The sequence below is a fragment of the Haliotis rubra genome, unplaced genomic scaffold, assembly GCF_003918875.1.
Source record: "Haliotis rubra isolate DU_JTF1 unplaced genomic scaffold, ASM391887v1 Scf336, whole genome shotgun sequence".
Lineage (NCBI taxonomy): Eukaryota > Metazoa > Mollusca > Gastropoda > Lepetellida > Haliotidae > Haliotis > Haliotis rubra.
This window is the reverse complement of record NW_025767009.1, coordinates 252027-396205: the sequence shown is the minus strand read 5'-3', so window position 1 is coordinate 396205 and position 144179 is coordinate 252027. Positions and strand designations below refer to the sequence as shown.

Genomic DNA, 144179 nt, shown 5'->3' with positions numbered 1-144179 from the left:
GATAAATCCTCCACAAGGCTCCATTACTGATTTGGTGGGTGGGTATTAGGGAAATGAAGTCAGAAATAAACCTCAAAATGATTGATATCTTTTTAACAGTTACAGATTTAGCCGATTTGTGTCAGAAAGATTCCGGTAGAGAAGAGTCTTTGTACTGTTAGAACCGAGATATGAAGGTTAACGCCTTGTCGATCCTCCTGTAATCGAGAAGTCACTTTTCAATTTCAAGAAACTGAGTTAAAGATCAAGAAACTGTGTTAAAAGTTCAAGAAACTGTGTTAAAGATCAAGAAACTGTGTTAAAGATCAAGAAACTGAAACAAGTGCTGGTAATTACTATGTGTAAACATCTACAACAAAAATTCAAGTAATTATTATCAGTCATACACTTTCTAGAAGCTTGACTGTTCTCGTTTTCTCATTCCAGTTAAATCTTCTGAAGCAAAATGCACCCTGTAAAGGTGGTGTTTATTATGCACAGGGAAACCTATATAATTGGACAATACTGTAAAAATTGAATCAATATCTTTATATTTTCTTCCAATAACTTTTTTAAACCTTGGTATTATAAAAAGAAAATCTGTAAAAACAGTAATGAGATCAGTCCAGATTAAATGAAAACAACAAAAACACCTTCTAGTTGCTTTCTTAGTAATGCAGTGAAGCTAGGTAACTATTATAGAAGTGTCCTGTAGCTATAAACAGATGTCTGCTTTATATTCAAAGAGGAAAATAATGATGAAAATATTTTCCATGACAAATCAAAATAACACTGCCTGCTGTTGTTCCGAACATGGCCTTCTTTGATATGTTTTGTATAAGAAGTAACTCTCCAGAAGCTCTTTGTCCACCAATGATAGTTTTTCACATATGGTTAATCTCTTCATCCATTCCAAATCTCTTTTTCATTAATGAAGAGTTATCAAAATTCAGGGATTTGGGATTTTTTTCACAATTCACACCACTTGGCTGCATAGCGGTGAACGAAACCAGTGACCCAGCTTGATGTCCAATGACCCAGATTGTAATGTGATCTTGAATCGGCAGGACTCTCCTGAACTCTCCCCTACTGTTTGATAGGTTCAGTTACCTGTCTGGACTACCTGTCTCACTGATAACAAACACAGGTATGCAAATATGCAGGTCTTGATGACATACTTGGCAGATGGATATGGCATGAGGACTGGACATGTGTGGCTTGTATTACAAACACACACCTTTTATCACCAGTACAGGCACATTTACATTTGTACACATTTTCACCTTGACCAAATCTCAGTCTGTGCTAACATGTCATGTGTGCCAGGGCAATACAAACATACATCCCTTTATCAGGTATATGGATCTTTGGGATACATTTTACAGATTGTTATCAGAAGGAATTGACATTTCTATATAATTGATAATGCAGTGTTTGATTTTGTTTTCACAAGGCACACATGCCTCCTGTCATCTTATAGAAAATAAGACAAGTGCTTGTGTGCTTCAGGAACACAAATATAGACCCCTTTCATCAGTTAATAGAAAGATGTACCAGTACCTTAACAGAACTGTATAAAACACTCCCAATTTAATGATAAAATGTACATTACCAATGTTCATAGGATTCTAAAAGTTAAAGGATCTATGCACTGTGAAGTCCATCAGATCAGATGGCATTGGATTTTTAATTTTCTGGGTACATCTTGAGTATGGACAACAGATAGTTAATTTTCTCGTCTTTCCACCAAAATATATCGTAATATTACATTAGACCTACAATCCACTAGATGGTGATGAGCGCCTCTGCATTCAGTGTGTCCTTTGACTAGTGGTCTTATGGTAGTTCTCCACATACATTTTGTCCCCAATTCATGTAGGTTTGACTCATCCTAACATCTACAATTTTGGTTAATTTTTCTTTGAAATGTTCTCTCCTAAAACTTTTTGAAAAAGGCAAAAATTGTTCTAGTTCAAAAAAGAAACATTACCTCTAAAGTTATTTTTCGTTAGCCCCCACAAGCCAGGCAAACATTGATATTTTCCTCCACCATGCTAAACCCTCACAAAGTCCAATTATAAATTCCTCATCTAAGACAGCAATTGCAGTAATTTAGGAGCACAGTGTTCAATTGTTACCGTGTCGGCATTCGGTATGATACCCGTTTGAAAATATCCCCATGTATGGTTTTACAGGTAAATACTGATCTGTCATCAAACATGACCAGCTAAGGTCGTGAACCTTCTGTCATAACCCTTCACCTCATCCAGGTAAACTTCATTATCATTTTAATCTCTGAAACTTTTGAACTCTTTGAATCAATAGGCTTTTAAGAATCTTGTTTGCCTAAGAGAAGGAATTAACAAAGTTATGTTTGAGAATTTGGTTTTTGTTAAAATTACTAACTGCAGTGTTGATCCAAGGAAACTTGTTCAGGAAACTTGTCCGTTTGATTGGTGTTCTGATCACACAGTCATTAGACCTGATGTGTATGTCATATTAAATATACTCTTTGATTATTCATTTTTAGTGAAAAAAATTTATGTTCATTCAGCCATTATGTCCAGTAGATGCTTTTGATTTATTCACTCATTTATTAGATTTCGGTGTTCGTCACATAAATGTCATATGTAATATTATTGGGATTATTGGTCAAGAAGTTTCAAGGATTGCTTTTGAAGCAAAAATATAAATAAATCACATCGCTTTAAAACAATTTAAATAGTCTCTCAAAGAGGAATACCAAAATATAAATAAATCACATCACTTACAATCAATTTAAATAATTTCTCAAAGAGAATGTTTTATGACCTTCATTTTGTTTGAACATTAATTAATGTATACATTTTTACATTTCTCAATATTTGACATCATAGTATTACATTTCTTTTCAATGAATTTATTATTTAAGTTCAGTCCATAAACATGTCCGTACACCAATAAATAGTGTCCAGCTAAGTAACACCTTTGTCTTAATTACAGCATAATTAACACTGGAACCGATACACTGGAGCCAATAGTCTGGCAGTGTTGAGCATGGCTTGGCTGTATTCACTATGGTCTGGGAGTTGGGAGGGGGTCCACTAATTACCTGTCAGTGCAGGCAGCACACCTGGATATTAAAAATTATGAACTCTGACACACTTCATAATTTGACAGTAATAATTAATGCTGCATGTTCTCAAGGAGTAGTCATTAATTAGTATATAAATGATGAGCATTCAGACTGATTCTTGTTGGTGAAGCCTCATTTGAATCATATTAATTAATGTATATAAAACTTATGTATAATTCATGTGCACATTTTCCAAGGTATTTATGTTTTATGAACACATTATACCTTCATGAAGTATAGGCTGGGTGGACTACACTTCAGGTCATGGCTCAGTGGGCCAGTACGCCCATGGTGGGTGTTTCTAAATCATGCATGAAATAATTTTGTAGTGTGACATCACATCTTTAGATCATGTCTGAATCAGTTCTCATAAGGAAAACAATTTAGTTCTTCTCAGTAGGTTAGAAAATACTAAAAGGTTGATGGATGAGAAGCTAGTGTTTACCCACGCCTAAACAACAACTGATGCCTATATCACATAAAGCCAGTCACAGCGCAGAACAATCTCCCACACAATGTGATTTGTGGCCAGCCTATACCTCATCATCAGACCTTACAAGGTCCATTCAAGATATTGCATGTATTTCATCAGTCTAACTCTCATTGAGAAAAAGGGCAGTGGGGTAGCCTTGTGGTTAAGGTGTTTACTCATCACACTGAAGACCCGGGTTCGATTCTTCACATGGGTCAATGTGTGAAGCCCATTTCTGGTGTTCCCCCACCGTGATATTGCTGGAATATTGCTAAAAGCAGCGTTAAACTAAACTTGCTCACTTTCACTCAATGACAAAATATCCTAAAACATTAAAACTCTTTCTGTTTATGCATTCATGCTTCCATAGATCACAGCTCCAAGTGCTGTCATCGGCAGATGATGGAGAACTGGAAATATGTTTGCTTTGATGCATGGAGGTATTTGTTCCTGCACCTCACTGTAACAGTTGTAGTGGTATATCTATATAAGTATATAGTATGCCCATCTTACAAGTCATTGTTTACAAACAAGAGAAAAGTTAGGTCATGTGATAAGCCTACACTCACAGTCAGGGGACATTAGAGCAAAGCCAAGCAAGCTTGTGCGGCATCAGCTAATTTCTGTAAACAGGTCTTCAGAACTTGCCCTTTAACAAGTCCCAGATTTTAGGTAATGATTGTTTAACCTGTTTCTATTGCTTCATCACTCTCAAATCTCAGGAAATCATTACTCAAACAGTCTCCAATCCTCAGAAGTCATTGCTTAACCAGTCTGTCTCGAACTCAGTATGTTGTCGCTATGGCTATGCTGATCTTAAGCTTTAAATAATCATTGCTTGGATGATCTTGAGCCATTAGGAACCACTGTTCACCAATTTCTTCAACCGTCAAAGGTCTTACAAATCTTATTCTCTATACACATATGAAAAACCTGATCAGCAGCTCCAAATACAAGACTGTCTCAAATAGCAAGTAATAGTTTCAAATGTCCTTTCATAAGTTGTATCAGGTATGAATATTCCGATATTTATTTCAGACAGGTAAACATAATTTCAGGGCTACACCTTCTTAAATGTGGGCTTGTGTTGGTCATTAACCAGGCAGCCAGATACACACCTTGCCAGCTACCCTTTACCCACCATGCTTGGGTACATCTAAGGTATATCCTAGACACTCAGTAAACACACAGTATTTTTAAGAGGCCATTTAATATTAATGTGATCCTTTCTGGTGGGACTCATGAAATAAAAACCCAAAAAGAAATTCATACACATTAATTTGCCATCAATCCCAGGTATCACATTACGAAAATGATCTTGAAGAAAACAGCACTACAGAAAACATATCTTAGTGCTGACTTTTCTGTTTTTAATGCCTCTGGACGAAGGTCAGTGATGGTTTGAGAGGTGGCCGACAGAGTCCCAGAATGTAACACTTGACTTCAAAGTTCCCACATCACAAGATCTGACTGATAAAGATAATTCTAACAGTATCTTTAGGCTTTTCTTAAAGGACGTCAATTGCATGTTACTGAGCTATATGAAAATCATTTCAAAGAGTATCGTTTTACAGAGAAACCGGACTGTGTTCATTTTGTTCTGAAAGGTAATTTTATCACATCTGACACCCACTTGAGACCTGGGTTTGATTGTGTATCAGATTTTATGGAGGGGTGTTTTCTAAACCTGCAAATTTCAGCTGACTTTTCAATCACCTCCCTGTCTGAACCTCAGCGGTTAAGAAAACAACTTTATTGTTTGTGCTTAGTCATTTCAATTCACATGTCTGTCTCAAACATACTGATAGGGAATAATGACTGTAAAGTCATTTCATTTTAAACAAACAATTCAAGTACAACACAGTAATTTATACAAGTCACAAAGGCAATGAAAATAATTGTCAGTGCAGAGATTTCAATTAAGATTCTTGCTACTTATAAGCTTATCGCCACACTGTTATAATAGAGAGCGGACAATAATTATATGTAAGTAAGTTTGAACACTACCACTTTATTATCATAGTAAGTTTTATTGCCTAAATTGATAAAGTCAATATTGTTTTAATATCAAAGGATTCTAATTCCAATTAGGAAGTCTCAAAAACGCTTTTCTTGATTGTTAATTATGAAGTTTATAATCTCATTGTTTGGTACATCATCATCACTTAGTGAAACAACATTGGTGGTAAAGTAAACATCATGGCATAGTGCATCCACGGAACATCAATTGCGTTGTCTGTCTAGCACATAATGGTTGACATTGGATATCTGTAGTTTGATGACTGTTGATAACTTCTTAGTATTTGTTTATATTAAATGAGACTAGTATTGTATGATAAAAGAGAGTGATTTACTTTTAAAGACATTAATGACATTCTTATGTATTGTTGTTTATATATTATCTCTAAATGCAAATTAACAGTTGATTGCATTTGTATCAACGATACTGAATTTTTTTAAAAATGTAAATTTTGAGTTGAACACCAAATGTGTTTTGTTCTGATCAGTCACATTTAGCATTATTCCCGATGTTGATTGACAATGTGATACTGATCACTGACAACTAATCAACATGTTGGCATCAATTTCCCAGGCAGACAGTAGTCTCACCTCGTCAACATCCCCACTCACCTCGTCAGCGTCGTCCACCACTCACCTCGTCAACATAAACAAGTGACAGACCAATTTGACATGTCCATCAAACTGCTGTTATTATTCGCTAATGAGGCCAATGCATGTTTTAGTTTCGTACAAATAATTACTCCTGTTTCTATTTGTAAAAAAACTTACAATTTGTGACATGATTTTGTTATGCTGTTTATTGACACGCAATGTCTCAAGAATTTAATCCATACCAGCAGAGACCTATTTTAGATGAAAACATACATTAACAACAATAACAAAATATATTTGTTCTTATTTCCCTCTCAATGTCCAATGGTGCCATCATTTATTAATATATGAGTACAAATGTCCATGTTTCAAATATTCCCTGAAGGAAAGTCTTCAGTATTTCACAGAAGAATTACAAAACAGATCTAAGGAAAGCCTTCAGTATTTCACAGAAGAATTACAAAACAGATCTAATTCAATAAGGTTTTGTAATACATGTGTGTTGAAAGGTGATGATGGAGGCCAACCCTGGTGGTGTAGCAGCCCCTAGGCAGAGCTTATCTCCACATTTCATTCTTGGCTGCACTCCTGTTGCCCTACCAAGGTCACCAGCGATTCAGCTTGTTGATATATTCTTCCTAATTGCCATATTACTGCATCAAAAGCAAGATGATGTTTGATCCCATTCTCCATACAGACAATATAGGCTGTTTGTGCACTACCTTATCTTGTTTCTGTTGTCTTCCAAAGTGGACTACAGCACTGAACCACAGATTATCTCTTTAATTCTCATATTTTACTCATTACTCACCTACACCTCTCAGTCTTACAGTTGACTCTTACACAATGTCTATTGTACCAAACCCTGTGATGTTTTGTTTGGGAGTTGTCCTACATTTGAAATTACTGTTAAATTTCTTATGCTTATCAATGTTCTTCATTAATTTGAAGAAGTTGAAAGGATTGTGACATAATGCTGTACATCAAAACCTATTTTATGAACACTTATTAACCTTATTTCAGAAATACCTGTTTCTGCAATGAAATTCAATTTACATCAACTTAGAATTGAATATTTATTTGACTCCTCAAAAACTAGCATTTGTCTTTTGTAGTTATTGTTGTGATGGTATCAAATTTGCACACCTAATATTAAAGAGTTTAGTCGAGTCATATAAGTGTCATAGGGTCAGATGCCCAGTGTCCCCACACACCAAGTTTTGTGAGCTATGCTTGTAAAGATAGACAATACTGGTATTCTTCCTCGAGTTTCTAGAAGGATTTTATTGATTGTGAACCATAAAGACCAATGTTATTCCATCAAAGAATGTCAGCTTCCTGTGGTATATACAAAACCATCTCCTTTGCAGACACACATTGTCAAAATGTGTACTTTAATAACCTGGGCAAAAAGTTAGGTGTTATGGCAATTTATGACCCGTGTCCCCAGTGGTCGTTATCAATCAACTGTTGGATCCCAATAAGGGGCCAATACGGGTCATATACCACAGTGTAAGTCAACAAAGTAATCAAAATGTTTTAAGAAACATCCAAAACAGTGAAAAGGGAAAAGCAGCATTTTTCCTGTTAAATGGAAACATATGTTAACCACACAAAAATTGCACTTTCAATAGGTGAAACTGCTGGACTGACAAAACATGCTTTACTAGCACCGCTTACAAGGTGCATGTTCAGGAAAAGAGAAAAGAAAAATTAAAATATCTTTATCGTTTATCGAGAATGTTTTTCGTGTTGAAGAATCGTCAATGGCATGGTGTTTTTACTTTCATTTGTTTCGCTATGGGTAATTGAGTAGTCAGTTTTCCCATTCTCACAACATGCTTATTTTCCCCACCATACAACAGTCTCACAAACAATGTAAATTAATGTTAAATTCATGTACACGAGGTTACTTTTGTCACTGTTTCGGGTTCATTAAATTTAACCATTGTAACAGTATGAAGTCATTAAACTTTCAAATTCATGCAAATTTTTCACATCCCATATGCGAGCCCAGTAAATATCAGAGTGACCAAAGAGCTGAGTGATAAAGAAGAATCTGAAGAAGACTTATAAACCTGCTCCGTTGACACCAGTTTAACACCTTCAGAATCTCAAGAATGTCAATCTGATCATTGACCTAAATCAAGTTCAATACAAGACTTTTTTTCTGCATGCCCACTTGACAGACCATTGTCTGTAGGAGATAGTGCCTGTTTTATGAGGAACTGTCATGGAGTTTGTGACAAGGGTGAGAGGGAGCAGGAAACTCATTGTGGGAAGGGGAGGAGGAGTAGGCGGCACCATTAGGGAGGGACGGGGCCTCCCTGGTCATGTAACATGGTGTAAATCACTTGGAGTGTGAAACAAGGGCTTGTTCACAGGTTGAAGGAAACAATGATTTGGCAGACATTTAGTGTCACCAGATAGGTCTGTGGGAAGTGCCCATCTAGCTAACTACAGTTTGACAAGTTATTTAGATCCAGGTAATCCTTGTACTTACATGCAACTGATCTGGTGTAATCAGTCACGATTCCCCTCCTACACTAATGTATATCAAATACGGGGCATAATTGTCACCTGAAGATTCTTAGAAATATTCACAATGGTTTGTGTTAAGAGACAATATTTAATTCATTGGTTATGCTGACTTTTAAAATCTACCCCTGCAATAATGTAGGTCTTGGGGTCAATGGATGACCCCTGCCTTATGAGACACCTGATTATACACGTAACACAGAATAAAGGCCAAGTAAAATCATATTTTCCATGGACATAACAGATTTGTTTTTCTTCTATGTGAGCTACGGATTACCCTGCGGTATCATCAAGAGCGTTATTGCAAGGGATAACTGTACCTCAACCAGTCTACACAAGATATCGCATGTTTCCCAGGCTAAGCCACCAACACTAAGCAATATATGAATTAAACATTTTTTCAATCAAAATATTTATGGATCATAAACAATTTATGCAGCTTAGCGAATACCCATCCATTAAATCATGGTTGTTCATGTTTAAATACATTTGTAATACACTTTTGTGATAACACATTTAAATTCACATTTATTCAGAAGCCACAATGAAATTGAATTTTCAATGGTGACATAGATAACGCCTGTTTACTGTCATCCAAATTATGAACAACCCCAACTCTGCCACTTGACACGTCACCCTTCAAAGGAAGCAAAGATCCCTAGCTGACAATAATTCAGGTGACCGGTCAAAGTAACAAATCTGAACTGAAACTGAATAATTTAATATAGGAAGATGTACCATTATCTTGAATGTTTCTGTAGTCTTCTCAGCTGGAAATATATTACAAGACACTTGGGATCACCTTGGGTGACTGGAAGGATTTACCAGTCTGCTTCAGATTACCAGACATCATGAAGAGGGGACATTGTTACCCACAAAGTCTGCATTTCGACAAGATATACTGACAAAAATATATAAATTAACAGCTTCAAATTAAAGCATACATATTTGATGAAATGTTGTATGTTCACAAATAGCAAAAGCAATGTAACGATACTTTTAACTATGAATACGCCGTGATGCATGATGTAACTATGTATGTTTTGTATTGTAACGACTGATACGACACATACATGTACATCATTTCATTTGATTATTAGAATTATTAAGCTGGAAAGCATCAATTTCTGAAAAAAAAATGAGATAGAATTAAAAAATGAACCCCATAAATCCTATATCAATGACATTGCAGCCATATTCTTAATGCATTAATGCTTCTTGAAATAGACACAAGTGAACTCTTTAGTTATGATTTTTATAAGCATTTGGAAGTAGGATGTATACATGATAATGAGTATTATTACAGATGGCAACTCTTTATTATACATTCTGGGTTGTTTTAAAATGTGATGCAGGGCTCCAGATAATTTTTCAACAACAGGAGCACGTACTCCTTATTTTTGTAATATAGGAGTACTGGAAAACCTTAGAGTACATTTCGAGTACTGAATGGAATTTAATGCAGTATCAGTGTTCTTGTGTTTCGTTTCATATATGCGCCACAACATTGCTACTCTTGTGTACATGGGGCAATAAACAATAAAATAATACTTTTTCAGATAAATACGTCTGTAAATGATTCTGAGATGAGTATCTGCTACGTTTTCTAAATTATTTCCTACCGTATCATGCATATTTTTTAGCCATACATACACCGATACGGCCCTTATCTGGAGCCCTGTGATGAAGGGGTAAGAAACGTTGTACATGTATAATACTACAATTGTTATCCTTGATGTCTATGACACTGAATACAGTGTCATAGATAATACATGAATGTTATTATGTGTTGTGACCCTAGTATCAAGCAATATTAATTACTCCCTTTACTCCAGCAGTATGATGACAGATAAACCTAGTGAACCATGTTCGACATGAAGCATAAAGGTCAGGGAGTCCTTGTCATAACTTATATTCAGGAGTGTGTGGGGTTCCCAAGATTCATATACTACAGCAACAGAGCTAATGGATCCCAGCTATTTAGAACATGGTTCGCATGGAGACAATATCGTTGAGCCGTGTAATGAAAAAGCAACATTTAGTACCAAACTAGTGTGAAAATAGTCCAAGTGAATATGAAGATTTTCTCTTCAAGAAGTCGTTGGACCTTCATGAGACATTAAAGCCTCCCAACCATTATACTAAGTGAAACTACTCAGCAATGAAGACATCACTTGATTCAATCTTGGCTACCGTGTTCTGATTGATGATGCCATGGCTGTTTGAAGTGGAGCCAGGTTGGGTAACTTGGGTTGGAAGTTCAGTTTATGTCCTCAGTAGCCGTTCAGCTGACCGAAGACTCGGCCTGCTAAGTAGGAATATTTCAGATGGCCAGTCAGCCTACAAACATGCAAAGTAGACCGACAGAGAAACTGGGAGCATCAGATAAACAAGATGGGACTGCACCCTGGATGAACCAGATCAGCTGGAACACCGAGACCATATTGTCCTTGCTGAAGCTGAGCAACATACTAATGATTTATCATTCAGAGATAATCCTGATCTTGGATCTCTGGGCTCCACAGTAAACCTAATTACAATAAAGATTTAATCAATCAAAGATGGCTTGAAGTGAAACAGGTTTTAATGTTGTTGTGCTCACACTGGGTAGGATTGTAAATGACTAGTTCTGAAATTGAAAGGGAATGTTATGTAAGTTGATTCAAACTGCATCCACTCTTTGAAATCAGGGCACCATAATACATAGAAGTGTTCACATTATCATTGTCTAAAGTTTGTGTTATGTCATTAAAGCCTATGTCAGGTTATTTTGTTTAATATATATATTAAGTCATGTTCTTTAAAATCTTTTTTAATGTATAAATTTGTATTAGGTTATGGTGTATAAATTCTAAATTTGTTTTTGGTGTATAAATATATGTTGGTGTACTGAAGTAAAATCTTCATAGTGCAAAAAATGCCTTGTTAAATGACCCTTGAGCTTTGAGGGGTATTCATCCTGGAATGGTGCTATACAGGTGGACTATTATTATTATTGATATTAGCATAATTAAAATTATGATGATTTTGTTAATTAATCTCAATGAGTTTTTCATATTTGTGAAAATATTAAAGGGCAAGGTTCAGGAATCTTAGGATAATCTCCACTGAACATTACCGCCAGTTTATATAATTTGTATTTGAAGAGAACAGATGTGTGGGGTGTAATGTTTGCATCTAAAGTGTTTGCCAACTTCCTCCATTGTCACAAATGGTTCAAGGCACAAATGGACCAAGGAAGAAAATCCCCTTCCATCTAATCTTCATTTGATCCCCCTACCACATGTCTTCCCTCACGCCATAATGTAAATCAAACCCATCTCTTTGTCCCTACATCTTCATGACATAAATCTACCAGCTCCATATACTTATGTCCCAATGTAGGCTGGTCCACCCCGAAATGGATGGTTACACTCTTTAGATTATTCCTCAATTAAAGGCGTCTACACTCGTCCTGGCTTCTACAATGACAGTAATGATGTAACATAACATTTAGACACCTGGACACACTGGAACGTTGTTGCCAAACACAATCTGTTCCGGTGGCTACATAATCCACTCAAAAACATCTTTTCAGAGAAAAATATTGTAAATGGATAGCCATTGTCAGTTTCAAGGCTGATAGAGACAGCATTGTGAGTGGTACTTATGTTAATGTAAGACTTGCCCCTGGGGAGGTATACCTGTATTTACCTGTGTCTACCTGTGTTTTGTACATGTTGCACAGATTACTGTCATTGTTAGTACATTATGTTTGACATGCAGGTAGACAGAGAAACAAGAGTATGCACAAGACACCAGATGTTTGCTTCGGACAAATTTGTCTAGGGTCACACGCTTAGGGTATCATTACTGTACAAACCATTCTGGGCTGTATAATTGAAAAATAATCTTTTTAACAAAAAAGTAGACATTGGGGAATGAAGTTGGTTCAATTTGGAGACATTCTGTCTTCAGGTGAGAAAAATGTTAATCGTTAGCTATCCTTTTACTTTTAACATTAAAGCTAATCACTGGCTGTATTTCTTTAGAGATTGTAGTCATTTCCGTTCGCTGGTCGCAGTTTTGAAATACTGTACTGAAGGATAGTTGGAGACTTGTCTGCAGTGTTTGATAGGCCTTAAACAGACACAGTTTGAATCTACAGTAAATCCAAGTTACAGGTTAGATCGATACATAAAGTCTAAACAACTTTATGAAGTTCTATTTCTCAGTCTGTAGCAAAATATCGGAAACACTGCTGATTACGACTGCACAGTATTACAGTATATAGCAGTAAAAATATATGAAGATTTGTGAATATCTCTATGGCTTAAAACCATACAGATTTTCATTCACACTGATGTTTTACATTGTAGTTAATTGACAAAACAGCATACTTTACATACAATAAATTTCCTATAAAAAGGAAATACCATTCCTTAAAATCAAATCTGAAGTCAAGATTTCGGTTATCACAACCATAGCATTAAATATCACTACATACTTTAATATGTAGAAAATAGGCTCTGCATGTACAATCAGTGCCACTCACTGTCAAACACTGAAGCTCCCAGTATACTGCAATACTTAGCAGAATAATGGTATCAGAATCCCGATGTATAGCAATACAGTGTATTTGTCAATACATAGGCCTACAGCTGATGTAACATATTTTCACTCACTCACTCATCTCCTTCACTTGCTCACTAACTCTCTCGATCAGGATATATAAGGAATATTATACTCTGAACAAGTCTGTTTATAATTCACTGAAATGTTCCCAGCCATATGGTGGTTTGTAGTCTTTACCATCATATGTAGTGTGCGACAATTAACCATTGCAACTCTCAACTATTACAATTTCTTGTGCAGATTCTGATTTTTATTCATGTTTTTCCAACTGAAAGTCAGGTAAGTTGCATGTGCCCGGCATTATCTAATAGAGATATTTGGTATCCATGGGGCTTTGCTTTTCTTTTGATGGACATAACTTATGATTTATGGGACAATAAACCTCTGTATGTATCCCTGTGAAGTAATAACTTGTTCCTTTTCACACGGAAGATGTGAACACAGAAAAACAGTTTGTCATGAAAATGTCATGAACAATTTGCCCTCAAACCTATGAGAATCTTTATATGACCTGACTTAGTTTGTGCAGGCACTACTGACTTTATTCAGATGATAAAAGCTGTGGTAGGTTACTAGTTCAACTTTTCTCAGGCCTATCACAGAAGAATCTTGAGGACCTAAATGACTATTTTGGGTATCATGATTCTTGATCAGTTTGGTTCAACAATGGCAGCTTGACTTTAGCCGTAATTCAAAGCAGGTGATTTCATGGTGTTCTTCAGCTCCAAGTGTCTCTGTTTTGTGTGTCAAAGAGATTCACCCCATCAGCCTTTTTCACATCTCAAATTGTCCTTCGTAAGATGATGAGCCCTTTTCTATAACCTCCCACATGGTAATGGGGGCTGTGGGGAGACCAACGGGATGCACAATCACATCACAGACAGAATAGACACAATTTACATTTTAATCCTCTCACACTTGAAACAGGGTTTGAAACTTTCCAATCTTAGATCTTTGACAATGGGCAGAAGTTTGAATGTTATCAATTTTAGTTTTGATGGTGGCCAGTCCCCCATAAGGTGAGAGGTAATGAGGGGAAAACGTGGCTTGTATGGCCTCCCATTATAGCAATGTCACACACACACCGTCATAATGGACCCCAGGGACCAGATTGGACTGACCAGCCCTTTGAAGCTATCCCCAATGGGACCAACACGTGTCTCCCCAGACACATTGACCACTGGACAGAGATAGCCAACACTTGTCCAGCCACAAAAAGAACATAAAAGTCCACCCCAGTACATGAAATGTGGTCATGATGGCCCCCGAGATGGGTAATGAGCAGGACCCTCTAGGGAGAGGAGATGGGAAGAGGATTAAGGGGTAGACTGTTGGTGCTGCATGATTCAATCTTGGTGGGTGTTACATGACATTGAACAGAAGGAATTAGGGGACTGATAGTATTACACACTGGGAGACATTAACACATGTAATGTTGTGCTGTGATGGACTGACTTCTCCAGCCTCACCTACTCCACCTTTTGAAGTTTGATGAGAACAAAGTGGACGCTAACTGTTTTAGAATTCAAATTTCACTCTATTTGGTTTTGTGGCTCTTAGGTCACTGGTGCTTTTCTCAGTGACAGATTTCTGACAACAGGTCTGTTCTCTTTTACAGATTGTTGGAAAATGTATTTGTGTCAGTTTTTGTTGGGCATGTGTATGAACATGTAACAAAACCACATTGACAAGTTTGCAAGAATACAATACATTCATTAAGTTGGCAGTCAAATATCTAGTCTTTATTGAAAGACTTTGTATGTACATTCTGATGTACATAATCATTTCATCTCTTGTTCAATATCTAAGAGCCATCAAAATTATGCTTCAAAGTATTAAAATTCAACACAACATCCTATCAAAGCTCACTTCACCAGCAAGTTAGTATTCAATACAAGTGAAATTTACAAATATCAAATCCATGTTCAAAACCTGAAATTTGAAAAAAAAATTAAGTCCAAACCAACTCCAAATAAAAGTTCAAGTGTACTGAAGAAGCGCCCCACTATTATCAGAAGTAAATCTCCCTACCTGCGACACCATATGATCTGGTTGCCTCCAATATCCACTACAAAAACACAAATGATGTTAATGTGATCTGAGCTCATATCATAAGGATATAGATTAATGACAATACCATAAACCATCAAACGTCAGCTCCCAGATGCCAATCACTACCGACAGCCTAACTAACCTGCTTGCATATTGATAGTTAGAGGGCTTTCGATAATCCCGGTCTGACACTTCTGTGTGATGGATGCTTGTAGGTTTGACACACAAAAATGAAACTTGCCCTGACGGACGAATGTAAAGCTCTCTGCAGATTTTTTGGGGCGATATGTGACAGCATGGACATTATCTCGTCCTCCCCTTCATCTCATCCTCAGGGCTGGACATGAGAGGATTAACTGGGAGGCTGGGCGGCAGTCGGTTTGAATGTAACCGACATTCTGGGTTTCAAACTTGAGATACACTTTGAACAGAACGTTTTTACCATTTGTACAAAGTATATTACAAAATGTATTCTGTACTATTTTAGAACATATTCACCGGGATTGAAATTGCCACTAGTATCGTGTTAAAGCTTTTCCTTAGGGTTGGTCATATTTCACGGGACTTCAAGGAAGTCATCATACACTCACTAATCGAACCAATAATATTCAGGTCAAGTTGTTAAATTGTTTCCTACTTCTACAAGACATGGATAAAATGATCTGTTTGACTGGCATTTTAGCAGTTGATAAATAATAATAAATCTTGCTTGACAATGGTATAAGAAGTTATACTGAATTGGTGCATCATAATAAAATAAAGAAGTTGGCATCCATAAAGTATCATACTCTTCTTATGGATAAAATATAAGACCAGTATATGACTTTTCTACTCATACCCTGAGCAAACCTTTGGTGTGGTCATTTTTAATGAAGAATGAGGACTATTTTTATGGATATACAACTTCTTTATTCTATATAGGCGACGCTTCGACATAGATTCTAATGTCGTTGTCAAGCAATTTGGCCTATATAGAATAAAGAAGTGGTATATCCATAAAAATAGTCCTCATTCTTCATCTACCCAACTTCTAGAATGCCAATCAAAGAAGTCATTTTTAAATGTTAACAGTAGTCTGAACTACAAGTAGTTATATAAATTGCCTTGCTAAAATGAAACTTCAGCAAGTAAATTCAACAGAAATAATGTTTGAAAGAGCTTTGCAATGGGATTTCAACAATTAAACAGAAAACCTGCAGAATTCAGACTTATGGATTCATGTTTGTTTGAAGATGTTTTTGTCCAAATTCTTTATGACATGGATCTGTTTTTTGTTGTCCATCAAGAGTACTAATTAGACATATGTGTATTTTACAAGAAGAGTGTTGACAGGACTTGTTACAAACAATCCACACATCCATGCAACAAGTGCTATTTAGACTCTATCATATCCTAATTAATTCCGTTATCCAGCAACAGTACATTATATCATAATCACACATGTACAATCAACAGAGATAAAATCAGATCCAGTTATCACAATATGTCAGAAGCCCTGACATAGTGTACCAGCAGTGTGTATTTACACATGACACCAATTATCACCAAACTGTCTACATGGCAGGTAATTACCTCCCCTTGGTGCTGGCCCAACCTGACCCTCACCTAGCAGGTGCCCCTCCTAGGAGGTCCTGAGGGGTCCAGTCAGAGCAGATATTGACATTTCATTAGATATCACACCAAATCCTTTAAGACGTCATGTCTCTCAGATTACAGTATTTATTTACATGTCTTCCACATCAGTTTTTGTTGGAAATTGAAAGATAATATCCAACAGTTACAGCCTCTCGACAACATTTTCATTGTCTTTTGACTGTGAAATGGCTCCATATCAGCTAAGCATCTATGTCTTTGCACAGATTTCTTAAGACATGTCATAAGTGGGTGAAAAGATTTTCAGGAAGTGAGAAGAATAGATTTCATGCTTGGTGACCACAGACACAATGTTCGACCCCATTGTTCTTTAGTGAATGAGAGGTCATGCTTTTTACAAAGGTTGTACATGATTTGATCAATTTTCATGTCCGCTAATCAAATTTTTTCAGTGCCAAAAGTAAGGCCTTTTGTCCAAGAAGCGTTATGAAAAAATCAATTTCTCTGAAGTCATTTTGACTGACATGTTGCTATTATCTTCCTACATATCTACCAGTCACCATGGAAGTCGAGCAAATACAAATATAATTTGATCTCGTCCATGTTCAATGCTTTTTTGTATGGATATATAATTGAACTTAATAAGAGAAGGGTATTTTGCCAAGTCCTTATGACAAGCAAATTGTTCCACCCTACTATTACAGAAAAGGACCATTTACAAAAAATTCCAGTTCCCACCAGCTCAGTAGCAGGTTAAGTGCCCAACGGCTGTACTTTTCACAGTAAGGGACAGACGCAGAACTAATTTACATGGAGTTGTAAATAAGAGTGTATTATCAGTCTCCACCCCCTCCCAGGGGCTTCTGATGACCCCCTCTCCCCTTGCCCCTGGGGACCACCACCAGCTCCTGTCCCAGCCCACATTTAGTATAAGTGGTAGACAGAGAAGGAATGCAGGGAAAGGTTTTCTATCCTCGGCTAGCTTGTAATTAGGGGGTTCTGGCAATTTTATCGAACTCTAATGCTATGATGGTGCTATGTTTTCTATTAAGATCCCATAAAGGTGCTCTCTTGTTAGTAATATGGTCTCCCTTTGGAGTGTGCAAATCAATTTTAGGCTCATTATAGAGCTGTGAAGTTCCTTTTATCTGCACTTTGAGCACACTTCCTTGCAATATTGCCTTTTCTCACCCTGGGAATGTACCCTCACGGCCCACGAGGGAAACCACTGTAGGGGAACTGAATTCAACCATATTTAAATATTGGAATACAAATAGACATCCCTTTCATCTCCAAGAGTCCACATTGGCTGAGGTTTAATTATCCATGATGTTTGTGCTACTCGGTAGTTTAGGTGCCTTTTACAAATATTTGTAATATTATAGGAAATTCTAAACGTTAACACCAGAGAATAATCAGTCTCCATTATCTGCCAAAACAGATTCCATTGGGCGTAAAAGCAATAAAAACAGGTTTCTTCTCATAAAATCTCTTGTAGCAGGTTCCAGTTGACAATGTTTGGGAACATCAGTCTTTGTTTGATGGTCTTTTTAAGTGGTTATTTTGGGTACACTGACAATATATATTTCACAATATGTTTATCCTGTAACTTTGTAATACTTTGAATACCATGTCTGTCTGTCTGTCCAACCGATTCTTGTTCATCCAATAATATGAAAACTATTGGTTGCATTGGACCACCTTCTTTACGTAAAGGAGAGGTGCAGTGCAAATTCTGATTATGATATCTTACTCTTTTCAAGAATTACAGCAATTGTTAAAAGTATTTCTTAAACCGTTTGTTCAAGCAATAGCTTTAACACATTTAGGTGGATTGTTATCTGATTTGGGGATCAAACTCCTTATCTATAGGAGAGGTGCAGTTCAAAGTCGTATTTTGTTAATTTGATTTATCGAGAATTATCACAAGTTATGTCTCTTGATCTCTGGAAAAGTCTCCCATCAAATTTGTTCACCACTTACTTTACAATCATATAATATATTGTTTTCAAACTTTGGTAATGACTTCTTTGTTTATAAGAAAGGTGCAGTTAAAGGTCTCATACAGATGTTTTTTGTCAGATTTTTGTCAAGAATAGTAGTTATTAATTGTTGGTAAGCTGAAGTTGAGAGTCATGGTCGGGGTATTAGTGAGCCTTGCTCACATTTTTGTGTTTTTCGAGTATTTTCTTGGACATTATATGTTTAACCCAGTATTTTCTTGGAAATTCTACTTTTGAAAAATCCCATTTCCCCAGAGAATCATAGTCTGTATCATAGTTCAGATTGCTTTCCACACCTATGTCAAATCTTTCTCAAACCACCTGTCACCTGCAATCAAACCATCATGAGCTATTGATATGGTATATAATCACCATCACAACATAGGTAAACAATGTGAAGCAGCAATCATAACAGCTGTACACAACAGGTTGGCACCATCATAGCATAAGATTGGCTCAATCATAACACATCATCACAATGGAACAACCCATTGAATGCTTTATGAGTATGGGAACAATCACAAGCTATGACAATTGATGGGCACAATCACAACAGGTGTAACAAGATGTGGCCAGGTAATGTCAAGATGACCTGACGGAGGTGTGCAGGTATGATCTTACCTGTACAACAGGTGGGATGCTGTTGGAGGTTAATCAGTATATTGTTGGATCACTTTACAAGAATGATGGTATTGTGCACCAAAAACAATGTTCTTTTGATTTGATGTTTTAAGTTTATTTGTGTGGCCATTAACATAATGGCATTTTCAATACAGGATTTCTTTACCTAATTGTGGTTTTCAATATCAGTACTCGAAAATTCGCAAATAATTGTAAGAAATTTACGCAAAGGTTCACTTTATTCATAATTGTGCAAGTGTGTGAAATTTACATTTCAAGATGCCTCAATTTTTTGGGTTATAGAAGTTAGAGGAAGTGTGCCATTTCCTTTAAAACGCCCATAATTATTTTTAGACAAAATACAGAAATTATGAAAAGATCAACGCTCGATGTTGTGAGGATGATGTTGAAAGGAATGTCAAAGCAGACCTAACTTCAAATTACAGAAGAGATTATTGTCCAATTCTAACCTCCTGAAAACGACACGATTAGCAATTATGAAAATCACTCATGTATGACCGACCCACAAGTCCCCTGGTTTTCAACATGTATTGTAGAAAGCTTTTAGCAATGGTCTGCTAGGCACGTGCTGTAAGAATATATTGTGAATGGGTTGAATTTGCTGGTGATGAATTTGAATGTGTTCTTTATGATCTGACAATTATAATCCTGTCTTAGATCAGGATATTTGATACATTTCCGAAGTTTTATCATTTCTGTGTTAGTGATATGTGGTAAAGCCTTTAATAGGAGAAATTTTGATAACATTTTAATTACATTTCATGAGCTTTTTGATAGATGGAATTTAGTTGTTAATGTGATGATTTCCCATCTGCGTTTAAATTGTTGTTCATTTTAAGTTTAATTCAATACTTTTCTATTCTGGTTGAGCTCCATGTTTCTGTATCAATTCAGTTGGGTTTTTTAATTTCCCTGTACGAATGTTGTAGCTTTATTAGTTAAGCCCTACCCTTATTATCTTGATTCTACCCAATTTAGTGTACTCACTCCTCACTTCAATGGGAAATGGTTATTGTTCTGTCTGTTACATTCAAGGAGTTGATAGTGAGCTGGCCAGATCAGTTATAGTCATGAGAGTATGTGGCAGAAATCATTTTCAAGCGCACTAAACATTTATCAATTGTAAAAAGTTTTCAATGTTGAGGATAGACATGGCAACTAGCCCACTAGTCCAAGACTAGTGTAACATTTAGGGGGGACAAGATATTTTCATCCATAATCAAGTTATCATACTAAAACCACTAGTCCAAATAAAGCAGCAGACAAGTTGGATATAATATGTGGTATCTACCTACCTAATTGTAAAAGTGTAATACCCTGGAACTAATTTGATTTATCTTTAACCATTATAACCATGGTAATACTTATTAGAGGTTGAATCTTGATAGCTGCTTTGATTAGAAGTAGTCATACAAGGGTTGAACTTAATGGATGCTAATACACTAAATGCATTTAAAAATTCATAATAGCGTTCAATGTTTTAATAAAGGCCGACTTTTTTAGCATCCCATGTTTTTGTTAACTTAATCAGAAAAACTATTAAAATGGTCGTATAAAAACATTGTCAATCATACTCAGTTTGGAGTTACTTCCTTTTATTTAATGACGAGAATTAACGAAGGATTCCGAATATAAAATCCACGAAACTTATAGCCAATCACATGCTTAGTATAACATCAGGATTTTCCGATTCAATGATGGCAGCAGACCTTAGCAACTGCTTGCATTTGTCAAATTTGGCATTTATGATCGAACATTATTACAAGTGTGAAGGGGAAAGTGTGTGAGGGAATGGTTAGGGGGATAAGTCCTGACAAAAACAAAACTGACCTCGATCACACCAAGAAATCTAGTAAAGCAGTAGGCATTGTATTTGTTATGTGTCCATTGAAGACCTTGAAAAAATGTCAAAAAGAACTGAACACATTTAGTTAAGGTTGTGAAAAATGAAGGTTATTGATTTTGGAATTATATTTATGTTTTTACTTATTGAAATTTCATTTAGCTTGTAGCTTAAAAAGTCACAAGCAGTCTTTTGTTTGTGCTTTAAAAAGTTAAGTTCTAACACTGTCAGATAATACTTTTACATTAACTTGTCTCAAATGCAGACACCGAATGCCATGCTGCCTCCACGCTTGATCTAGTTTTGTCCCGCCCTCAGTCTTGCTCCATGCTATCACTACATTATATCACATGGAATAACACCACTTATCACAGCAGACAAATTCTCGGTCAATTTTCAGAGGGCTTCATTAAAGCCAAGTAAAAAAGGAAATTGATTCCGTGCAATTGAAGTAAAGACCATCTTTACTAGAGGCAGGTGATCATTGTTTGCCAAAGCAATTCCGAACATCTCAATTTGGGTGTCCAGTCCCACAGCCTTTGATGTTTGACTCTTGCACTAATCCTTGTCAAAGGGAACAAGTCTGAAGTATGTGATAAACCCTATACAAGTAGCTCTTGACTATGTAATATTTAGCATGGGGCTAACACCAGGCTTATGTCATGTCCCAAGGACTAGCATGGACTTGAAGGGGGCAGAGACATTATCCTAGGACTTCCTATGGCTTTGTGGGGGCAGGGCCGACTATTGTGTCAGATTATTGTCCAGTGATAGCAACCTAGTGACATCAGTGTTTGGGCTTGCTGTTTGCTTCAGTTTGAAAATAGGGCTTGGCAACATTTCAATTAAGTGTCTGTATCATCTTGTACATCAGATAATTTCAAAATGAAGAGTTGCTTATTGTTGAGCCTTTCCTTTGGAAGAATTTTAATGATTTCAACAGACTTGACATTATCTCTTTGTCCAGAGAACCGGAGAACAGGGCACGTGGGTTGTCCTAAAATACAGTGAGTGAGTTTAATTTGATGGCTCTTTCAGCAATGTTCCAGGAATATAATGGTGGGGGACACCAGAAATTCAAATATTGTACACATGTGGGAAATCAAACTCGGATCTTTGGCGTGATGAGCGGACGCTTTAACCATTAGGCTACCCCACTGCCCCCCTGAAAATACAGAATTACTTCTGATGTTGATAGTTTCAAAGACTTTTAATTTTTATGATATATTTGAAAAGTAGCAAACCATATATGGCACAATGCCACTTCTTTATCTGTATTCTTTCATAAAGATTAACTACGCCCATGGTCCAGTGAACAGAGCTTCTGACTGGTGAGGGGAGGTCTGGGATTTAAACCCTGGCTGTGTAAAACCAAAATATGTAAAAAATATACAACTACTTGTTCTTGTCATAAAGGGGGATAAAACTTAGTTGGATGAGTGTAATGTGTCGGGGTGGGATATTCAGGTTAAACTGTGGGATGGTATCTCAGTTGGGTACCATCAATACAAGTAACATTAGCCTTGACTCCCATATGCATACACATTACTATTAAGTGCACTTATCATGGACATGATGTTATACCCCACTTCATCTCATACACTGCAGACAGGGGCAGTTGAGTAGCCTAGTGCTTAATGTGTTCGCTTGTGTGATTCCCCACATGGGTACAATGTGGGAAGCTCATTTCTGGGGTTCCCCGATGTGATATTGCTGGAATATTGCTAAAAGCGGTGTAAAAACTCACTCACTCACTCACTCACTCACTCACTGCACTTAGATAGGAGGTTTGTCCTACAAACACATTTCGTTCATGCCCATATTTGCTCAACTCAACATGTGAGTAAGTATTTTTCAACACATAATAAGTTCAAATATCAGATGACCTCTTGACAGTCCAGAAGCATGGACAATGTAAGTCTGTCATCAACAACAGGAAATGTGCACACCATTCTCAGTGGTCAGTCAAGAACAGCAGGAATTAACAGCTAATTTTACACCCAATATCCTCCTTAACTGGAACAGAACAGTCAGGCATGGGTGGTGGCACCTATAAATCCATCCTGCTTCTCCACTAGGGTAGTGGAAGCAGGTGAGTTATGGCTTCAGCCAACACCCAGGCCAGAATACCATCTGACACTATGGTCATCCCTGAAACGCTTGACCTTGGTCCATTTGAGTTTCCTTGGAAGAGATGAGTTGCCAATTAGTGTTCAGAGTACGTTCATGACTATCTAGGCAGCAACTGATTTATGACTTGGTAAGACTGACCTGGTCTTTCTCCAGATTCTGTAAGTTGTAAAGCATGTTGGTCACTTGTCAAAAATGGTTCCTGGCAGCAATAAAACTTGTTAAGTGGGCAGTTAACAAATGGGAGATTTGTAACTACAGACATACCAGTGTCAAGAACCTTTACTTGTTAAAATTTTAATTGTGAACTGGACAGAACACAACAGAAGTGATTATTCATGTGTGACTTAAAGATTGAAAGTAGGAGATACTGGTATTTCAAACAGTATACCATGCTTTTGTGACACATTACTCTGTGGGTGGCATATCTAAGTACTATCAGTGACACACAGTCATGTCATTAGAATATATGCATGTTATGAAACCAAAATTAATCTAGTTTATAAAAATGCAAGTCTAGCCAACTGGTTTCTGAAACCGGTGTCAGGCTAAAAAGCATCTTAGAGGTGGGAAATGTATTGTGTAATTAAAAATTTCACTGGTGTTAGTGACAACTTCTCTATGTTGTATGGGAGAGGTGTTTGGATAAGGCCCTGGCTTGTTCGGGACTGCCTCCATGGTGTAGTGGTTAGAGTGTCCGCCCGGAGACCGGTAGGTCGCGGGTTCGATCCCCAACCGTGTCATACCAAAAGACGTTAAAATATGGTACTTGTTGGTCCCTGCCTGGCGCTCGGCATTAATGGGTACAACAAGGACTGGTTGGCTCGGAGTCAGTTTTTGCAAGCGTCAACTTACATCTAGTGACAAAACAAAATGCTAAATCTCATTATGCTCTCCAAAAAGCCAAAATTGCATGTGTGAACATGGGGAATCTTATGCAAAACACTGTACAAGTTATTAATATGACGATTCATGACGTAGGGTGACACTCCTGCTCACAGGTAATCCTCTTGTACTTTCACCCCAGTCATGGATGTAGCATGTTAATATATTTGAGGTCCTACTGCTGTATGGCAACATCGCACTAATTATTTCTCTCCTTTTCAGGAAGAGGAGGCCGAGTGGGTGGGCCTCACCATAGGCCAGGCTCTGCAGAAGGCTCGTGACAAGCAAGCAGAGGAGAACCCTACCAGGCCCCTCAAGGAGATCTTCACTCAGCAGTTCATTCAGGATCTCTCAGGTAACACCTGGTCTGTCTACAGACCCTGAGACAAATATATCCAAGAAAGCCCATGCAAGCCTTAGTACTTGCAGATATGTCCAATTACATCCACATCAACCAAGTAAAACTCTGTAGCCATGTGTTTAATAGGCAAATTTAACCCTGCCGAGCATACAGAATAGCATCCTGTGGCATAGCAGATTAAATTTTCCCCATCATTATCCTGGGCTGTAGGAGTGAGCATAATGCATACTGTGGAGATAATCCCCATAATACATGAATCATGGATTGTCATGTTGGAATACACCTCCTCAGACAGATAATGTGTATAAAATAAGCTCAGAAACTACTTTGTACCAGGACAATACACAGTCCAAGATTCAAACACATCCCTTGCCTGATAGCCACCTGCACTGTGAAGATGCACTAGATCTACAACCAACACCAGCCAGTGTTTTGAGCCAAATCAGTCTTAGAATGTTTTAATATTGGCTAGTATTGTGTACAGACACCAGTAAAAGTGATGGAGTAAATCCTGCTGGGGTATCTTACAGGAAGCAGAGTTAAGGGCTCAGCTTTGGTCCTAGGTTTAATAAACTGTTGTATATTATAAATACTGGACAAAAATAATTAGGGATATGTGTAAATTTTAAAATTATGAATAATGATCTATTTATTCATTGATACACTGATAAAATATCAATCATAAAAATACCAATATCCCTAATGTATTTTGTCCATTATAATTATGTAAAATTATGAATGACATTAAATATATAACTTTATTCAGAAGAAAGGCCACAGGTCCAAGAGATTGTATTCTAGATATGACTCCTATTCATGATGAACTTATTTCTACATGTAAACTGGGTGTCATCACCATACCATATGGCTGAAACAACATAGATGCAATGTTAACTCCTCAGATTAAAGCTACACAAGAACTGATACCCAAACCCTTTAAGACTTGAAAATACTTTGACATGAACAGATCATTCTCAGGTGTTCAGAGTATTAAACACTTAGATTCTACCACCATCTACATCCTGAACCCAGCCACCACCATGGTTTCAATATTACACCTTTAAATTACACAATGATGTGCACCATCTCTAACACAGCTAAGAATGCTTTATCTTATGTGTAATCTATCTATACAAGAAAACCTCTTTTCCAGCTATTAGTCCGTTCATAACTGTTTTCTTTAATTGATTAACAGTATAAAGAATGAAAATGCCGACTCATTCATTTTGAATGTTATTTATAATTTTAGCTCATTAGCAACAAAGATTCTGTGCTAAATGATGAGAAAGATGAAGAGGGTCATATCGCTTCTAAAGTGAAGCTGTGGTAGCGAATGGATTCAGGCACTTTGCAACTGACTATTATTTAATCCAGTGTCAATGGATATATTTATTGACAAAGGGCCATCATAAAGATGTACTATTGGTGGGTGTGGATTTAAGCAACAAACTGTTCACATCATCGAGGTAATGGCAACATATACTACTCAAACAAAGTGAAAGAACACCAACATTGTTTCATATGCAGATGTTTTGTAGTAGTTTTGTAGTATTTAGGAAAGGCGACTAATCCCGAGTCATATTTTCGATTTCAGAAAGGACCACTGAGCATCATGGAGAGTAAGTGTAGCAGTTCACCTTCTAATCAATAGTTCACCAATTTCACAGACACGGTGGATAAATTAATTTCCATGCTGATCACATTATTCTGATAATGACACGACAAAGAGTTGCTATCTGTTGGAGATACCCAGGCGCGTGGATAGGTAGTGCCACCATATGAATCCCAGCAGGAGATGACAGCCGTCTTTGTTTGATAAGCAGCTGCCATTGTGAGGCTCATTATTTCCAGGGACCACATGGGTTCATCCCTGTCCTGAAGTGCCAGTGGATGTCCAGTTGTGTTGATTGTTTTCTTTCATTCCCTGATGCCCACGAGACCTCGGACACCATAGTGTCAAGCAGGGTCGACATGGACCTCATACATGTTAGCATAGAAAGACCGATTCAAAATTGAAATTTCCCAAAGGCCATGCAAGGTCATCTGTTTGTAAGATGTCTGTCATATGTCCAATGTGATGAACTACCAGAGAATTTGTCACTTCCGAGGAGAGTGAATTAGGTTCAGATATTTGAAGCCTTTGTTTCCTGTCCGATGTCTGACTTTAATCAGTTGTGTTTTCTATCTCAGGGACTCCTGGATGAGCAAGCTGAATCCATTTGGTTCAAAGACCAGCGAGAAGAGTTGACCCAGCCATACCATGTCCTTGCATTTCTAGTAGAAACAGACATCATCTGAGACAGGTCACCATCAAACATAGTCACTCAACACTACAGAGATGGAACCTGTCTGTGACTAGCATTTATACCAATCAGATTGTGGATCATATTTCATCTATAAAATGCTTTTGTCCTTCAATATTCATTTCTGTTCTTTCATTCATTAGGATGTCACCTATTTTATTACCATTTTACTGATTGTCTTTAAACAGGGCAACCTGAAAAATGTTTTACTTTATCAAGTGTATGAAATAAGCCAAAGTCCCAGCCAGACATCAGGGCTGGTAACTTCAAAATGTTACCAGTCCAACATGGATTTAACCATACCAGACACCAAGATATGACTCAAATATATATAACATCTAAATTTTTACCAGACCATCGGGCTGGCTAGCTGTAGATCTAGACCATCCGCTGAAATCTAACCCGTCTTGGGCAGTCTGACGGGCCTTATTTCATACACTGCTTTATCTACCTAACAGCTTTATTGATTAAAATCACTTTAATTAGGAATTCATTTATAGATTGACAGTAATTGTTTATGTTTTTGTCCATTTAGGACCATGTGCATGAGGTGTGTAGTGACTGTGTATCGCTAGTGTTTCCTGGCTGGGTAGAGGCATCTGAGTGTGACATTATTTCTCTCCGTGTCAGTACACAGGTCAGCGTGTTGCTGGTGCTGCTGTAGGACGACCATGTATGTTGGATGAATAAAGATGAATTCGTAGTCCGTTTGTTTCTTTGGAAAGCTTGAGCTTGTAAGAGGGAGACTAAAATTCTAATAGGAACAGCAGCTTATCCAGACGGAATTGATGACCTATGGCCCATGGAATGCATCTTCATTAAACCATACTGGATCAGTTCTATGGAACATTGTGGGTGTCTATGAATTGCTTTCTTCTTGCCTCCTGCTGGGATGTGACAACTGTAGCCATGACGACCACCTCAATGACAGGGCATCAGGGCATTCATTACAGAGCCAATACATCAGGTACAACACACACACACCACAACCACGCCCCACCTGAAGAGTCAAGTGACCAATTACCTGGGAAAATGACTGGCAAGATATCAGAAAATTGGTCTAGGAGGCCCATATACTTCCAATATGGATAGTCATTTGTGGTTAATTCAGGGCCCCTATCTCCCAGGCCCACTGGGTGTGAATACTGTCCATGTAGAAGATGATCTGGTTGGGTGTCTATCTATGAATATTGTCAGTACAGACCAGTAGATGTCAGGATAAGCCCCTAATGAATCATAGTACACTGTCATTGTCGTGTACCATTCCCCTATGCTGTACAGATGAAAAGATGGGCTGTGGCTGATCAACAGGATACCATGACTGCCAGCATATGAATGAGTGTCAACATTGTGTGTCCTGACCATGTGTCCACACAAACCCTGGCCATGGGAAGTGGTGTTACAAAGACATGATCATTAAGTACATAAATCACTGTCTGGGCAGCAATAACACCTGGTGCTCCCTGCTACGTGCCTACATCCATCTACATGGAGTACAGACAACCCTCTCTGTCACATCCCCACCCCAACCTGGTACATACCTCCCTCCCTCTCATGTCTCTACCCCCTCCAACTGAATACATACACACCTCCCTATCACTTCCCCACCCCTCTCCAAACCTTGTACACACACCCCTCCCAGTTACATCCCCACCCCACCCCACCCCCAACCTGAAACATACATACACCCCTGTCATACCCTCTCCAAACCTTGTACACACCCCTCCCAGTTACATCCCCACCCCCTCCCAACCTGAAACATACACACACCCCTGTCACACCCTCCCAACCTTGTACACACACCCCTCCCAGTTACATCCCCACCCCTCCCAACCTGAAACATACATACACCCCTGTCACACCCTCCCCAACCTTGTACACACACACACACCACCCCAGTTACATCCCCACCCCCAACCTGAAACATACACACACACCTCACACCTCCCAACCTTGTACACACACCCCTCCCAGTTACATCCCCACCCCACCCCAACCTGAAACATACACACACCCCTGTCACACCCTCCCAACCTTGTACACACACCCCCTCCCAGTTACATCCCCACCCCACCCCAACCTGAAACATACACACACCCCAGTCACACCCTCACCCTCCCAACCACACACATACACCCTCCCTATCATATCCCGACCCTCACCTAACCTTGTACATACATCACTCCCTGTCATTACCCCACCCTCCCAACCAGTATACATGCCCCTACCTGTTACAACCCCCCCCTCCCAACCAGTATACATGCCCCTCCCCTGTCACAACCCCCCCCTCCCAACCAGTATACATGCCCCTCCTTGTCACACACACACACACACACACACACACACACACACACACACACACACACCCATACACCCATACACCCCTAGCCATGTGTATACCTGATGCAGGGGTTCCCTTAGCCTTGCTCCAAGGCTGTATTGAATGCTAAGCCCATTGGTGTATAGTAATGCTATCCTTTCAAGAGGCAAGTCTAGATAAGCGGACAGTACAGTACATGAGAGGAATATTTATATCTTATAGAAATTATCATGTAAACTATTTATTATTACCTTTGAGACTTGTGCAAGTCTAGGTTTCCCTGTGCAGGTGCATATGATATCACATGTTATCCCCAGTATATACTATACCCATCTCTAGCCTACTGAGCTCTCAGCAGTAAGTTTACTTGAGACTTGACATTATGACAGGTGTATAATCTGACCATACTTTAGATGGAATAACCTTCCTTCCATAATACTAAAAGTGAGACTCCAAGATCTTTAGGACTCTTTCAATGATGGTTAGCAATTTCCCGAAAACTAATTTCTCTGAAACCCTGATCTGGTCACACTTAGCTGGCACCAAAACCAATATGTTTCTAAATATTCTGTAGAAATGGGAATATAAACTGTCCCTGGATAATGCAACAAATAAACAAACTACTAAGATTCAAAGTTGTCCCACCAACAACTCTGTATACATTTAATTTAAATATTTGTTTGAATGTTGCCAACAGCAGAGCTGAGTCCGACCAACATGCCACATGTCCCCTCTTGTGGGGAGAATGAACCCCACAACATGTGGGCAGCAGCACTGTCAACATAAATAAACAGTCGCTATGGTGATGCCAGCCATTGTTTTTAAGTGATGATATGTAAACTATGGACAATTACTTCCAGCTGAAACATCTTGAGCTTGTTCATTGCTGAGGAGATAAGGGAATCTCGATACAAGTCTTACAACAGTGAAACCTCTGTCCACACTGACTGCCTTGATCTATCATTTAGTCCCAGACTTACACCTTTGTATACTGGGACTCTGTACCTAGATTCGTTACGTTTGACAGTGGCATTTGCTTGTACCGCTTACTATAGTAAGAAAATAGCAATACCGCGATAATTAATAGAGAGTTGCTTCAATTTCCGGGTCAAACGAGGCAATCGGGATAGAACGAGTTGCGTCTGTGTGCCACATCATTTGCGACAGAAATGAAGGCTAAACATCAGTCAACTAAAAATATGTATATAATGCCAAATGTCAGTATGAGTTCATAATCCCGATAGCGACAACATTAACAACCGCGATAATAGAGGGTCCCATGATAAAAGCAAGGAGCACGTGTTTGTCAACTGTCAAGATGGGAGCTGTTGTAGCTATGGGCATTTTTGCCTAACAAGTTACAACAAACATTGATTTGTTAAATAATGTTGAATATTGGAATATCACATCCTGTATTCTAATACGGGATTTGATAGCGGTGCATTAAAATATCAATTTTGACACCAACCCTTTTGGCAGCTATTATACATACATATACAGCACTGTTGAGGAGCGGTAAACATCAGACATCTTGCCTACGACAGCCTTGGTGTTCGGATATACGAGGCAAATTTGTACATTTTTTGCTGTTTTGTTACCAAAATTGACCGTTCGGATACGGAAACCGAACATTCGGATATACGAGGTAAATTGTAACTAGAAAATTTCGTTTTTTGTGAAGAATGTTCGGAAACCGAGGTATTCGGATAAACGAGGTCTGACTGTATACCGCTCGCGTACGTGTGAGCGCTACGTATCTTAGCTAACCCTTTTGGTGCCTGTCCTTCGGCCTTGTCATATCATTGATTATTATAATTGATATTTAATATAAGCAACTATGCTTTCGTGTGATTGTACACATCTTGAAAAATTTACTTTTAAAAAAAATCACGTCTGTTGACTCAGGGATAATCTACAACACGCTATATAGTCTCCCTGGTTGACTGAACAAAAAGGTCAATTTGTCCGGAAAAGTCAGTTTGACGGGTATATTATCTAAAGCCGTTAAAACATGTTCATAATCAGGTCCAATAGTAATTAACTCTAAAATTAAATGCCCAGCAATAAAACACGGTGTTACTATTGATTTGAATGCTGATTAATCACGCGTGTTATTTTAAATCGAACTGCGACTCAACCCAGATCTTCTGCTTATATATATTTATAGCATGCTCAACATATGACGCACATCATTTGAAAAAAACATACGCCCTGTTAATTATAAATGTGTCTTCTGTACATACCTGCAGTCCATCTGCTTACACAAGTATCAGTTTCGAAGTGGAAGTGACAACATTTGAAATCTGCCGCACGTGCACTGATGTCAACATGGCGTAAGGTCAGGGGTCAGGCAGCCGTTTTGATGTCATGGCTTGTTTGAACCTAACGTGAATTTTAGATTAGAAGATTCTTATAATAAAGACAACGTATTTTATAAAAGACGTTCCGTACGCTCATAAAAAAAGTCTGTTATATTGAATACCGTCACAAGCGGGCACCTGTTCTTAGACGAGGTCGCGTGTCACCTGCCCGATCAACGCTATAATGACGCCCTTCTTACATTCTCATGTCTTTCCCACAAAGGTTTGCGCATAAGTAATTCATATTGGCAAGGTTTGAGTTAAAGAAAGAAGATATTAATATTTTATGGCGTAATCTTTGTTCAGTGTTTCAATTGAGTTTTTCGATGAAAAAACACGGCCGCTCAGCTGCAAGAACGACATATGCATAGGGCAAAAAAACAACGTAAACGATCACACCCTGTACTTCAACACAGTATCTACTCGGGCGTGAACTTCAGAAATACCCATGAACATTAAAATTAAAATCCATGAGTAAAGCAACAAGTAAACCAAATACAACTTGGTCTAAAGTAATTTCTTTCAATTACTTTTTCGATATATCAACCATACGGGTCTCTGTTCTGGGCCCCATTTCACAAAGCGATCGTAGCGCTAAGGTAACTCCCATACTTTAACATAGACTTACGACAGTCGTAGCGCTAAGGTGATCGTAACTCACATACTTTAACATAGACTTACGACAGTCGTAGCGCTACTTTTTAAGGTGATCGTAACTCACATACTTTAACATAGACTTACGACAGTCGTAGCGCTACTTTTAAGGTGATCGTAACTCACATACTTTAACATAGACTTACGACAGTCGTAGCGCTACGATCGCTTTGTGAAACGGGCCCATGGTCGTAAAGTTAAGATCCAATGATTCTCGGCCAAATTGTGAGGTATGGTCATTTTGGAAATGTTTCTGTTATAAACACGTATGAGTGAGTGAATAGTGCTTATATTTAACGCAACATCAGCAATTTTGCAGGTTTTCCCGAATAAATAATTACGAGAAGGCCTGTTGTCACCAGTCATGTTTGATGTATGTATTTGGAATTGTTGAAAAGGTGAGGAGCATATCATTGCACGCAAATCAACATGTGATTAAGGCCTGTTCCTTGGTTTCACAGTTCAAGCGAGGCCCATTTCAGCTGTTGCAGCTCTCCAGATGCACATCACTAATATTTTTTTAGCGGTGTCCGTTTTGTTCTCAAATCACATCTGGAAGATTTATGCCAAAAAATCTCTGAATATATTTATTCAGCCGGACACCGGGTCCAGATGCAAGAAAACTTCTCATGAATAATTCCCTCAGACTGGCCCATACTTCTTTGATGATGTCCAGTCTGATGAAAAGATAGCCTTCTGCCGCAGGGTCATTCTATCAGAATTGGCCAGTTCATATTTGTGGCTAAATCATCGATAATATGCTGATATGAATCTGTTGTTGTTTCAGGGGAGGGTTGGGTGTGAGATTCGTCTCTCGTGATGAAAAGGTCTTGCTCGTACTCGGCGTCCCACGTGTCAAGCACGACGGGCATTCCAGGTCGTGCTCTGGACTGGTTGCTATGTTACTTAGAGACAATATCAATTGACATGGAACAGAAAATTATATATTGTTTATTAGAGAAAATGAATCGGGATTGGTGAAACCTTAAAGATACACTTTAGAAGTAAACCAAAGCAACCTATGTTTGATAGGAGCCGATGTAATAGTTGATTGCGTGTTCGTCTAGCCCGTTGAACAGTTACCCATGTCACTCAGTGGATGCTCATGAAGTTAATCACTTGATTGTCTGATCCAGACTCGATTATTTACAGACCGCCGTGATATAGCTGAAATATTGCTGGGTGTGGCGTTAAACGACAAACATACAAAAACATGTTTCTGTAACCTTGCTGAGTGATGTAAATAAGCCTGTGGAAGCGTTCCACAGAGTGTTTGGGGCGGTGGGGTAGCCTAGTGGTTAAAGCGTTGACTCGTCACGCCGAAGATCCGGGTTCGATTCCCTTCATGGGTACAAGCCCATTCCTGGTGTCCACCCGCCGTGATATTGCTGGAATGGTGCTAAAAACGGCGAAAACCATACTCTCACTCTCTCGCTCACTCACTTTCAGAGAGTTCATGGGGTGGGAAGGGTTAGTGTTCGTCCGTGTGCGGGCGGTGGGGTTAAAGCGTTTGCTCGTCACGCCGAAGACCCGGGTTCAAATCCCCATATAGGTACAATGTGTGAAGCCCATTTCTGGTGTCCCCCCGCCGTGATGTTGCTGGAATATTGCTAAAAGAGGTGTAAAACCAAACTCAGTCAGTCAATCAGTCAGTCGTCCGTGTGCTTTGAGGCAGGGGTGAGAGGGGTGTCTTTACATGCTCATGTCCCAGAGCCGTGTGTCATCAATGACACTGATTCAGAATCCCCTTTAGAAACAAGTTATATAATAAATGAATGTGTATGGTTTTACGCCGCGTTTAGCATTTTCCAGCACATTGTACACATTGTACCCATGTGGGAAATCGAAGCCGGGTCTTCGGCTTTAACCACTAAGCTATCCCACCGCCCCTCAAGTAATAAAACTACAAGACATATCACAATATCATACCACGCGAGTGTGTTTGTGGATGGTGAATATGCTGCATTGGTAATAAGCATAGTATTTAGTGAGCCCGTGTGCTAACACACCTTGACACACAATAAAGGCGAACCCTACTCCCCTCTTTAAGTAAGTAGGCATCACATCCATGTACATGTATATAGCTACCCACATAACTCATTACAAACGCGCACGCACGCACACTTTCTAGACGCCGTTACTCAAACTCGGGGCGGTGGGGTAGTCTAGTGGTTAAAACGTTCGCTCGTCACGCCGAAGACCCGGTTTAGATTCCCCACATGGGTACAATGTGTTAAGCCCATTCCTGGTGTCTCCCGCCGTGATATTGCTGGAATATTGCTAAAAGCGGCGTAAACCCAACTCACTCACTCACACTTACTCAAACACATTTCCTTTTCCACCCTCCAAAGTAGTGTACCTCCGTTGTGTCACAATCAAATCGAGTCCTGTAACTATCAATCCTCATCCATCCCAAACACGTGACTAAAAAACATAAATAGGATTAACCAGAGATAAAACTAGTGTGTATAAAAAATGACCGCGACAGTAAGTGTCAAAGTGATTCATGTTACACAAACACTACACACAATCTCTCTACCATAAAGTATGGCCGCGCTTTGATTTCCGCATTGATGGTCCTTTTATAATGATTGTTATACATCACGACCGCCTTAATATCTAGCCTGTTTATGACGCCATCTGACGCCTATGTCCTAGATGACGTGTCTCATTGATCCTTTAATGTGTCTCATTGATCCTTTAATACCCGTTCACAGCACACTAATTATTCATCTGTATTGTTTTGAATTGTGAATAGCCAAAACGGTTGATAGAGAGGCTCTAGAATAGATGATGAAAAATATTGCTTCCGTACGAGTAGCTACATGCATGGCTAAACAAGATCAGGATTGTAATTTCGTTTTTATCATCATAGTAACAGTATTATTCTAGGTATGTATATGTAATGGGTTACAGCAATGAACTGCAGTTCACGGACTTTTAAAAACGGGTATATTTTTGTCCTTAATTTGGAATGTTTGGAAAAACGGGGCAACAATGAGATATTGTGCTAAGCGTTACACTTGTTTCAGGATGTTTAGAAGATAAATATGTTGTGTTTCAAACACCCCCTGAATCGCCGTGCAAAGTTGCTTCCCTTGATCTAACCAGGATCTACTGGTTGTGGTTTCGAAATCCGATTTGTAGCTCATTTTGTACGAGCAGACAATGCCCGGATGGGACTCAACCCCCAAAGTACTAGAATCCTTACTTAACTAAGAAGTGAGTGAGTTTAGTTTTACGCCGCACTCGGCAATATATTCAAGCTATATGGCGGCGGTCAGTAAATAATCGAGTATGGACCAGACAATACAGTGACCAACAGCATGAGCATCGATCTACGCAATTTGGATACGATGACATGTGTCAACCAAGTCAGCGAGCCTGACCACCCGATCCCGACAGTCGCCTCTTACGACAAGCATGGGTTACTGAAGATCAATTCTAACCCGGATCTTCACGGGTTACTTTACTAAGAAAGTGCAATCCAAAATATAACATATGTTATATCATCCGAAAGATCAGGTAATCGGGCTCGGTGACTTGATGACTGCATATCAATGACGTTGTTCCTAATACCAGTCACTAGGCACCTAATCGCCAGCAAGTGCCACTGTGTTTTCTATTAAGTGCTTCATTAAAACACGTGTTTGCTAATCGTGCATGTGGGTGAGGTGACGTGGAGTTTAATGTTAAGATTTCACGTCTACATTATTGCACTTATATAGTCATGTGTTATAGGCTCCGTGGATCACTGAGCCCTGAAACACAAAGGGGTCTTAGAGCTACGGGGGTCATACCTCCTATATTTTAACACAGGCTTACGATAATTGTTCGTTGAGCTAAGATCGCTTAGTCAAGCAGGGTCGTGGGATTTAAGTTTCAAATGAATGTATTTGTCCTGAATCTATTATATACATCTCCGCTTACACCTGATAGTTCAGTTATGGACCGCCTGTTTGATATAACCCTAGTGTGAATACATACATGCTTGCGTGAAATATCAATCTGCATTTTATTATGATTATCACTCTCAAACACAGAACCCGAGCAGACCAATACGCTTTTATCCCTTTTACGCGAGCGCCAGGCAGGGAAACATCAAGTACTTACTTTTAATGTGTATAATGTCATTATATTAGTTTGACGCTGCCAGGGGACGACGGTAACGACTCAGGTGATGGTAACGTTGTTGATAAAGATTACCGCGACAATACTTTGCTTGATGACCGACTATTAATGTCTACCCACTGATTGAGTGAAACGATATCACCTATCACAGATCTATACAATTTAATTATTTTTACCTATTCAATTTATATAACTTATCTACCTAAAGGCTATAAAATGCAGACTTGAACTATTCAAGGATGCTTTTGATCCCAGCGTCATTAAAGAGGGACGCCAACATGGCGAGGATAACTATTTATTGCCTAATCATTCGCACATTTAATGGAGAGATGTGTTTATGGGGATTAAATGCTTTCTCTTTGTCTCTTGACTTGTGCTAGTATACGGTCAGACTGTCTCAACACCGTCACAGACAATCGTACCACAAGTACCATAAAATGTTTAAACCCAATACCTTAATTCGTTAAATTATTAACGCAACCTTGTTTCATTGTCCTACTGTTAGCCTGTCCAACAATAGACCGCTTATCAATTAAATATATCTTGATTAATTTACAATTTCATTAAAGCACAAAACGTTTTATTATTGGGCCGCGTGTGACCAAAGGTTGTGTGAATGGTGTCTTATATGCTCCGTTGACCCAATGCAAAAGCAGCACAAAAAACAGTGAATTTCCTCAATGCTCTGGGAAACGTCGGTTGCCTTTGAAGTGATCTATTAAGTGGAATTAATAGATAGGCTTGGGTGAAGCCAGTCGGAATTAACAACCCCGTTGAAAATTTCAACAGTTAAATCAGTTCTATCCCTGATCGTAAAACATCGATAGGTGAGGTGGTTCCTCAAAATTTTTAAGCTTACCTCTTGATTTTATATGCGGTTTATCTTGATAATTGTTAAAGTGCTCCTTGAATTAAGCTTCCCTGTTTGTCTTGAACTTTACAAGAGATTCCTCCTTGTAAGCGCGCGCATGATCAAAGCTCCGCCGGCGTTTTAGTGTGCAAGTATGGCGCTCTTTATCTCATTTCGAGAGTTTCTATCTAAAACGTCGAGAAATATTTCCATCAAAAGCAGATTTTGTCATTAGCAAGTTGCATTATCCCTTTATGGCCGTGTTTGAAATATTTTAGATAAAATCGCTACGGATTTGCACAAAGACAGCGAGTCAGAGGTTTTATGCTTGAAAGATAGACAGAAACGATTATAACGTGGCCTCGCCATTTTCTCAAGTGTACTTTCATATACTGTCGGTGCAGCGAATTCTATTTGCAAAATAAATCATTTCTCAATATCAAGTTATCAACCACAAACTCTGTGTCTCTTTGTGTCCGAGATTCGAGCCAGGAATTGTGTAAAAGACCGACCTTTGATCAAAGATTTATGATATCAAAACCTTAAAAAACGGTTCTTGGGTGTTCGTGAAGAAAGGTCAAGAGCACAAGGACATTGCGTTTGTGAATATACATAATTCCTGCTTTGTCCGAGTATTGATACACAGTAGCCTTGTGACACGATACGCTTTTGTATCTGATTCCTGAAGGGAAGTTCCCCCTTGAAAAGCGTATGTGTATTCAGTGAAGTCTTGTATAAAATTACCAGAAAACTGTTCCTCCATGGTAAGACTATTTGTGTGAAACAAGGCCGACGTGAATGGGTTCGACTGGAGGGCTGTGCGGGTAGACAAACAGAAGAATATTTTAGGCTGATGTCAGATAAACACTCATATAAAGGAATTCGAGTTACTGTTTCCCCGACCTTTGGTTGAAACGTCCTGAGGAAATGCCAAAACGGGTTTTTTTGTTCGAAAGAATTAGCATTGATAGCATTTCTACGTTTCTCTGTAGTTATGTCTGTATAATATGAATAGATATTAAATGAAGAATGAAGAACCTGAAGATCAATTATGTCCATATACATATTTAAAACACCTCTTCTTTGACAATGATGGTATCAGTTTCGGGGAAATGTTTACATTGCATGTATCCCAGGGCAAGAAACACGAATGCCTCGTAGATAACATAGAAATATATAGACATAGCTTGTCAGCGAATTGTTCTTTAACATTTGTTCACATTTGATATCATTCAAAATATTTTCATAGAAACCCTACCCAGATCAACACTGGTGATAACAATGATTCAGTTGTGTTATTACAGTATATAAAATAACAAACCTGTCAAAAAGTATCAGCTAAAATGGACGAGGCCAACTTTGTGAATGATAACAGGAAGTCATTTTAAATAATGGGCTGTGGATTGTAAATATTGTTCAAATACATTTGGAAACTGTATCCCCGGGGAATACATAGTGTACACATATTGGCCTTTTATACATCCCTGTCTGAACAAAAATTCGATGGAGTGCTGGAAATAGCAAACACCTCTTCCTGTGGGAAAATAGCACTGTCTTGGAATTTATGGTTTTGCTGATAACAATGAAACATTTTTTTGGAAATGTTTACATTTCACTACTTTTATAAATTAACAAGATGTTATTGTTTTATTGACACTTTTCTAAATTATGAGTTTCCGGGGAGAAATTGTCTATAACAGTATTTCTCTATTTAAACGAGCTCAATCTCAAGTACTATCATTCGACTGGGTCATGTTCTACTTCACTTTTATGTTAATATTTTTTTACAAAAAAGAATTTCATTAAAGCATTTCCGCAACTTCAAGTGTGCAAACACGCCATTTCTGTGGCTTCGTTTACGTTGGGTGTGTAAAATGTTTATTGCTGACTAATAGTATTGTCGTGTGTATTGGTATCCGGGGGAAAGTCTTTAAATGTGCTTGTGGTCGATAATGGCGAAGGGCGTAATGAGGATTCATTGTTTGATGGGGGCAGCTGGCATTAGAGTCGAATATACCGATGGGAAGACTACTTGGTCAGTTGCCGTTACAACACAAAGACGGAGATAAAAAGCAAATGAATTTTAACTTTGATGCCTGATCCACACTTATCTTGAGGATAGGTATCCCTCAAATTTGTTCCAGGGCTTTTGGTAGATAGAAGCCATTGTCCGTCGATACAAACAGAATGAGCCATAAACCACCTGAGGATTTGACGTTGATTCTTTATTGTGGTCAGCGAGGTGTTTTGTCGACAGGTGCTTTTTGGATCTCTTGGACAGTGGTCAGAGTTCATGGCAACAGATTTCCTCCCTTGGTAACAGGTAGTGATATACTATAATTACGCAGACAGGTCGTGATTGATGATTTGGAACTTGACTCCGACTTTCACCTGGTACCTGTGACCATCATTTCTGCACATTCAGCAATTATCAACAGCCCCGCATGAGTTTTCCTGTGTCACGCCTTTTTAAATAGTTCATTCGGGACAGAAAAAAAAAATCAAAGCCTAATCATATATGACATGGTTTGCTTTTTTCATATCCTGTCGAAAATCGTGATTTGTTTTGTTTAACAAAGTATATAATAAAATCTATTCATGTTGTATTCACCATGCTGGAGAAAACACCTTGTGACACTCAAGCGCCACTAACGCGATTTGTGATTTTATGATAATAATACATAATAGAATTTGACTTTTCAATTACTTGTCTTTAAACTATTATGATAACCTTCCGTGATTTTGTTAACCGCTGTTCTTTGAGAATTTAGTCAAGCAGGGCGTATTCACAACGCTGGAGAAAGAACGGTCGGCGACATTCAGGGTGTGACAACAGCTCCATATGACTCTTCCTGTGTCAAGTCTTTGTGAATATTTCACTCGTAACAACAAAAATCAAAGCTTAATCATATATGACATTTTTAGTTTTTTTTTCATATCCTGTCCACAATCGTGATTTGTTTTGTTGTAACAAAGTATACAATAAAAGCTATTCGTGTAGTGTTCACCACATTGGAGAAAACACCTTGTGACACTTAGGGACCACTAGCGCGATTTGTGATTTTTCTCTGCCTTTGACGTTTGAAAAAATCATTTGTGCCAAATTAGATTCAATGTAGTTTTCCTACATAACATAATTTGATACTCAATTGCGTTTTTTTCTGTGACTGTCTTGAAGATTTTGAAACGTATTTGTGAAAACCGCTTAAATTCGTAACAAATCATTGAACATATTCATTCACTGCGTATTCACAACGTTCCCTAGATCGATTGGTGACATTCAGGGACCGACAACAGCCCCGCGTGACTTTTCCTGTGTCACGCCTTTAGAAGGAAATTAATTCATGACAAAACAAACACAAAAATAAAATCCGTACTTAAAAAGTTGTTTGTTTAATGCAACGTGTGGCAGTTGTTCCACGTGTTATTATTCAAGAAGTAATCCCCTGGTACATGTCCCCACCCCCCTGCGCCAGACGCTTCCACGGAACTACCCCTGTGCATCCAGCCTCGACCCCTCGCGCTCGTATATCCTGTTCTTTTACAACAGCGTGAACCTAACATGCGCTGTTTTATCACCACCCCTCTTTCTGATTCATTATAAGCATTCATAAAAAATACCCAACCCAAGCATAAGAGCAGGCCTGCTTTGTTATTAAGTCGCGCGTTAACAACTGTGTCCATTTGAAATCGCCCAACCCTTTCATTAAGTTAAGGGACATGTTTTATGTAGCCACGCGACATAGGTATAAACGGCCTATGACCCCGCTGTTCCATTGTCCTCCCCAACCCAGGGGAGGGTAGGGTATGATTTATGAACTGACTTAGTTGTTGCTCCTATATGCATAGATTGGTGAAGCTTGGTCGTGTCTTTTGTTTCAGAACAATTAGAATCCAATTTCAAGGCTTTATATCCAAAGTCATCTCGACAGGATCAAGAGTGGTTTTTCCGCTCACGTGGGTGTAATGGAAGCTCGTTTAATGATTTGGCGTAAGTGAGTGCGTATTTGCACCCATGTCGCACCTGCTGTATTTATATGTACTTAATATCCTCTGTTTAAGCATTCCTGGTGATTTAGTATCATTTCCTCGAAATGCAATTACATGGAACTAGGGGGCACGTTGTTGGGGATATCTAAACACCGTAAAACACACTGTCCGTGAGGATCCATGGATTACGGACTGAGCCGGACACACAAAGGGGTCTTAGCGCTAGGAAGGTCATACCTCCAATCTTTTAACACAAGCTTACGACAGTCCTTGGCTGAGCTACGGTCGCTTTGACAAGAAAGCGGTGAATGTCATTATTTACATTTGTTATGAATCTATAATGTACATCTCTGCTTACGCTTGACAACTCAGTTAGAGAGAGACCGAGGACATATAATCCTGGTGTCGAGACTAACGCTTAGTCTATGACTGACTGACTGTGCGTGCGTACGTACGTGCGGGTCACTGTACTCCATTTCTATGAGACTAACGCTTAGTCTCTGAATATATATAATGTTGATACTAACAAATAAACCCATTTAAATTGAAAAGGAGCCCAGTGAGTTGGGAGATTCAGCCTGGGCAAATCTAGACTTCATTGTTGGCTTCAGCATTGCAGATAGGGCCAGGCAGTAGGGAATATAATGTGGTTCAGGGACTGTGAGACAGGCTACATCATTATGTGTCAGTTAATTACGGGTCGTTTTGATATAGCCTGAATATTGCCGAGTGCTATGATAAACAACATTTGTCACTTGTGTTTTTCAATTTCCTGTAGAAGGTGATGATAAACGTCAGAGTTTTAGCATGCAACGTGACATCACAGTTAAGACGACTAAACACAATTTATCGGTGATTTCCCATCTGATTTGTGGTTGGAACAGATTTTGCAATGCCAATAAGATGCTTATGTTGCTGTAGTACTTGGTGACCCCATGACACGACTGTATACTAAACATCCAGATTACCACAAGCTGGTTTGCTCGTATGTACAGTCCATGGGGAAAATGACCCGTCAGGGCTTCCATACATTTTCTGAGGCGCTTGACGGTTCAGGAATGTCCGTGCATTAGTTCCAGGTGTTTCCGTTTTTCCGTCAGCTCATTAAGTAAATATATATTAAAACACCTTACCACTTTTAAGATGTGTATATTTATTCAACTGAACAATATAGTTTTAAAGGGTCTGGCTGTTTGAGAACACTGATTTTTAAACACTAGACAAGATGGCACTCTCTCTCTCTCTCTGCATACATACATACTAGTACACACACACATAATACATACGTACATACTACACATACACACAACATACATACATACACACACACACACACACACACATACATACATACATACATACACACATACACACATACACACATACATACATACACCCCTCAGTAAACTAAATCAGTCCCTACATGTAGTTTATCATAAACATTTTTGGGAATTCTATGAAAACAAGTTGTTGCTATTGTGGCCATTCAACGACCTTGCATATTCACACATGGCTGTTGTTTTATGCATTTTGGACGGGACTTCGGTACGTTCTGCATGTATAGCATAGCAGACATTTCACACAGTGGAGCTGTCCTGGAACTGGCAACCTGCGCCGGAATGTGGGCAAGTGATCGTCGACACATGCTTGAAATGTCTCCAGACAATAATGCCAAACACAAGGAAATGTATTTGTCTCCCACGACCCGAGACTGTGGTCAGTGTTGGTCATGAGAGGTCGTCTGAACGTACATCGAGGTAATCCTATGTAGTATAAGAGTGAGTGAGTTTGCTTTTACGCCGCTTTAAGCAATATTTCAGCAATATCACGGCGGGGAACACCAGAAATGGGCTTCACATTGTACCAATGTGGGGAATCGAACTCGGGTCTTCGGTATGACTAGCGGATGGTTTAACCATTAGGCTACCCCACAGCCCCGAAGTATAAGAAAGTCCAACACACTTATTGCACACAGGTGATAAAGCAATCAATCGATGATGAATAGTTCTGCATAAGTGATAAGAATTCACACAGGAGAGATAACAAATCATTGCTAGGCGATAAAAAAATCCTACATGGAAGATCGAAAGTCCAACATATGGAAGTCCAGGAAATGCAATACAAAGTCCTGCATTGGAGATAAAGGATACTGACTTCAGATCAAAACTTCTAGTGGAAGAAAGCAGCCCTATTAAGAAGATAACGAGTCGTACATAGAAGATAAAAGTCTTAAATGTATATAGACAAGTCCCTTGACCCGTTTAAAGAAAAACCCATTACGCAGTGATTCCGAAAACATCGGAATTTCTGAATCCCTATATGGCAGAAGTAAGTCTGACAGTTTTATTAAAATGTTCCAATCTACAAGTACCTATGATACGGAATAAGATTTGGAAATGAAGGAATCAAGAAAGTTCAAGTGACATAAAAAAAATATCGTCTAAACGTCGTTCAATAACAGGTCGGGTTCTTACTTCCATAGCGAGTTGGTGTATTGGCCACAAGGACAACATGTAAAATCAGACTTCACACCGTACCCAGTGCAGCTAGATAAGAATCTGTTTGTTGTTCTCGGCACTGAATTCTCCCCATGGCGCATACGTGTACATAAACATGTCAGATACTGCAGTTTATAGTCACACACACAAATCTTCACCTAATTAATGAACGCTCCCTAGAGTTTGGCGGCCATCTTGTTTTAATAAAACCCAGGTTTTCATCAGCTTGGTTTCCCTTTATGCCACGCGTACGTCTAGACAGATAAATAAATGATGACTATCTATCCTATTACAGATAGTAAACACTGCATAATCCGTAATCAGACTGTAACGTTGAATCCAAACAACGGGATTTTCTTAGTTAATTACCCGGGGGTCTTTTTTCATATAAATAAAAACGGATTTGGCTTCATGTAGATTTTGCAGACGTCGTGCATGATGTGTCCTATGGAGCTGGGATTTACTTGGACATTAATACAAAATATAGAGTGTATAATATGCATAATGTTAATGAATAAAATAGTACTTCAGTTATATATGTCATTACATAAATCCAACCATATACAGTCTGTGTACAATATAAACCCCAGTTGCGTTTTTTTTACTAATGTCTCAAACTGTTTATATTGGATTATGACAAGAAAAATATTTTAATGCATAGTTTCTTTTATTATCAATGATCTAGATATAAAATGTGTACTTTACTACCATTTTGTACGACATGTAATAACTTGTTATGGTTGTAAATTAGTACCGTGTAACTTGCATATGATAAGGTTCAACTATTTATTCAGAATAAAAAGACGTGAAATCAAATAGTGCTTGTCATCTCCAACAGCACGAACATGATAAATACAAACACATTAGGGGCAAATTCTATCATCTGGTGGGGTTTGAGTTCTATTATAACGGCCGGTTTATACGGATATTTACTTGTCTTGTTCAGTGTCGAGTATGTACAGAGAGCTGTTGTGCAGCTGAAACATTGATAATGAAGTGTTACACAACACTCACTCACTCACTCACTCACTCGTACATTTCCAGCATGGACCTGGATCAAACACGTGTAAGAAGCAGAAGCTAATCAGTGCAAACGAGCACACCTGGACACTTGGACACGTGTACGGAACAGAGAATTGTCCAAATGGTTTGACCATGTCTCATAAAAGCGCACCACGTGCCGGGAACGAGCGCAACACGTGTAGGTGATGTTTAATGTTAAGCCAATTATCGTTAATTTTCCCCGTCCCGAGATACCAGTATTGATTCATGTGAAAGTTTATTTCGCAAATCATACACTTTGCTTGTCAACTGGCACCGAATGTGTCGGCCCACCTTCACCGTTCCCCCTATTAAGGTCCAGGAACGGGACAGGTTTATTGCGCCATCGCGCCGGGGTCCGTTTTAGCGCCATTTTCCTTCACCTAAACATGGAAAAAGCGGATTGTTCTTGGTTCTGAAATGGGCATCTGTCAAGTTTCGTTAACACCTGGTAATAGTTTGTCTCTGTGTGTTCCAAAATTGGCTGCCCCCTTATCCGCGAGAAACAATATGCTGTGGTCGCGTGGTCAGTGACAGCACGACAAGAGGACAACGTCGCTAATCGAAATACTTAGCCACTGAAAAGAAAATTGGAAAGTCGTTAGTCATGTTTAGAGATTGTGATGAAATAATTAGTGTCCACCGCCCAAACAGCAACGCCTCTTTGATCCCCCGGGATCACTAGCGCCGGCCACAATGGCCACGCTTCAACCTCATCAAAGTATATTTGCGACATTCTAAAGACACTAAACAGAAAAGGCGTCAAAAGAAAGAACGTATAACGACCCTCGTTAATTTCCCCGTTGTCGGCAATGGCGTAACCGGACAGTAATGATTCAGAACTAATGTGTCCGTGTTAATGAATCTGGTACATTTACTCGACACACAAGCCTGTACGTGTAGTGTGTAGGTGCTCAACCTGCTGGAACGTGTAAGTGCAATTGCATCTACTTAAGGTAGACATTAAACAGTCTCTTATGAGTTATAGCGTTTGATAGTTTGACGAAACAATTGACTGGACACTCGAAAGCCTTGTAAGGATTATATAAGACAAACATTATAAGTGTTGTAACTTGTAGTTCAAATGTCTTAACCTAGATTCGATGAAGCAAGTGTTCTGTTTCTAGATGAATTAAAGGAACGCTAATGTTGTATTCTAAATGAAAAGGGCATTTCGCAACAGCTACATAAACTTGAAAGTCTTTGATGGGGGTTTAATCACGTATCAGAAACGTTCAGTCGGCAATGTATCTACATTAAACGCGTTACGTACCGATCTGAACGTTAATGTTAAACTCCACCAAGACAAGTATGTAATTTGTTTCCCCTCAAAGCAGTAATTGTGTGGATTACAAATCCTCAGATCAAGCTCATCAAACCGAAATAATTCTTTCAAATTGATATTGTCGTATCAAACGGATTCAAGAAAATTAGATAATGGAATAAAAACAGGGCCATTTGAAATAATGAAGTTTTAATAGACAGCGCAGGGCTTTGTAAACTAAGGGGTAATTAACAGCGTGACTTATAGCTGATGGTCTTGGAAACATAACTTTGTAGTTCTGTTGATATATACTGTTCGTGGATTAACGACAGGCTAGTATAGTATCTATCCCAGTCCGACTCAAGTTTAAAATGCTAAGGCAAGTAAACAATGCCTCGGCCCTAGGATCTTATGAATTTCCTTGGGCTCCTTTTGGATTTTAATTTGGTATAACATGGTTTTCATGAAGATTTCTGCGACTAAATGGAAGGCTCAGCAAATCTATTCATGGCATTCAACGACCACCAATGTCATCTCCCTATTGCGTAGTTAATCCCTGTCATTATATATTGTACCTAACATGCATGATGATATCACAATGACCTTTAGCGAATATCCAGACGTATATCTATCACTTTAAACGGTTATTAGAATGTTACCAATTAAGCTATGATTTCACTTACGTTCAAATATGATATGAACAGGGTTTTCATTTTGTTTCTTCTAACTGAAAAACAATTCTACGAAAACCCTAAGACAGTAATAGGAATCCTTATTGGTTCCACTCTGACCAATCAAGTATACATTATGCCAGATGCATGTGCAGTCAGGTATCTAAACCAGCAAAGCCATTTCCATAACCACAGAATGTCTACTAAAAGCAGAAATCAATGTACGATTCCGACTGCCACTATATCATACGGCATGTGTTTATATCCTATCGCCCGCCGTGATGTTGCTGGAATATTGCTAAAAGCGGCGTAAAACCAAACTCAGTCAGTCAGTCAGTATATCCTATCGTAATAATTACAACATGCCTACAGAGCAAACTCACAAAACAATGGTTTGAGTTTCTCAAATATTTGCGTCTGTGGTGCGTCTGGTATTTTGTGCCTGCTGTTTCAGACATTCTGAAAAAAAGTAAACTGTTGGATCATCAAGTTCCGGAATATGCATTACTCTTTTGTTTTTTTTCAGTTTTGAATACAAACTTTGAATTGTGTTTATATTTTAGACCAAAATAAACAAAACCCAAGAGAGTTCGAATCCAATTAACCCTGGTGTATTGTCAGCTTTGCAGTCTATGTCATCTGGAACTAATTCCAAAGGTATTTGTAATGCACTGACACGATTAGAAACGCCGGTTCTTAATTTGATTTTTAAAGATGTTTCCAAACTTTAACTATGACAATTCCGGTTACGAAGAACCGAAGGTTATATATCACTATGCATTTAAAAGTTATCCTTTCTGATTGGTCAAACAGGGGTTCCGTTTTTCCCTGACACGATTAGAAACGCCGGCTCTTAATTTGATTTTTTAAAGATGTTTCCAAGCTTAAAAGATGCAATTCCGGTTAAGAAGAACCGAAGGTTTTAGATCGCTGTGAATTTAAAAGTATTCCATTCTGATTGGTCAAACAGGGGTTCCTCACCTATGTTTCAATTCTATTCCCTAATCCCGTCACAGCGTCCAGGGCCTGATAAAATAGATCAGAGAAAACATAACAGTATCCGTTATATTTTATTATACACCCATCAACACAGTGGTCACGTATGTTGTATTATATCCCCTGTTGTCATTAGTGATAAAACACGTATGCTCCATGCGTGTAATTCAATATATTTACATTCATCTACCTGCTGTATCCAACGCATGTTTTACAGGTACAAAACGCTTCCTGTACTTAATGCGAATGTGTTTGTTACACGCCTGTAATGAAATCACGTGTAGTTCACGGCATGTCCGACAAAACAGCGCTAGCTCACGTACAATGTCTTAGAACGCTGTGGGAAGGTTCATTCTGTATTGCAACCATCTTCATGGACATGTTTGGCCAGTGTATATCTCATCAGGTAGGAGGACGTCTTTACTCTAGATACCCTTGATCTGAAATATACAAGAGGATATATCTATATGGTAATCATCTATATACACTTGTAGACATAAATACCATAGGTGGCCAAAATTTGGTCAAACCTGCATCACCTTAAAGTTTCCGATGTCGGTCAGTATTGATTACAGGTAGCCACGTTACGACCCGCAATGTCAGGGCCAAATTACCCGTGTTCAGATTCTATTTTCTTTCTCTTTGAACTGATTTGGGTTTAGATTGATTTATTGTTACCAGATGCTTTGATAATTTCAAAGGGTAAAAAGGGAGATTATGAAAATATAGTGGAATATTAGTTTTCATTTTCATAACCCAGAATTATGCGGCCCTTGCAGGAATGTAATAAATTTAACTACACTCATAAGCCGAGTGTGTCAATGTTCATATAATTGCACACCTGGCTGGTGGATGAGAACTAACAAGTGAATGATGAATATGAGGGGAAACTGGTGAAAACAGCTGCGAGATACGGAGGCAAAGTTCGTTATGTTTTGCGATTTGGAGTCATTGAGGACAAAAACATTATTATGACGTACTATTGACAAACGCAATGTGACATGTTTTGATTTTCTATCACAGAGCTTTTCTGAAAGGAAATATTTGTTATTTTGACTGGATTTGTCAAACGTTTTCCTCAAAAATATTATGCTAGGGTATTAGTGATTTCTTTATTCGACCAAATGTCGAAACGCCCTGCAGAAAAAATGTACAAGATCACGATAATATTTTTGATCGCCTCTAGCAATGTCTAATCAAGTGGTGGATCTGTTTAGATATTTCCTTCATGTCATTAAGCCAAGTTTGATCCCCTCAAAGTGTTCTTTGTCTGTAATCCTATGCCTAAAATGATTAATCTTATGAACTATTCATCCGAAAAACCTTGAAAATATTGATAACTGAGGACAAATTAGAAATGAATTTCTTTTCTCCGTGCTCGCGTGTCACACTACCAGCTGTCTGCGGCCATGACACTTGAAGCGTGCCGCCTCGTTCTGAGTCACGGGAGCGCGTGCCACCAAGGCAACTCTTTGTGCGGGTGAAGGTATGCGACTGAATAGTGTATCAAGTTTCAGCTGTCTAACAAAATGATAGAATGACATATTCCTCAACAAATACCGGAATCCATTCGTAGAATATTAACGTGAGCCTTAAGAATATTTGACATGAAGACAGGCCTGATTTTTTTCTGCTAAAGGCAAACGTCTGGAGATTAAAGTAAACACTCCTTTCTATAGCCGCAAAACCCTAAGCTCGGGGCTTATGTCGATTTCTGTTTGTATGAATTATATTCTAATTGATACCCAGCCAATGGTGTCCACCCTTCGAGTTATTTGGTCTAAATGTGTCAGTTTTAACCACAAACTCCTCATTATCAAATAAAGAATCCGGTTTTCTGACAGAAAGAACACACGGTGACCGATTAAATTATTATTTACTCCGAAAATACTAGCTTTGATACTGATATCATAATTTGTGAATGGGGATTTCATAAATGTATCCCATCTGGCGTTTGTTTTCAACGGCGGTCTGTTTAGGCAGATATAGAGATTGGTTTAGGTCCGAATAGAGCTCTCGACACTGACACATTAAAAACAAATACCAAATGCATTTTAAGTGGTACTATGTTATGTTTGTTCTTTTCCCATTGTCTAAGACTATAGTTGGTGTATTCACCGACGTGGGATTGCTTGACGTTTACATACAGAAGCAGCGTAAAACCTGTGTCACTCACTCACTTACACCACAACGTTAAAGGTTCCCTCGCTGGTAGGGCAGTGGGGGTAGCCTAGTGGTTAAAGCGTTCGCTCATCACGTCAAATACCCGGGTTCAGTTCCCGACGCAGGTACAATTTATGAAGTCAACGTCTGTCCCCCGATGTGATATTGCTGGACTATTCCTAAAAGTGGTGTAAAACAATACTTACTCACCCACTCCTCTGTGTATAGTACTGCGCACAGGGGCGTGTCACGCTTAGAAACAGCGTCAGAAAGACATATAGGTTTATAGACCCTACCCTAGTACTATATAAAAGGAAACGGATGTAACGACGGAACCACCCGAGTTTTCGCTGTCTTGGGTGATCCATGATTTTGGCTTGGAATTGCGGAGGTAGCTGTTTTCGGTGAGTCGTGGCGTATAACTTTTGAAATAATGATCCGATTGTGACCATTTATAGCTCATTTTGAAGGGAAATCATCTCGCTTTTGATCCGTAGGCCTTAAAAATAGTTTACGTGGTGAAATCCAACTTAGATTGAGGAGAGGGTGGTTCCGTCGTTACATCCCTTTCCTTTTATATAGTACTAGGGTAGGGTCTATATACCTATATGTCTTTCTAACGCTGTTTCTAAGCGTGACACGCCCCTGTGGTACTGCGCACGGTTACTAACAATTGTAAGAAAAAAGATTTCATTTACTATGTGTATTTGCAGGATTTATCCGTGCACTTTGTAAATCTATTTGAAACGTATTTATGATCATAATGTCTTTTGTGTCCCAGACACAGCTCGGAAGTGTCATGTGATCAATATCGCCCGCGACATAGGACCACGTGGGAGTCGGCAAAGTGCTGAAAGTCCTCGACCAGCATTTCATTTCTCACCCAGTAACCACACACTATAAACCATGCTGGTCAATGCGCCGTTGAACCAAAACCACTCACCCATTTATCTCAAATTTAAATTTTACATATTGTTAGGACTTCAATAATACGTATTTGCAGTGATACTGAATTCAGTACGTGACCGCGGAGCCTTAAATAATCTTGGTATTCGTTTTTAATGTACTATAATGTATTAATGCTAGACTAACGCTTAGTCTCTGAACATATATATTTTTTATAGAAACAAACAATTCCTTATAAGTTGAAAAGGAACCCCAGTGATCTAGACTTACTTCATTTAGGGCTTTAGCATTGCAAAAAGGGCTAGAAAATAATGCGTTCAGGGACCGTGAGACAGACTATACTAATACAAGCAATCTGATTATTTTACTAATGACTGACAACCATTAATGTCTACGATCATACGGTGGTCACAAAGAGGCTAAAGTTTATATCTGTTTGAAGTAAAAATCCACCGAAGTGTGGAACATTTATCAAAGATATGTAAAGCCGCCGACATAAATAGATCGTCATACGTGGACGGGTTCACACCTGTCACGAACCCTCAAAACTGAGGTCATATATGGACAATGGTGCAGGTCTTGCTGAAACAGATAAAATGCTAACAATCCTACTGAAGTTTCATTTATGGCGTTTTTACATTTTCAAGAAGGATCAAGAAATGCACACATGTATAAATTCACACGTATTCACTAGGTTTATGTGATTATATACATTAAAACACATGCGACTACAGATTTCAAACGGTTTTAGATAGTATCGCTATCTCGATACGGAAGATTCCAGTTAATCCAAAAAGTGCCATGCCTAGTTCAAATGAACAAATATCTGGATTATCGTGTCGTGGATTAACATGTGTGTGTGCGTGCGCGTGCATGCGTGCGCGCGCGCTCGCGCCATATATCATATATATCTCGTCCGGAAATGAGGCGGTGGGGTAGCCTACTGGTTAAAGCATTTTGCTCGTCACGCCGAAGAACCGGGTTCGATTCCCCACATGGGTACAATGTGTGAAGCCCATTTCTGGTGTCCTCCGCCGCGATATTGCTGGAATATTGCTAAAAGCGGCCTAAACTTAACTCACTCACTCGTCCGGAAATACCTGTTTCCAGGAAGGGGTATCTCTGTATCTATATCGGCATCTGTGAACGAGTTGCCTGACAGATGCAACATCGATACCTCGATTGTCAAATATACGTCATGGATGATGATGATGAACCTGTTTCTTCGGACTTTAAACCCGTCAGTTTCAAAGGACAATTGTGGACATCGTTTGCAGAATTTGTTTCTGAAATCTACCGTGTGTAGATAATGCGAGAGTGAGTGCTATATCACATTGGAGAGTGAGACCTACATATCTACACGGGGGATGAATGAGTGGTAAAAAGTCATATTGTATTGGGGAGTGAGTGATAAATATACAGTTGGAGAGTGAGTGAGTGATATAAAGTCATATCATATTGGGGAGTGAGTGATACATATACAGTTGGAGAGTGAGTGAGTGATATAAAGTCATATCATATTGGGGAGTGAGTGATACATATACAGTTGGAGAGTGAGTGAGTGATATAAAGTCATATCATATTGGGGAGTGAGTGATACATATACAGTTGGAGAGTGAGTGAGTGATATAAAGTCATATCATTGGGGAGTGAGTGATACATATACAGTTGGAGAGTGAGTGAGTGATATAAAGTCATATCATATTGGGGAGTGAGTGATACATATACAGTTGGAGAGTGAGTGAGTGATATAAAGTCATATCATATGGGAGTGAGTGATACATATACAGTTGGAGAGTGAGTGAGTGATATAAAGTCATATCATTGGGGAGGGAGTGATACATATACAGTTGGAGAGTGAGTGAGTGATATAAAGTCATATCATATTGGGGAGTGAGTGATACATATACAGTTGGAGAGTGAGTGAGTGATATAAAGTCATATCATTGGGGAGTGAGTGATACATATACAGTTGGAGAGTCAGTGAGTGATATAAAGTCATATCATATTGGGGAGGGAGTGATACATATACAGTTGGAGAGTGAGTAAGTGATATAAAGTCATATCATATTGGGGTGTGAGTGATACATATACAGTTGGAGAGTAAGTGAGTGATATAAAGTCATATCATATTGGGAAGTGAGTGATACATATACAGTTGGAGTAAGTGAGTGATATAAAGTCCATATCATATTGGGAGGGAGTGATACATATACAGTTGGAGAGTGAGTGAGTGATATAAAGTCATATCATATTGGGGAGTGAGTGATACATATACAGTTGGAGAGGAGAGTGATATAAAGTCATATCATTGGGAAGTGAGTGATACATATACAGTTGAGAGTAAGTGAGTGATATAAAGCCATATCATATTGGGGAGGAGTGATACATATACAGTTGGAGAGTGAGTGAGTGATATAAAGTCATATCATATTGGGGAGTGAGTGATACATATACAGTTGGAGAGTGAGTGAGTGATATAAAGTCATATCATTGGGGAGTGAGTGATACATATACAGTTGGAGTGAGTGAGTGATATAAAGTCATATCATTGGGGAGGGAGTGATACATATACAGTTGAGAGGAGTGAGTGATATAAAGTCATATCATATTGGGGAGTGAGTGATACATATACAGTTGGAGAGTGAGTGAGTGATATAAAGTCATATCATATGGGGAGTGAGTGATACATATACAGTTGGAGAGTCAGTGAGTGATATAAAGTCATATCATATTGGGGAGTGAGTGATACATATACAGTTGGAGAGTGAGTAAGTGATATAAAGTCATATCATATTGGGGTGTGAGTGATACATATACAGTTGGAGAGTAAGTGAGTGATATAAAGTCATATCATATTGGGAAGTGAGTGATACATATACAGTTGGAGAGTAAGTGAGTGATATAAAGCCATATCATATTGGGGAGGGAGTGATACATATACAATTGGAGAGTGAGTGAGTGATATAAAGTCATATCATATTGGGGAGTGAGTGATACATATACAGTTGGAGAGTGAGTGAGTGATATAAAGTCATATCATTGGGAAGTGAGTGATACATATACAGTTGGAGAGTAAGTGAGTGATATAAAGCCATATCATATTGGGGAGTGAGTGATACATATACAGTTGGAGAGTGAGTGAGTGATATAAAGTCATATCATATTGGGGAGTGAGTGATACATATACAGTTGGAGAGTGAGTGAGTGATATAAAGTCATATCATTGGGGAGTGAGTGATACATATACAGTTGGAGAGTGAGTGAGTGATATAAAGTCATATCATTGGGGAGTAAGTGAGTGATACATATACAGTTGGAGAGTGAGTGAGTGATATAAAGTCATATCATATTGGGGAGTGAGTGATACATATACAATTGGAGAGTGAGTGAGTGATATAAAGTCATATCATATTGGGGAGTGAGTGATACATATACAGTTGGAGAGTGAGTGAGTGATATAAAGTCATGTCATATTGGGGAGTGAGTGATACATATACAGTTGGAGAGTGAGTGAGTGATATAAAGTCATATCATATTGGGGAGTGAGTGATACATATACAGTTGGAGAGTGAGTGATATAAAGTCATATCATATTGGGGAGTAAGTGAGTGATATAAAGTCATATCACATTGGGGAGTGAGTGATACATATACAGTTGGAGAGTGAGTGAGTGATATAAAGTCATATCACATTGGGGAGTAAGTGAGTGATACATATACAGTTGGAGAGTGAGTGAGTGATATAAAGTCATGTCATATTGGGGAGTAAGTGAGTGATATAAAGTCATATCACATTGTGGAGTGAGTGATACATATACAGTTGGAGAGTGAGTGAGTGATATAAAGTCATATCATATTGGGGAGTAAGTGAGTGATATAAAGTCATATCACATTGGGGAGTGAGTGATACATATACAGTTGGAGAGTGAGTGAGTGATATAAAGTCATGTCATATTGGGGAGTAAGTGAGTGATATAAAGTCATATCACATTGGGGAGTGAGTGATACATATACAGTTGGAGAGTGAGTGAGTGATATAAAGTCATGTCATATTGGGGAGTAAGTGAGTGATATAAAGCCATATCATATTGGGGAGTGAGTGATACATATACAGTTGGAGAGTGATTAAATCAGCATCATTTCATACTGGGGATTAAGTGATATGTAGCACATTGGTGAATAAGTGATATATCTGGTGGGAGTAAGTGATAAAAAGTCATATCATATTGGGCAGTAAGTCATCATATCATATACTGACATCCCTACATAGTAATTGACATCGTACCAAAATCCTTTCATCCCGATACAAAACAACGTCACTTCATCGAAGTATATGATATTGACATCTATATACACGATTCATCTCACAGTGACACTCATGAATCGTGATATCACCCTCCACGATGACCATAACTTAGCAGCGGGTTAATTTAACGATGTATCGTGAAAGCGGATTTCACACTTCATAGATTATGGATGTACTTTTCACCTAAGTGTATCCATGCATTCATGTGTGAAAGAATTAAAATATTCATCCGCCTTATAGCTGGTTGAATATGGTGAACCTACAGTTGATTTGTAATGCATGGATGCGTCAGTTTACCACACATTCACATTCCTTGCTTATGTATGCAGGGCATAGGCGGATCCAGAAGTGGGATGCAGGGGTGCGCATCCCCCATTCTCTTTTCTTGAAAGTTTATTAAATGACCATTGAAACGTGCGTGAAAACGGGCGAAAATGAACTGTGCATGCACGCGCACGCACGCGCGTACACACCTCCCTTTTCTCAAAAAGCTGTATCCGCGCCTACAAGGTATCATGAATATTCTATACTGTGTAGATATCTTACCGTCATTTGGATGTTCTGACAGTCTGTCATACAGACCCTGAAACAAAATCCAAGAAAGCCCTCGCAAGTCTACAAAATGTGGCAAGTCTAGATCTCTACAGCTTCTGAAAATGAAGAAAGTCTCAGGGCTCGTTTTCATTATATACTTTTTTTACTATGAGCTTTTTTTCTTTAAAATATGTTCATTTCAGAGACTAGTTGTCAGTCTAATGTACTGACAACATATTCAAATATGCATGAGGACTGTGGAAATTGAATGTAACGTCCAACATTTCAGAAACAAAAGCTGAACACGCGTGACCATATGGCAATTAGATGTCATGTTAAGAGCATTTTAGACATAATAGGAACCACATCAGAAACAATGGCCCTATTCACGGAAATGTCAAGAGATATTCTGAAAATCCATGGTAAAGGTTGAGACCCCGAACTCAAGTACTTCATCAAAGTCAAACTCTCTCACTCCACGATCCCCTGGGCCCAGAATCCAGCTAATACCACCTCGTGGGTGCGGCAAGAAAAGTGACCCCTGACCTGTCGTCTGCTCGTGTGACGCGCGTGCCAGGTGTACTTCTGCCCTCTAGTGCTTGTCAACGGGGTCACAAATATTCTTACAAGCGATTAAAGGTCGTGAAAATTGCTTGCTTAGCAAATATAGAATCTTCCTATCTTAACCACCTGTCGTTGAAATGACAGGATCCTATTTCTTGAACCTTGCTGAAAAGGTATTTTTAGTTTAGAATTTGATTTATAATACCCTTCAATAAATTCCCGGGACTTTATGAAATGATTACACGACGGGATTGGCTCGTGGCATGCGATTCCTGCACAAGATGGCCTAATCTAAGGAGATGTCATTCAACCGAATGACATGGCGCGCTTTTCAAGTGTCGTCTGCTTTATATATTGCGCGTTCCTCGTGGTCCCATATTACACGGACACAATAGCACTGGCTCTTCCCTTATCTCTCAGCCTATCTCCGAGCGAATTTATCTTTATTTGAGGGGTCGCTTCCTGTGTTATTTGTAAAGCTGTAGAGCTCAGTGTGGGGCGACCTACTGGATACGGTAACTCCGCTACCTCACACCTATTACATTGTACACACACACACGACCAGCTGGAAACACCTGCCGCAAAACTTGTACCGGGTTGGCTAACATTTGCTGACTCAACAGATTCGAAATTTGAACTAACTTCCTCAAACTTTATAAAAAAGTTTTCAAAGTTCATTTGAGTCTCTTCCATGTTAAGCTCGTCTGAAAATGTTAATAAAACCTGATTTCCTTCCTCAACAAACTTTTACAATCCTTTTACGTGCATTAAAATGTTCATTTTTTCACAGACACACGCCCAACTGTTTCAGAAAAGGTGTCTGTTTTCGTTTGTATTTTCAATATAATAGTTAAAGAGAGAAATGTCTTACATTGTATACAATAATTGATTTTATGAACTAAATGTCAGTAAAAAGCATGAGACCATGTTTATTAGCTCGAGATTCTGTCTGAGTCTATTTCTTTTTTCTTTTTTAAATAAACCAAAAAAATCACAAATATGTATGGTCGGGAGTATTCCTTACAACGGAGATGCTGTAAACGAAATGGAAGGGTCACAAGACTTGAATGTCTTTAAGAGCTGTTTCGTCATCCCGAGTTTACACATGGTAAGACGAGAGCGGGTACTTGAAACAATCAGATAACAACAGCTCTACTCGAGGCCATCGCACCCAATTACCCACACTGAGAAGGCCATTGTCAGTGTCTAACACAGTACGTATTTCAATATACTTGTCTTACAGACCTGAAGTATATATACAATTGGCTGATACGTCATTACCCCTAAGAGGTAGTCATCGAGCACTTATTTCATCAAGCGGTGTTTGGTAGGTTTGGGGTGGCAATACACAGGTGCAACGTTAACGCTAATGCATGGTATTGGTGATACGTTCAGACAAACCCGTTACCTGTGCAGATAGGGTTTTCCATTATGTCATTAGTTCACGTGTAAGTTCTTCCAGCCTTTGGGTATAACTCGATGATTATCTCTAGGATACAATTGTGTGTGTCGGGTACTTGAAACCAACCAACGCGCTATAAAGAATACTCAGCGAGTGAGTGAGTAATGTTTGAGAGGGTGGGTTCGCTCCTTTATGGTTAAAATGTTCGCGTGACACGCCAAAGAACCGGGATCGATTCCCCGCTTGTGTACCATGTGTGAAGCCAATTTCCCGTGTTCTTGTGATAATTGTGGAACAAAACTCACACGCTCCCTCCCTCACTCACTCACCCACCCTCTCTCTCTCCCTCCCGCCCGCCCGCCCAACAACAACACAGCTCATGGCATGGTGGAGCAGACAAACTAGCCTGCTGTGTAAGTCCACCGACCAAAGACACACGGGTCACAGCTAAGAGATTCCGGACCACAAGCCATGTTAGCGTTGAGGCGATCTTAACTGTCATATTTTTTCCAGCAATATCACGACGGGGAACACCTGCTAGGTCCCATTCCTCAAAGATAACACAGATTTACGACAAACTCGCTAGAGGAACATGTCCCTGATGATCAAAAACTCAAACTGATCAAGCTATAGTCACACGGCGCGGCCATTTTGACCACCCAATCTCTATTTTCGTCGCCTCGAATGACAAACAAGAGCTTCCCAGGTGTGTTCCCTGCATTCTACATTAACGGGTATAGTGGACTACGGGGTGGGATGGTGAGAATGGTCATTAAGAACATACCAGCCACACCCATATGGACACCTACAGTAACTGCATCACACCTGTCTGTAACGTCTTTCCTCCAAATGCATACACGCCCTACACAGAACATCTCGACAGGTGTTACATGCCTGTGAACGGAACATGTTATAGCACTACTGGATTAAACAAATATCTTCTGGATCACTTGCAAGACTTCATATTTCACTTAAAATCATTCTTTGAGTTTTAATATTCGCTTTAACATTTGCATTAAAACACAAGGCTAATTTTTTCTCAGTCGATAAACATGCCACGTTTATCCAAGTAAAGTTGACTTTTCCATTACTTATAACCCCCATGGGGTTAATAAGCATTGAAAAATTTAAAACTGCGTTTTAATGCGTGTGTCAAAACTCCTACAACAATGCAATCAAGTTATAAATACAGTTCTCGCAAATAACACAGTATAAAATAACCACAACCGCTGATTGTCTTTGAATTACTAGGTTTTGGGTGTAAAGTTTGAAAATTTGTGAAACGTTTTAATTGGGCATTTTAATAGGTCACTCCAGCGTATGTCAAAGTGTTCGAAAGGCTTATTTACAGTCTAAAAAATCATATCTTACAATTATTTCGGATTACCAGGTAAGGTTTATTCACTTTTAAATTATAAGCCTTGATCTCTTCTTCTATTGAGTATTCTGTGTTCACAATACCCTCCGAGATACGAGGATGTAAAAGTGTCAAGTCTTCTCCTTTCTCCCGCCTTCCCCACCCGGCGTCCCTGGTGTACGTGACGGGTCAGGGTGTGGGGGAGATCAGAGGGAAGTCGTCGTGATGTTATCAGGGCAGTCGGCAAACACCCACACACACAGACCACGCCGTCAACACTGCAGACACTGCCGCAGACACTGATCAGACACTCTCTCAGACGCTACTGTTATGTTGCTGTCGTGGGAAACGTCGTCAAGTCGATTTTGTCACGATGTTTTTTAGAGTATTGTCACGTTCGAAAAGTGACTATGGGCATAAAAGGCTTCCTATTAATTACTGCCATTCCTTCTGATCTTATCCAGAAGAGTATTAAACATGTATCACGATATATACTTAAAGGCACAGGTGCATGTAAAATCATGAGTAAAGGAAGAAGATGCCATATCGTATTGATACAAGCACAGACATTGTGTAGTATCATCCGTGATGACCAGGGGGCTGTATTAATACGTATGGTACTTAAGTCGTCATACAAGGTGCTTAATAACGTCAGACGTACTCGTGGTATGACACTTAATAAAGTCACAAGGATATATAGGACACTGTGCTGATATGGATAGACGTACTCGTGGTATAACACTTAATAAAGTCACAAGGATATATAGGACACTGTGTTGATATGGACAGACGTACTCGTGATATAACACCTAATAAAATCACAAGGATATATAGGACACTATGTTGATATGGACAGACGTACTCGTGGTATAACACTTAATAAAGTCACAAGGATATATAGGACACTGTGCTGATATGGACAGACGTACTCGTGATATAACACCTAATAAAATCACAAGGATATATAGGACACTATGTTGATATGGACAGACGTACTTGTGGTATAACATTTAAGAAAGTCACAAGGATATATAGGACACTGTGTTGATATGGATAGACGTACTCGTGGTATAACACTTAATAAAGTCACAAGGATATATAGCACACTATGTTGATATGGACAGACGTACTTGTGGTATGACACTTAATAAAGTCACAAGGATATATAGGACACTGTGCTGATATGGATAGACGTACTCGTGATATGACACTTAATAAAGTCACAGGGATATATAGGAAACTGTGTTGATATGGACAGACGTACTTGTGGTACAACCCTTAATAAAGTCACAATGATATATAGGACACTGTGCTGATATGGATAGACGTTCGTGTGGTATAACACTTAATAAAGTCACAAGGATATATAGGACACTGTGCTGATATGGATAGACGTACTTGTGGTATAACACTTAATAAAATCACAAGGATATATAGGACACTGTGTTGATATGGACAGAGGTACTTGTGGTATGACACTTAATAAAGTCACAAGGACATATAGGACACTGTGTTGATATGGATAGACGTACTTGTGGTATAACACTTAATAAAATCACAAGGATATATAGGACACTGTGTTGATATGGAGAGACGTTCGTGTGGTATGACACTTAATAAAGTCACAAGGACATATAGGACACTGTGTTGATATGGACAGACGTACGTGTGGTATAACACTTAATAAAATCACAAGGATATATAGGACACTGTGTTGATATGGACAGACGTTTTTGTGGTATGACTCATATATATAAAGTAACAGGTACCCTTTCACTTGTCTTCTGCGCATCATATGCGACAAAGTGAGTGTGCTTGTGTGTGTTCCCTTGTACAGGTCTCGGCTCATGCAGGTGTTGTAGTTTAACATGGACAGCCAGCACCGACATACAGTTGCTCCAGTGTTGTACTGACGGTTAAGCCCATCGTTGTATAGTAATTCTATCCTTTGCCGGTTTGTTTGAGGGATATGTATCTTTGTTAGAAATGATCATTTAAACTATTAAGTATTACCTTAGAGACTTGTGCAAGTCTAACTCAGACACAACACAAGTACTCCGATCTGACCAGATTTTGTTTCATCCTCATAATGCCAGGCGCCAGGTTTGGCAACAACAAGTACCATCTCTAGGTATAAGACCGGGGATCGAACCGGGTATTTTCTGGATATGTATATCTTTGCCACTACAGTCCTCCGCTCTACCAGCTGAGCTATCACGGGTCCTGCTGATAAACAAGACTTGTAACAATGTGTCATCTGTTTTTGTATTTACTTGTACATGTATTTGTTTCTGGGAGCGGCCTTCAAATAAGCTCTTCGGAGCTTGTTGGCCAATCCATTCATATCTTCATGAATAAATAGGTTCAAACCATATGTGTATCTTTATACAAGAAACAGCAATGGAACCGAGATCAGTACAATCACATGAAGCCGTACGCCGTAATTTGGTGTTGTATAGATACTCATAATCAGACATTTTTTCGTCTATTTATACAGTTATGATCATCCAAAAATATGATTTGAAATTTTCAAATTTCAAACAAAACCGGCAATAAAAACATCACGTTCGTAACCATAAACCAATATTTGTATTATCGTTAACATCTATCCTAAAAACATTAAACTCTAAAAAATATTCACAAAATAAAGTAGCATATTTAAAATGGGGTATTAATGACAGAAAACTGAGATAGATAATTCGTTTGGGCATCTAAACAAATACAAATCATTTCTGCTCCAATGAACAATCGCTCATAATGAAATGACACAAGGAGACAGTGGACTGTTGACAGGTCAGATATCGGCCCGACAATAATAAATGGCCTGTGTCATCCTCGTCAGGTGTGGAGGCCAATTAGACAGGTAAAGTGAAATTCTAGACTCTAGACAACCTGGCAAAAGCACCTGGCCACAGGCTGTGATTAAAATCCATTGTCTACCTTACCAAATCGCCACTGTATGTATTTTATTGCATTGTATCCTATGACTTGAATGTGTGATGATTTCAAAGAGGATGTGTTATAATTGTGATAATTTGACCTTAAACACACGGATAGCATGTAGAGGAGCCTCGGTAATTGAGACAGGCTAGGACAAACACGTGTAAACATCCTTTTCAATATTTCAAGTCAATTAAGGAAATCATACTGTTTGATACAACAAAATGGTGTCCGAGTTGACGGCGGGTAAATAAACAGCTTGTCAATATTTTTGTGATCTGTGTCGATACGAAAACAATGTAATGAGGGAGGTGATACCATAATGGGGGATATAATCCCTAAATTACTGTCACATACCAAAGTAGAATCCGACATGAAGAAAACCTTTGATTTGTTTTTATAGTCGCTGAGAAAGAAATATACAATCGTGAATGGAATCTGATATTTTGTGTATAACATAACTGCAGATTATTTACTCTCTTTAAAGCTGTCATGATGGTACAAGAGCCGATTTCATAACTATCATATTTACACAGTATATTACATGATCTGTACATGGTTTGTACAAGTTCATTCTTTGGGGTGCGACGTGCATTTGGTGAGGGTCGGGCCACTTATAGATTCGACGATATGAATATGCAGATCTGTATGAAGACATTTGAAGCTATTGTGAGACTAGTTACAACTATGAATTATGAATTATTCTTTTTACTTGATCGCGTTGAAACCTTTTATCTGCAAAATAAGTTAGCTTTATACATTGGATATATTCCCTACCGTTCAGATTGACATTTTTTCAGGCAAACAGGGAAATTGTCTTTCTTGATTTTGATCAAGACGAACTGGAAAGCACAAGTGATTATAACGAGCCTGAGCTTCGTTTTTGGAAAGCGGGGTAGCACTTTGTTATTTGGCAATTTTTGTTCCAGTAATGACATTGGCAATACGTCCCCAGATGAGTGGTACTGATGGTGTTTCAATACAAGTACGGTTACTTTGTGTCCTCGATCATCTCTAAAACTTCCGAATTGATGAATATTTAGTATTTATGACACTGGGTGTGTGTAGAGGTGAACGGGTGGAAGCTTGGTTGGGTGATAGCAGAGGAACTACTTATGTTTTAAAATTTGAAGAGATTGTTCGTTAATTACACACAGGGCAAACCTTCCCACTCTGTAAATGTCGTTTCAACAACCCGGGGAAAGGGAGACAACCCAGGCTTGACCATGAGCAGCCATCACGCAATTATTTTACGTCCGCTTCATGTAATTCGTAAATAAACAAACGCGGTTCTCTAAGTTTAATACAATATAAGTCGTTGTTCTTATAAATCGGGTAAATACGCTTGATAAAAAACATGTGGGATTAAGACCTATGTTCGACACCATATCCCTGATTATAAAGGGAAACTCCAATGGCGGTAATTACATACGATCGGACCATCCCGACGTTTAAGAAATCTGTAGTCCCTTAAGTGTCGACTTACACATGTACCAAACCTCTGTTACAATAATTGGAAAAGCACCACTTAAATTATATATCTTAAGATAAGGTTGCCTTAATTAACAAGGTGTAACTGTATGTATTTCAGTTTTAGACACGAGAAGTAAGGCTTCACAATACGTTCCTTTAATTAGCTTGTTGGTTTGAATCGGATATAATTTCTGAGGCGCTCAAAATGGCTTACAACTATAATTAAACAGAAGCGAAGAATAATCTACCACTAATATTTACGACAGGGTATCTGCTTGTAGACAGTATTAATTACTCAGAAATGGGTTCATAAATTTCCCACTAATTGTGTTTTTCAGTGACATGTCGTGTTTCATCATGCCGCCCACCTGTAGTACACGTGTACAGGTGTACAGGTAAGTGACTAGTGGATTGTGTTCGTTACCTGAAACCATCCTGGTTTGTACATAAGCTTCGTCAGTAATGGATACTGTTGGAAAGACATCCCTGCTTTTTCAGTAGATCTGGTGGCGTGATGCATTCTTTGGTAATACAACCAAACAGTCTTAAGGCGAGTATCTTTAACCAAAGACCATAAAATAAGGTAATTCTTGGTCTCTCTATGACGTGTGTACAATACCATATCACTGTAGGGGCGGTGGGGTAGCCTAGTGGTTAAAGGGTTCGCTCACGCCGAAGGCCCGGGTTCGATTCCCCACATGGGTACAATGTGTGAAGCCCATTTCTGGTGACCCTGCCATGATATTGCTGGAATATTGCTAAAAGCGGCGTAAACCTAAACTCACTGATGTCAACAGGCACTAGCTTGAGTGGACCCGAACTGCGTATTTAGAGGCCGATATACATGATATTGCCGTGTTGAGTATACGGTGTAAAATTCTAGTCATCCCAGCGCTGTGTGTGTGATGTCTTCGAGTCTTACCAATGAAGATCCGGGTTAGAATTGGTCTTCAGCAACCCATGCTTGTCGTAAGAGGCGACTAACGGGATCGGTTGGTCAGACTAGCTGATTTGGTTGACATACTAAAAGTGGTGTAAAACTAAACTCACTCACTTACCCATATTACTATAACCAGTGAATATCACTTTGATCACTTGAATGCGAATTGTTCGTTTATGAGACTTCATATTTAACTTTCACCAATAAGACATTTTTCTTTCGCGCATTTACGAATATTACGGTGTTAAAGACAGTCATTGCACAGAATACAGTAAAACTGCTACTTTTGACTTATCAGTACCTGAAAAGACTTTGATTTAAATAGTCTTTGTTTCCGTCAAAACATTATTTTTCCAGGAACTAATCGTTAGGCTAGGCCCATAGTTGTCCGTCTTCATATTGAATGGCATCGGTTTAAATAAAAAATCGCATTTAAATGATGAGAGGTGATTGGTAGAGTGGGAGCTGCCATCAATATGTAACATCTCACTAAGTGTTTCATTTCATGCTCACTCACAGACAAATCGCATCACTCAAGATTTCAGAAAAAAGAACATCCCCTCTGTTCAACAACACCCTATTTCCTGTGTAAAGTCCAGTGGAGCGAGTGAAATACAGCCTGTTGCGTGCACGCAACAAATCAGTCAAAATTGTAACAAAAGTTCAAAGGGATCACGGTAAAGTATGGGGAAAGACTATAGCACTCATGCCAGTCGCTCTGTTGAAATCAACAGGTCTCGAGTATTGCCAGTCAGCGCATTCTGCGAACAGCCGTGGCCGTATTCACGAAGAAGGTTTATGTGACAGGTGTTGATTTCGATGAAGAGATCAACGTTAAGCACATGAACTTTTTACAATTTTTAAAAAGTTATTCGTTTTTCATTTTGAGTTTACGGGAGAGTAATTAGACAGTGTTGTAGTATGTATTTGAAACTGTCACATAATTCAAATGTGTTTATTTTACTTGAATGTCAGATTGGACTTTTCGAAGAATTTGGACGAGAGACAGACATTAAATACTCAGCCTTTCGACCCGTCTGAGAACATCCGAAAGCAATAAACTAGTGTTCCATACACATTAGAATTGGTTGAACACAACCCCATCCTCATCTCGAATCATATATACCTGTGACGTTGATCCAATTTTGAAATATGTCCAAAACATCTTCAATACTTGCTGACTTTATTGTACAACGCTGTATCCTTCCTGAGAGTATCACAGGTACAGAGAGCCGCATCACGTGATGCGAAGAAGCATTGAAAGATATTCAGATAACTGTTACCGTGGAACATTCAGGACTGTTGCAAAAAGATAATCGCTTTACGCAAGATTAACATTGGTATATCAATTTGTAAACAAAACAATGCATCTCCGGACAAAAATGTATTGAAGATATGATCCAAGGAAACAATAATTATGTTGTGTATGAAAATGAAGAGCCCATAAAATCTTTATTTTATAACGCATTGATATATAATCACCGTTTTTCTTTATCTGAGATGAGATACATGTTCATACCATGTAACTCAAACATTTCAAGCGCTGTCCTCTGAAACTGAAAACGTTATTGGTATTTGATACTCGGTTGCGTAAGGTCATATTACTGGGGTCACGCTGCCTCGTTTTGGTTGAAGCTGTTGTAAACATCCGCACCGAGGTTGTTGCCTCTCGTGAGATTACGTCATGGCTAAACAGACGACGAGAGATCAAAAACAATTTGTGCTAAATGTTTGGGGCGGGAAAATAATGGTCTTACGAGACAATTTCTTTGTCAGGCCGCTAGGCATATTCTTACAACATTGTTCTCCATTGTTTGCTATAAACGTGGAAATTGTTTTGGTGAGTCTGACTGTTAGGGGAAGGAAAACGTTGGTAGGGGTAGAAGCGGTTGTTAGTCAGACTCTGAAACAAATATAGACATTTGTACTTCCCATCAAAAGTTTAGACTCACTGAAAACACTGACTATACGTTATGTATATATATGGTTACGTCGAAGATTGATTTCTCCACTAACTTTGGGGAACCACCTGCATACCTTATGTAGATGAATTGCTCGAGGATCATGCATCAAATTGCTGAAAACCTTGTGAACAGCTTCGTTTTGGTGTAAAGTTTTGTTTAGAAATCGCCAATTTTCACTGAGTTTTATCATTTTTTGAACTCATGACATTAATCTTTTGGACTGTACGAATTTGTTTTACAATACATCAATTCATGTGTAAACAGTACCTTTAAACAGTATGGAATGTTTTGCAAAATTTAGTTTCGAACGGTTGCCTGAAGCAAGTGGCTATATTTACACTAGTGAGTCTAAACCTTTGATGGGAAGTATGTATAAAACACACATGAAAGTCTGAAATATTTGGAAAGTCTAGATTAGGCCTACTGCTATTTCAGGAATGAAGACAGTATCTTGGCTCCTTCTTGTAATATCTTATTTGGATGGTGTAAGAACTGGGGGGTTTTCCTGAAAATATGTGCATTGAAAGACTAGATGTTAGTCTAAGATGGCAGCGGAAAGGGGGAAAGATACTAGTCACATGCTGTTAATTCACCACGCTTTGGCTTTGAATCTACGAGATTTTAAAGAATTGAATTAATTGTTAAAGAAATATGTCATGATACCAAATGTTTTACTCACACACTCTCATCTCCCCGTGAGTATGTGTGTGTTCGTGCGTGCGTGCGTGCGAGCGTGTGCGTGTATAAGTGAAATTTGTTAAGTGATGATTCTCGTATAATACTATGCCAATCAACTCGGTGTACACGTTTTTAAAAGAGTGAAAAACGCTTAGACACATTCACTGTCGACTATTCTACAATGTTGGAAAACATGATCCCCTTACGGGTTCGTTCTACCCTAATACTCGGTCATGTCCTGCACATAAAGAGTCAGTGAAATTAGTTTAACACCGCTCTTAGCAATACTCCAGCAATGACACGGCGGGGGACACCAGAAATGGGCTTCACACATTGTACCCATGTGGGGAATCGAACCCGGGTCTTCGGTGTGACGAGCGAACGCTTAAAATAACCACTAGGCTACCCCACCGCCCTGCACACAAAGAAAAACGAAACATCAAATTGAACACAGAAATAAAAACTACTGGAAAACTAAGTAGAACTGCATGTACTTTGACGATGAGAATGAGGGCACTTAATGTTTCTCATGGCCTTCGCGTTATCAAATGTATTATATAAGTAGTCATGATCAAAGTAGTCATTGCTGTTTTCATCTACATCCTAACAATGAATTCATTTGTAATATAGTTGGGTGTAGCTGGGTTTTTTAAAATACTATTTCTTTTGAAATAACATCTTTGACATTAGTAATGGAAAATTATACACGAACGTAAAAAAGAATCTATTCGTTTCGCTTTTGTGTTTTCTGTTTTTAAGAGTGAAACAAAAATCTCTACACCAGCGTCTGATAGATATCCCTATCCCAATGAGGAGCTTATTGCGCAATTGTTTGCTTCGACAAAGCCGCCCGTCTCCTCATACTTTAAGGGGGGCACTGCTCCATTGATATTTACTGAGATACTCGAGTCGTGTGGGTAAAGTATTGCCGCCTCTTTGCTAGGCCCGGAAAATCCCGAGTTGTCACGAATGGGCCCAGTGGATTAAACGTATTAAAACACACTTGTGACGTCACCCTGTGGTTCAAACGATATATTATTTTTCACGTTTTTTGCCAGATATCATTGCCTGCATAATTACCCCAATTTCAAATAACGTGGAATTTACGAACCTATATTTGCTTTTGACACTCAAATGAATGATCTTATATTGTGGCGCATACATGTGTCACATGCATCGTGGAATTTGAGGACGAATATTAGTCCACCTCGACCAAGGCAACAACGGAAACGTATTTTGAAGCATATTTACAATCCTGAACGGATGAGACAAGAATATGACATCACGGTGTTCATGGTAAACTAATTACCTATCCCCATAATGAGAAAAACTTAAAGACTGGAGAAACGTTTAGATTCGGCGAAGCATAAAGTCCCTCAAGTACATGTATTATAAAGATCCCTCAAGTACATGTATTATAAAGATCAAATAACCGTGATCCTATTAATGAACCGACGGTGTACTCGTATGGTCTCATAATGGGAACATATACTTTGTCCATTATGTTTTAAATTTCAGGAAGCCGCCATGTTATCATATTATCGTAACACATAATTGTGGACATGTCATCAGAAACACCTTAAACTATCCCCACTGCTTCTTCATCAGCTATATAGTTCAATGTGCTAGAAGCTAATACAAAATCCACGAAGCACCCTATTGAGATAAACATACAACGTGCAAGCATCTTGACGCAGCTACTGTAGCGGGTACTTCTCATTATCACTTGCATTTTGTATCTGCTTTCATCATCAATGTCTTGGCGAGGTCAGTTTTGACTTTTGATGTCCTCATTATCTACTTATGACGCCATTGCGTCACAGTTTCGCGCCAAAATCAGCCCGTGCATAACATTCTGTAAGTTTTTGTATGGTAAACTGACAATGCCACGTGTTAATCGGTTTAGGTTTCCCGTCCGTTAATGATACAGCGAGTCCCAAGCGTGGTGATAACGTATTACATGGTATGATTGGTAGGTGTCGTCATAATTAGGGTAGAAGTTGGACACTGTATCGGCGTTGTTGACGGGGCTCCTGTCTATATCTCATAACGAATAAACACCGCCAGGCTCTCTACGGGAACCAACAGAGGTTCTACTGATTGGAAACAATCCTTAACAGTTTACAGGGGTCCTTTACCTCAAACCTGTTTTTAATTATTATTTTTCTTCTAATGGTCAGTTAACTTAAAATAAACAACGTTCTGTAACACATGATTTTACATATTGTTTGGCCTTTGAGTGTTAACTATTTCAAAACAGCATTGTTCATATGGTGGTTTGAGTTCCGAAGCATGTATCCAACAGTATGTATGTATGTATGTATGTATGTATGTATGTATGTATGTATGTATGTATGTATGTATGTATGTATGTATGTATGTATGTATGTATGTATGTATGTATGTATGTATGTATGTATGTATGTATGTATGTATGTATGTATGTACGTACGTACGTACGTACGTATGTATGTATGTGTGTATGTATCCTATGGGTGAGTGAGTGAGTATCGTTTTACGCCTCTTTTAGCAATATTCCGGCAATATCACAGTGGGGACATCAATATCACGGTGGGCTGCACACAGTGTACCCATGCAGGCAGAGCACTCACCTTCCATACTGTCATGAACTAGCATGAACATCATCTTCTTCCTTAGTCAGTGAGACTGCACGGTATTACCGGGATACCGCAATACACTTTTCAAACGATACATATCGGTATATGAGGTATAACGCGTTTTGTAATTAAGTCTATATTTTAGATTAAAGTCTAAACAGACTCTTGTTTACAAATGATGCTTCCCGTCTTAATTCATTGACATACTAAATATTAGGTTAAAAAAGGATAGAATCGCTAACTATCCAACCTAATTTTTCGATTGCTGTTACCTAAAACATAATCCATATTTTAGGGCCTTAGTATGCAGAAGAGTTATATACTTTAGTAATAATTTATAATAAAATTAATAGTAATAAAGACTCACTGTAAAAAACTTTAGCTTCCAATATATCGCAACTCGTATATAAAATATATTTACCAATACACAGCCCTATTAGTATTGAAAATGTTATAATTAGAATGTCATTTTCTGTTGTATGTGTAAGATTATTTAATATAATAAAATCCAGTTTTAAACGTTTCAGTTAATGTTTCTAGCTGAACAAATTCCCTTTCTTAAAAATGCGATTAATAGCCAGTGCATATATTCTAATAGTTACGGTTTTGATTTTACTTTCGCTTCTGGAGCACCGGCTGGTGAGGATTATCTCCCTTGTCATATTCGTTTAAGGACTAAGGTGTATCCGAAATCTTCTTATGCTTAATGCGTTCTTGAGTTAAACCAGTTTGACTCTAAAGTACGCGTCGATAGGCTATGCGCTATATACATTTCACAGACCGTATCCCAGTCAATATCGTTTCATGTTTTGAAAAGAGAAGTATTTAAAACAAATTCGCAATATTACTATATTTTCAATATTTTGGACCAAACAATTCAACGAGTAGTCGTCTAGAAAATAATAGCTTTTCGATTTCAGAAAATCTCGCGTGAGTTCGTGCTTGTCAACCTGTAAACAATATGGCGACTGAAACGCTGGACTAACATGTTTGAAAAAGACACCTACCAACTATCATAGTAACTACTGATTTATTACTGCTGACAATTTTATATATGTAAAAGTATGTCATTATGGAGTATCATGCTTATCATATCTATTCAAGATTTTTCCTCATCACTCGTTAATCACGATACAGAGTGCTTTGTATAAAATAAATAAAATCTAGAATTTGTCACACAAGTTTGAAAGCAAAAGCTTTCATAAAAACAGAATCAACTACATGCTTTCCATAACGTACCAATTTAAGAGTTCGCGTGAAATGTATATGCTAGTTCACAGACTTGTTATAAGACCAATGTGAGTTGGCTAATGGCTCATAAAATAACTGTTTCGTACGTATTTATGCTACATTTGTCGTCAAACTGGCAGAATTTAACAAAGACCATTCAAAATAAGTATGGCTAGTTGGAGCATGTTGCCTGTAGTAAATGGAACAAAATAGATAACATTATATTTTCATGACTGTGATTCAATTATTGAATTAATCTGTGACATAAGAGTACAAAAGAAACACTTGTAAGATTCTCAATATTTACTTGCTACAATTAATTATGTGCAATCGCAGTTTTACTCATGTTTACTCTTTCCAGACAATTAACTGGACCTTCTATGTGAGGTATGGCTGGAAGAGATCTCTACCCAACCCTGCCTGATGGGCGAGGCTCATTTCGAGTTGGTGCAAACAGGCGTGTTGAACTTTCATTACAAAAGGAATTGGATGATGTTGCTCACAGATCATTAGCAGAAATCTCCAGCAGGAAGGAGGCTGTCAGGCTTGCACCTCTCACCGATGATCAGATTACTGCAAAGTATGTTTTCCTTATCCCTAACTAAATTAGTTACTTAATTAACTGTATTTTGTTTGATAAAGACTTCCAGAAATGATTGCCATGGATATTGAAGGTGTCATTTTTCCTTTAACAAGTGAGCACCTCTGTCATTTAGTACAAAAAACTGGTTCATTGGCTTGGGCTCAGTATGCTGTGTCTGAGTGGGGTCTGCATGTTAATCTGAAGCATGGTATGTCAGTGGTCTGGCACTATAAAGATGGCATTAGCCCTGACTAGTATAGGCAGTCACACATACACATGCATGTATGCACATTTCGATATTACTGCAATAATCTTGGACAAGGTGTTCATCCCCATTTCACCTAACAAAATCTGAAACTAATCTTGGTCACTGGACTAAACGGTAATGGTCCTTATGTTTTGAAATGAAATTCACTGCATAAGATGTTGTTGTTTGGTGTTCCTGAAGGCTTTTGGTAATATTATTTTGATAGCTTGTTTTTTTTTGACATTATGATGAGAGGAATACTTTAGTTTAATTGACAACACCTGTGAAGATCCGGGTTAGAACTATCTTCAGTAACCCATGCTTGTCATAAAAGGCGACTAACGGGTGGTCAGGCTCGCTGACTTGGTTGACCCATGTCATCGTATCCCATTTGCCCAAATTGATGCTCATGCTGTTGATCACTGAATGGTGTGGTCCAGACTTGATTATTTACAGACCGCTGCCATATAGCTGGAATGTTGCTGAGTGCGGCATAAAATTAAACTCACTCAATAATTGACAATGACAACAACAATGTCTAATGTATTTTACACGGTTTTGTCTGCCAGTTAACTTATCATCCAACTGATCTAATTTTGTTGATCTTTGTTGCAGGAAACTTAAACCTGAATTCAAGCCACAGAAAGTTCGTGAAAAGAAAAAGACAGTGCCAGTCTTTCACGATGATCTGAAGCCAACCTCCTATACTAAGGTACATCCACTTAGTTATATCACCACAACATTCTGGCATTGACAAGAGGTGCTAGCAGTAGGAGATCCTCAGATTGGAATTACTAATATACTGCAGGGTTGTATATAAAAAAAGTTAATTCATCTGCAGTTGCCGAGTGTATCATGTCTCATAATATATATTAGATTTTCTTAAACATGTTCAAAAAGTGTGAATCAGGTGGCACTTGTTGTGTATTGATTGATTGATTGGTTCATTCATTATAAACGAAATGTTCAATATTTTCAAGATATCTGGGTACATTAAATGTCAGTGGATGTGATGTACACAAAGCTCAGATGTCAGCAGTACTTAGTATATCATGTTTATTGTGTATTTCATAAAGTAAAAAATGTTGTGAACACACTTGGCATTTGTCTTCATCTGTATGAAATTTCAATAGCTAGAGATGTTAAATGATGGCAAGTAATACGAGGGGACGTGACTGTTGTAAAGTTTTTAAAATTACACATCTAACCTTCCCAAGATTTATGTTTGAGTCTACACAATACAGCTAGCAACAAGACTTAATCGTGAATGATTGGTGTAATTTGATCAGACAACTATTTTAACATATGCCATTCAAAGCTGGTTAGGAATTTGGGTAAGAATTGATTCATGCTGAAGCATTTCTATACATAGATTTGGACCTAGAATTTAATAATGCTTTAACTTTCCAAATTATACAACAGTCAGTTGAAAAGAAGTAAAGTTGGGGGACATGATCTTAATTTGCAAATCAACCTGACTCTGGAACCTCTTTTAAAGCTGATTTCATATACTTTTATCAAAATTCATACTAGTTATTGGTAAGCAGGGCTTATTGTGGGCTATTGAAATATGCCAAATCACGACATGCACAATCACTCAGGACTTTGGATAGTCAGGACACTTCGCTACTCCTATATGTGTTTGTGTTCCTAGGAGCACTTCCAGCTGATTCCCAACATCCCTCCCTACAACCCCCTGGACAAGCAGCGCCACCCAGACGTCCCAGACAAGATGCGGAAGTTCCCCTATGCCAGGGAGCACACTGTTACTACAGCAGGTGAGGCAGGGATTTACTGATTTGTCAAGATTTGTGCCATCATCAAGCTCAGCAATCTCTCTTTAGTGTTTATTAATGTTAAAAGTTTCAGAACTGTCATCATCTTCTTCATCATCATCATCATCATCTTCTTCATCATCATCATCATCATCGTGAACATTACACTCAGCAATGTACTGTGTCTCGTTAATAATAAGGTTCAGATGAACCAGTGATTGATATTGTGGGCCTCACCTGAAGCCATCAGGTATGATGCGAACATTATACCATGTCACCCAGTCGGACCAACTGATACATTTCATCCCTCGGATGACACTCATTAGTTGATGGGAAATATTGTAACAATACCCACTGAGACCACTGGTAAGAGACCATTGTTATGTTACCACTTGAATGTGACTACTGGTATGTGACCACTGGTATGAGGCCATTGGTATGTGACCACTAGTATTGGACAATTGGTATGTGACCTCTGATATCAGACCATTGGTATGTGACTACTGGTATGTGACCACTAGTATTGGACAATTGGTATGTGACCTCTGATATCTGACCATTGGTATGTGACCACTGGTATGAGACCACTAGTATTGGACAATTGGTATGTGACCTCTGATATCTGACCATTGGTATGTGACCACTAGTATCGGACAATTGGTATGTGACCTCTGATATCTGACCATTGGTATGTGACCACTAGTAGTGGACAATTGGTATGTGACCTCTGATATCTGACCATTGGTATGTGACCACTGGTATGAGACCACTAGTAGTGGACAATTGGTATGTGACCTCTGATATCTGACCATTGGTATGTGCCCACTGGTATGAGACCACTAGTATTGGACAATTGGTATGTGACCTCTGATATCTGACCATTGGTATGTGACCACTGGTATGTGACCACTAGTATTGGACAATTGGTATGTGACCTCTGATATCTGACCATTGGTATGTGACCACTAGTATCGGACAATTGGTATGTGACCTCTGATATCTGACCATTGGTATGTGACCACTAGTAGTGGACAATTGGTATGTGACCTCTGATATCTGACCATTGGTATGTGACCACTGGTATGAGACCACTAGTATTGGACAATTGGTATGTGACCTCTGATATCTGACCATTGGTTTGTGACCACTGGTATGTGACCACTAGTATTGGACAATTGGTATGTGACCTCTGATATCTGACCATTGGTATGTGACCACTGGTATGAGACCACTAGTATTGGACAATTGGTATGTGACCTCTGATATGTACCCACTGGTTTTCGGGTTCCAGGCTTCTTTAATCTCTTCAACTTCAATCTCCTTGGTGTAGGTGTGACATTACTTACTGCAATGTAAATCTGTTATACCTACTCAATCACCGATGAATGGTATTTTTCAATACATGTTATTTTCTTCAGATTTGAAGAAAGCTCATGTGTCTTCAGTGGGAGTTGTACCAACAAGAGCAAGGTATTTTTTATTCAGATCTACACAAAACATTAACAATAAATTCATCATATGTCAGTTCAAATTAATTGTATATTGTATAGATTGACTTCCTAGTGTAACAGAGGTACTGGTGGCCAAGTCTCATCATAAGTACCTACATTACGTGTCACAGAGCTGCGTCCATTGGGCCAGAATCCCATAGCCGTGGGTTCGAATCCCAGTCAGGCCCAGTTCTGTTTCTATGGTTGTCTGCAGCATACCAGTGATTGTGGGTGTCATCAAAGTGGCAAACCTCTGATATCTGGTTCCCTTCAGGCTTTCCAGCCACATTAAACTGACATAACTGGAATATTGTTAAGAGGGGCATTAGATCCAACTCTCTCACTACTCCGACTGATAATGCCTTATTGTAGTCTCCAGAATGCGCCTCTTTGGTAACAGATCATAAACATGGATTTAGACTACACAGCTATGTGGAACTTTAACCACTAGTATGAGCCCTACAACATTGTTTTCAGCCTAGAAAGTTCAGCTAATAGTATAATATTCAAAATACTCAAAATACTCAAAATATTTGTTACTACAACAGTCTCAAATTTTGTCCCAAACTTAATGTTTTGGAATTTTATATGCCATTCTAAATATTTGTATATGAATTGTCTTTAACAGTGCAAACTTGGCTGATCTGAAAGTACTTTTGAAAGGTGCCCCAGCTGCAGCCAGTGTCTTGCAAGGGGAGATAACTCTGTTAGAAATGGAGCAGGTAAGTTCAGTCCTGTTGACAAAACTTAAGAAAAATGCTGACTCAACACATGGTTTTTAGAATAGTAGGCATTTCCATAGAACATGGTACTACAGTTGGCTGACATTCAGATTACAAGGGATTTGTGCTATACATGTATTCATCAGTGTGCCACACCAGCCAAAACCTGCACTGTTGCCCATGACCATCCTTCTACCCCTACTGTTGTTATAGACTGTAATAATTCTGCAGATCCATATGTTCTATTTCTGGGATGACTTACATCCTGGTTTGTACAACTGTCATCTTAGATGTCAGTGATGTAACAGGAAGGAATCTTGGCTGGAGCCAATATCAATTTGTCTAAAAGCGGGCAAGCAGAATTTCAGGGGGTTTTTTCAGAGGGATGTCAACATGGTAACACTATTTAATCAATTACATGTTCGGATTAATTTGCATCTTGATGTCAATTTAATATTTATTATTTTTCCTTATCCTGACTCATGCTTAATATGCTTGTCTCCTCTATGCGAATGATAGTGGAACACTTGAAATCCCTTGTAGTTCCCTTGAAGAGGACGTAAAAGAACTCTCACCCACGAGTTGCCTCCCTTGCATACTCTCCTGCCAAAACAGTCACATGACTAACCATGCTTGTCACTCTCTCCTCCATGGATGGTTGTTCGAACTTGGGAGTCCCTATACGGCACTATATCCTTTTGTTTTTTTATCCCTTAGCCTAAATTTTGCTGTGTACGGTTTTCGGTCTGCATTATTATTCATTGTATATATTATGTGAAATTATTTGCAAAATAATGTTGTTTTCATCGCTTGTAGTTTTTGTATACATTTGATGAAATCGTGTTCTCAGTGTAGACACCAGCTGTCTGCGGCTGATCCGCACCCAATATGTCCTTCTTGTACAAATGAATGCTCTTCCATCTCTCGCTGCAAATATTGTGCTGATTTATCTATGTTGCAATTTAATAATTATTTGTTAACTTTATTTAGACGTATTAAGGACAAAGTGCGGAGGTTGTCTCAAGTCATGGCTGATAAATCAAGAGATAACGTGAGTAACCATGTGTTGCAAACTACAGCTGAAACTAATGTTTCTAGTGATTTGCCAATTTCGTCGCAGGGACATGCCTCTATCCTGGTAGATAGGTCTGCATCTAAGAAGAGGGCATCTTCATCAGAGCTGTCGTCATCGCAGACTAAGAAGCAGAAGTCGTCTTCAACTGGGTTGCAGAAGAAGAAGACGTCAGCGTCGAAACCTTCTTCGAAGTCATCCGATGCTAGTAAGACTGCGCATCAGAAGTCCTTCCATGAAGAGATAGTACCACCTGCAGAAGCAGACATTTTTGATGACCCTCCTATTTTGCTGCCAGAAGTCACAGTTGTTAGCAGATCGTCGCAACGACCGTCTTCAACTAGAACTTCATCTTCGGCATCCTCGTCAGCGCATCAGACAACTAGAGACTTCCCATCAGCTACACAGACATCTGGTATTACAGGAAGCAGCAGTGTCTCTTCGCCGCAGCTACAACAGAGACTAGAAGAGGATTCAACATTCTCGAATGCTTCATCAACTCCGCAACAGTTTCAGCAGTCAGCGCAGAACCTCTACCCAGGAGCGTTCATGAAGCAGTTCACGCAACAGATGCTGTCTCTGATGGATCGTCGGTTCGCCGAAGAGACAGCATTGCAGCAGTCTTCTATGCCAGCAGTTTCCAGACAGGAACCCTCTCCAGAAAACTCGGCAGTCGCAGATCATCGGTTGACGAATTCTGCTACGAGTCAGGAACGTCAACATGCGAGAAGGTCCTCTCTCACAGAAGAATCTACTGTCTGCAATCGTGAAGGTTCAGAGAACGTCATTGAAGAGAATGCAGTTCGAGAACATCACCGTTCCAGTTCAAGAGGATCCCCATCGAGGCGCGAACACTTCCAATTCAAGAGGTGCGAGAGATTCCCTTCATCGCCCAGCCGGGAATACAAGATTCGCCTCTGGGAGAGGACGTGCTCCCAGAGGTTCAAGAGAGACCAGAAGTTGAAGATGGGGTTCGGAACGACTGGAGTCTTCCATCCCCAGCCGTCGACAGTGGGTGGACATCTACAACAACTAACTTCTCAAACCCGAAAGGTTCAAGATGATTCATCTTCCACAACTCCGAGGTCTCGTTCATCCAGCAGATTACGTAGCCAGCATAGACCTTCAGGATGCGTATCTTCACATTCCTATACATCAGGACTCAAGAAAGTATCTACGATTCCTGTTCAAAGGTCAACACTTCCAGTGGAAAGTCCTGCCGTTTGGAATATCTTCGGCCTCATGGTTGTTTACACGAGTGACCAAGCCCATCGTCGCCTTTCTACATCATCAAGGTCTACGCAGTGCTTTTTATCTGGACGACAGAATACAAGTTCATCAGGAAGCCAGCCAACTCAAGCTACAGCTGGACTTCACCATCAGACTGCTCACTCAGCTAGAATGGCTAGTGAATCTACTGAAGTCAGATTGGAACCCAAACGAGATCTACAATTTCTAGGAATAAGGTTCGTCACAACAGAGAATCGCATCATGGTCCCAGAAGATCGTTGGATCAAGATACAAGCCATGATCCCACAAGCAGTCATCTCTCCGCTGAAGCTCCGAACATGGCAGTGTCTTCTGGGTTTACTCACCTCAGCGCAAGATTTGACCCGCAGAGGAATTTACAGTTGCGGCCACTACAGCGATTTGTGAATGCCCATCTCAACAGTACAGAGCTGATAACCCTGCCGGAAAGTCTACAGCTGTACCTGTTATGGTGGACTTACAGGTCGAATGTTTGCAGAGGAACCTATTTAAATGAGCCGGCTTGCAACACTCATCTCTACGTGGATGCGTCTCTACAAGGTTGGGGAGCACACCTCGGGAACAAGATAGCTGCAGGAAAGTGGTCAAGAAGATAACAATTTCTTCACATCAATCTACTGGAAATGAAAGCAGTGATCAACGCCTTACAACATTGGTCGAGCTTCCTGATCAACAAAATATTGACAGTGCACACGGACAATTCCACAGTGCCATTTTACATCAACAGACAAGGCTCAACAAGATCCTCAAACCTGTTACAGTTCGTGTTCCAACTGTTCGACATAGTGGACAATTTGAACATTTGGATAAAGGCGTGTCACATTCCCGGAGCTAAGAATATCCTGGCAGATGCTCTATCTCGCTCGCAGCAACCATCCCCGACAGAATGGATGCTTCACCCGGAGGCATTTCGGCTCATCATACAAACGTTAGGATCTCAGCTCATAGATCTGTTCACCACAAATTCAACAAACAGATACAAACATTCGTCTCACCAGACACTCTGAACGTATCTTTGGAAGGACTGAACGCTTACGCGTTCCCACCTCCGGATCTACTTTCTCAAGTACTCCAGAAAATCAAGCAGACGACAACCCTGCAACTGATTTTGGTCGCGTCCTACTGGCCAGCAAGAGTATGGTTTCCAGACCTCATTCAAGAACTCGGAAATCCAACCCTGAAACTACCAGAGTGGCCGAACCTGCTCGTTCATCCACACACCAAGCAAGCTCACAGGAACCTGTCAATGTTCCATCTTCAGGCATGGACAGTATCAAGACTTGCTTGAAAAAGAGAGAATATTCCTCCAGAGCAGCGAAAGCAGTCACCTTAGCTCTTCGCAGATCAACTCGTTACTTGTATGTTGACAAGTGGCAGAAATTTGAACTTTATGCACAACGAAAAGGCTTCACAGCAATGAAAGCATCTCATCCTCAAGTGGCAGATTATCTGTGTCATCTGAGACAGACGAGGAGATTAAAAGGTTCGACCCTATCCACATATTTGGTGGCGATTAGCACAGTCCTCACAATGAAGACAGGCATCAAGCTAACGAAAGTACCAGAACTACTTGCGTTATTACGCTCCTGCTGGAAGATCAGCAACAGAAATTTTAAGGCACCTGCGTTGGATCTTAATGTAGTATTACATCTTACCAGTGATGCTTATGAACCTTTGGAGTAAACGACTTTCGAACTACTTAGACAGAAAACTCTGTTCCTACTTGCCTTAGCCACGGCAGCTCGAGTGTCAGAGATTTTGGACAAATTCGTTTTGATACTGGACATCATGCCACAGCACATCTAGGACTTAGATGGGACTTTGTAGCAAGGAATCAGTTACCTGGTCAACCAGATAGACAGTTTCATGTGCCAGCGTTATCAACGATTCTCGGGCCAGAGGATTTATAATATTTAACTTTATGCCCAGTCAGAGCATTGAAGATTTACCTGAACCAGACGAGGATAAGGAGACGGAAATTCAAACGCCTATTCATTCCTTTGTCTACAAAGACATCTACAGAAGTTTCAAGAATAACAGTATCAGTATGGATGAGAGCCGTTATACTAAGGGCTTACAAAGCAGCAGGACTTCAACCTCCACAAGCATCCAACCCACATGAAGTTAGAGCACTGGCGTCTACACTTGCTCTGCACGGGAATTGCTCGATCTCATTGATAATGGAGGGCTGCTTTTGGAAATCAGATACAGTGTTTGCGAACCAGTACTTGAGAGATATTGCTACTGAAGATGTCTTTGGCATTCTCCAGTTCGGCCCACTTGTTGTAGCACAACAACTAACGGTTCCGCAGAGGCGTTGAATTGGAATCTCACCCTTTTTTATCACATGACTTAATGATACCTTCACTCTGAAGAGTTTTGGTTGGGAGTCCATACGTACGTCTAGAGCAGGCTAGCATGAGTAATTTAGACCCTGTCCTTGTACAGGAAATACTCGTACGTGGAAAGGGTCGCAACTATTATGATTAAGCAGATATCATAATACATGGGTTGCTATAGATATTAGTAAGACATACAACTATATCTTAAATTCACATGAATCTGTTAGATTCACTTGTCTTAAAGAAGTCTGACTAGATGTGGTCCCCCTGAGTTGACAGATGAAAGTTGGAAGAACAGGATCATTAGTAGTGCCGTTATATAGTTCCCATGGGGGGAGATACAGGACGTATCTAGGACAGTCGATAAATCCAATGTTGTGGCCTGACCCACCACCAATCCGTCGGATTCTGGAAGCATGTTAAGCATGAGTCTTGATAAGGAAAATTATGTAATTTTTCATCCATGACTTGAGACAACCTCTGCACTTTGTCCTTAGTACGTCTAAATAATGCTAACAAATAATTATTAAAGTTGCAGCATAGATAAATCAGCACAATATTTGCAGCGAGAGCTGGAAGAGCATTCATTAGTACAAGAAGGACATGGGGGCTGCGGATCAGCCCCAGACAGCTGGAGTCTACACTGAGAACACGATTTCATCAAATGTAAACAAAAAATACAAGTGATGAAAACAACATTATTTTGCAAATAATTTCACATAATAGGTATATACAATGAATAATAATACAGACCGAAAACCGTATACAGCAAAATTTAGGCAAAGGGATAAAAAACAAAAGGATATAGTGCCGTATAGGGACTCCCAAGTTTGAACAACCATCCACCAGGACGATGGCGGAGAGAGTGACAAGCACAGTTAGTCATGTGACTGTTTTGGCAGGAGAGTATGCAAGGGAGGCAACTCTTGGGTGAGTGTTCTTTTACGTCCTCTTCAAGGGAACTACAAGGGATTTCAAGTGTTCCACTATCATTCGCATAGAAGGAGGAGACAAGTATATTAAGCATGAGTCAGGATAAGTATAAAATATTAATTTTACTGACAAAATTACATAATTTATTCAATATTTACCTCTCCAGGCCAACCAGGCTGAACCTGCCACGCCCCCTCCCCCCTCGACAGACATCCCTCGCATTGTTCTGAATGACAAGATCTACCGTCTAGAAGAAGACACCAAGGCAGAGGCCGAGAAGAAGAAACCTGCCATCTTGTCCCAGACTGGCAACATACAAAACGTCATGTTCAGTGAGAGACAGAAGCCACCACCTCGACCATCCTACCTGAACAAACGCAAGAAGAGTTCTCGGCGGAATGTCGTCAGCCCAGGTACAACAGTTCTTTTGCTTGAGAGAATAACTTTTAAAGAACAGTGTAATTCTGTCTGAGCAAATTGAAAGTACGGAGTTGCATGCATATATAATGGAGGAATCCTTCAAATATTTTCCACTGTTCTTCCAAAAATGGAATTGCTTTTGAAACACATATCTGTAAATAATGTTAGTAACATATCTGAGGTGGGGTGAGGGGCTCAGAATATTTTTTGTAAATATCAGTCAATATCCAAAGATATAGACCCATCTGAAACCCTGTACAGAGAAGTCCAGCAAGTTTTCAAAGTGTGATCCTACTTTACATGATTAGCTTGCACTGACAGTGATTAAGAATTGCTGTATTTATATGAATGTGTATCTGAGATGTGATTCATATTAAAGCATTAGCTTTGACTGATGTGATGTGATGCCGTTTTAGTTTTCTAACAAATGAGAAAAACATGTTCCTGTATGGATGGATGTAAACATTTACATATTCAAATCATATTCGCATTTTCTGACTTTTGTCACTTTTTGACAATTTCATTAATGTAACTGTCATTTAAATATGATTGTCGTAGCTTTAGACATGTGATGTTTTGTCAATTGCTAGTTGGAGAGGATACTGAACCGAGTCGACTGAAGAGTGCCCGAAGCATCCCGTCATCCCTGCAGAGTGCCCCGATCAGCTTGCCAGATGATGCAGTTTACAGCAAGTACGACAAGGCCATTGAGGATATGGACATCGATATGGACAATGTAGAGACTGCAGTTGGTGTGTCTGATGCTGTACTCAAGAGCAGAGCTTCTAGTGTAGGTTGTCTACCATGTATTTATATAGCAGATGGTATTTACAGGTCACTGCTGGTCTATGCTCGGAGTGAATCTAAATTGTTTAATCTAACTTTTAAAGGTGAAAATTATGGGCTCCCCTTTATGTATTGTGTTGTGATGATAGCACTCACTGGTGGCCACTCAGGGATAAATACAAATATATAAAACTAATGATCAGTGTGTCTGAACCAAATTTCTGTTAATATTCCAAAATAGGATTTGAACATTCCCAATTAATCCTAAATAGTGTGAAGACTCCTTTCCCCTTCCCTTATCATTACTTGCACATGTTCTCTCTCCTCAGAAATCACCAGCTCATCTTCTGATTAACATTCGCATTCCATGATAACTCAAATCTGTTTTATCAAGGGCTCTCTACTAATGTCAAACCTTGCAGGTGAAGTCTGTCCAAGACCTCCTGGAAGAGGCCAAGAAGATCAGTAGTCCTGACTCCGACCCCCTGTACAAGCAGCAACATGTCAAGTCAGCAGACAGCAAGAAACTGGGGAGCCCCACCCCGCGCAGATCACGTAGCAGCAGGAAGGAGACACGCAAGAGTGCTGGGAAAGGTTAGATTCTTGTCTCCTGGTGATTGTGTGGAAATAAGGTTCTTGTTGACGTTTTTCCAGATTTGAATTGCACCTTGTTTCAAGGGTTGTTGAGTGATCAGGCAGCAATATGGTTAAAGTGTTTGATTATCATGCTGAAAACTCTGGTTATGTCACAGGTGAGAAGAGCAAAGGGAAGCTATCAGCAAGAGATACAGAGGAAGAAAGTGGAGGAACGTCCAGGCCTCGGTCCGAGCGGTCAGTGGATGAGATCATCTCCTCCCTCAGGGACCAGTCCAGGACAGGAATGTGAGTTAGACACAGGATGTTTTTCTATTTTGTGATTCAGGCTTGTGCATAACTTTAAATTCCTGTTATTGAAGTAATAGATGACATTATCAATCCATATATCCATTATTATCCGTTATCATATACCACATTAATGTAATAGTGCCCTCAAAGTTGGGTGCTTATTTAAATCATACACAATTAGTTACACTTGATTACAGACATTGATCAGTAGTTAACTAACTTAGGTCATTTAATGATCAAACTATTTTCTGTAGTCACAGTTTTATGTACACGTAAAAATATGGGCTGTCATGTAAATCTTCGGGTCTTGAATGGTTGTGCTCAGCATGGCAAATGCACTGTGTATGGACATGGAGTTCTAATGTGTATGCTGTGCAGAGTTGGGTTCTGAGACAGGATCAGCTGGGGTATGAATCCCAAATTATTATCCTTTAGTTGACAGTGACATACCTATGCCTCTGGTTTCATCCTCATTAATATCACATCATTATTTCTGGATCGATACCTCTCTCTATGGACATTGGAGACCCCACTCCACAGAAAGCATCTGATTGAACACTGGGTGAATTCATGAGACAATCAGTGTCCACTTTCTTATATGATTTTATCAATGTTTTAAGTACTTTAAAAAATGTGCAAATTTTTAAGTTTAACAGTAAAAAGGAACACAACTATTTCTTCAGTGCTGCTCTTTCATTTGGATGTAGGTCACACAGCAGAACTGAACATTTTCTCGTTTAGTGTGATGCAGAAACAAAATCTTCTGGTCTGAACGATTTTTACTCACTTTTTGAAGTCTCCAATCCTGTCAGAGTAGAAGGTTCACCTGACAGGATCAGAGGTAGAGAGAGGCAGGAGGTATCACTAGAGTAGAAGGTTCGGGACAGGATCAGAGGTAGAGAGAGGCCGGGAGGTATCACTTGAGTACAAGGTTCAGTTTCACTGTGATTTCTTGTGTGTTTTCAAGTGGCAAACTCTCTAGTTACCTCACTCTCGCGTCAAGAGATGTTAATCCTACTTGTACAGTTTGTGATGTGATTTCAGTGTGTCGGATGCTGACCGGAGGATCCAGGAGATCATGGACAGAGTGATGTCTCGGGCCAGTGCTGTACTGAGTGATATAGGTACAAACTGACCACAGCAATCTTAGTGAATATCAATATGTTAAAGTATATATGCATTATGAACATCTTAGTGGTAAGATGGTTCAGTGGAACAAGACCCTAGCACCTATGTTACAAAGATGTCTTTGCACTCTGATGGCCTAACCATGAGAGCTAAAAATCATAGTGCTAACATACGTGTGTAAATCAGACCCGTGGTATTTAATAGAACGTTATCTGGTTTATGGTATAGAGAAATAAGTTTTGCAAGACACAATGAATGTTTATTTAAAATGATTTCATTATATTAGTTCCATTTCATCCATTGACTGATAATAGATGGATTGATACTAAAACAAATTTGGAAATAATGCAAATTTCTAACTTGATCTAGATATGAAATATTTATCTAGATATGAAACACTCTTCTAAAAGAAATTGATATTTTGTGGAATTTCACAGTTCGTATGTTGTTGCAAATTTTTATTGCATAGTCAGGGTTAAGCACAAAAATGGGAATCACTGAAGGCTTGTATTTTGTAGTCTTGGCTTCTTGTCCAATTTCTAGTTTCCCCCAGCCTCCCCACCCTGAAATGTGACCTCTCCCTTTATACTTTTATAATGTTATACAGTACCATAAAAGTAATTGTGAGACTCATATTTCGTTTGTGCACTGGATTCCCACATTTTGCACATGACATACTCTTCAATGAACCTCATCCATAAAGACATGTCATTCCTAATGCTCTTCAATGTATATCAAATTATCACGTAAACCAAAACCAGGTCCATTCAGATGACAAATCAAACTTGATAAAGAGGTACATGAGTCAAGTATTTTATGGATTTGTAAGCTAATATAAAAATAGGATAATTGATATTATCCTCTCTCCATACCCAGTCCATTTTGAAACAAATTAAAAACAACCAGGTTTACTTTGCTGGCCTAATCAATCTGATGTATTTATTGCAGGCGTGAATGAAGCAAGTGATAGCCCTGAAGTTCATCGAGGTCAGTTCAACCTTACATTTTGTTTAAACTCTCTTTTTGGATTGAAATGGCTGCCTTCTCTATAAATTCAAGAACATTTTTCTGTCTGCACTTCCACATCATTCACTGTTGTGGAATACAATCTGTTTCCTTTTTGATATTTGTTATTTCATTTTTTGTTACAGAGGCACATTTGAGTGAGTCGTTATTATGTATGACTTTAGATATAAACTTTGCAATATAGCCAGATGGTACCATTGTAGAAGCCATAATTAGTCAGTCATCAGATAATACAGGTAGTTAGTTAGTATGGGGACAGATGGTCTGGAGACAATCCAGGGGCATATCGAGAGAGAGAGAAAGAGAGATGTGTGTGTGTGGTTGCAGTGCAGGGTATGCACCCCCATCTCCCCTGAAAAATATTTCCCTCAGGGCATTTCTCCCAAACCTTTGGACTTCATGATGTGTGTGCAACCGCTTCTCCAAAATCCTGGATCCACCCTGGGGTCCATCTGATGATACATTCAGCTCATAGAGGGTGCAGATTCTTTTGCAGGTAGTGATAATTTCGAACAGTTATTATGCTGTTGAAATGTTTAAAGGAGCTGAAGTTTGAGTCATTCAATGTTAAAATGAGCTGGATATAACTTTACAGACTTAGTCCCCCCCAATGATAAACATCTAGTCCTACTTGCACAGAGCAGTCTTAGTGACCGCTGTAACCTATAAAGTATAGAGCTATCAGAGTAGATTTAATAGATTAATAGATAGATCTATAGTCACACTAAGAATTCTAGCTATCATAGGTTGTTAGTATCCTTTCTTGGTTTTGAACTGACTAAAAGGGAGGTTTGTGGTCACTGATTCCAAAAGCCACAAATTATGACTAGTACCAAGATTGTTGACCGGGAGATACCAGTTTCAGTGAAGTGTCCACTGACAACATTGATTGTTTCTGATGGAATCGGTTGTGAGAATAATTCCCCAGCAAGCAATGCTCTTTTTTAAGGGGGGATTAAATGGATCAGGAAATCAAGCTGACTTGGTTGATTGAATGCCACCTTACCCTGGCAGCATGAACTGGTGTTCATAACATCAATCACTGGTTTGTCCAGTCCAGACTCATTTATCCGATCTGTAGGCTGCTTTAATGCAGTGTGAATACCACTAAGTGCAGCATTAACCTATACACAAGTGAATAAATACTCTGATCACAATTGTTGCTCTTACTATTGACCACTGGTTTCTCTTGGCCATTATGGATTCTTTCACTGGCCAATAATTTAATATTACTAACTGTTGCATGAAACAATATTTTCTCAGTTTGCATTTTCTGATACAGACATATTATGCTAAAGATAGCTTTGCAAAATAGGTCGAGCATAATTTAGTGTGTCATACCCCTTTGAGTTTAGTTTTGATTTTTTATTTGATTATAGAAATATTTCACTTTGTTTCAGTGTAGTAGGTGTTTATTTCATCTCTTTCCTATAGCTAGATGTTCTTCAGTTGCTTGTCTCTGTGTGTTTATTGTGCTACGTAACCCTAGATGGAGATGCTGATAACACAAGGGAGGTAACTCCTCAAACTGGCGACGAGACTTCACCTTCTGTTCCGACTCCTGACACTGATGTCACTCTAGACGCAGATGACCCTGGTATACTTGATCTCTTTCTCTATCACACGTCATACAGTCTCGATGATCCAGTGTATCACATCTCCTTTCTATACCTTGGACCCTGGAGCCACAATTGTGGGTCCGGGTGGAATGACACGAACCACAATCAACTTACATAATTGAAACAAGCAGATATATCATTAAAACTTTTGTGTACTGTCTCCAATGCAGCGTGTATTATACAGACATAACTCCCTGTGTTAATACTTACGTATATATATTTTCTAGCTTAACATTTTTATAGAAGTCTTTTGATTCAGTTAAATGCATCAAGGGCCTGCTTGGAGGAGACTGAAATTCTGAATTTAGATCTGTGCTGAACTTGTTTTTTGGGAGATGAATTTTGATTGGAAATTCATTTCATGCTTATATGGAAGAGAATATCCATGCTAAGTATCTTGAATGACAGTTTGTGACGTCACTTCTGAACATAAGCCATGCTGGCAAATGTGTCCAGGGTGTTTATTATAATAGAATGGAGATTTAACACACTGGGTAATTGAGTATGCATGTCATATGCCTGCTTTATTTGATGTAAAATTGAAAATAATATTTGTTGTGTTTTGATGCATGTTTTTTACTACTTACAGGATAATATTGTCTCTTATTGCTTTATGATTAAAAATAGCCATCATATTTATATCACGGATCAAATATATAATTAACATTTATTCTGTAATACATCATCAAGTAATTTACTCATTATAGTCATTATCACAATTATAGGTCTAATTCCAAAGATCCCTCAGTTGAGTTTTATTTGTGAGTCTTATATTATATCTTTTATTATCGACTGGATAAGGTTTTTTGGTATAAGGATATATTTGTACATGTATACTTTTCATTTTCTCATAGCTGCTACCCAGTAACAATTTACATTTTATTGAACCAATTTTCTTGATTTTGACTGAAAACTCTCTGCTCTGTAAACATGCTAACAACAATTTACCATTATTGCCCCAAATCCTGAAATAAATCCAAGCAGGATGCTGAGTCAAGTACCCAATGCTTATCGTGAGAGATGAATGCAATGGGGATTAGATGGTCACGTCATCAGAGTATGGATAGTAATAGGCATGTGACTACAAGGGAACACCTGCTTTGATCGGTGATCTATCTGCTACCGAGTATCATTGTATCCTGTGCAGCACAAACTCACACTATCCATGATGATTTATGTTTTTCTGAAACAAGTACTTTGTAGATGTTGGGATATGGCTGTAAATATTTTTACTTAGAAAATTAAACACCATTAACTTTTAAACAATATGTCCATCATTTCATTTTAATATGTCATTTTTATCTATTCTAACCAAAGGTTGTAACAAACGGTAGTGCTGATATATTCATTGTGCAGTATATGCAAAGTTGTGTCCCTTATCAATCAGGATCTGCTGTTTGTGCTTTTAAATCCTGTTTGTTCCACTTATCATGGGTTTGAATCCCAGATTAACTATGTTTGTGATCCTTGATCTAGCATCTCAGGAATCATATTGGGTGGACGTTTAAACAAAGTGGCCTATGGCCTGCTTAAGTTTGGGTCTCATCAGCGAATGAAATAAGCCAAAATTCCAGCCTGACATCAGGGCTGGTAACTTCAAAATGTTACCAGCCCAAAATGGATTTAACCAGACCAAATATGGTGATTTTACTCAGATGTATGGAACATATAAAAAAATTACCAGACCATCGGGCTGGCTAGGTGTAAATTTAGACCATCCGTCAGAAATCTAGCCTGTCTCGGTCGGTCGGACAGGCCTTATTTCATACACTGGTCTCATCCCGCATTACACTGACACTGTAATAACTCAGATACTGTTAAGAACATCACTGGTTACAGCTACTTCCATGATTCCATTTTTCGATTTGACTTGATTTTGTTTTCTTTCACTCACTAATCCTGTGTAATTTAGAAAGGTTTTAACATTGACAACAGTATGATTGTTCCATCTGTTCAATATTTCTACATATCATATGATAACTAATAAATTCATATTCATCTGCTAAAATGAATACCTGTGAGTGTCAGGTAGAGAAGAATGTTTAGAAAAAATTACATGTTTTATCCCTTGATATGAATGTATGATAACCATATCTATTATGTATTTAAATACTAGATCTGTATTTTTAAAAAGTTAAACGTTCCTTGAGTTAAATACATTAATATAATTTTCATTCAGCAGTATTGTAAACTGTTTTTCCACAGTCAACTCATGTATCATGTGATGTGTATCACCTAGTCTGTGTATCTCTGTTAGACCGAGTGAAGGGAGATCTTAGTGTACCTGACCGTATCCCAGAAGAGGAAGAAGTACCTGAAGGTAGGGTGGATGTGGGAATGAATGGACCTGGCTTCTGTCTCCATCTGTAATCTAAGGACCACAGATTCCAGCTGTTACGATCTTTTTGGAATCATTGCAATATTTTGCGCAAATTTTGCATTCATCCAGTATAGTGATACATATTATGAACTTCCAACAAAAATGTCTCCAGTGACAAAGCTTTTTGTAATATAATGCATTGTTTCAGTCTTTGATGTCAGAAATTATAATGTGTTTGAAGATTGAGTTGCAGGCTGATGCTTTCCAGCCATTATTGCTTCAGCTGTGTAATAATTCTGTTGTAGATACATCTAGTGCTCAAGTCATGGAGCAGGTGAGTGTCATTGTGCTGGATCAAACTGTGTTTATTTCAGTGTTCACAATTTAGCTACTTACCTATTAGTAATATTTTTCACAGTTATACATTTTTTTTATTTTAATTTTTACAAAAAATATTTTTTGTGTGGGGGGATATTTCTGATCATGTGGTAAAATAAGTAAGTCCTCAAGGCGAGTCAGTAACCAGTATTCTCTTGTGTGAAGAGACACTTGGCTCTCTATATAAAGGTGTTTGCTACAGTCAGAGATCCATTTATACTATCATCATACATATTAAATGCCAGGTTTTGTTGGTGTAATGGGCTCAACAGTAATTTAAAAGAACCCTGAAAGAATCTGTAAAGGTTACTTTGAACAGCTTGATGTGAAATTCAACAGACTTGTGACTCACACCATTATTGTGCTAAAGATGTTTTAATGCAAAATGTAGACTATGATTTGAATATTTCTCAATATGCCCAACAAAACTTACAAAGAAAGAGTCGTCCAGCCTTGATTGTATTAACAGTAGCTTGTCAAACAAGTTTTGATGTTTGTGTGTATGATCTGTGTCTATATTTCAGACCCTGCCACCCCCAGTCATCCCTGATGTTCCCCCACCCACAAGGACGACTGCTTCCACATGGGATGGCACCACCGAGGTGGACGAGGAGGAGGAAGAGGAGGCTAGGCTAGAGGAAGAACAAGCAGCAGATGTTGGAGTTGATATTCGCCAGGTAGGAGTCAGTCAAAATTGTCTAATATTGACCAGGGGATCCTTTCATGAAGCAACCTTTACTAAGGTTAACCTTAACTCCCATTCTTTAACATTGCACAAAGATTACCTAAGTGACTTATGATCAACTTAGTTCTTTGTGAAAGGAGGCCCAGAAGAGTAGAAAGTTCTTGTGTATCCTTAGTAATATCTCTCTGATATTTACATATAAATTGTACAAAGTTTCAGTGCTGTTCAGTTATTTGAAGCTATGTGACATTGTGTCATCATGTCCTGGAGTCCTGGATCATGATGTCTCTGCCGAAGGGTCGGTTGAGTTTCCGTCGGCGTCGAGTCGGCATTCCCATTGTTTCCGGAACATAACTCTAAAACTACTTGAACAATCTTCACCATATTCCATATCATGTAGATATGCCTTTTGGGGGTTTGATTTTTTTTTTTTTTCATTTATTTTTTTCTGTTTTCATGGCAACACTTTGCCTCTATACTGCCTCTCCATATCATGTAGATGTGATTTTTGGGGGTTTGTTTTTCAGCATTTGTTTAAATTTTTATTGACTAGAGAACTCTGTGATTGAAAAACAACAGATTCATTCATGCATTACGAAATATACTGGACAAGAAGGAATCAAATGAATTGTGGAGACATCTGTTTTTACAAGTAAAAACACTTTTTAGTAGTTCCTGTTGCATTCAGGCACAAGTTTACCTGCTCCACATCATTATCAATTCTAATTCAACTTAGTATGTAACATGAGTTCTGATTGGTCAATGCTATTCATTTCCAACCGTATAATCAGCATATACGGTCGCAATTTGAAACCCTATTCACCAAAACCTTTGAATGTATCCCTACACTATTTGGGGTAACACTGTTTTTCAGGGCATTGTCATTTGCAGAAGCCCTGGGTCAGTTTAACTCCCTTATCATGCTAAAATGGATGGAATTTGTGTTAAAAAAAGACAAAACAGTATCATAAATTGAATTGTAAGTTCAAACAACTTACTCGCAACGGGCTGTTGACCCAACACTGTTAGATCATGAAACAAGATTAATGACTTCATTATGGAGCGTGACGTCACCTGCTTACTCGTGGCCGATATAACTAAATTTGCAGCTATATAACCACCGGTATACGTCCCCAATTCGTCAAACACAGTACAGTTATCCCCTAATTATCAACAGGAGATCATGCTATAGCAGTATTTTTTAGCAAAACAACTCCCTCACTATTGTCTCCCCTAGGCATATGAGGATCTGCTCGCCCCACCCACAGCCACATACGAGGACCTGGTGAAGGTGGAGGGTACACAGAAGGAACTGCAGGACCGACAGATCCCCACCCCCTTCACCGGACCACGCCTCCCTGTCTACTCCACCTCTGTGTCCTTCCTTTCATCATGGGCCCCCACGACAGAAAGGAAGTATATGCCGACAGCTGAGAAAGAAGATGATGGAGGGAAGAAGAGCATCCATCACTTTTGTAAGATGACATCCGAGTTCCAGCTCCCTAAACATTTCCAGAACATTGGCCGGAAGTACCACACACCAGATCAGTTTTCATCATCGTTCCCAGTTCAGCCATACAGGGTGAGTTAATGCAGTTATGAGAAAGTACTTTTCTGCAGGTGACTCAATACTTTTTTTAATTTATTTTTTTAAATTGTTTTATTTTTTTTTACAAACAATACAGTTACTCATCACCATGATTTTATGGATAGGTCATTTTGGCTAATGATTCAAATAATATTACTCATATAAAACATAAGCTTTATTTCAAAATGACTAATTGCCTTCACCTTTTTTTCATTCTTATTTTCCAGCCAGCAGAAAATGCATATGAACTTAATGTTAACCATGGTAACACAACTTAGGAAAGGAATTGCATTGATAGCCATAGAATTCATACCATTAAATACAGAAAAACAGATTTATTGATTGCATTGAAAATAATCCATTTTTCACACACCACTTGTTGTTTGTCTGTGTTACTTTACATAGCCTTAGGAACTGTTCATAATTTATGGGTAGGGGAGTGATGATGACTTTAAGGAGAAGCATGTACAATGTGAATCTGTGACCCTTGCATACTATGTACAAACTCAATGACCCCCAGTTCAAATGTACAAAATTGATCACACATCCCCCCTCCCACACCTACCGAGAACAAAATGGGTGAAACCACCACCCCCATCCACACACACACCACCACACCCCTCCCCCCATCCCATAAAATAATCATCATCCCAAAGCCATAACTTGTGAATGGTTACTCTGGAAATACCCAGTGAAGGTCATTGTCGTAGGAAGTCATGGCAGTCAGTGTGTATGATTTCATGTTAGAGTGATTCAGTGTCTGGTGGATGTTACCTTCAAACCGAGCATGTCTTCTGTGTTGTCCAGTTTGGTGCGATGGGTCCTTCAGTACCGGCTACAGACACTATAGAGGAGGAGTCTGTGGAGGAGGATGAGGCTGACCGGATGTCAGTCATCGCCCAGCGGGTCATTGATGAAGCAGGTCAGGTGGGGTCAGAGGACACGCTGGAGGCGTGGCAGCAGAGGGCGGAGGAAGTGGTACGAACATCTTGATTTTGTTAATCGTTTTTACGTAGGGATTACTTTACTTTATTCTAAGGATATGAAGCTAAAACATTAAACCTGAATGAATGAATAAATTCTATAAACCTGTAATTTAAACACATTCTGTGTTTTTACTGATCGAAAACGTTAATAAACTGATATATTTTCAATTCAAAACAATTTTACCCGTAATAGAGCACACTTGTACTAGTTCAGTGCATAATTTCAAATTGCAGAATCGGAAAATGTTTCCATTTTACTGGCACCCATTAGGTTTTCCTACATACATAGTGCTCACATACATGAGTTTCATAGCGCTCACGTATGTTACTATTTTAGGGAGGGAATCCCCAACATGTCACAGGTCACATGATTCAAAATGACGCCACTGACATGCAAGAGATCGACTGAGAGGTTTGGTGGCTTGCAAATATAAACCTCTGGATATTTTGATAATTCCGAAAATAGTCCGGAATTGTAGGTATAAGTACAAAGAAGTCATTCATATAAGTATTTTGTGCGCAGTAATTGTAAAGGGTACGAGAAAGTGCGACAAAGGACTTCATCCATTGCAGCCTATAGCGGTGCTTCGTAGCGTTCGTGTATGTGAGCACTATGTATCTTAGCTAAGACACGGGTAGACATGACGAAGACCTATGATATAAAATGTCATATAGAGGAGATGAGAATACCATATTTGTGATGCAAGTACCAATCTGTAGTAGAAGCAATTCTCTAATAGACGGAGGTACAGTCATCGTGATGCTCTTGAAATCAGCTTCACCCCCAAATCATCTCACATCCGTCTCACTAAATTTCTTATGTTACTCAGGTGCCTCTAACGTTGCCTTTTTTAAAGGTCCAGACTCGATTATTTACAGACCGCCACCATATAGCTGGAGTGTGGTGTGAAACTAAACTCACTCACTCATTTCAGCTCATCCCTGCCAAAGAGATGGGGGATCTTCTTCTTTCATATTCACATGTTTTGAAGTTGAAAGCATAAAGTTTATGATTACATAACTTTATTCATGTCTTTGACACAGGAATTTCTATTCTTATGTTCTGATGAGATAATATAGGCATGATTGTATTTTTGCAATAAAGTTAAACAGAAAGAACTGTTGTTCTTACAAGAGGCTTCAACTTGTGTAAGTCAGTGAAGATTCATGACTCACAGTCAGATGATGACATGTATCATGATGCTGTTAGAACGAATTTACAAGTTGCTGTGTGGAAAGTGGATGAATCACTGTCACAAGATCAGAGACATGTTTGAATGTACAAGTTACTGGTCTTAAACAGTATGGTTTTACAGAAATCCTGGGTTTGGCCCCAGCAGCTTATGCTTGTTGGAAGGCAACTAAATGGACTGGATTGTCAGGTTCATCGACTTACTTGATCGCATGTCATCTTACCCTGATAGTGTGATAATTTCTCATAATATCAGTCACATCATGTCACTGGAATATTGCTAAACAACAAGCAGTAATCTACATTAAATTTCCTTTAGTTGATGTGTACATTATATCAGAAGGTGATTCTGATCTGTGACACAGTCTGAGACCTGCCCTGTTTCGTCCCCAGTTTGTCGAGTGTGACATCAGTGTAGACGGTCAGAAGATAAGTATAGGATCTGATGAGTCTCGAGTCTACTGGAACCCAGCACCGCCTAAGCTGGACATCCCCCCAGCCAAGGTGAGGGAGGTGTTGTTCCCGGACTACCAGCGAGCATCACTAGGACCCGAGTCTCAGCAGCTACAGGCTGTGCCAGAGTCCGACTCTGAGAGTGAGGTTGAATCTGAACCTGATGAAACCAAGTTGGACCCAGAAGATGCAGCTGGTATCGAGAGGTAGGTGTTTGTTGACTTATATGACATATATGTTCTGTAACATTCAAGATGTCGTTTGTTGTTTGTTACATTCTACGCTTCTTTGAGGATTCAGGAGCAGACTGGGTTTAGGATGCCTGCAATGTCTTCAAGCCCTGATGCCATGTTGGTCAAGCTTTCAACCACTGGTTTGCCTGGTCCAGGCTATATTATTTTCTGGCTGCTGTGATAGCTGGGATTTTGCTGACTACAGATTACTGCTACAGTCCCTCCCTCAGTAATATGCTGGAACTAATTACATGAAATTGTTTGATGGGCATTCTAGAAGTTGTGAGTCAAAAATAAAACATTCAACTTTATGGATAATGTTGATCAAAGGTTTGTGGCAGAGGATTTCGATAGCTTCCAAGAGTCCTGATTCTTGGTTGATAGGATTTCAAAATTGTCAATCTTGATTTGATGGAATTTCTGTTGGTGATCGGAGAGAGCTGATTTGCTGTCTGCTTTGGCTGTTGAGGTTTTATGTTCTTTAATGCGGATATGAACGGGACGGGAGATTTCACCTATATAGGAGTCACCACATTCACAAATAATCTGGTAGATCACTCCTTTGGGGGGTTGTTCTTTGGATGGTAGGTTACGGCTATTGCCTTGGAGGATCAAACTATAGACTCTATAAAAGCACCCAATCAGCTTGTTATTATAACTCAATCCCCCTTGTTTATTGACTTCATCACCAGTCTTATTTTGTTGTTTTTTTGTTTGTTTTTTATTCATCTTTATTTTAGGTACAAAAACATGACATCAAATTACAATCAAATATAAACCATGCACTTGTATACAGAGTTTGGCAGTATCTCACTTTGACAAGCATATCACAACAAATGACATTGTTGGAAAAAGGATCAGTTGTAGTATGAATCAAACAGTTGATGGCAATTAGACCAGAATCCAACAAATTTGGTAAAGTTACAAGAAGAGATGGCATGTGTTCTCTTGATATTGTGAATTCAGTCTTATTTGTTGTTCTTAGTCTCCCACTGCCCTCTCATAATTATCTACCAGTTGTTATTCAATTACATGTTGTTAATGTTAATCTGCTGTTTGTCAAAACATACTATGTATATATACCCCTCATCATCTGGTTGTATTCACTTTTAGCTTGATAACGATGTAAGAATCTACATTGAAACTTCGCTCTTTGCAATAAATAAGAAGTTGTCATCCATAAAGTTGTATGTTTCATAGTAGCATGAAACATAAGTCATATTTGGATTACACTTTCTGAACAGGGGCAGTGGGGTAGCCTAGTGGTAAAGCGTTCGCTCATCATGCTGAAGACCCAGGGTAGCATGGGTACAATGTGTGACACCCATTTATGGTGTCCCCTGCTGTGATATTGCTGGAATATTGCTAAAAGCAGCGTAAAACCATACTCACTCACTCACTCACTCACTCACTCACTCACTCACTCAATTTCTGTACAGATACATGTAATATAAAACAGACCAGAAATCTGAACCACCAGAGTTCCAGTGCTTGTTATAAAAGTTTAAAACAGTGTCTTGGATGGTCAGTAGTTAGGTCAGTTGTTGGATGAATGACCAGGATTGAGGGGATCATAGGGGATGCTGTTAATCACTGTATTGTCTGGTCCAGACTGAATTATTTTCAGACTGCTGCAATATAGCTGAAATATTGCTGAGTGCAGTGTTAAACAACAAACAGAAAAACAAACAAAAACAAAACAAAGATGTTATTGATGAAATTATGATGACTACAGCAAAGAGCTTCATTGTAAGGAGTCGTTCCAGAAAGCTATCTCACCACTTAGTCTGTCATAAGTCTGAGTCACAGAATGGATGTTAAGAGAGGAGATTGTTGTTTTCCAGGCTGGAGAGTAGGGGTCAGAAGTACAGGTAAGCTGTGGGCCAGGTGGCTGTAGAAATAACCAGGAAATACCACTAACACACACTAATCTTCATGTAGCCAACGGAACATGGGACAATGTTTTCAGAATTTCGTATCATGAAGATTTGTCATGACTTTGCATGGTGGGTTTAGTTTTTGGTAACATCTGGAACACATGATATTTTCATCATTGTGGTTACTATCCCCAGTCCAAATAAAGATTTGTTTGGATGTAGAAATTGGCTCCTTTTATCTGTCTGTCTGTCTGTCTGGTATGTTTTATTTTGTAACTTTACCAGAGCATAACTCTTACATAATTCAATATTTAGTTGTGAAACTTGGTATGCACGTCAATCAATTACTGGCTCCGATTTCTGAAACAAACTTCAGTTTCAATAATAACTCAAGTCTTGAGTTTTTAACCGTAGCAACCCTCTTGAAACCATGTCTGAATAATCAGTGTTTGCCTGGTATGGAGTATAAAACTCAAGGCATATAGGAGAACACCATCAGCGAAGATAGACTAGAGTGGAAAGAGGGTTAATTAACCTTAGCATCCCTCATGAAACAATGCCTGAGGAATCGGTGTTTGCCCGTTATCGAGTAATAAACTCAAACTAAAATTTGAGTAAAACCTTAAGTTTGTTTCCAGCAATCGGGGCCTGATTTGGTACCTTTTGCTTATTGAATAATTTGATGTTTTGTGATTATTATATATTTTATAAGGACACGGTTTGTCTCTAAGTTCAAGTGAGGATAGCCTTTGTTTTCAGATTTGCTCTGAAAACACTGTTGCTCATAATATCAATCACTGGAATGTAGGGCCCAGACTGTATTACATGCAGGTCACACCTGAAATATGCCTTAGTTCAGTGTTAATACACAAGCAAAAGCATGGGTTACATATGATTTCATCTTTTTTAATGTGCTTGTCGACCAGATCAAAGGGATCTAAACCAAAGTGTTTGTTAGTTTGTGTTAGTTTATGAGGGATTGGCATATATTGTGACTATAATGGCCTCTGTTAACCCAGACAACAGCATTTCCAGTTGAGTTGCCTGGTTTAACAGATGTCTGGTTTAACACAAAGTAATTCATAATCTGATAGTGTAGTTTAATATGGATGTATGTAGTCCCATTAATGAAAGTCAGAAAGGTGTTGTTATGTGAGAATGGGGTCTAGATTAACAACATCTCATTACAGATAAGAAATGACACTTTTGATTTTATTTTTAAAATGTGTGTTAGATAGCATAGATATTTTGTTTAGAGGTGCATACTGACAAATAGTTTCAGATATTGATATGTAGTGGGATAGATTGTACAGCAGTGTCTATAATCATGAGGCACTCCACATCTGTACAACAATAATCTTTTCAGATGAGCAAAGACGATCAGCAATACTGATGATGAATTTGTTCTTGCAAGTTTACCAGAAATACATATTCCTGTCAAGGGCATAAGTTATTACTGTGTGTAGCAGGGCTTCATGTTAGGAGCAGCTGAAGCATGGCCATCACTCAATAACTGTAGTGATACAGGCTTCATGTGAAGCAGAGATGCCAGCCACTCCGATTTTGGCGGAGTTTCTCCGATTTCTCTTTAAAAAAATCAGATTTTTTAGAAAAGAAATCTGAATTTATTTTTACGGTATACAATTTCGTAAGTCACCGGTGATTTATTTGAGTGAACACTGGTAAAAGCATTCAGAAGCTTAGCATGTGATCTTTTGTGTGTCGATTGTGTATATTGGGTGTTATTGACGATGAAGTTTCACAAAGTTTTTCCCAAATGAATGTCATAGTCCGTATGAAAGTGAAACAAAATGGAAAAGCTGACCACGTGCTCACCCCCAACTCACACCTTTGGTGCTCAGGCCTGAATTTAAGCCAGGCATGACGCCGTTTTTCTTAGTTTCAGGGTTGGCATCTCTGGTAAAGGGCAACTATGATATAGAGATTGGATGGTCACAATGACTGCTCAATGTGTCTGACGATTAATGGGACCAGTTATTAACCCATTCAACACCGCAGGCCGCTTAAGCGGCCACAACGTTATGAGTCCCCAGACACCGCAGGCCGCTTAAGCGGCCAGGCAGTAGTCACGTCAAAATGAGACATAATTTTAGGAACTTACCTGACTTATGATTCAAATATTAAATCCATCACATTTCACAATGTCTGAAAACACTTATTAAATTTCAATTGATCATACATTATCGGCAGAATTAAAATTATAAACTATTTTTCGCAATGTTATATTGAAAACAACGATTCTCGGACACATGCTTCGGCAGCAGGTCCACAATAACATTGTCAAAGAGCAAAGTAACGATGTTTCGAGGAAATTATTAAATAAATTGAATAAACTAATGAATAAAATCAACAACAGCATTCATAAAAGTTGTCAAACGTACATATAAAATTACTAGTTCCATCTTTTTGTGCGATCATGTAATGCAAGTCAAGTCACTGACAAGTGACATCTCGGCTCTTGCCGCCTCAATCTTCACGCTCGGACACGATGTTTAATGCGAAAATATATGCATAACCTGGTCCAATAAGTCCCATAATTTACGTATATGTAGCGATATCTTGCTTAATATGTTCAGAATAGCATTATTTTACCCAAAACTTTCATCTAAATCTAAAAGTTTTCGTTTACGAGGACGGTATCCATTGCCGTAATATGATTGGCTGCCTTAGATCAGTGTTTGGTTTTGACCAATCACGACCCTTATAGCAGACTGTGGCGAAAAAGCGTCATTAGAAACCAATCTTTATCCAATAAATCGCTTCTTACAACTGTGAAAGTACTCTTGGCAAGGGTACAGTGATATTGTTGATGTTCAGAGCTTTCGAACGATACCCGACATCAAACGATTTGCCTCATACGAAGCCTCGAAAATTGAGGTATTTTCCGTTGTTGTGTCCTGTTACCGAGCGGAAAGCCACTGATATTGGGAAATCAGCGACCATACATATTATTTAAGAAATCTTTTTATAATAATTTTCTGATTACGTAAAAATGAAAATATGAAAGAAATAGGCACGGGCATGTTATGACATGTCACAAATGGAAAAAAATCGCCATAGTTTTTGCTTCTTTCGTGGCTTATCTGGACATTATAAATGTAAACTGGCATTTTTTCATTAAAAAATAAATGTATTTAAGTTGTAGTTGTATTATTTGAATTATATTATAAAAATAAACTTCATATTTATCAACAGTGGGATTAGATCTTTTAAATGGTGTATGAGATGTAGTAGTAATAACGTTTTACAAGGTTATAATTTCCTTCATAAACATAGGCTTCATCTGTGACCTTAGAGTCTCTGGGAACTCGGTGTCATGGCAGTAAATGCCTCTGGTTGACTGGTGTTGAAAGATTTAATATGACCAACTGATTTGTCTTCATATCTAGTATTGGTAATGGATGTTCACACTATGTAACTTTTGGTTGATATGATCCTGTAACAGTGACAACTTGCATACTCTCATGATGAAATATTTGTTCTGGAAATGATGCAAGACACTGGTGTACCACTTACAGTCTTGTTGGTGTAGTATTTGCTGGTCTGCAGGGGTAGCTGAATAGTTGCAATTTATAAATACACAACACCTATTAGAAAGTGATTAAATGTACCTTATGTTGTGTTTGGGATAACATGTTCTCAGTAAAGTACAAAGTTTAATACTTTTGCAGGGGTGGAAATAAGTTTAAATTTGCTAGTGTACTCCGGTAAAGTGGCACATGTAAAGTCACTTGCCCTGATTATTTTCCCACTATACCAACCGTTTTCTTGATGATTTTTTAAATATACAACATAATAAACATTGGAAAGTCAACTGGTACAGTGTGATATGCAAATTTGCTTGCCCGACAGAAAAAAACACTGGACTCGGACGTCGGGCAATGGGTTATTTCCACCCCTGTTTTGTCAGGTTGAGTCCCATCTGGGATATCAAAGTCACACTCTCAATTAGGTGCCTGACTCTGACAGTGTGGTCTGTATCCCAGATGGGACTCAACCAAACAAAAGTACTAAAATCTGCATTTTACAGCGAAAATTTTATCCCAAACGTAACCATGATAACATAAGTTACAGATGAGCAGGTTGTATTAACATGGTTGTCATGGTGACAGAGTCCTCCATCGCCGGTACCACTCAACTGAGGATGTCACAGCCTTGGTGAAGGCCAGGAAGGACTGGGAAGAGCAGGTGGTGTCCGGGAAGGTTGACCCCTACAGTGGGAGGAAGATCCTCACCCCAAGGGAGGCAGAGGAGGGACCAGGAGATCAGAAAGGGGGTAAGTAGTGTTAATGTAACTTGTAGGAAGATCCTCACCCCAATGGAGGCAGAGGAGGGACCAGGAGATCAGAAAGGGGGTAAGTTGTGTTAATGTAACTTGTAGAAAGATCCTCACCCCAAGGGAGGCAGAGGAGGGACCAGGAGATCAGAAAGGGGGTAAGTAGTGTTAATGTAACTTGTAGGAAGATCCTCACCCCAAGGGAGGCAGAGGAGGACCAGGAGATCAGAAAGGGGGTAAGTTGTGTTAATGTAACTTGTATGAAGATCCTCACCCCAATGGAGGCAGAGGAGGGACCAGGAGATCAGAAAGGGGTAAGTTGTGTTAATGTAACTTGTAGGGAAGATCCTCACCCCAAGGGAGGCAGAGGAGGGACCAGGAGATCAGAAAGGGGGTAAGTTGTGTTAATGTAACTTGTAGGAAGATCCTCACCCCAATGGAGGCAGAGGGACCAGATCAGAAAGGAGGTAAGTAGTGTTAATGTAACTTGTAGAAAGATCCTCACCCCAAGGGAGGCAGAGGAGGGACCAGGAGATCAGAAAGGGGGTAAGTAGTGTTAATGTAACTTGTAGGAAGATCCTCACCCCAAGGGAGGCAGAGGAGGGACCAGGAGATCAGAAAGGGGGTAAGTTGTGTTAATGTAACTTGTAGAAAGATCCTCACCCCAAGGGAGGCAGAGGGAGGGACCAGGAGATCAGAAAGGGGGTAAGTAGTGTTAATGTAACTTGTAGGAAGATCCTCACCCCAAGGGAGGCAGAGGAGGACCAGGAGATCAGAAAGGGGGTAAGTTGTGTTAATGTAACTTGTATGAAGATCCTCACCCCAATGGAGGCAGAGGAGGGACCAGGAGATCAGAAAGGGGGTAAGTTGTGTTAATGTAACTTGTAGGAAGATCCTCACCCCAAGGGAGGCAGAGGAGGGACCAGGAGATCAGATAGGGGGTAAGTTGTGTTAATGTAACTTGTAGGAAGATCCTCACCCCAATGGAGGCAGAGGAGGGACCAGGAGATCAGAAAGGGGGTAAGTAGTGTTAATGTAACTTGTAGAAAGATCCTCACCCCAAGGGAGGCAGAGGAGGACCAGGAGATCAGAAAGGGGGTAAGTTGTGTTAATGTAACTTGTAGGAAGATCCTCACCCCATGGAGGCAGAGGGACCAGATCAGAAAGGAGGTAAGTTGTGTTAACGTACTTTGGAGGAAGATCCTCACCTCAAGGGAGGCAGATGAGGGACCGGGAGATCAAAAGGGGATAACTTGTGTTAATGTACTTTGGAAGAAGGGAGTTATGTCTTTATTCACAAACCAGGTGATTACATGTTACAGACAAAGCTGTTACATCAGCTGCAGATGATGATGCTGCAACACCATCAACACCTCACTCTGACCATGGCCAGCAGCCAGCAATTGATGACATACTTCCCCTGGTGATGCCACTTAGAAGGTCGCAGTCACAGCCCCGGGATGATGGTGGACGAGGATGACACGGTGCTGGTCCCTCAGGACTTTAACACTGCCATGAAGGAGGTGAGTGGACAGGATTCAGGACAAGAGAGCCATGGTTTTAGTCTTGTCATTCTCTAACATACTGAACCTGTAGTACAGTAGTACATAGTGTATGTAGATTTTTGTTATTTTTTATGAACATATATTTAAAACACAACAACCCATTGTTGTAATATCATTTTATAATTAACAATCTATTTCCGCTTCATTTTTATTTCACCTTAAGTCCACTTTTGTAATTTCTCAATTCCTAATTTTGGTATCAACCCCACATGGCACAGAAAGTAAAAAAGAAGCTGAAACACAACCAAGTTGTCTGTTATTTATTGACCCTTGTATGGTGTAGCAGACATCATAACTCACATGAACATCCTTGGCTCACAGTGTGTTGCCAGACTCAGTATGTCATTTGACCACAGTGGGATAGCTTATTGCGTATACTATCGACTACTGATTTTTCTTGCCAAGACTATATTATTTACTGTATGGTATCATACACTGTAGCCCAAGATTAGAAAGTGAATTGTCTGTATGTGCTATAATAGTTCTGGAGAAAAACATTATTGCAACATCCTTCTCTTGTCTCTGGAGCGGTGGGGTAGCCTAGTGGTTAAAGCGTTTGCTCATCACTCTGAAGACCCGGGTTCAATTCCCCACATGGGTACAATGTATGAAGCCCATTTATGGTGTCCCCCGCCGTGATATTGCTGGAAAATTGCTAAAAGTAGCGTAACACTAAACTCAATCACTCACTCTCTTTTCACTGATTATAATTACTATGTACTTGATATGGTAGATTTGTTGTAGGTTGGACTTTTGAATGTGTGTTCTTATTTGGCTGTGGTAACTTTCATAATCATGTGTGATAACCCTGATGTTAGGATGAAGTTTGTTTGCATTTCATGAATTATGTTCACGAATTCCAGATTGATATTTAGACTGTTTTCTAGTTTGCTATGTCTATTGTTGACAGTAACCATGGCAACATGAATGATGTTTGGGTTGTATTTTTGATGTATGCTTCCTAATCTGTCATTCGGTATGTCAGATCTCGGAGCAGAAGTACCAGATCCGTCAGTTGAAGATAAAGCAGCAGCAACAGGTCTTGTCTCCCACTAAAGAAGTGGAGGTTCGGGAGGAGGAGGTAAGACTGAGTCAGACGCACAGAAAACCAACATTACATCAGGTAATGTGGTGGTGTAGGTCTTGTGCATAGAGCTCAGGTCACAAATCAGACGAAGTTAAGCAACGTTGGGCGCGGAGAGTCCTTGGATGGGTGACCATGTTTGGCAGTTTCTAGGACTTCAGTCCTGCCCCACAACAAGGCACATGTGAAACCTTAGGCAAGTGAGTTTTTTTCGAAATTGCCTCAGTTCACCCAGCAGATAATGGGTACCCAGTGGGATAAGTCAAGTAACTATAACCTTCTAGTGCCTAACAGCTAGGCAGCTTGGGTTATCCTGGGTAATAATGTGTTAGCGCTTTGAGCATGCACAAGTGTGTGGAAAAGGGCGCTTTATGCATGGCCATTATTATTATCATTATATACAAAGTGAAAATACAACTGGTATTGATTTATAATAACTTGAATCAATTACATACCTAATGATCAACAAATTCCACCTTGTGGAAATCCACGTTAGAGTAGGTTTTTAACAACTAATACACATTGAAAGAAGTGAATACATAAATCAGCTAAGGCTGAGTGGCTTGTCAATACCACGTCAGTATATCCCAACAACATGGGACATTGCTCATCACATCATATACAGGTTTATCTGGTCCAGAGTGTGGCGTTAAGCAATAAACAAACAAACACAACTAAATCCAGTGAAATGAAAGGTTAGTCAGTTGTCTTTATGTGTGTCTCCTGATCATTGCCAGGTTGTGGAGGAGGAGCAGGTTGAGGCAGACATCCTCAAGTTACCACAGACCCCTAAAGGTAGGCAGCAGCAGCAACTCTGGCACAATAGGCCTGGCCCCAAGCATGAAATACCTATGACCTCAAGTATGCTTTGGATCTTGCACAATGCTCAATAAGTCTGGATCGTTTTCTTACCTTTCTTGACGTAAGATTTCCAAATTGCCGCTTGTGTCATAAACAAAGAATACATTGAGGATGCTCAAGCTGAGTGTTAGTTGTACTCAGCTGAGTACACACTGAAAATGTTTTATAACCTCTGCATGAGTACAAAACTCAGTTGAGCAAGATTTTGATCATGAGCACAGATTTGAGCATGAAATTGAATTGAGCACAATTTTTTTGTTATAACCTCTGGGCCTGGCTTACAATACCTTTGCTTTCAACAGACTTTTGCCTTCACTGTCACTGTGTTTAGCTTACATGAGTAAGTGAATAAGGTTTAACACAGTAACAGTATTCCAGTCATATCATGGCATGTCTCACATAGTTTCCACCTTGGTGAAACCCGCAAGCTCAGGTATTGTGCTGACTACCCTATATACTTGATTGAGGTGTGATCTGAACCCAAGAGCATAGATTTCTGGTGTGCTGAAGGAACCCAGCACTGTGAATTGTGGTGCCTTAGACAGCTGATGCGTCTTCAGCGATCCATACATGTCATAAGAGGCTCACTGACTTGGTTGACATGTGCCATCATATCCCAATTGTGTAGATCAATGCTCATGTTGTTGATCATTGGATTGTCTGGTCCAGACAATTCTTTACAGACCTCTGCCATACAACTGGAATATTGCCGAGTGCAGCATAAACTGAACTTACACACTCACTCTAATGGTTTTATGCAACTCGTGAAGATCCGGATTACAATTTGTCTTCAGCAACCCATGCTTGTCTAAAGAGACAACTAACAGGATCATGTGGTCAGGCTTGCTGACTTAGTTGACATGTCATCGTGTCCCAATTGTATAGATCCATGTTCATGCTGTTGATCACTGGATTATTTACAGACTGTTGCCATATAGCCAAATTATTGCTGAGTGCGGATTTTAACAACAAACCAACCAATCTAATTGCTTTTTGCAAATCAACTTGAGCATTTTGGTTCAGTAAAACTGAGGAAGAACCTTTGAGAATCGTGTATTTTGTTGTAATCAGAAGGCTAGAAGGAAGAATTTGACTGTAGATATTGAGGTATCTTTACACATTCAACTGTTTGTCTTAGTCATGTAGGTCTTTCTTGATTGAAGAGCACATGATAATGTTGACTAATTTTCCTTCCAGAAGATAAGTTGACCCCAGCTGAACTTGCTCTGCTGGCCGGGAGGAACTATGTCATTCTGCCTAAAAAGTAGGTCATACACGGAGGACATAGTGTTAATGTATTAAGGATCCCATATGTTTCATGAGGCTTTGAATTGGATGTTAGTGTTGAATAGGCTTTTCATCTATATTCACCCGTGAAGATCCGGGTTAGAATATTAATCTTCAGTAACCCATGCTAGTCGTAAGAGGCGACTAATGGGATCGGGGGGTCAGACTCACTGACTTGATTGACACATGTCATTGGTTCCCAATTGCGCAGATCAGTGCTCATGCTGTTGATCACTGGATTGTCTGGTCCAGACTCGATTATTTACAGACCTCTGCCATATAGCTGGAATATTGCGGCGTAAAACTAAACTCACTTACTCACTCACTCATCTATATTCTGTTTTAATTTACCATGTGCCTTGGAAAAGTTCTGTTCTGTACTGTGTACATAGTACAACCCTGCTTTAGTGCTGTTGAAAGAGGTAGCTTTTGTCTGGTGATGGCAGAATTACTGCGCAGACTGCTGTCATTCAGATGCCGTTTGTGTTAAAGTCCTGTTAAGACTGTGTAACATTCTACTCATGCACTCTTTAGGAAATTACACCCGTCAAGATCCAGGTTAGAATATATCTTCAGTAACCCATTCTTGTGGTAAGAGATGACTAATGGGATCGGGTGGTCAGACTCGCTGACACATGTTATTGTATCCCAATAGCGTAGATCGATGCTCATGCTGTTGATCACTGGATTATCTGGTCCAGTCTGGATTATTTACTGACCATCGCCATGTAGCTGGAATATTGCTGAGTTCAGCGTTAAACTAAACTCTCTCACTCATTTTCTCTTTAAGAAATTACTATTTGTAAATAGTTTTCTGTTGAGAGCATTTCAATGGAAGGCAGTTTACAATTCATTCCCTAAAATCGGAATTGAACTGTCATGTTGCTGCTGCTTTTATTCATTGAAACATCAAAATGTTGAAATATTCATGTCGTCATGTATACAGTAACTCATTAATCTGTTCCACAGAAAGAAGTCGAAGCGCAAAGGACCCGTGGACATGTCCAGGATCGAGTCCGTCCAGAAGTTTCTGGCTAGCCCGTCCCCCACTGTCTCCAGGTGGGGCTCACTGCCTCGAGTCAACAGAGTCATCGAGTGGGAACTCAGGGTGCCAAGGTATTCTGCCAAATACCTGAATAGAGGAGAAAAAAGAAAATGAGATCGTTTTCTAAAATACATCGATCAAGGTTAAATGTATTACTCCATTTTGCCTGTTACTTTGTGTGTAATACACATCCATATTTATGCTGTTCATTTTCTTTAAGAAACTGTACCTACCCTTGTGTCATTAAAATTCGTTCTTGTAACATGTGTGAAACAAAAACACCTAAAATGTCAGTGGAACTGTACATCTATGGGGGCGGTGGGGTAGCCTAGTGGTGAAAGTGTCTGCTTGTCACCCCGAAGACTCAGGTTCAATTTGCCACATAGGTACAATGTGTGAAGCCCATTTCTGGTGTCCACTGCCATGATATTGCTAGAATATTGCTAAAAGCGGCGTAAAACCCAACTCACTCACTCACTGTACATCTATGATGAAAGGTGACAAGACACAACTATATCCCCTAAGTTGCAAAAAGGTGAAAAGCAAGAGGTGGATCTGAGAAACAAACATGTAAAGGAAGTCGTCTCTTTGGCCTCACTTCAAATGTCACATTTCAACATCATGGAAAACATTGAAATTTTAACTAATCTGATCAGACATGATGAAGTATTTGACAAGTAGCCTGTTATTTTTTTCTCTCTTACACTTCCAAGGTTTGGATGGTCAAATGCATCAATATTGTGTCAAAATGGCAGTGCTTTAGAACTCAACAAATCATTGTCACCATGTGTTTCTAATGCTTTTGTGTACATCTCCGAGAAAAGTCCTATTGGGTCAACAGCTTACTCTGTTCAAATACTACAAAAACACTTCATGACAGGTCAAAATCAGATTCTGGGTAGATCTCGCCATTACGTATTCTCATCATTCTTATTTGTCCTTGCATCACTATTGAAATATTTTGTTAAACATTCAGCTTTTCCTTATGTCCAGGCATGTGAGGTCTCATCGCTCTAGTCTTCCAAACATTCTGGACTTTGAGGCATACAAAACTCAGAAGAGATACACGTAAGTCATACACTACCACTGAAATGTATTTATCTGTAATCTGTATTAATCATTTAAAGTGTAAACATCTGGAATGAGTGGTTTGACAATGTTTCATGTAACTGCACTGTTTCCCCAGGCCTAGTGAAGATGAGAGAGAGTGGGCTCGGGACATCTGGAATGTGTGGTTTGACCAGGTATACCCGCCAACACCGACTGAATCTGATGTAGAAGAAGGCAACTATTTTGACTTCCAGTCAGACACACACACTCATACAGAGACAATGTCTATATCCAAGGAGGAACGAGCCAAGAAGAGGTACACAGATTGTCTACCTACACACAATACTTGCTTCAGCCTTCCCTCAGGCTTGAAATGTCTTGAATGTAAAAGTTTATACTTTCACAGGCCTTACATTTTATAAGCTTTGAATTTTGTATTTCCTACCTTAAAACAGCTTGAAGTGTGATCAGTTTCTCACAACATGTCACATGGTGTGACCCAATCATCAGTTATATGTTTGTTAATGTTTTCTTGACAACATTTGGTGCTTTTGCTAGATTCATTGCCTGGGGACTTTCCAGAACATTGTCATAATTTTATGATTTTTTAATAAAACATTATTGCATATCATTACCAGTTTTGAAATGGTATTCAGGACATTGCAGATAGCAGTCATCAAATTACAAGAATTTGAATTAATCTAAATCTGTGGATTTTCTATTTTTACATTGATGAAATTTGTATGGTTTTGTTGGGAAATGTTCCTTTATCCATGTGTTCCTACATGTCTGCATACATGCGTTTTGTGTGAATACAGGAAGGAGTCCATCACTAGTGTATTGTCCGACACCATCGACACTCTGGACCCACTCTCCGACACTGAGGAGAATATAGAAATTATTCAGGTGAACATCAGTTTTTGTTCCTTTACAAAAACTGTCTGATGTGAAATGCAGATACAGTCAAACCTTGTTGTGTCAAACTTGCAGTCCCAGTCTCAAACTTCCCTTCGTGTCCCTGCAAATTCCATGTTTATCATCATTTTTAATCTGTCAAACTTGATGTGCCAAATTCAATTTTTGTCAAACTCGTTTGAGAGTCCCAAGCATCTAAATTAAGCATATAATTCCACTGAAGACTCAAACAGTTCAATAATAAGGATACATACACCCACACTCACCAAACTTTAAACTCACTTTACACACAATTGACTAATCTCTGTATAATTGCTATGATGGCTGAAGGCTTTCTAAATACCTGAGGACAACGTGCAATATCCGGTGTTATGAGATTCTGTTATATATCTATCTATAAATCTGGATATATATTTATAGATATGAAGTGATTCTCAAATATGTTTATATTCCCTAAAATACCTATTCACCCTAACTCAGACACTCTGCTTACCACTGACCACTTTCCATTGTCTATGATCGAGCTGGGGTGGTCAAACAACAAAGGGGGTTATATAATTATAGCTTGGGCTTTTGACTTTCTCCAGCTTGGTTAAACCCTAAGTGCTCAGTATCCAGGTTGGGAGTGTTAGGAAAGGACAAGCCATGTCGGCAAGTTTGAACTGAATATGCAATGTCGGCATTGAGAGAATTAAGCATGTTGTGCTATTTCATACGATGGATTTATTTGTGCTATTATTCTGAGGATCTAGTTGGAACATGAACGATTTTTCCTCAAAGTGAGACTTTTAACCATTTACACTGATACATGCTTTTCACATTTGTACATATATATAAAGGCGATGGATGTCAACTTCTTTGTTGTGATGGACACAACAAAGAAGTTGACATCCATCAAATTCTTGCCCTTATGTGTATCACTTGTAAATGCCATTCAAAGACTCTACATATATATAGACTGCCACAATTAAAATTATGTGACATTGTTGTGTGATTCGATCTTTGGTATGTGTGGCTACATTTTCTGTGGATCCGCTCTTAACACAGGGCAATCCTAATTAACATGCACACTTTACCTTGAAGTGCAAGCTGATAATGGTAACGTAAATGTTTTACAGGATTACAGTTTTTGACATTAAAAAGATTAATTGTATATGTGATTATCAGTTTAATTGGATACAATATCTAATGCTTTTTGCATTGATTAAATTTGATCCAATGTTTGCAGATTTTAAATGAAGAGATTGATAAGATGACGGCCCAAATCGAGTCAACCGACAAGCCATCAGCATTTGATCTGTGTAGACGTGGAGCTCTGTGTAGGAAGGTAGGTAATTCAGGGTTCTGTCTGTTGATTTTTGAAGCCCAATACTCAAACCCAAGTCTACTTGTTGGTAAAATCCTTGAATTGGAATTAATGAAGACTTTTGAATTTCATGTTAATATAATCATAACTCACATCTTGGTTGTGTTCTTGTCACTAGTAAAGAGAAAATTTCATAAATGCAATGTTAAAATATTAATTGAGGGAAACAGCTGTATAGACATTCCTAATTTTGGACAAATTATGGCTTTATTCAATATGGCTGCCATGGGTATTAACTTTAGAATCCAAGATAAATCCCTTCTTGGAGAGGATTAAAAGCTGAGACAATGTAGACAGTTGCGAACTAGCAGCTTCTTTACATCAAGATGACTGTACATGATGGGGTATTTTCCACCTCATCAACTAGGATTGGATACAGCTGAGATTGAATAAATATTTCTTATAAATGCTTATCTAGTTTCACCACAATACATGAGATTCTGATATTATACTTGATGGAATTTTCTTATTTCAGATTGGTAAATTGAAGAATGCCTCTCTGGATCTAGACAGGTAACTCTCATTTCTTTTAACAAGTGAAGAACTCAGCACCCTGTCCTTATTTTACATGGCTCTCTCCATGTTACAACGCTCCAAGTCCCAATGTTACAATGCTCCAAGTCCCTATGTTACAAAGCTCCAAGTCCCAATGTTACAGGGCTCTAAGTCCCTATGTTACAATGCTCCAAGTCCCTATGTTACAACGCTCCAAATCACTATGTTACAAAGCTCCCAAGTCCCTATGTTACAAAGCTCCCAAGTCCCTATGTTACAAAGCTCCAAGTCCCTATGTTACAAAGCTCCCATGTCCCTATGTTACAAAGCTCCCAAGTCCCTATGTTACAAAGCTCCCAAGTCCCTATGGTACAAAGCTCCCAAGTCCCTATGTTAAAAAGCTCCAAGTCCCTATGTTACAACGCTCCAAGTCCCTATGTTACAACGCTCCAAATCACTATGTTACAAAACCCCAAGTCCGTGTTTTACAAAACTCCAAGCCCCTATGTTACAAAGCCCCAAGTCCCTATGTTACCCAACCACAGTCCCTGTGTTACAGAAGTCCTATTCCTATGTTACAGAGCTATACAGCTGGAGCCATTGCTACTAGATGCCTACTGGCACCGCCATCTTCTGTACATCCTCCAAGACAAAAAACAGGCAGCGCTAGATGATCTCAACTTTATCATGAAGAAAAACAAGAGACACGCTGGAGCATACAGATCTATGTAAGTTATATGTGTATCAGAAGCAGTGTTGTGGGTTTAAGGCTATATCAGTTATTCATCAAATGTTTGGGGATGGGTTGTTTCCTGCATGTAACCCATCTCTTACAGTAAAACAATTCTGAAGCCAATATGTCTGCCACATATAATCTCTCTCGTACGATTATATGCCATGGTAGTAATATCTACATAATGTTCTGTGTAATTATTTGTTGATTGCTTTGTAAATGAGCACTGTGATCACATACCTATGAATGAGTGTTCTATTTTTAAATTTGGGTGTTGCATTTTTTCAAGTACTGACATAACAAATTTGAACTCTTTGAGACTTATTCTTCAATGTGAGAAGGCTTACTAGGATTGTATGGGTACAGTAAAGATAAACACTTCATATTTTGACATGTTAGAAGAAGAAGGTAATGGCAACAATTGTCCAACAGCTTGAAATGTTCTGTTTCAGGGCTGAAATCTATCGACGCCAAAACGATATAACCATGGCAATTGTGAACTACACCCAAGCTCTGAAGCTAAATCCCCATGACCACGAGGCTTTCTTCCGCCGAGCCGAGATGTATGAGCAGGTACTTTGTGTGAGACAGTTTCAAAAGAAGATATATGATGAAAACTATATATACAATCATTGTATTCCAATTGCATAGATCGATGCTCATGATGTTGATCACTGGATTGTCTGATCCAGACCACCGCCATACAGCAGGAATATTGCTGAGTGTGCATTGAAACAACAAACAACAAAACATTTGCTTGTATATTTTTGCTACCAATATTCAGAAAGAATAACGTTTCGATGTTCTATTTGTGTGTGGATAGTTATCCTTAGTTCTCTAGTCTTTTCTGATGCATTTCTGTCATGATAAATATCCTGGATTCCTTTCATGACCATAGTTTCATTTGGGATGTTGTTTCAAATTTCCACGTTATAATTAAGTTAGTTATGAACTGTTCTTATTCATATATAGCTATAGATTGATTGGAGCAATATTATGTCACATGAATCAGGCTCCATACAAAGCAAGGATGTGAATGGTTCTGGTTATTTCCCACAGCTTAAAGATGTAATAGAGAGGGGTTACAGTGAGTCGAGTGTGGTTACACTGTATACTGTGTTGTTGCTAGCGTGGTGAGATGCTGTTGGCCCTGGAGGATTATGGGAAGTGTACTAAACTGTTGCCAACACGCACAGATGCCATCATGAAACATGGAATGTACTACTTCAAGAACAGGTGAGCTGAATAACACTGTACTGACTTGTACTGACTTATACCAAATTGTACTGACTGATACTGGCTTTTACTGACTTGTGCCATCTTGTACCAACTTGCACCGACTTGTAGTGATTTGTACTGATGTGCACTGACTTGTACATACTTGTACCAACTTGTGCTGGCTAATACTGATTTGTACTGACTCGTGCCGACTTGTGTTGAGATGTACCGACTTGTACTGACTTGTACAGATTTGTACTGATGTGTACTGATGTGTACTGACTTGTACATACTTGTACCGACTTGTGCTGACTAATACTGATTTGTACCGACTTGTACCAATGTGTACTGAATTGTACACATTTGTACTGATGTGTACTGACTTGTACCAATGTGTACTGACTTGAACCAATGTGTACTGACTTGTACACATTTGTACCGACTTGTACACATTTGTACTGATGTGTACTTTGTACTGATGTACTGACTTGTACCAATGTGTACTGACTTGTACATACTTGTACCGACTTGTGCTGACTAATACTGATTTGTACCAATGTGTACTACCAATGTGTACTTGTACCAATGTGTACTGACTTGTACCGACTTGTGCTGACTAATACTGACTTGTATCACTTGTACCAATGTGTACTGACTTGTACCAATGTGTACTGACTTGTACATACTTGTACCGACTTGTGCTGACTAATACTGATGTGTACTGACTTGTACCAATGTGTACTGACTTGTACCAATGTGTACTGACTTGTATCAATGTGTACTGACTTGTACATACTTGTACCGACTTGTGCTGACTAATACTGATTTGTACTGACTTGTACCAATGTGTACTGACTTGTACCAATGTGTACTGACTTGTACATACTTGTACCGACTTGTGCTGACTAATACTGATGTGTACTGATTTGTACTGATGTGCACTGACTTGTACCAATGTGTACTGACTTGTACCAATGTGTACTGACTTGTACCGACTTGTACTGACTTGTACCAACTTGTGCTGACTTGTGTTGACATGTACTGACTTGTACTGATGTATTGATTTTCTTCTAAAATAAAATCTTTTAATTGAACATTCCAGTAGAGGTTCCAGTAATGTTAAGCTCATCACTTACTTGTTAAGGTCATGGTGACTGTAGGGGCGGTGGGGTAGCCTAATGGTTAAAGCGTTCGCTCGTCACGCCGAAGACCCTGGTTCGATTCCCCACATGGGTGCAATGTGTGAAGCCCTTTTCTGGTGTCCCCCGCCGTGATATTGCTGGAATATTGCTAAAAGCGGAGTAAAACCCAACTCACTCACTCATAGTGACTGTATAAAAGAAATCAAATTGAAAAGTGCTAAATGTTGACTGTACGGAGTTTATGTATTGTTGTTTTTAGTTTGAAAATATTTGAATTAGGAATATCAATAAGAAACTGGAAAATGATATCATGAATATTTCTTCAGGAACTGGAACAATGCCATCAATGACTTCACTGATCTGATCCGTGTTGACCCACTGAATGCCATAGCTCACCTGTACCGAGGTCAGGCATATGCCAGTCAGAAGCTGTGGGCCCCAGCTGTGGAGGACATGTCAGCTGCCATCCACCTGAACCCCGAGACATGGGAGGCCTTCTATCACAGGGCCTGTATACTCCGCAAGTAGGTGGACACATGCAGATTAAAGGAACAGACACACTCTAAGTGTGGCAGAAATGAAAATGAAATCAGAAAGATAAAAAACGTCATTGTTTCAAATTCATTTGCTTGAAATCAGATCTTTTCTTGGATTTTGCACTTCTGAAGATAAACTGGAGACTACTCCATAGAAAGTTGCGTCACGTAAATCCAGGGCAAATTATGATTGACAATCTAAAGGAAGGTGTGGATTCTAATGCCAATCGGATTTCTAAACTGATTTGGTGTCATTCCTTTTCCACCTCAATTCGGAAATGTTGATTTGTTAGCCAAAGAAAACCAACACAGGATACAATTTAACTCATGGTAGTACACCTTTCTAGATGGAGATGCCACCCTACTCAGAAACAGCAGGATGTATAAAATATCCATAGTAATATAATAGCATATCTCTATTTATTTGCATTCAGAACTTGCCAATTATATTTGCTAGTGAGATACTTCACTCACTCATACCAGGAATTGGGGCGGTGGGGTAGCCTAGTGGTGAAAGCGTTTGCTCATCACGTTGAAGACCTGGGTTCGATTCCCCACATGGGTACAATGTGTGAAGCCCATTTCTGGTGTCCCCCGCTGTGATATTGCTGGAATATTGCTAAAAGCGGCGTAAAACCATACTCACTCACTCACTCATAACAGGAATTTAGAATTAGCAGTTCGGGTGACACAACCTCCCTTGGAGGTGTCCTTAGATTTACTCTTTTAGACGTATCATGTAGGAGTAAACCATTTTTGTAAATATTTGAGTAGAATGTTGTGATGGTTTCCCTCAGGGCCCACCCAAAGCGAGCTCTACAGGACTACAGCATGTCACTGCTCATCAACGACACAGAGGAAAACATCATGTCCTACCTACACCGTGGCATCCTCTACAGTGCCATGGGCAAGTAAGTCACCAGCATCTTTCAACTTTCCTCCCTGTTTCATGGAACTCTCAGAAATGTCCCATAACTGCCTAGTATCATAATTTGTGTCCGAGTTGATTGATAGTGTCACTTTCCTAGCTTTGCCAAATGTAAACAGTTGGACTGTTACCCTCAATTTTGTGCAGTTGAGGAAAATCTATCTTCTGCCTTTGTCATAAGTTTTGGTATATTTTTGGGGGGGAATATATGAACAACACTGTCAAGATTCAGGTTTAGAGTGTCCACACTTATGAGATGACCTAATGTACTCGGTGGCTTGGCTTGGTCACTCTGTTCTGTGTACCCCCATTTAGCTGGAATATTGCTGAGTGTGGCGTTAAACAACAAGCTGTTCTGCGCATGTACCCTCTTGTCATGAGATGTCACATGTAAGATGAATACACAGTCAAATATAATGTGATTTCTGATGCAACATTTGTCTGTTATTTTGGTTTTAAATGTTTTCATCTTTCTCCTCGTTATTGTGCATTTTGTTTTATACCAGCACAGTGAATACAGTGAACTTAACTCAATATAGAATTAACTGCACCATGTACTCTGTCTGTATCTACAGGGCTGAGGATGCCATCCCTGACTTTGAGAGTGTGCTGAAACTCAACAAAGATGTTGCCTGTGCTCACGTCAACCTGGGACTTATCTTCATGAAGAAATATGAGAATTACCACAGGTAGGTGTGCTGTGAAGTGAGGGCAGGGGAGTGAATGTTGTTTTAAGCCAGTCTACGTTATCACAGCAGTATGTAAATAATAAGTACAAACTAGTGGCTGATAGTATGAAACACTATTCATATCTTTTAGATTTAGTAAAGCACAATAAGCTCAATACATTTTCCAGCACAATATAGGTCTGCAGTTCTACATGCTTGCCTGAACAGGTTCTACAGCTACCCAGTCGCCCAAGAACCCAGATTAGAAAAGTCCCCTGCACACTAATTCTTGTATGAGGTGACTAACTTGACTGTGTGTCTCTGTACCCCGACTACAACTTCATTCATTCATTCATTCATTCATTCATTCATTCATTCATTCATTCATTCATTCATTCATTCATTCATTCATTCATTCTAGTTGATCCGTAACTGTGCCTTTGATGGGCCAGACATAAGGCATACAGAGACATGAGGCCTATTGGTCTGAAGTGAAGTATTATGTGTTCTGACCCGGACCAGTTTCATTCATTCATTCATTCACTCATTCATTTATTCCAGTGTGACAAATTGTGATAGGTTTTAGATACTGCTGCCACCCACTGAAGTTATAAGGTTTGAAGTACATTTGTACCTTATGTACTAATTGTTGTAACAATTTTTTCTCAGGGCAATCAAGAAGTTCACCTCAGCCATCAAGGTTGAGCCAACATACATCCGAGCATATGTATGTCGAGGAGAAGCCTACCACAAGATACATGAGGTAAGAGTCTCTTGTGTGGACACACCCAGACATTAAACAGCTGAAGATAGGATGCTTAGTACCCAGTAGCAGATACCGAAGATATAGATGAACTACACAGTGACAAACTAACAAAGTGTGCAAGGCAAAGATTTCTGTGTTTAACCTAGCACACACCAGAAAAACTTAGACAGTGCGGACACTATTGTCTGTACAACTGTTAATGGATAGTTGAAAATGAAGAGGACCTCTGTTGAAAAGCAGAAGATTTTGTGTGTGATGAGAGCCAAAACAGTATTTATTGCAGTGATGTAACTAGGAGTGTATTCTTAGAATTATTAACATTTATAGCTATTGTTTGATTATGGTACTATCACAGCCATTGACTTCAGAATTTTACTCTTCGATGTAATTAACTTTCTATTTGATTACGTGTATTTGAACAAATACTAACCACTATGCTTGGACACTGTATATAGATGGGTGGAATTTAATGAGCATTGGTCTAATTCTCTTTTTAGATTGTGTAATATACATTCATTCACGTAAAGGTCTCTTTTGATGACTAGATTGAGTGATCAGGTTTGATTGTATGGCATCATTGCCACATGGCCTTGAAAGTTGCTCATAATATCGACCATCAGTCTGTCGGGCCTAGAACTTCTTCTCGGGCAGTCAAGACAATGCTGGAATACTGTTGATAGATACTTAAAACAACACACAATTTTGTTCTAGTGTTATGGAGTTTTCTGAATGTTTATTTTGTTTTTTTTACCAGTTGAAGTTGGCCCTGAGGGATTTCACACGAGCCATTCATCTGAGACCAGACGTCCAGCATTACTACATGTACAGGGTGGGTAGACATAGGCTTCAGATAGGTGCACATGTAAGACAAGATTTAAGGAATCTGAGGAGGTACTTATATACAGTGCTGTTGGGGTCATTGTGACCCGTGAAGCTTAGGGGAAGAATTGGTCTTCAGTAATCCATGCTTGCCATGAAAGGTGACTAACGGGATCGGATGGTCAGACCCAGACTTTGTGGATGCATGTTATTGCATCCCAGTTGCACAGATAGATGCTCATGATTTCACTCACTGGGTTGTTGGGTCCAAACTTGATTTACAGACCAACATCATATAACTGAAATTTGTACCCGTTTTTTATATAACATGGCTGTGTTCACAAATAGTTAACATGAACACTGCTGAACATGTGTATCAAGACTTCTGTGACCTGTGAAGGTCTGGGTTAGAATACTGATCTTCAGTAACCCATGCTTGTCGTAAGAGGCGACTAACGGGATCGGGTGGTCAGGCTTGCTGACTTGGTTGACTCATGTCCTCGGTTCCCATTTGCGCAGATCGATGATCATGCTATTGATCACTGGATTGTCTGGTCCAGTCTTGATTATTAACAGACTGCCACCATATTGCTGGAATATTGCTGAGTACGGAGTTAAACTAAACTCACTCACTCAAGACTTCTGTCTACGAGGCTGGATGTCTGTCTTTTGTATTCCTAAGGGACCGTTCATAATTTATGGCTAGGGGGGATGATGATGATTTTTATGGAGAAGCATGTACAATGTGGATGCCCCCCCTAAAATTTATGTACAAAATAAGTGACCCCCCTGCATGTGTCATGTACAAAATCAATGATCCCCCTCCCCTTCCCATAATTCCAAAGCGTAATTTTTTCCTTATCCTGACTCATGTATCTTTGCTTGTCTCCTTCCCTTCCCGAACGTTAGTGGAACACTTGTATCTCCTTTTTGAAACTCCCTTCAATAAAGCAGACGTAAAATCACTACTCACCATGAGTTGTCTTCCTCTCGGTTTTGGCGGGAAAACGGCACCACCCGTCTTCCCACGCTTCTCTCTCTCCTTCTTCGCCCTAGTGGACAGTTGGGAGAGCACCTGTGTCTCCAATACGGCACTATATCCTTTGATAACTAAGTTATTTCCCTATATAAGTTACCTTTATAAGGTTTCAGGGAGTATCCTTCCACAATATGGTTTGAAATTTATTCATAATTTGAGTGTTTATTCACGGTTTTACGTGATTGTTCAGTTTATTTACATTTCATGAAAACCTCTTTTCGTTGTAGGTTTAGGTTCTCTGCTGCAGACCCGCATTATTGTGCCCTAGTTGCTTCCAGCTCTCGCTGTAAATTATGTCAGCAACTAACAAAAATTGAATTTAAAAATTATTATTTCTTTGTACTTAGAAACGTGCTAAGGATAAATCCAGGCGGCTGTTACAAGTCATGGCTAAACCGGCTTAGTCCCTTAAGAGCTGTCTGTCGTTGTCAGACGACATACTTCCATCCAGTGAAGCCGGAGGCGTCCTCAGAAGATGGGCTTGGGATGTAGTCCGCCAATACGTCGAAGGAAAGATCTTCTACGTCGGACAACTCCTCAACCCATACGAAGAAGAAGAGGCCATCTTCGTTGCAGAAGAAGCCTTACACCCCTAAGGCTTCAACGAGATCTACTGGGAGCTCTTCACAGACTACAAGGACCTTCTCTGCCGAGATCGTCCCGATGGAAGAAATAGGCTTGTACGAAGAACCGCCTATCCTCATCCCAGAAGAAAAAGACGCAGGTCTCAGCAACGGTAACGTCAGCACAGGCTGAGTTACCTTCTACACTGGCAGCAGGGACCCATGGGTACAGCGATCCCTGGACCATATCGCTACCCTCTCAAATGCGTCATCTCTACAGTCGTCGCAGACATTCAACCCCGGGACCTTCATGCAGCAATTCTCCCAACAGATGATGGACCTGATGGAGAAGCGCTTCGCGCAGGAAAGGACCTTGCATGATGGTCAGGCAGCCGCCTCTCATGCTCAAGTCAGGACCAGTGCTGCACGAAGGACCCCGCACCGGTGGTGCATCTGAGATATCTACAAGAGGTTCTAGCTCTAGGACTAAGAGCAGACCTACGCTGCACGACGTCAACGAACCTGCGCGAAGGAAGGGACATTCATCCGACCAAAATAGATCGTCATCTGATGATGAAGCTAATGAAGAGCCTTCACGCAGGCTACATACATCACAGAGAGGCTTACACCTCCAAGAAGATACAGAGAGACGTCTCAGGACTCAGACCCTCAACAAAGATCTCTCACCTGCGCGAAGGTCGTCAGATATATCATCAAGAATGTCACCATCACCATGCAGGTCGTCACGGGATTCACCACATAGGAAGGCAACCCCGGACACGTAGACGCTCACCTCCACGCAGGTCGCCATACAAGATCTCCTCTTAGAACTACACGATATCGCTACCATCTCAGATACGACATCTCTACAATCGTCGCAGACATTCAACCCCGGGGCCTTTATGCAGCAATTCTCTCAACAAATGATAGAGATGATGGAGAAGCGCTATGCATGCATGATGAACAGCCAGGCGGTTCTCATGCTCAAGTCATCAACCTCAGAGAGGATCCAGAGCTGCACGAAGGACCCCACACTGATGATACATCTGAGAGGCCTACCAGAGAATCTAGCTCTAGGACTAAGAGCAGATCTACGCTACATGACGTCAGCAAACCTGCGTGCAGGACGGCACGCTCTTCAGAACCAATGAGATCGTCATCAGATGATGAGGCTAATGAAGAACCTTCAGGCAGGCTACCCACTTCACAGAGAAAGAAACCTACACCACCTAGAAGGTCTAGAGAGAGACGTCTCGGGACTCAGACCCTCAACAAAATCTCTCACCTGCGCGAAGGTCATCTGAATTATCTTCAAGGGCGTCAACAACACCTCGCAGATCGGGATTCACCACTTACATCGCCACGCAGATGCCACACAGATCGCCACGTAGATCGCCATGCAGATCTCCAAGGATATTCAACGATCATATACCAGTGGACATGATACAAAGGACGATGGCGGTATCATATTTTCGGACTCAGAGATAAAATATTGGATTGCTAATGGACTGGACCTAGCGTCACCCTCGAAGGAAGAGATCTTCGACGGCGCAGAGACTGAGGGACACGTGTTGAAGTTCAAGAGGGGTACTCTTGTCCGAATTCATCGATCTTCAGACTGAATCCAGGACGGGATTCACATCGTTGAGAAAATTTAGATAGATATATCTACATCAGAAGATAATAACGGGACTCATGTCCATATAGAGATCTTCACTTGCGTACAGATCTTCAGGTATTCACATTGGCGTGGTTCAGCAGCATCCTTGCTAAGGCTATGAAGTTACAAGATTGATGTAAACTGCAAAATCAGCAACGACTCCCTTTGTAGAACTTACAACAAAGTTGACCATCAACTCTACAAGGACCTGTGTGTTTCAACACAAAGAGGGTAATTTACGACACTTCATTGAGATCGATGAATGCAGTCTACAAGTGGCAGCGCTGAGGAGGTGTACACTTCAGCTGATCATCTGTATAAAAGGAAGACTGCATTATCTTCAGGTCTGAAGTAACAGTAACAGCAGCCAGGGAAACAGCTTACCTACATCGGTATTACATAGTTCTACGGCATCTCACCAGTGACGCTTATGAACCATTAGATAGGACATCTTTTGAGTTCTTGACGCAGAAAACTCTATTCCTGATCGCCTTAGCAACAGCAGCAAGGATGTCGGAAATACATGCTCTAGACTTTGAGAGGACACGATTTGACGAACATCGAAACATCGTGCATATGGGACTGAGATGGGACTTTATAGCAAAGAATCAACTGCCAGGTCAACCGGACAGACAATTCCACATCCCAGCACTATCATCAGTCCTTGGGCCACAGGATACACAGGATCTATCCTTATGCCCAGTAAGAGCAATGAAAGTCTACCTACAAAGGTCTAGGACCAGGCGACGAAAATTCAAGCGTCTTTTCATCCCTATATCGACAGCGACACAGACGGAGATCTCTCGCACTACGATATCAATATGGATGAGAACTGTCATACTCGGCCTACAAAGCAGCAGGACTTGATCCTCCAAGAGCCAACACTCGCTCTACATGGGAATTGCTCTATCACGACGATAATGGAGGGCTGCTTCTGGAAATCGGACATGGTGTTTGCCAACCACTACCTGAGAGACATCGCCACCGAGGACGTCTCTGGCATTCACCATTTTGGCCCACTTGTTGTAGCACAACAATTGACAGTTCCACAAAGGCGCTGAGACGGAGTCTCGCCCTATTATCACATGACTTGCAAAAGCCTACACTCAAGAGAGTTACAGCTTTAGAGTCCATATGCACTTCTAAGACAGACTAGCATAAGTGATAAGACCCAGTACTTGTAAGGACGTACTCGTACATAAAAAGGGTCGCTTCTCCACTTGATGCTTGCATCAAGAGATGGAGTTGCAAAATCCACATAATAATGTTAACAGAAGCAAGGACCAAAGTTAACAATTGTGGTCCCCATCAGAGAAAGCTGGAAGTAAAGGGTTACAGCAGCAGCAGAGCCTAGCAGTAAATAGAAGTGCTACCAGGAAGTTCCCATAGGGGGCATGCAAGACGAAATCACTAATTGGAATCCAGAAGTGGCTTGTCCCACCACCAGATCCGGCCAGTTCTACAAGCAAAGATACATGAGTCAGGATAAGAAAAATATGTAATTTTCTGAGTAAAATTGATATTTTATACTTATTCTGACTCATGAGGTAAGCCCTCCCAACCTCCCCGCTAGGCACTTTGAATTTCCCTGTAAATCGAAGTGTCGGGCTAGCTATTCGGAGCGAGTGAAGCGTGGGAAGACGGGTGGCGCCGTTTTCCCGCCAAAACCGAGAGGAAGACAACTCATGGTGAGTAGTGATTTTACTTCTGCTTTATTGAAGGGAGCTTCAAAAAGGAGATACAAGTGTTCCACTAACGTTCGGGAAGGGAAGGAGACAAGCAAAGATACATGAGTCAGGATAAGTATAGAATATCAATTTAAATCAGAAAATTACATTTTTAAATATATTTTTATGTACCCCCCCAAAAAAAATATTAAAAAAAATAAATAAATAAATAAAAAAAATTAAAAAATCATCATCACCCACCCCCAGCCATAAATTATGAACGGTCCCTAATGTAATTTTCTATTCCAGGGTCAGCTGGTTCTAGAGATGGGCAACATGGAGCTGGCAGCTTTCTGTGTCAGGTGGGACATTACTCTGTCCATAGCTTTTGAATACAGGAATATAGTTCGATATGAACTACATGTGCTTTACACTCGGTAGGATGTCTAATGCTGGTCTGTTTGTCAGTATTCTTATTTTGTTTGGGGCATTTCCCCAAGACAACTGTGAGATATTTTGTGGAAGACTTATATTGAATATATACCCTGAATCTCTTCTCATGAATTATCTGAAAAGTACTATAACCATAGGGTGTATATTTCAGACATGCCTCTGAGCTGAGTAACAACTCCACCAGCTCTCTAGGACAAAGACCCACCCAGCAGGCCATCGTACAGTCCTTCCTCAAGAACTATGACAAGGTGAGGCTCAACTTCTGAACACTTCCAAATTGTATCTTACATACCTCGTCTTCACAGAAACATCCTTGTGTAGATTCTATGGCAGACAGAACCTACTATCTTCTTCTGCATTGACAGCTTAGTGGTTTATGACAAGTGTTCATGCTGATTGTGTGACATTATACCAATGCACTGTTGCTCATGCTGTCAGCCACTGGTTGAACCACAGACTTGCATATTTACAGGTTGCTTAGATATGGCTGAACTATTTCTAGCTACAGTATAAAAGTACATTCACTCTGACTTTCACAAGAAACTGGAAAGCTGTTGGTTGACTTTCAGAAATAGAATTAGAATAAAAATATTGGGGTTGTTAAGCGCCTTATCAGCAAAGATATGTTACAGGCAACAAGTGTGGACATTTTATTCATCCTGCATAGTTTGTGTTTTAACTGTACAGAAACATGTCCCAGCTGGACCAGTAGGGACAAGGGTGTTGAGTCATGATTCATAATGTTGTCATAAATTACTTATACAACAGGGTATGACCAATTGAAACACACATACTCAGCTGGCATTAGTAGCATAAACTGGACCCAGATGCCACCCGTAGGGCATATCATTTTGTGCTTGAGATATTTTATTCTTTAGAAAAGGATGAAACACTGACAACACACATTTGACCTGTTTATGTATAAGTTATAACTGACTAGAGGTCATGATGACACAAAGATCTGAAAGTCATGGGCAAGCCCCGAATCTGTGGATGAAACAATTGGTCAGTGTTCTTCAATTACATTGATTAAAATTCAATAAATGTATTCACAATTCTCTTGATTATCCTACATGAGCATATCCATGCAGGCTATCGACGCTCTGAAGAACGCTACACGGGTGAAACCAGTGGGCAGTCTCTTCATGCTGCTAGGCAAGACACAGATGAAGGCGAAGCACTTCAAGGATGCTATTGACAGCTTTGAGATGGCCCTTGTCCAGTTTGTAAGTAGGGGCAGGGGTGTAGCAGTTAGATTGTTCTGATTAGTGATAGTGTTTAAGTGTTCACACCAGAAAGTCGACTTCCCCATGAAAGTAGAAATTCCAGTAGACCGTCTGACATCCTATGCATATGTTCTTCATTAAAGCATGTACAAGATTAGAAAGATTAGAATAGAATCCTAATCCTAAAACATGTACATGGTATATGTAATAGGCTAAAGTCTTTCAGGACTAGCCTGGCTGATTAAGTGGGTCATACTCACTGGGTAATGCTCACACTATCAATCATTGGCTTGATATATATTTTTACTATACCTATTTTATAACAGATTAAACAAATAATAAATACTAGACTGGTTTACAGTTGATGACAACTTAGATATGGTCATGTTATTTTTCAGAAACCATGGCGGCCCCGAGACCCATGGCCGCCAGAGACAGCAGATGCACACTTTCTGTGTGGTGTGTGTCATAACGAGCTGCGCAACTACTTCGAGGCATATGAAGCCTTCAACAGCGCCATCAAATTTGATCCCAACTATGCTGAGGTATGTGATGTTTGCACCCTTACATGTACATTGTGCTAATTAGGACCTCCATCTTGATGTTTAGGTGGTCATAAACTTACCTCTTTGAACAAGGTGGTTAACATGGGTCAATGGGATTTATGTCTTTAAAATTATGTCATGCAGGTGCTTTTCTAATACTTAAGAAAACTCATGAAGATCCGGGTTAGAATTGGTCTTTAGCAACCCATGCTTGTCGAAAGAGGCGACTAACAGGATTGGGTGGTCACACTTGCTGACTTGGTTAACACATGTCATCGTATCCCAATTGTGAAGATCGATGGTCACTATGTCCATCACTGGATTGTCTGGTCCAGTCTTGATTTGGTGCCTAGTTCCCTGTGTCAGTGCTGAGTACAAGGTGATTTGTATGGTAGAGTATGTAATCATACCCTATGGCTTGGCGCTGTACTTGTGCACACAAACCACTGGACTGCCCTCCGCAGGCTTGAATATTTACAGACTGTCATGATATTGCCTTCTGATATCTTTCGTTAATAATTTTTACTCACAATAATTAAATATGTGTATAGTCACTGTATTGTTTCTACTCTGCACGCTCTTCCAACAGGCTTTCTACCAGCGAGGTCTGGCTAGGATCAAACTGAAACAGTCCAAGGGCATCCAAGACTTCAACAGGGCTCTTGCCATCAACCCCAAGATATTCCAGGTCTGTCACTCTTTCCCAACACTTACCAGTATTCTAGACTCACGTTGATAACACTGATTAACATGCAACAGAACATGACACATAAGGGATTCCGGGTTTGAATAGGTCACAAGTAATGTATGCCTGTTTTACAAGGTGATGAAATCAGTGTAATGGTCATGTTTAGGGACTTAGTGATTAAGTGTCGTGATTGTGAAGACATTGGTCATTAGATAAATTACCAGTTTATCTGGTCCAAACTTGATGACCTAAATGCTGCTGTCATATACCTGGAATATATTTAGTGCAACAGAAACAAGAAGAAATACCAAATCTGAACACATTTCTATGAAGATTTGCTTGAAGATCAGTTAACATGTCAGAAAATATGCCAGCCTGACACCCGATAATATGTTACCTTGTAGGCCTACCTTAGTCGAGCCTGCTACTATGGGCTGAAGGGGAACTACACTAAGGCTATCCTCAACTGTAACGAGGCCATCAAACTCCAGCCCAACAGTGTCAGGGCATACCTCTACAGGTATGTCTTGTAACATAGCAACCAGTGTGGAACCAATGTTCGGAATGGTTACAAGAAGTGGATGCTTGTAGTCTTTCTTCTTTTTTTTATGAAGTGAGGTTCAAATTAATTCTTGTTGTCAATGTGTTTACTCATGCTAAGCTCATGTCATTTGTTTCCAGAGGTGCCCTGAAATATCACATCAGGGCATATGAGCTGGCTATCCGTGACCTGAGCAAGGCAGCCAGTATAGACAGCACCTGTCCCCTAGCTTACTTCAACAGGGCAGTGTGCTACCAGGAGAACAGACAGTACCACAAGGTGCCAGTTCTATAGTCTATCAGATCTTTTACCTCAATACAATGAGTCTCTGCATGAAGGGGAGGTGGGCAGCCTAGTGGTTAAAGCGTTTATTTTTCCTTATCCTGACTCATGCTCTTTTGCTTGTCTTCTTCCTCTTGCGAACATAGTGGAACACTTGTATCTCCCTAATTGAAGTTCCCTTCAATGTAAAATCACTAATTAGTACACCACGAGTTACCTCCCTTCCACAAGCGCGGGAACAAGGGCGCCACCTCTACCCATGTGCCTCACTCTCTCCTTCTTCGCCCAGTGAGCTGGACGTGAGAGCGCCTGTGTCTCCCGACACACTATATCCTTTGATTATATTTAGTTAGTTACCCCGTGATAGACATCTATAGAGGTTTAGCTAGTATCCTTCAACAATTATATATTGATATTTAGTCGCGGTTTCTACTGTTTATTCACGGACGCCGTGTTGTTTCAGTGGATTACGCTTGATAAAAATTCTGTACTGTTGCACATTACGTTTTTTATTCTGCTGCTGATCCGCATTTAATATGCCCTAGCTGTACTGCGCCATGTTTCATGTTATTCACGTTGCAGTTGCGGTACTAATTTATCCAATTCTGCCTTTAATAAATAATTACTTTGCGTTTGAGACGCGCAGCAGATAGGTCGCGGATGCAGAGTCTAGCCATGACTGATACACCTGAACCCCTCGCCAGTCTACTGCTGTTGGTCGACCCCCCTCCCGTCTGGTGTTCCGCTAGAGTGGTGGAGAGGCGTGGGACGTAGTCCGCCGCCTCCAAGAAGCGTCCTGCTTCCCCAGACATCCCATCGTCGCAGCCGAAGACTAGAGGGTTTCTACTGCATCTCAACGCGACCTCTGAGGGGAAATCAACGAAGTCTACTTGAACTTTCTCAGCCGAGATTGTTCCCGCCGCAGAGATTTAGCCCTGTATGATGATCAGCCGATCATCATACCTGATGTACATCAAAAGAATGACCGATGTCGACAACAGTGATGTCAGCGCAGATCAACATGCAGCCTGATGTACCAACGCTGATATTCTATGATCTTCCTGAGGGTCCCGTTGCTACCAACACTCAACGCAGACTTCGCACCCCAGGGCAGCGTCGACCTCTGAGGGGAAATCAACGAAGTCTACTAGGACTTTCTCAACCGAGATTGTTCCAGCCGCTGAACTGGCCTCTCTACGATGATCAGCCGATCATCATCCCCGACGACGCCACAAGAAGCTTACCGGAGACAGCTACAGTGACATCAGCAGAGATCGCCATGCAGCCTGAGGTCTCTACACTGACGCCAGACGACTTCCCTGAGGGCCCCGCCGCTAACATCGCAGAGAGGGCACCGACTAATTCGTCCGCAGACCATCCCAGATGAACTGTTGCGGCAAATCATGATCATGATGGAGGGCCACTACAGACTGGAGAAGCAGCCAGCCCAAGGCCTGAGCCTTCGCGAAGGTTCCAACGCAGACGACACCCCAGAGGCACCCCCATCAGCGTAGCAGCCACGACGAAGCCACCTTCGCCGAAGGAAGTCGCAGACCACCTCGACGGCGGACCCAGATGTACAGCCTTCGCGAAGGCCTTCGCGCGGCGGGGGATAGATCATCACCTTCCTCGGCTTCATCCTTAGATGCGGACTCAGACCATCAGACCTCACGGAAGCCTTCGCTAAGGTCAAATCGCCGTTCCCCAGGACCGGACGCAGAGGAAGCTTCGCGAAGGACACCTGACTACACAAGAGCTTCGCGAAGCTATCAACATTCTCCTCACAGGTCTCCGAGAAGGTCAACCCATAGACGCAGATCACCAACACGATCTCCGCGCCGCCGTTCACCGCGCCGATCTCCTCGTACATCACCACGTCGATCGCCTCACAGGTCACCACACAAGTCTGCACACAAGTCTACAGTCAGGTCTCCCGAGCGTCACCCGACATAGAGATAGAAATACACAGTCCACCATCAGAAGAGCATCAACCTCTCATCAGCGATGCTGGGATAGAAAATGATGGAGGCATCATTTTCTCAGACGCTGAGATACGATATTGGATGGTAAACAACCTAGATCTCTCTTCACCTTCAAAGAGTGGCAACTCGGCGCAGACATACCTGATAAAGGAAGACGAGGCAGACGCCATCACCTTACCTCCGATCGACTCGATTGCTGCGGTGCCACAGTATGTGGACACAGCCTACCATAAAGCCATAACAGTTCAAACGCCAGAGGCGTATGTTCTTGGCCTTAATAGATCTAGAACGATCAATAAGATTCTTATCACCAGATTTCGTGACACGACTTCTGAAGATGATAGGATGATCTACTCGGCTCTACTTATGCAGAACCAGCAAGAACCACACCCTGTATGAAGCTAACGCTCATATATTGATCGGACTCTAGACACTTCGCTAAGGAAGTCCCAGGCCACCTCCGCGAAGGAGCTAGAGCCTCACCAGTTACAAGGGACGTCACGGAGGAGTAGCGCTTCACCGACCCCACATATTGCTGAGTGCGGCGTAAAACAAAACACTCACTCACTCACTCCTGTTGAACACAGAGGTCGTTCGCGAAGCAAGCGCTCATATATACATATACTGATCGGGCTCTGACTCGATACCTTCGCGAAGGTCGCGAAGGCTAAGTGGCTCCAAGTCTACCTCACACAGAAAATCTAGAATGGATACTTCGAGAGCTTCGCGAAGTCTCCGGCGTCCACCGAGGAAATCTCCTCCAAGGTCTCCATATATTAGCCACTTTCGTCATATATAGCTACTCGTCAGTCCGTTCAAGACATCGCATAAGTTCTCTATCAACTGTATGCCATATGCCGCCTATAAGCCTCTGCTGAAGACAATTGCACAGGCTATTTACAACACAGAACGTCGCTGTATTAATTAGTCAACGACGTTTCATAGATCTTCACAGGAATCAACCTTTCCGTATAGATTGCTAGAATATGCAATCCCGGACTACAATACGATTATCTACATGCGTGACCATTAAGCAGTTCTGCAGACAATTCAATATCGAAATTGAACAGCAGCCTTGTTACAGCGAGTATAACTCATAATCGTCAAAGTTTCTGAGAAGAAATATGTACAACAAGTTCAGCTTTAATTCTACAATTATGACGATACATTCATGTATACAGTCTACAAGCTGACAACTTGCAAGTTTATTGTACCTTTATATAAGGAAGTCGGAATTATATTCCAAACTGAAGTTACTTTCACGACAGCCAGGAAAATAACCTACCCAGCATTAATATTACAGAGCGAGGTATTTCGCACCCGGATGTTTCAAGCGTTTACCTTTAACCCTCGAAAGACGTGGTCACTCGGGTAACTTCGGGAAGCTACGGTGAAGACCGACGATTATGCTAATATCAACGACGGCAAGATTTTATACAAGGTTTTTTCCTGCTACACCGGTGACATCACAGCGCGGGTATTCTACAGAATCAAAATGCCTTGTTCTGATTGGACCGCGTTGGACAACGACCTACGCAGAGGTCGATCTTAGTTCACAGTTCAAGACTTACGTTACAAGTGACAACTATATATCAGTGAACGAGCAAGCCTCCTTACAGTCCAGTTAATCTGAACCTTCATGATTGGGCTGCTTTCTTCAGGTTAGAGACCTCCCCTGTCAAGTTAGGACGAGGGCACGGCAGTCAGGCGATTTTACATAAAGTTCAACGAGGACAGACACACCTGGTTGTGCACCTACATCGTCAAGGACTTCGCAAATAACCTAGACGACGGGATACAAGTGGATCTAAATCCACAGCGATTCAGACTACAGCTGAATTTCATCATCAAGCTACTAACACAACTAGATGGTTAGTAAACCTACTTAAGCTTTCTGATTGGAGAATTAAAACGGAAGTTTCACCCTCCAACTTGGGGATCTGAATATAGTGCTCCAACACCTCACAAGTGAGGTTTATGAACACGCCTGGATGACATACTTGGACTCCATGATACGATGATTCTATCACGATGGCCAGCAAGAGCACTGTAAATTTATCTCCACCGAACCAAACAGGAGGGAAAAATGCAACAGATTATTTCCTCTATCATCAACTTACGCAGAATGAAGTCTCATGTACTATATCTCAGTTTGGATCAGAACTGTCATACTACGTGCATACAAGACGGATGGACCCAATCCGACCCTCCATGAGCTTTTAATACTCATGATATTAGAGCAGTAACTTCTACAATTGATTTACACAAATGTTATTTGAAATAATGGAGGGTTTATTTTCTGGAGATCCGATATGGTGGTTGCCAACCATTATCTGAGAGATATCATCACCGAGGACGTCTCAGGTATCCACCAATTCGATCCCATGGTCCTCGCACAACAGTTGACAGTTCCTCGGAGAAGATAAGTCAATCTTACAGATTTCTACTTATCTTATAACAGTACTAAATAGCTACATGCTATATATAATTTGCTTAAGTTTTTTTTTATCATCACAGTACTATGATTATTACATCATACAATATATAAGTTAACAACTCTACAGAGTTGGTTATTATATATTTACCTTAAGTTAATTATATCTTAAGCATAGTACTATACTCAGATTGTAAAAATATATAAGCTAACAAACTCTACAGAGTTTGGGCTATTATATAGGTAGCTTAAGCTTATTCATATCTTAAGCTCAGTACTATGTTTATATCATATAAGTATATTAGCTAACAAACTCTAAAGAGTTTTTGCTATTTGGCTTAAGTTTCATCATATCTTAAGCAATATGGTTACATTATAACATGTATTAGCTAACAAACTCTACGGAGTTTTTGCTATTATATATGTAACTTAAGCTTATTCATATCTTAAACGCAGTACTATGTTTATATCATATAGGTATATTAGCTATCAAAACTCTAAAAGAGTTTTTGCTATTATATATTTGGCTTAAGTTTCATCATAATTTAAGCTTATGGTTACATTATAACTTGTATTAGCTAACAAACTCTACGGAGTTTTTGCTATTATATATGTAGCTTAAGGTTCCTTCAAATCTTAAGCTCAATACTATGTTTATATCATATAAGTATATTAGCTAACAAACTCTACGGAGTTTTTGCTATTATATATGTAGCTTAAGGTTTCCTTCATAAGCTCAATACTAGGTTTATATCATATAAGTATTTTAGCTAACAAACTCTAAAGGTTTTTTGCTATTATACAATTAGCTTAAGTTTCATCATATCTTAAGCAGTATGGTTACATTATAAAATGTATTAGCTAACAAAACTCTACGGAGTTTTGCTATTATATATATAGCTTAAGTTTAATTATATCTTAAGCTCAGTACTATGGTTATAACATAAAAGTATATTAGTTAATAAACTCTAAGGAGTTTTTTGCTATATACATTTAGCTTAAGTCTAATCTTATCTTAAGCTTAGTACTATGGTTACATTATAAATCTATAAGCTAATAAACTATTAATTATATCTTAAGCATAGTACTATACTCAGATTGTAAAAATATATAAGCTAACAAACTCTACAGAGTTTGGGCTATTATATAGGTAGCTTAAGCTTATTCATATCTTAAGCTCAGTACTATGTTTATATCATATAAGTATATTAGCTAACAAACTCTAAAGAGTTTTTGCTATTTGGCTTAAGTTTCATCATATCTTAAGCAATATGGTTACATTATAACATGTATTAGCTAACAAACTCTACGGAGTTTTTGCTATTATATATGTAACTTAAGCTTATTCATATCTTAAGCGCAGTACTATGTTTATATCATATAGGTATATTAGCTATCAAAACTCTAAAAGAGTTTTTGCTATTATATATTTGGCTTAAGTTTCATCATAATTTAAGCTTATGGTTACATTATAACTTGTATTAGCTAACAAACTCTACGGAGTTTTTGCTATTATATATGTAGCTTAAGGTTCCTTCAAATCTTAAGCTCAATACTATGTTTATATCATATAAGTATATTAGCTAACAAACTCTACGGAGTTTTTGCTATTATATATGTAGCTTAAGGTTTCCTTCATAAGCTCAATACTAGGTTTATATCATATAAGTATTTTAGCTAACAAACTCTAAAGGTTTTTTTGCTATTATACAATTAGCTTAAGTTTCATCATATCTTAAGCAGTATGGTTACATTATAAAATGTATTAGCTAACAAAACTCTACGGAGTTTTGCTATTATATATATAGCTTAAGTTTAATTATATCTTAAGCTCAGTACTATGGTTATAACATAAAAGTATATTAGTTAATAAACTCTAAGGAGTTTTTTGCTATATACATTTAGCTTAAGTCTAATCTTATCTTAAGCTTAGTACTATGGTTACATTATAAATCTATAAGCTAATAAACTCTACAGAGTTTTGGCTATTATATATGTAGCTTAAGTTAATTATATCTTAAGCACAGTACTATACTCATATTGTAAAATATATTAGCTAACAAACTCTACAGAGTTTTGCTATTATATATGTAGCTAAAGCTTATTCATATCTTAAGCTCAGCACTGTCTATATCATATAAGTATTATTAACTAACAAACTCTAAAAAGAGTTTTGCTATTATATAATTAGCTTAAGTTTAATCATATCTTAAGCTTAGTACTATGTTTATATTTTAAAGTAATTTAGCTAACAAACTCTAAGGAGTTTATACTAGCATATTAACAAGCTTAAGTCTATTAGTCTTAAGCATTGTATTAATGTTATATATACTTTATCATAATAAGTACATTGTAATAACCTTTATATGGCAGCTGATAAGTTAGCAGCAGGAATTCATCAGTTCAGTGCCTTTATGAAGTTCCCATAGGGTTATTACAATCATCACAGTTCAAATCACTAATTATTAAAATCCAAAGTATTATATATTCCCACCTCCGCTCCGTAGGATTCTACAAGCAAAAAGAGCATGAGTCAGGATAAGGAAAAATATGTAATTTTTTGAGTAAAATTGATATTTTATACTTATCCTGACTCATGAGGTCAGCCCTCCCATCCTCCCCAAATAACACTTTGGATTTCCCTGTAAATTCAAATGTTGGGCTCAGTATATGAGGAGAGAGTGAGGCACATGGGTAGAGGTGGCGCCCTCGTTCCCGCGCTTGTGGAAGGGAGGTAACTCGTGGTGTACTAATTAGTGATTTTACATTGAAGGGAACTTCAATTAGGGAGATACAAGTGTTCCACTATGTTCGCAAGAGGAAGAAGACAAGCAAAAGAGCATGAGTCAGGATAAGTATAAAATATCAATTTTACTCAAAAAATTACATGTTTCTCATTCCGAAGGACCCGGGTTTGATTCCCCACATGGGTACAATGTGTGAAGTGTATTTCTTGTGTCATCCACCGTGATATTGGTGGAATCTTGCTTAAAGTGATGTAAAACCATATTCACTTACTGTGTATGAAGATGTTCATGGAAGGTTGTGTTACATGAACATTCAACTAAATATGATTGACCAGTTGAAATGAAAGCTGCATAGTCCCTAGAGCCAGTCAGATGTCAGCTTTCTGAAACAATTCAGTACCATTTCTTTACTAACTTGATGTAGATATTTGATCTTTGTGAAATAAGACTGCCAATAGATCCAAGCACACCTTTTAGGTCTAGACACCATAGTGCCTTAGGATGTACTAAATATCCACAGCCACACAATACTAGAACTTTTTATTGCATTTGGCCAATGTTTATCTGAATACATCGGTCACTCATATGGGGAATAAAGAAGCCTCAATGTAGATTACCTGATTGACTTTAAAGTTTGAGATAAACTTTAGTGGACATAATTCTTGTCCTTCCAGATCTTCCTATTTTTAGAAGGTTGCAAAGTGCAAAGCAGATTTGTAAAACAATAAATGAAATTACACTGAAAAGTAATTTGTAACAATGATCTTGTACCAGTAGATTCTGACTGAAGTGTATTTCCCCCCTCATAGGCGCTGATGGACTATGGCATTGTACTGCTGGTGGGAGAACAGCTCATGTTGAAGGTAACGTGAGTCCGTACCTTGGTCTGATACTCTGGTACTGGAGAACATGTTCACTTTGTGTTGATGTATGTTGTTAGTGTTTTCGCTCAAAAAAGCTTCAGACAAGTAGAGCTGTCACGTTGGTTTCATGCCCCTGATGACAAGAAAAAGTGCTTCAAATTCATTCCTTTGATGCTTAGAATTATCTACATTTGTTCTTATAAATCCTAAACATGTAAGTTTAATTCTCATCATATGCCCACATTTGGTAACTATCAAAACAATTTATACATGTTTTCTGATTTTTGTATGATTTTATTAGCCAAATCTGTCGTTGTAATGTATGCATAACTTTATCTGGTGTGTACATGATGACAGGTGCTGATCAACCGAGGCCTGCTGTACTTTGAGAGGGGGGACTACAGCAATGCACTGTATGACTTCCAAATGGCTGCCAAGCTCAGTCCCTGGGACCATCGCATTCACCACACACTGGGTCTGTGTTTCCACAAGTGAGTCCTGCTTCTACAATAGATGTTGGCTAGGAAATATTATCAAGACATTCATGGGGTTCAGGAACAACAAACCACTTCTCTTTCTCCCCCCTGGTACAGAAATATGAATTTAGTGGAAAAAGAGTGCATAGAAACGAAACAAACAGTTTGTGACAGGATAATGTATTGTGACCGTTGGGTCACAGTTATTATGAGAATATCCTACATTGATTGACTGTTGCCCGTGTCACCTCCCCAGACTAGGGCAACTACAGGAAGCAGTGAAGACCTTCTCCCAGTGCATCGAGCTCAAACCCTTCTTCCTGGATGGCCTCATCAGCCGCGGCAACGTCTACATGGACTACGGACACGATGATGGACTGAAATATGCCAGGTCAGATTTATACCATTTGGATGTTATACCAACATAGCCTTGTGGTGTGAGGTTTGACGATGGATTTAGAACAATATTTATTGATTTTGATGTTATACTTGAAACTATGAATCAGTGTAGATACTTGTTAACAATGCAAAATTTACCTGTTTCAAATCATATCCGGAACAAAATGTAATTTTTTTGTCAACTTTTGTGACATGGATGAGAAAGACTTGTGATCATGAAATAAACAAACAAATTTGTAGTTATTACCAAAGTAATGAGACAAGTCTATGTACTGTTGTGAAATATGTTGAAAGACGTGACTACGAGCGAGCCCTGATCCTGGATCCAATGTGCCTGGCTGCCCGGGTCAATCTAGCATACACGATGCAGGTAGCAGGGAAACTGATGCAGGCCTGGAGACACTTCACGGCAGCTATCACTGTGAAGCCAAGTAAGTACATGCTGCATCCCCGTCTCCAGAGGAACGTCAAGGACAAAATAATGTACTTCTTTTTATATTAATTTTGTTGTATTTTTTCACTCATTCTTTTAAATCAGTCCTAGATAATCCAGTGTGCTGTATCTCCATTTAAGGATTCAAACCAGCCTTGGAAGGACGAGCTATTGTCAACCTCCAGATGAGCGACACCTTTGCAGCATATCAGGATATCAATGCCTCAGTGAAGGTGTCGGCAACGGCGGAACTCCTCACCAACAGAGGTGTCATCCAACAGGTGAGTCAACACATGGATCTGTTTCAGTAATATTATATACTCCTGCTCCACAAACAATGATAGCATTAAGACTATCATAAGCTGACATCAATGTATGGGTGTTGTGATAACCTTAGTGTAAAGATCACTTTGTGGAATGAGGCCATGGTCACAGATAGAAGCCATTAGCTTCTTTAAAGCAGTGCTCATCATGTATCAGTTAAACTGGTGGCCAGGTGGTCTTAGGTGCCAGAGACCCGTGAAGGTCCAGGTTAGAATTGATTTTCAGTAACCCATGCTTGTCGTAAGAGGCGACTAACGGGATCGGGTGGTCAGGCTCGCTGGCTTGGTTGACACATGTCATCAGTTCCCAGTTGCGTAGATCGATGCTCATGCTGTTGATCACTGGATTGTCTGGTCCAGACTCGATTATTTACAGACTGCCATCATATAGCTGGAATATTGCTGAGTGTGACGTAAAACTGAAACTCACTCACTCTTAGGTGCCAGAGAGTCATGATACATAGTTGAGGCCTTAGTGTTACGTGTAGATTTCCAAATTGAAACTCTAATTTAACCCAGAAATGTATACACAAAAGAATTCAGTATGAAACCAACAAACAACAAAGAAATTATATGTAATCAACAATTGTATTATATATTAGCCAATCAGTGTAGTTAGCTGCAAAGTAATGAAAATGGAAGTAGACAAAAGAGTGGAATAAAAACTATTTACCCAGCATCAACAGTGGTCAAGCTTCAACAACAGGACTGTGCTGGATGTCCAGGGTATAACTATGATCTTCACACAACCACTGGTTTTAATTTCTTTAAGTAGCCTTTCGAAGAAGAGGAACACTTTTTATGGATAGACAACTTGTTTTTTGCCATAGATGCAACTTTTCGATGTAGATACTAAAACTTGCTTGATAATGGGTCTGTGTTTCAGTTTAGTGATGACGTAGTGAATGCTACATTTCAGTTTATTGATGACCAAGTGAATGCTGTGTTTCAGTTTAATGGTGACCTAGTGAATGCTATGTTTCAGTTTAATGGTGACTGAATGAATGCTATGTTTCAGTTTACTGATGACCAAGTGAATGCTATGTTTCAGTTTAATGGTGACTGAATGAATGCTATGTTTCAGTTTACTGATGACCAAGTGAATGCTATGTTTCAGTTTATGGATGACCGAGTGAATGCTATGAAGGACTACCAGGAGGCCATCAAGCTTGAGCCAACCTACTCTCTCGCCTACTTCAACGCTGCCAACATCTACTTCCACACCAGGCACTTCAAGCAGGTCAGTTGACTTCAGATATACAGATGTCAAGGTCACAGCTGGTCAAGGGCCAGGTGAAAGAAGACACATTAGCTAACGTCAACTCAAAGATTTAGTATTGATTACAATGACAATAATCATACAACAATTTGTTGAAGTAGGTTGGAAAGCAGTTTCCTTTTTGTGCTGGCAGTTGTGGATTTTCAAGAAGTTATTTCACATAAATCTTTCTGAATGTTGAATTTAATGCTCAGGTTTTCATTCATATATACCCTGTTTCTTGCCAGGCACTGGAGTACTACAGTCGTTGTATAGAGAACAATCCCCGAGACGAGTCCGCCTTCCTCAACCGAGCTATCACCAAGGTTAGCTTTGTGCTCATAGTCGTAGAGGTGTAGTGATAGTCACTCAAGGCCGTCAGTCTAAATATTGGGTATTGTACTGTACCTACAATTTTCAGAAGGCTTCTAGAAATAATGGCTGACCTTGATGTATTGTCATTTTTACTTGTCTGCTAAACAATCTACCACAGAGATAGTATTACCACTTGCCTGATGGTAAACTGTCAGTTAGAAATGTCACGAGTCCTCTCTCAATATTACTAGTCACAGACTTGTGGAAAAATGTTAATTTCAAACCCCAAATTGAATGTATCCAAAATTTATGAGTGCTGCAAGAACCATGTCAGTGTTAAGATGACTTGAACCCAGTAGGTCCATACAGTTGGGTTCCAGGTTTAGACAAAGACATTTCTATGTAAGATGATGTTTGTGATGGTGGTGGTGTTGCAGGTACTCCTGAAGGATGGCCAGTCTGCACTGTCCGACTTCCGTTCAGCCATCAAGTTGAGTCCTTACTCGGCCCACATGTACTTCAACCGCGGCAACCTGTACTCCTCCATGCAGCAGTTCGACAGGGCAGAGAAGGACTACACTAAAGGTAAACTTGATTAAACACTAGGGATGACTGTTGAGCAGCCTTGTGAGGAATCTGTGTTAGAACTGGTCCCCAGAAACATTTGCTTGTTAGAAGAGTTGACCTGTGTTGGGGGTCAGACTCTTTGACATGCCTCATTATCTTGCCTCACACATGTTATTTTCTGATTGGCTGAGCGCTCTTCTTATATTTTCAATGTACCCTGCTTACAAACGAGTAACATTTTCTATGTACCCCGCTGGGAATGCCGAACTCATTTGGTACTTCGTAGTAATAAGGCTTTATCTCGAATAACATTGCATCACGTATGATGTATGGAAATTACTAATGTTTTGAGAATGCAAATCGATGGAAGGAAGATAACTCTAAATTTGTTTTTCTTGTCATCTGGTACTTCATACTATGATCCGATACCTGTGTTTCAAACAGTTCAAAATTACCATTGAGGTGTTTGGTAAGATAAATACGTTGTTCACTGGTCCCTCAGGGCCCATGGGTTGATGTACCCTCGATGTTTCTTTAAACAAACATCAAGGGTACATCAGCCCATGTCCGTCTCGAGACCAGTGAACAACTTATATTGGATACGATCTGGTCATGGTACAATGCTCACAACACCAGTCACTGGTTTGTCAGACTTTATTATGTGCAGGCTGCTGGCATTTATGTGGGACTGTTGTCAGTAAAAAAATTGGAGCATTTTAGAACTATTGGAATAGTCTGGTGACACCCACTTATAGTAATTTCTTTGGGGGACAATTGGGATGAAACAATATCTTGTTCAGTAGGTGCATTTCATAACATTATAGTATGTGACATAGTGGAACCCCAGTGCCTCATGCCAGTCACAGAGTCATATGGGTGAAATATTGCAGACTGCAGCTTACAACAAACAAACAAGTGGAAATGTTACTTTAATGCTTAAAGCTGTAGTTTAAAGATGCTTGTAAAACTCACTGGTGTATACTTTGGAGATTTTGAATATTTATTGGTTTTCAGCGCTCAGTCTCCAGCCTGACGATGCCCTGGTGTTGAAGAGACGTGCAGATGTGCGAGGGAAGCAGGGCAAACGTGAGCAGGCTGTGGTGGACTACAGGAGAGCTATAGAGCTGCAGACCAGACCCCATAAACCTGCTGTGTAGAGTTGTATCTACCCCCAGCTCTCTCAGCTTATAGTACATGTTTGATATAGCCCGATGGCTTGTGGTACCAGTAATTTTTGTGTGACTCCAAGCACCACCTGAGCAGAGGACAGTCTCTACCAATTGGTCAGTGAGGTTGGACATCTGCTAAAGATAACATGCAAGCTGTTTCGAAGAGATGTATAACAATGGATTGAGAGATTGATGTTCTGCATATGAATGTCAGAAGTCAATAATAGGGCTGTGATCACGTCTGGGATAAAGCTGAGATGCATGATTGCTTTTAATAACAATTGATACTGATTACAGGAATATACCTCCACATGTTGTGTGTGTTAAGGTGTTGCTGTGACATACAGTTGCACATCAGCTCAACTGAACACCTTCGTCATCATGGAATATAGGTACTAATGTTTCAGGTATGATGCATGGCCTGTTTATTGTTTTAAAAATCTGTGATATATGTGATTCTGTGATATTGGTGTGGTCATGGAGGAATTATTACCTCAACTTACTGTTCTACCTTTTACAAGTAGCATATTCTATTGCCTACATCAGGTTTTATTGTGATGTCAAACAAATATGTCTTTAAATTGGAGTGATCTTTATCAGAATATGCTTTGTTTCTAGGCTGCAGCTGTGAGGTCTGTAAGTTATAGTTTCAACATGTTAAATTACTCAACTTTTGATGAGGAAAGTTATATCATTTATCAAAAGTTGAGTGGTTTGATGCATTATGACCAATATTCTGCCAGTATTAAAGGAATGTGGTGTAAATTGATAATAGCAGTTGTAAGGTTGCTATTTCAGCAATCACATCAGCCAAAATGCATGTATCACATTCCACGAAATTCCAACCAAATAAAATATTCCACATTCCGTCCCAAACAATTTTTTACACCCCAATTTTTTGTATTCTTGCATGGACATGAAAGTTGTTATAATGTTCATGTGAAGCTTTGTGTTATATACAGGTTTTGCTGACGGGATTTCCTATGAAATACAACTTGTCATAATAAACAGTATCTTTTGACACACAAATTTATGGGCATTTACGAATGTATATCTGTGTGTCCCTTCAAACCATGAAAATGAATCCAAAAGAAAATATCTACCTGGAAATCATGGATCCTCTCTTGAGCACATTTTACTTTCCACTCAAAGACCACAAATCCATGGACCAGAAATCTGTATAAGGGTTGGTGGGGTGGGGTAGCGTAGACTCGTCATGTTGACGACCCGAGTTTGATTCCCCACATGGGTACAATGTTCTGGTGTCCCCCCCACCATGATATTGCTAAAAGTGCCGTACATGCAGCCCTACATTTTGGGTATATGACCCAAATTAGAAAGGCCTATTTCAAGCTTTCAAATGACAATAACAATGATCTGCGTCACACTGTGTCGTCATTCATCTAAGAAGAAAAACTGACAAATGTTGAGGATCCATAACCTTTATTCAGTCATGCAAAATAAATGTTATGCTGAAATTCATATTTACATATGTACAAAATGACAATGTGCTGGATGGTTGAAAGATATACTATATGTTGGACAACTGTTTGTTGTAGAAAAGTAAAAAATGAGTTTGTGCTTGCAACTTGTATGACTTAAGTACTCAACTGATAAAATGCTTTTAGTAAACCACAAAACTGAAAGGAACAAATGTCAGTACTAAAATGGAATGATACTAGATTAATTTGTCCATGATTTCAAACCATTAAAGCTAAGGTCTTCCATGGTATTGAAACAACCAAACTCAAATGAATTCCATCTGAAATTGTCACATTATGTAGGACAAATATAAGACAACACATGATATTGTATAATAACAATGATGTAAGAATCTGTTTTGCAAGACAATGAAAACTAGACATTACAATCAGTGGACTGGACAATAGTACCTATGTGATATGACTGGAGATAGCACCTAGACAAGGCTGGATGATACATGAAATATGAATATCAAAATATCTTCTGTCGGTATAAAAATAGTTTGATGTGAGTTATGGCTATAGAAGTTGCATTGTCTAAGCCGGTTGCTGCAAGTCAAGCACACTAGACATTCAGCTGGTACGGAAGATGAGGAGTGAAGGAAGGTGCTTGTGCTGCCTCCTCACATGGAGGCTGGGACTACGGGGGTGTCGTTGTTCAGCAGAGACCTCTGCTACTCTACAGAGGATTCAAACATTCATCAGCATAATCCAATCTAACAACTTTTTGACCTTCCTTGGTGAGGTTGATAAATGAAAAAGAAATTAACACCACCACATATTGGGTCCATGTTTTGGGTACAAACCACACATGACTATGTATTGAAATATTTCACTAAAATTCTTCCCATCACCAACATAGAATGGTCATCCTAACATCTCTGATAGAAAAATAGTCTGTACATGTCAAGAATCGCAAAGACAATATCACATCTAAATAATTTGAAAACATTAACATTTCTGTTTGAATGGTTACAATTGCTGGTTTCCCAAATACTAAACACCTCTGAAGAGAAAGTACCCCTTTTCTGGTACTATTCACAATCATCACACTAGCCAACTCAACATGTTACACCAGATGACACTCACCCATCATGATGTTGCTCACTGAAGTAGTTTGCATAATGTGCCCAATACATTTGCGTAATGTATTTTTGATTGAATGGAAATCAGCCATAAAACATTTTTTGTACTTATGATAATATTTAACCAGTATTTAAAAGTTTCTTATATTTTGTCTCCTTGGCCCTAAACTGTTTCGACACAAATGATTTCGATCTGACAACTATCAAGTGTGACAGCATCCCCCAGATGAAGGCTTGTGCAGGGTGCATAACCAGGTAGTGAATATGGTCGTGACCTGGGTCTCGACAATACATAACACTCATGTCACACCTCAAAGCTGGTACTGGCTCTAGAGTGCAGGGTCACAAACATGATCAATAATATATTATGACCAGAAACTATTGAGAATTTTAGGAATATATTTAATTGGATTTCTAGTATAAACAACCTTGACCAGCTATCAAGTGCTTGGTTTCATTCAAGAGAGACAACTCCGTTAATCCTTTTTCAGTGATCCTCAGTATGGATGATTCAGAGAAGAGGAAGTAGATTTTAGAGTATTATAACAAGGACATCAGATCAGTGAAAGGAGGCGGCTTGGTATTCTTGTTTCTAAAAACAAACGAAGGAGTTTAGAAAACTTAAGGCTGGATATGATTGATAGAGGAACTGTGGCTGTCTGTAAGGAGACAATTAAAACTGAGCTGCATGCAATGGGTTCGCAGAAAAATCGAGGAATTCCATCACCGATCATGAAACCTGAACAACAGGAGCAAAGGTGCTTACAGCATAGAAATTTTAACTGGGACAATGTGATTTTCTCAGATGAAAGTTCTGTGTGGCTGTTTCCTAATACACTGAAATTCTGGACCAAACAAACTGAAAAACCTTTTTATAAACGCCCAAAGTACAGTCCAAAATTTAACGTGTGGGGTGGCATATCTGTGTTAGATACGTGTATTTGAAGGGAATATGAACAGTGAGCGGTGCACAGATATTCTCGAGGGACATTTACTTCCATCTGCTCATGTGTTCTATGGAAATTTTTGGATTTTCCAGCAGCACAACGACCCAAAATATGACATTATTAGATTGGCCAAGCTTTAGCCCTGACCTAAATCCAATAAAAAAAATGTTCGGGGACTTATGAAGGAAAGTGTCAATAAGAAAATCTGACAAATATTGCTGAAATGAAAGAAGAGGTGGTCCGATATTGGGACAGCATGGACCACGACTTTCTAACTTCTTTGATCAGTAGTATGCCTCACCACATTGAAGCCTGCATTGCTGCCCATGGTGACTGGACAAAATACTAACTGTTCACCTGTCTTTGAATCTGGAGTTAATGTTCTGCTAATATTCACATGTAATGAGTGAAATTTAAAAAAAAAATTACAATCTTTAAATTCTCAATAATTTCTGGTTGTACTGTAGCTAACAACAGAACACCAATCAACAAACACATCAGATCCACAACCAACCAATCAGAGGCAAGATAGCATCATGAATGTTAAAAGTCAACCCTGACCTCAGCATAGCAAACATGGTTTTGTACAATGACTGGTTGGCAAACCCATGCCGACAACTAACTACATCAAACAATAGACAGATACAACATTTAACGATCAAAATATGAAAGTGTTGAAACTGAAGTTCTCCATATTTCCTGTGAACCACTTGAACAATGTTTACTGGCTAAAATGTATAATTTCTTGCAGTGATACACAAATCTTGAGACAGCACGATGAAACAACATCTCATTCTGTGTGTACATGTACTTTGGCATGTTGAATATTTTGGCTAGATCAACATTTAAAATCACATGTGGGTCTATACTGACTGGAACGTGTTTCTTTGGCAACTAAAAAGAGACTGAAATCGGCACAGGATTAAGATGACCATGTTTAGATGCTTTTCAAGACACTGTACTGGCCAGCTTGTTGTTAGACTTAAGGATAACTCCAACCAGTGATCTCCATAAAGGCTGAAGACTAAGGCCTACGTCCACAAATGATGGCTGTGAAAATGTTATCAAGAATGTACTACCATGGTCACATGGAATGTCAAAGGTCATTGTAGTGACTTCCTGCTCAGTTTGTTAGTTTCATTCCAGACAGGTCTCTGGGGCCAAGAAACATGAATGTTCACAAAAGAAAAAGGACCCGATCCAACGTTCAAAACTAACAAGGTTCACTGAACATATGTACACATATATGCTCAACAA

The 144179-nt window shown here is 39.4% G+C and overlaps 1 protein-coding gene across 1 annotated transcript; it reads left to right on the top strand.

The window, feature by feature from the left end:
* Positions 1–70740: 70740 nt before the first annotated feature.
* On the top strand, positions 70741–140997 carry LOC124284394. Its single transcript, XM_046720483.1, is given in 55 exon segments — positions 70741–70827; positions 71357–71575; positions 72441–72537; positions 73480–73603; positions 75019–75070; positions 75719–75812; positions 81595–81841; positions 82439–82638; positions 83057–83228; positions 83387–83516; positions 84564–84643; positions 85596–85634; positions 87163–87270; positions 89550–89612; positions 89918–89946; positions 90515–90667; positions 91913–92257; positions 93071–93241; positions 94835–95100; positions 101138–101301; positions 102624–102760; positions 102762–102824; positions 103852–103947; positions 104688–104745; positions 106009–106075; positions 107068–107214; positions 108137–108211; positions 108330–108509; positions 109012–109099; positions 110337–110435; positions 110950–110987; positions 111551–111697; positions 112155–112275; positions 112832–112938; positions 114389–114586; positions 115396–115509; positions 116102–116215; positions 116864–116957; positions 117715–117789; positions 123018–123070; positions 123313–123409; positions 124253–124387; positions 124786–124932; positions 125522–125620; positions 126025–126140; positions 126302–126440; positions 134416–134469; positions 134827–134960; positions 135202–135336; positions 135639–135775; positions 135919–136058; positions 137218–137340; positions 137607–137684; positions 138111–138258; positions 139255–140997. Coding segments are annotated over 54 exon segments (6621 nt in total). The 5' UTR covers positions 70741–70827; positions 71357–71384; the 3' UTR covers positions 139398–140997.
* The last annotated feature ends 3182 nt before the right edge of the window (positions 140998–144179 follow it).